The 110962-nt window shown below is 39.9% G+C and overlaps 1 protein-coding gene across 1 annotated transcript; it reads left to right on the top strand.

Moving 5' to 3' along the window:
• Positions 1–11251: 11251 nt before the first annotated feature.
• LOC136858715 (myrosinase 1) lies at positions 11252–107619 on the top strand. The gene is made up of 11 exons (XM_067138456.2): positions 11252–11504; positions 48055–48188; positions 55273–55407; positions 66568–66690; positions 68876–69062; positions 88318–88412; positions 100618–100765; positions 101631–101770; positions 103770–103904; positions 107086–107192; positions 107274–107619. The coding sequence occupies exons 1-11, from the start codon at positions 11414–11416 to the stop codon at positions 107383–107385; spliced, it is 1407 nt and encodes a 468-aa protein (XP_066994557.2). The 5' UTR covers positions 11252–11413; the 3' UTR covers positions 107386–107619.
• The last annotated feature ends 3343 nt before the right edge of the window (positions 107620–110962 follow it).

The following is a 110962-nucleotide window of genomic DNA, read 5'->3' as shown; positions in this document are numbered from 1 at the left end:
AAAAAAAAAGGTACCTACAGTTTATTCTGTACAGAGTAATAAATAAGTCACGAGAATGTGAGCAACTGCAAAATGACCTCGACCGGGCGAGTTGGCCGTGCGGTTAGGTGCGCGCAGCTGTGAGCTTGCATCCGGGAAATAGTGGGTTCGAATCCCATTGTCGGCAGCCCTGAAGATGGTTTACCGTGGTTTCCCATTTTCACACCAGGCAAATGCTGGGGCTGTACATTAATTAAGGCCACGGCCGCTTCTTTCCCATTCCTAGGCCTTTCCTATCCCGTCGTCGCCATAAGACCTATCTGTGTCGGTGCGGCGTAAAGAAAAAATAAAAATCTCGATAATGTAGTGAGATGGACAGCAGGCAATGGATTTAGGGGTTGCAGTAAGGAGGTAAAGGAGAGGGCATATAAGTCTCTGGTAAGACCCCAACTAGAGTATGGTTCCAGTGTATGGGACCGGATTACTTGATTCAAACCCGGAAAAAATCCAAAGTAAAGCAGCTGGATTTGTACGGGATGATTTCTGACAAAGGAGTAGTGTCACGAAAATGTTGGAAAGTTTGGAATCGGAAGAGGTTCCAGGGGCTCTTAATTTGGGAGCGTGGGTTGGTGACCACGGGGACCTTAGCTGAGCCCTGGTATTGCTTCCACTTGTGCCAGGCTCCTTACTTTCATCTACCCTATCCGAATTTCCTTAGTCAATTCTTGTTCTTTTCTGACCCCGACGGTATTAGACCATTCGCGGCCATGGGAGTCTTTCATTTTCACGCCTTCGTGGCCCTTGTCTTTCTTTGACCGGTACTTTCATTTTTCGAAGTGTCGGATCCCTTCAATTATATCCGTCTGATGAATGTTAATAGAGGATGGTTACCTAATTGTACTTCACCACCACTCTCTTTGACCCTTGCCAAACCTAGAGACCGCAACCTCCGACCCCGAAGGTCCTGACTTCGAACCCCGTAAAAAACGGTCCATACTATCCAAATGAAACTAAAAACCTACCCCACATACCTACATATGTCATTTCAACAACAACCTCACCCTTCTCAATACCTAGGAAGTACCAAACGGCCACGCTCCAAGAGCCCCACGTCAGAATAAAATTAGATACCAAGTAGGACGGGAATGTTAATCACCGTAGAGCGCAGCCCTCGCTACGCCTGCCTGCCTGCCCGCCCGCCCGCCCGCCCGCCCGCCCGCCCGCTTAGGCTTCCTTCACACGCACACCGGTTTTGACCGGCCGGTCTGAGTTTCATTTTCACACTTGCCGGTTGAAACTGGACGTTCAGTCATAGGCCAGGTCTTGTACAGTATGGATCATAGTCGTATTATTGCCGTGTGGCTTTTGTTTAGACGTTACCAAAAAACAAAAGGAATAGAATTCTTTTGGTTCATCCAATAAATGAAAGGAGGGACGAATCAGGTCTGTTTTATACGCTATTCGAAGATCTAAGAAAAGATGGAAAAAAGCTGTTCTAACTATTTTCGTATGTCCATTTCTGATTTGGTGCCGTCAAGTGGCAGTAACTGTGCCTGTTTAAAATGCAATAGTGAAAAAGTCTTTCTGTAGTTAGGTCATCACTTACAATAAAAGTTACTTACCAAAAATGTTTTTTTTTTTTTCATTATCAATCAATTCTCCAAAATCTTCCTTCAGACTTTCACATGCGGTACTTCCTTCACCCTTTCCTTGCACCATCCCAATATTTGTAGATATCACTTGACTTATCCCACAGCACTGGCGTAGCCAAAGGAAGGGGGGGGTCAAGCTTTCCCCCCCTCCCCAAATGTTTCTTGAAACTAGAGCGAGGATCAGCCGTTGTTTTACGTACGGTACAAACAACTTAAAAACTTACGCCGAAATGTTAAATCCTACTAGCAAGGCTCAATAGAGCCATCACATAATTCTCCATACTTGTGCTGCTTGAATGAAAGGAAAACACTTAGGATTGTGATGCGCGGGGATATTTTCATGTAGAGGCCTCAGTATTGAGAATGTAACCATGTGTTGACAAATGTCAAGAGATGAGGAAAAGGGCAATTAACAAGGGATTACTTAGTAGGGGGCCAGAACGTGACCACCGAGATAACGTGGGCCACAGCCAGAAACAGTTGCAGCTTACAACATCGTGTCAGATTTTGCACATCGGTTCCAAGAAACAACAATGTTCTAGGGATCCTCGGCTTGTACCGTGCTATGTGTAAGTTGCAGCGTTGGGAAGACTGTGCAGGGTTGTGAGCTGCACGTTATATCCTCATTTTGTGCCATATAAGTAACTTTTTGAAGAGGGATCGTTTTATCACTAAGAAGCCAAATCTATGTGCATCCTGGGTAAGTTATTAAACAGCTTTTTTATTCTAACAGTAGCAAGACAGATCGCGGATGCGTGCCTAAGTTCTATAGGTAATTGTATTTGTAATTGGCGGGCCTGATAACTCAGTTCCAATGGTTCTATCTTCTCATCAGGACGGCTCCGGCTTGAATAGCAAACGATGTATGAAACATTTTTAAAATGGGAAGGATTGTACTTTAACACTAGATCCCGTCCCTTACCTTTCTTTATTACTTTTGAGCCATAACCGCATCATTTATGGTGGTGTATTTCGAGTATCCAACCATTCTTCGGGCTTACTTTGTACCTTAAATGGTGAGTGGATGCAGTGGCATACCCAAAAAATAATTTCAGTGGGTATAAGTCCAGACCAGTAGCGTCGATACAACTTTTCCTTGTAAGGGATTGTAAACATATTTTTTATTTAGAATTTGCTTTATGTCGCACCGTAGGTCTTATGGCGACGATGGGAAAGGAAAGGACTACGAGTGGGAAGGAAGCGGGCGAGGCCTTAATTAAGGTACAGTCCCAGCATTTGCCTGATGTGAAAATGGGAAGCCACGGAAAACCAGCTTTAGAGCTGCCGCAGTGGAGTTTGAACCCACTATCTCCTGGATGCAAGCACACAGCTGTGCGCCCCTAACCGAACGGCCAACTCGCCCGGTGGATATGAAAAGAAAGCCGGTCCTACCGAGTGCGGTGACGGATCTTCAGTAGATATTGATGGTTTTGATTGTGACCATGTACAATCATAGCTTCTGTACTCTAAACATAAACCGGCTGCATTATTGAAACTGTTCGTAAAATTGATAATATCGTTCTTCGTTAGTGAGGAAGTAGAATCTTAATTTAATTTATCTTCTTACAAAAGGAACCACTTTGGTACTACGCCCGGTGAAGGTGACTACCTTCCAAGTCGTTGATATTTCGATTACGGGAGACTCAAGTCCAACTCTACTGCACCCACAAACAAGGCTGTATCTTCCCCATCCCATGCCTTTCATAACCCTGTCCGTGCCAGGAATCGAATGCAGGATGCCTTGACTTAAATTCTAAAATAAGGATACCTAAAAGTAACCAGCCGACTCCTCGATGTAGGGGTAGCATGACTGCCTCTTACCGGAGGCCCCGGGCTCGATTCCCTAGCAGGTCAGGGATTTTTACCCGGATCTGAGGGCAGGTTCGAGGTACACTCAGCCTACGGGCTTATAATTGAGGAACTATCTGACGGTGAGATGGCGGCCCCGGTCTAAAAAGCCAAGAATAACGGCGGAGAGGATTCGTTGTGCTGACCACACGACACCTCGTAATCTGCAGGCTTTCAGGCTGAACAGCGGTCGCTTGTTAGGCGATGGCCCCTCAGAGTTGTTACGCCATGGAGTTTGGTATGGAAAAGTGAACAGAGAAGGAAGCGACACCCCTGCAAGGCGTTATTTTGCTAGTTGTTTTACGTCGCACCGACACAGATAGGTCTTATGGCGACGATGGGATAGGAAAGGGCTAGGAGTGGGAACGAAGCGGCCATGGCCTTAACTAAGGTACAGTCCCAGCATTTGCCTGGCGTGAAAATGGGGAAACTACGGAAAACCATCTTCAGGGCTACCGACAATGGGGTTCAAAACCACTATCTCCCGGATGCAAGTTCATAGCTGCGCGGCCCTAACCGCGAGGGAAACTAATAGGACAAGGTAAACCCTACCTAGCATTAATTGTGACGTGTATTTTTCTTTACCAACTAACAAAATATCTATACCGATACGCTTTACATTCTATATTTACAGTATTTATTTATTTATTTATTTATTTATCTATTTATTTATTTATTTATTTATTTATTTATTTATTTATTTATTTATTAGTACCTTCTTTACAGTGGCGAAGTTAGGGCTCGAGGCCCTACCGTACACTTAGCCACATACTAATCAGAATCTTAAATAAAATACCGAGATACTTAAAAAGTAGTTAAAACTACATAAATTAATAGAATTGAAAATATATTTAAACAAATTACTAACTAAATTAATGTTAAAACTAATTCATATTAAAATCTCTTAAAATGACTCATCCTCAGGCACGTATACATTCATACTTCAACCATTCAGGCAGCTGTCCTCAGCAGGTAGTCTCAGCAGGTGACCTTAAATCGTGATTAAAAAAAGCTTGTTTCTCTGACCTGAGCTGGCAGAGAATTCCATAATCTGGCGCCAGTCACCACAAATGATCTATTAATTTTATTTGTGTGGTGCAGTGGAATAGAAAGAATGAATCTAGAACGTGTATTTAAGTTGTGAAATGATGATGAAAGGGGTGAATTTAGAAGAAATATACAGTGGCTGAATTTTAGCCAACACTCTGAACACCATCGTTAAAGTGTGTAGCTGCCGACGTTTATCAGACATCAGCCATGAGACAGCCTGATAGTTTGGGGTGATATGAACATCGTACCCGATATTATAAATAAGTCGCAGGCAGAAATTCAGTGCTCATTGAGGTTTAAGTGTTTCTTCCCTCGTCATGTCAGCTAAAACAACGTCACAATAATCAAGAATGGGAAGAACGAGTGTCTGTATTAGTTTGGCCTGTAGCTCAAATGCAAATACATCCCTCTGCCGTTTAATTGGGTGAAGCACTTCAAAAATCTTTTTACGTATTTCTTTCGTGCGATCAGACCAATCAAGTGTTTCATTCATCATTACGCCGAGATTTTTGACCGTTTTACTGTAGGGAATAATGTTGTCATTCAGTAGGATAGGCGGGATTGCGATATTGTTTGAGCTGCTCGGTAATTTTCGTTATCCAATTATGATTGCTTGAGATTTTGTGGAGTTTAGTATAAAATAATTTTGTTGTGCATATACATTGAGTCATCGGAGGTCATTGTTAATATCTTGTCTTGCAGTGTCGATATATTTGAAGATCGTCAGCATAGAGGTGTTGTGTGATATTTCCTGTCACAGATGCTATGTCACTGATATAAATACAGAAAATTAGGGGCCCTGGAATACTGCCCTGTGGGACAACGCTAAGTTTCATTTTCCACTTAGAGGCCGTGTCGTTTACTGTTACACGCTGTTGACGGTTACTCAAATAAGAACTAAAAAACTTAAGCGCAGCCAGGTCGAAATTTAGCAGTTCCATTTTCTTTATCATAGTCGAAATTTCTATAATGTCAAAGGCGCTACTGAAGTCAAGAAGGATAAGTAAAGTGGGCAGTCGTTTGTCCATTGCGTTTCTAATGTCTTCAGTAAACTTCAAAAGTGCTGTCGCGGTACTGTGACTCTTCTTAAATCCAGATTGCAAAGGGCCCAAAAGAGCATTTTTATTTAGGTATTCCAGAACTTGCTTGTATACTAAACGTTTAAAAGCTTTAGAAAGTGTTAGGGAGTATGGACATAAGACGATAATCAGAGGGTGAACGTGGGCCTAAACTCTTAGGTACCGGTATAATATTGCCTGTTTTCCAGACAGTAGGGTAAGTTCCGTTTAGTAAACAGAATTTCAGTATATGCGTCACTATAGGCAGGACAGCACCTACAATGCTTTATAAAATAATAGGAATATCATCTACACCTCTAGTCTTTGATTTAATCGAGTACAAAGCATTTTAAACCTGCTTTTCTGCGACATTGTGACATGTGAATGGTTGATTGGTTGGAGGGGAGGGTGGTGGGTGAGTCGGTGCAGTTAACTGGGGTAGGTTGAATATTTATTCTACTGAAGTAAGCGTTCATTTCGTCAAGTGGTGTGTCAGGAGTTGTCTGTCTCTGCTGATGTTTTCCTATTCCAAGAGCTCTGAGTTGGTCCCATGCGCGATTACAATTTAAGTTGTTAGCTAAGTTCCGGAAATATATACATTTTTTATTTCTGATTAATTGCTTTCTACGATTTCTTAAGATGCGGTCAGATTCGAAGTCTGTGTCATTTAGGATTTGTTTATAATGTCGAAATAACGAGTCACGGCGGGCAATCATTCTGTTGGTTTCATCATCTAGTCATGGACAAGAAGGGCAAGAAACCTGTATTCGACGCGCGCGTGTGTGTGTGTGTATTTCTTTGCCGCATTATTTGTATAAAATATCACTTCTTTATGGCTTATCATATTATCTACCATTATTATAATAACATTAACGTATTTATTCTAAACCAGAATGTTGCATCTTTACTCAAACTTTTTATTCTTGCATTCATTTCACTTGTACTCGGGATATATGAAATGCTGCAGTTATGTTGGGATGGGAGTAACAGAGATTGGCGGGGAGGGGGGGGGGGGTGTTGTCGACCAAGCAGTCCAGACAACCCAGGAGTTTTAACGATACTATTAGCTTCTGGAGTCCGACTCATTGGCTGAATGATCAGTTTTGAGGCCTTCGGTTCAGAGGGTCCCGGGTTCGATTCCCGGCCGGGTCGGGGATTTTAATCGCGTCTGATTAATTTTCTGGCTCGGGGACTGGGTATTTGTCCCAACACTTTCGTCTTCATATGCAGCCAACATACTACACTACCAACCACCAATGAAACACACAACAGTGATTACATCCCTCCATATACGGTTGGTGTCGGGAAGGACATCCGGCCGAAAAACATGGCGAAATTCACATGTGCGACACAGTTCGCACCCGTGACCCCACAGATGTGGGAAAAGCGGGGGAAAAAGAAGACGAAGGTTACTATTAGCTTCCAGAATCCGCAAGAAACCACCACTCTTACTTGGATCCAATGACACTCATATCCTTTTTAGATATTCTATACCACCTAAACTCTGGAAGTTTGGACACATATCAAAATAAAATTCTGGATGAAGAACTAACTTAATGCTCCCCCCCCCCAAATAAAACTGAAATCCTGGCTACGCTACTGTCCCACAGTACAGGCCTGGCTTCAACCAACGATATCAATAGTTCTATATCAAATCGACGTCCTCCATACTTACACTCAACTGTACTTTCTGAGATCAGGCGGACGATTGATGGTCGTTGTATGTGAAAACACTCATACAATCACGTGCACCGCTGTAGGCCTGCTATCGACCGGCAATCGCATCCTCCAGTGAATGTGTCCGGCTGTTACCCGGCGTGTTACTGGGCACCGGCACATAATCCACTACTTCGTCCGGCATGAACCGGCCGGTCTAAACCGATGTGTGTGTGGAGGGAGCCTACTGTACTCTGCGTCCGCGGAATGAAATGTCCAGCGTGAGCACCTATGTTCGAGACCTTTGTTTGGCCTGGGGGAAGGTGATCTGGGTGGCCTAAAATAGGAACAGTCCCGGCATTCTCTTTGGTGCAGGAGAATGGAAAACCATTCTCAGGTCAGCCGACCCCCAGGATTTAGAGCTACAAGGCTAGACAAATCTAGCCGCCTGAGCAGTGGCCGCTGGTGCAGAAAATCAGTTGTGTGCTGTAACCCATCCCCTCTCCAAAAAATAAACTTATTTAGAAACATGTGCGGTTTTTAAGAGGCACTCCATTGAGTTTTCCATAATGAACAAATACGCAAACAACCCTAACACATATGCACATTCCTTATAAAAAAAAACTAATTAAACACACAGTAACACCTGCAATGACAAAACATTCACGAACTCAGAAATACTTGGTTTACCCAAAATTATTGAAAAAATCCAGCAACGTCGTAATGAATAATTACATGTTATGTTGTTATAGTGAGATTTATAAAGCAGACATTTGGTAATTAAAGGAAATCACAATATCATGTCCTTATTTTGACAACGTAAAAAGTAAAATTTTTGTAGTTCATCGATTTACAAATGTGGCTATGGAACAGGCAAGTTGGGAGTACCGGTATTAAAAGACCTGTCGGGAACAGCTGATGGCTTCCTCTACAGTATTTTGTTTTCCCGTTTGCTTTGAGCGATTCCCTCTTAAAACTACGACTGAGTCCAGAAGTTGCTACCTGCCGCGCTCTAATTTCAGTCGAAACACAAGTGTGACCAGTGCTGCTTCTATGTGGTCGAACGAATCGCTGTGAAGTGATGTCTTCGCTGTTGTTTCCACAGCACATCGGAAAGGTTGGGCACGCATGCGCAAAAGGCAGAGTTCCTGCTTGGATCCTGCTTTCTGGCAAAAAGTTTAGAAATTCTCCCTTAGCTGTGATGTGCACAGCACCCGGCGTGGAGCACATGGCTAGTTACCTGGTTGTCAGGGAAGTTGAATGATTTCCTATTCTTTGGATCACGTCTTTATCAATGCACAGTATTTGATTGAAGATAATAATATTAAAGCAGTTTATTTTTCAAATAGACAATGTGCTGCAGCACTTCAGCACATAAGGTACGGCCGCCCCTGCGCCTGAGCTATCGAGCTTGGCGAGATGAAATCTGAATTAATACATGAGTAAAATGAAATGGAAATGGTGTATGGCTTTCTAGTGCTGGGAGTGTCCGAGGACTAGTTCGGCTCCCCAGATGCAGGTCTTTTGATTTGACTCCCGTAGGCGACCTGTGCGTCGTGATGAGGATGAAATGATGATGAAGACGACACACATACCCAGCCCCCGTGCCAGCGAAATTAACCAATTATGGTTAAAATTCTTGACCCTGTCGGAAATCGATCGCGGGACCCATGTGACCAAAGGCCAGCACGCTAACCATTTAGCCATAGAGCCGGACACTACATGAGTGTCAGAGCGGTACGACTACTTTCCAACATACAGCACTCGGAATGCTGCAGCAAGCGACGATCACACTGAGAGCTCGAGACAAAGGCACAGCTTAAGTAGTACCGCAGGCCTATACTTTGCACGGCTTTACTTCTAAATTGACGTTTCGGCCGATTTTGGCTCTGTCTGGTGGGTATGCGCCGAAACGTTGATATCCAACCAATCCCAAGCTGCCATTCATTTCGACTTATATCGGCATAGTGCGATCTCGAAGCCTAGTTGCCAAATCTAATGTTAACATTCACCACGTGGTTAACGTATCTCGCCCAGCGTGTACGGTTTTTGGTAAGCTTCGCGATCTTTTGAATTTTTCTTCAGTACCGGTAATTAGTGTTCTTCATATTAGTATCTCTCTAGTATAGTACAGTATAGCGTAGTTTACAGTGTAAAAAAATAAAGTGTATAAAAATAAAGCTGTATTTTTATTTACGTCCGTGTATTGATTAGTGCACTTCGCGCGTATTTAGAATGTCTCTGTGTAGTTCGGAAAAGACAAGTGGCAAGAAAGTGACTCTTAGATAAGTGGAGTGTTCCCTTTGTGGGCCATAACCTTCTTCCTGTGTCAGACATTAGCGGTGAGTGATGTGTTCTTTCTTCATTCTCTGTTATTCTTAATAATATATTATCTTTTTACTGTTGGATGCTGTTAGTAAGTGTAGATTTTGTGAATTTGTTTTCAATCCCGATTCATTAGCTTTTCTGAGTATGGTATTGCATTTTACAAGGGCTGTTTACCAGGGGCGAAGCGTCAGGGGAGACAGGGTAGACAGCGTGTACCCTTAACATTTTGTGAACGAAATACTGTCTAGTTAATTCAATTATTTTTAGAACATTAATTATTTCCACATTCATGACATTATTGTATTCCCCGCTTTACTTATTTTCGTCTCACTTCGCTTCGTGTCAGTTACACGAAGCACGTAAGCAAAAGTGACTCTTAGATAAGTGGAGTGTTCCCTTTGTGGGCCATAACCTTCTTCCTGTGTCAGACATTAGCGGTGAGTGATGTGTTCTTTCTTCATTCTCTGTTATTCTTAATAATATATTATCTTTTTACTGTTGGATGCTGTTAGTAAGTGTAGATTTTGTGAATTTGTTTTCAATCCCGCTGTTCATTCTGTCTATGATCTCTTTGATTTTCAAAGCTTTCAGATAGAACAACACTAACGCTATCTGTAGTTGGTGACTGTGGAACTATGACTTTCCTATAGCGACATTTCTCCGCCCAGTAGACAGACTTGCCAGCGTCTCCTCTTGTTCTCATTGGCTAGTATTTGGATCTCAGGTATAAAGGTGCTCTTACTGGCTACCATCTCAGACATGCTTTTAATGTAGTTAATTTGAATTTATTTCATTATAAGACACGTCTAAAAATAAATAATATTCAAATACGAAATATAGCAAACGCCTAATAATTGAATGATAGCATGAAAACCTTTCAAGTACATGCATTTTCTTGTCCGTCAATATTAGTTAAGGTATTATAACCCCCACAACTATTGGCTTACATTTTTAATAATGAACTCCAGAGTGTGCATACGGAAACAACACTGCTTAACTAGATTCCGTATATTCCGTTAACGCCAGTTTCTAGTGAACGCGCTATGAGTGCCTTGAAACGAATTCAAATCTATTTAAGGAATTCAGTGACCAACCAGAGACTGTCTAACTTGGAAAGTTTAGCTATGTATAGAGAAGGAACTGCTGTGGCATCTTAGCAATTCGCCTGACTTCAAGACGAGGGTAATAGATACCGGTATATTTTTTCATTCTAAAAGTATGTTGTTATTTGACAACTCCCGCTGCCCATTTAGTCTATATTTAAAAATGAAACGAGTGCGTTTAGGGTTATAGGTTGTTATAGGATTTGTCTTAGTTTCAGTCATTAATATAATATTGAATATAGATCTGTATGCGTCGAAAACAAAATTCCATATATAATATGATTAAAATAGTTTAATAGTTACTTAGTTCACGCTTCGCCACTGCTGTTTACCGCGGTCGTGCATCAGCTGTTCTCGCGGCAGTAGCGCCTGGCGACAGAGGTGAGGCGACGCTCATTTGTTTTGGAAAACGTCAATTTAGAAGTAAAGCCGTGCGGAGTATAGTGCATCTTCATGACGGGAATAAACCGTGTGGCCTTAAGAATGACTGTTCGTGGAGATAACGAGGTGATTTATAACTCAAAGAGATGTTTGTATCATTCCGTAGATGAAAACATATTATTGACAGAAGATACCCTTGTACTTCGTACACCGTAACTCACGGAATGAACCTCTCATCCTCAACATTACTTCTGCTGTTCATTTCGCGTTGAGAGGGAAGAGTTGTTGACTGTAGAAAAAAAATACCAGTGCTTACAGTGAAGATTTGTGAACTACAAGATAGTCAATTCAGAGCACAATGTCTGCTGTTGGACTACACTTCCCTCGCGATTTCCTCTTCGGGGCAGCTACAGCCTCGTATCAAGTAGAAGGTGCTTGGAACGAAGACGGTAAGTGTTGAACTACTGTTTCATGGTCTTCTTTGGGGCGGCTACGGCTTCATGCCCAGTACAGAGGACCTGGAATTAGGTTGGTGATGTCATAGAATTCTCTTCATAGGTAAGAATGATGATGATGATGATGATGATGATGATGGCGAATTCCATTGTAAGTACCTTGAGACTCTATTCTTCTTCTACCGCTTTTCCCACACCTGTGGGGTCGCGGGTGCGAACTGTGTCGCACGTCTGGATTTGGCCCTATTTTACGGCCAGATGCCCTTCCAGACCCCAACCTCATATGGAGGGCTGTAATCACTATTGCGTGTTTATGTGGTGGTTGGTAGTGTAGTGTGCGGTCCCCGGGTCAGAAGAATTAATCAGACGCGATTAAAATCCCAGACCCAACCGGGAATCGAACGCGGGACCCTCTGAACCGAAGGTCTCAACGCTGACCATTCAGCCAACGAGACAGACGACCTTGTGACTCTGTAACAAAGTTAATTTCGATGAGAGTAGAAGCAGATGAAAGTAGATGAAATGTGCACGTGACGAACCTCCGCTTAGACGGTAGTAATTTGATTGTCCCTTTACTGCCACGGTATCCCCAGCGTGCTCGTGACACCGAGTTCTGGCGAGCGGTTAGTGAGTCCCTAAGAAACCACAACTTGTGAGACTTTTTTTGGAAATGAGAGAGTTTTACTTGCGCCGGACTCGTGTTTTTTATTTGACCTGCTTCGGTTAATTATTAATTTCCTCCCACGATGATTTGGGAATATTTCATTATCGCATCTTCTCCGGCCCGTCCCTTTCCTTAAGTAATTCTCCGGAAGTTTGGACTATATTGTACAAAAATGGACGTAGCCAGAAATTTTGAATTGGGCGGGGGGGGGGGGTGTTAGGACGCAGTATTTTCGAATATTAACACTAGCATGGATGAAATAACTGTAAACACTTTACAGTGTGCAAAGAATAAATGTGGTAATAATAATGGTGATAATAATTATTAATAACAAGAACAACAACAGCCGTTTCAAAATCATTCTTGAATGCAGGAAACAAAGTAAAGGCAAATGACTCTTTCGGAATCCCTGTTCTCATCTATTCATTTGGTGTCGTCCAGGTCTATGGTTAAATGGTTAGCGTGCTCTCCTTTGGTCACAGAGATCCCGTGTTCGATTCTCGCCAGGGTCAGGAATTTTAACTATCATTGGTCAATTACGCTGGCACGGTGGCTGGATGTATCTGCCGTCTTCAACATTTCATCACGATGCGCAGGTCGCCTACGAGTTTCAAATCAAAAGACCTGTACCTGGCAAGTCGAATATGTCCTTGACACTCCCGGCACTAAAAGCCATACGCCATTTCATTTGGTGTCATTAAATGGTCTGAAACATATTTAGCGCACTTACAGAGATAACTGAGGATATGTCTGACGACAAACAGGATGCTTCATCCTTGCACTAGAGTGAATGAGCTTGTCACGTCTAAATGGAGGGAGAGAAATACCCAACCTCAGGAAGATGTACCACGATCATACAGAAAACTTATGAAGATACTTCCATTCAAGGCGAGATCAAAAACTGTTCTTAGCTCTTCTTCCCCTGAAACCATGTGACCTTGCCGCGGTGGGGAGGCTTGCGTGTCCCAATGAAGCAGATTGCCAAGCCGCAGGTGCAACCATACCGGATGGGTATCTGTTCAGAGACCAGACTATCGAAAGGGGTAGCAGCCTTTCGGAAGTTGCAAGGGCGGCAGTCTAGATAATTGACTGATATGGCCTTGTAATAATACTCAGCATGGTTTAGCTATGTTGATACTGCTACACGGCTGAAAGCAACGGGAAACTACAGCCGTAACTAACTCCCGAGAACATGCAGCTCTCTCTGTATGAATGATGTACTGATGATGTCTTCCTTCCGGGTAAAATATTCCGGAGGTAAACTAGTCCCCCATTCGGATCTCCGCATGGGGACTGCACGAGAGGGGGTGACCACCAGGAAGATGGATTCTGACATTCTGCGAGTCGGAGCGTGGAATGTTAGAATTTTGAATCGTTGTGGTAGGTTAGAGAATCTGAAAAGGGAGATGGATAGCCTAAAGTTGGATGTAATTGGCATAAGTGAAATACATTGGCAGGAAGAACAGGATTTTTGTTCAGGCGACTACAGAATTATCAACACAAAATCAAACAGGGGAAATGCATGAGTTGGTTTAATAATGAATAAGAAAATAGGACAGCGGGTAAGCTTCTACGACCAGCATAGTGAAAGAATTATTGTCAACAAGATAGACATCAAACCAATGCCCACCACAATAGTGCAGGTCTATATGCCTACCAGTTCAGCGGATGATGAGGAAATCGAAGGAATATATGAAGAGATAGAAGGTGTAATACAATACGGTATGTAAACGGTGACGAGAATCTAATTGTGATAGAAGACTGGAATGCAGTGGTAGGCCAAGGAAGATAAGATAATACAGTAGGAGAATTCAGATTGGGATAAAGGAACGAAAGAGGAAGTCGGCTGGTTGAATTCTGAACTAATCATAATTTAGTCCTTGCCAATACTTGGTTCAAACACCACAAACGACGGTTGTATACGTGGACGAGATCTGGAGACACTGGAGGGTATCAAATAGACTTCATTAAGATTAGGCCGAGATTCAGAAACGAGGAGTTGGATTGCAAAACTTTCCTAGGAGCAGACGTAGACTCTGACCACAACTTGTTGGTCATGAAATGCCATCTGTGCAACATCTTGCGTACACTTTACGTACTAGTACTGTTGTTGTTTACACAGCAAAGCGAAACTAGAGAATTCATGCTACGAACAAGATTCGCAACGAGAAATGTTATATAATGTTAAATAATGTATTATTATTATTCTCGTATCAGAAACATATATATTGTACACAGTTATAATTACTATATTACATTTGCCATAAACTTGGCCACTTCCAATACATTTTTTGATGCTTGATATAGTTCATCTTCTGTGCAGGAGGCTGGATATAGTCGAAACTGGAGCATATGTTGCACGGTCTGGTCTTCTCCGCAGTCACATTGGATTTTTTCTTGCAAAATTAACCTTGGATCAGCCAACTCCAGATCTCAGTCTATTCAGGGACTTCCAGATTATCCATTCTTCGTCGTGACCAGGAGGTAGAGTTTCAGAAAATCGTATCCAGCCAGGAGGAAGGTAGGATGTAGCCCTCCATAACTGCAACTGGCTTTTACAGTAGTGGTTCTAAGTTCCTTCGAAGTTCTGAGAAAACTCTTCCTTGACTTTATTCGTTGCAGATACGGCTCATGCCCATATAGAGGATGGGTCCATTCCTGTTCCACTGTCTTTCTTTCCTTGTTTGCAGCTATTTCTCTTCGAACAGAAAATGGTGATATTCCTGCAAGGTGGTAGAGCCATTCAACTGGAGTGGATTTCAAGCAACCTGTTATAATTCTGCAAGTTTCGTTGAGAGCTATATCCATCTGTTTGGCATATGTTGAATTATACCAAATAGAACACGCATACTCTGCCGCAGAATAGCATAGTGCCATTGCAGAAGTTCGTATGGTTTCAGGTTGGCTACCCCACTGTGATTCGGCCAGTTTCCTTAAAAGATTGTTCCTGGTGGAGACTTTCGATTTGCAGTTCATGCAGTGATTCTTGAAAGTAAGAGATCTATCAAGTGTCACTCCTAGATATTTTGGAGACTCGCAGTGTTCCAGTTCGACCCCTGACCATACTATCTTTAACTTGCGAGTAGCTTCCCTGTTTCTCAGATGAAAAGCACACACTTGTGTCTTTGAGGGGTTTGGTTTAAGCTGGGTTGTGCTGTAATATTTAGAAAGATCGTTAAGGGCATCCGTGAGGGTGTTCTCCACTGATTCAAAATCTGTGCTCTGAGTGGCTAGAGCGAGGTCATCAGCATACAAGAAGCTACTGCAATTGGGGGCTATGGGTTGGTCGTTCGTGTATATATTGAACAGGATTGGAGCCAGCACACTTCCTTGCGGAAGGTCGTTTTTCTGTAGTCTCCATCGACTACGCTGTTCTTGGAAATCAACAAAGAACCTGCGATTCTGCAAAAGAGTGGCGATGAGCCTTGTTAGGTTAAAGTCCTTGGTTAGATTGTAGACCTTGACTAATAGTAGCTGGTGGTTAACAGTGTCGTACGCTGATGATAAGTCGACAAATACCACTCCTGTCACCTTACGATCCTCAAAATCATCTTCTATAAACTGTGTGAGGTTTAATAACTGCCCGGTACAGCTTTTACCAGGACGAAATCCAGATTGCTGAGGTATAAGTAATGGGTCAATTACAGGTAATAGGCGATTTAAGATCAATATTTCCAGCAGTTTTTAAAGGTGACATAGTAGCGCAATTGGTCTAAAATTATTTGGATCCTTCCCTTCTTTGCCAGGTTTCAGCAAGGCAATCACTCGGCTCTTCCGCCATATCTTTGGAATTTGGTTTCTGCTCATACAGTTATTGAAGAGTTGGAGAATCCCTTTCTTTGTCATTAAGCCAAAGTGTTTAATTTGCTCAGTTCGTATATCATCCAAGGCAGCTGATTTTCCATTTTTGATAGCCTTCTCTAATTCTTCCATGCTGAATGATGATGTTAGGTCGTCGCTCTCCTCATGCTCTTCTTTTTGCATTTTCGGTTTGTGTGATTTGTGGGTTTCCTTCCCGTTCAGCAGTAACTGATGTGCTATTTGGTTAGCAGTGATATTATGATGTGCGGTGGTCTTGGTTGGATCATTGCTTAGACGTCTCAGAAGTCTCCAAGCTTTATGACTGTCTCTTTTCAGATACAAGTTTTCAATAGTTTGTATCCACTGATCCCTTTTGGTCTCTCTAATAGAAGAAATAATCTTATTCCCTGCTTCCACGGTTGCTTCACTGAAAGGATTTTCTTCAAATAAGTTGCTGTAATATGCTAGTAGGGTGGCTTGATCTGAATTAAGCCCGGGGATATAAGATGTTCGACAGCCACGGGGGATAGACATCCTTGAGCATCTCTTTACAGCTGTGCTGAAGGTGTCATAGCAACTGGCTACTGGTTCTATAGCAGATATTTTGGCGTCCAGTAATTCCGCAAATCTTGACCAGTCTGCCTTCTTAAAATTAAACATACTCCGAAAGGATACTTTCTCGGGTCTTTTAGCAGCAAATACTTTGGCACATTATTGGTCTATGCTGTGTATTGGGTATTGGGAGCAGATAGATTTTACACATTGTTGGCTGATATTGCTGCTGCCAAATATGAGGTAAGGATTGTAAGCTCTCCTCCAACTGCCACTGTTAAAGGTTCCAGGTAGTTTGCATCATGGATTAAAGTCAGCTGGTTTATTTCTGCCCATTCTTGTACTGCTGTTCCATTCTCATCTTCATGGTCATAGCCCCAAAGCGTACTATGGTTGTTGAAATCACCAATCACAATTTGCACATGTTTGTTTCCGAAATTGGATAGTTTGTTTACAGGGAATTCAGCACCAGGTGGTTAATAAAGAGATGAAATGGTACAATAAGCTGTTTCTACAGTAGGGATTTCAATGTTTATTCCTCTGTGAATGCTGTGGATGAAATCTGGATATCTGGATATCTGGATGAACAAAAATAGCACTTCCATATTTTGGCGAGACGCATTCCATCTCCTTTTGGCCTACGCATATCACAACTTCTATGTGTCTCCTGTATACACACTATATGGCATTGGTGCTTACTGCATAGTTCTTGTAGCTGTTCTTGTTTGGCTGGTGTTATCCCTTCTATGTTAACAGAGATAATTGTTAAGTGTGGTCCTGAAAAGTGGTCAGGTGTGGATGTCTCTGGTGTGAAAGGATCAGCCGTCAGGTTATTAATTCTCTGACGTTGCCCAGGGTACACCCGATTGCTTTTATTATCTTGATCAAAAATCATCGCAATCTTCGGGGAGACTCCTTTCGTGTATCCCAAATAATGTATGCGTGACACAGTTGTTGGCGTAAGATAATCAATGTTTAGAAAATTCATATTGATCGATCATAGTATCGATTCAATTCAGATTTCATTTCCATTCATTTGGCAGTATAACCGGAACCGGAAGAGCTCCCTACTAACCCCTCACCCCATACGAAGTAATATCGCTAAAAAGAACGCGGACTATACTTCAGACCGTGGAGTCAGTAGTACTAGTATCTGAGCTGACCTTTACGTGTGACATAGGTTTTTAGTGACTGGAACACTCAATTTCTAATTTCAACCTTCAAGCTTATTTTAACTGTAGAGTCTTCCAGTAGCTTACAGTATTTACATATGACTCGGAAGTAGATCATTCGTGTTCAGAACCAAAGACTGTCCACCCTACAAATGGGCTGTGGATTTCTGACTCATGAACTAAATTCTACTCATAGACTGGAGGAGGTAGAGTGCTACACTCTTGAGCTGACCGGGCGAGTTGGCCGTGCGGTTAGGGGCGCGCGGCTGTGAGCTTGCATCCGGGAGATAGTGGGTTCGAATCCCACTGTCGGCAGCGCCGAAGACCGTTTTCCGTGTTTTCCCATTTTCACACCTGGCAAATGCTGGGGCTGTTCCTTTAATTAAGGCCATGGCCGCTTCGTTCCATCACCTAGATCTTTCCTATCCCATCATCGCCATAAGAACCTGTCTGTGTCGGCGCAACCTAAAACCACTAGCAACTTGAGCTTTAGTTAGCGACTCAGTTTGTCGCTTTTGAGGGTGCTGACATGTTCTAAACATAAGGCTTCGACTCGCCGAGTGATGTAAGAAACTACTGTAGACTACTTAAAATTCCTGCTGTTCAAATATATAAACTCTCATGTTGGATCAAATGTACATGTTCAGAACACAACTGAAACCTGTGATTAACGAGTGAGACGATGTGATCTTCAACTGCATAGAGTCGTACAACTTGTAACCTAGAGTTTGTAGCTGAGTTATTTCTAGTCTGACTTCTATTAGTTGAATCTCGTACTCTTCTAACCCCTGATGTTCAAAGGTTCGATTCTTGTTATATTTTGTTACTGGAAGATGGTCTACAGTTACTGTACATAAGGTTGCTAGTTATTGAAACTGAGAATTGGTAAGACATGCACACCCCCGTCCGAATACTACATACAGGCGCACACTGAAAGAACTCAAGTAAAGTAGGAAGTTACTTAGAAGCTGTGAAGGTCGTCGTAGTGACACCGCTATGTCTTGTCTTCATGTGGGTGGCGGTCAGAACGCCGACTTTTCAAACTATGACGCAAGTGTAATAGACTGATATCATTTGAAAACGATATCGTTCAACCCATGGGTAAATAATGCAAGTATCGAGCTCGAATTATTCTTATTCTTATTTTTATGATTATGATGATTATTATTATTATGACTCATGGGGCATGGCTATGAAGTGTTTACATCTACTTATAAGTGTTAGTATTATTACTTTTTACGTAGCTACGTCATATGTACGCCAATACAATAGTATAATTTGTGAGGTTATGTCATGAAATATGTGTTGTGCACACATATTTATATGAGTTTAGTTAATGTAGTATAGTTAATAGTATATAATTTATTATTACCTGTATATTTGATGTATAATACACTGCAGCATAAGTAACACATTGTAATATCCAGAATATCACTAGGTAAGACGAGAACTATGTAGAATATTCTTTATATTACCTCTAGGCTTTAGGCACTCTAGAAACTACTAGAAGATATGTTATGACGTATCCTTCTAGAAGCCTAGTCGGGCAACCTATATAAAGAGACGGTCTCGATGGTGGAGGAGTTACTGTATAGTTGGAGTTGTTTTGTGAGCACGTGTTGCGTTTAGGCCGACATGCTAATGTAAGCAGTCAACAGTCAACTGTTTCAAGGTTGCAATCTCCATGTGCTTCGTGTTAGGCAGCTGTTAAGGATGGTGGTTTGTTGATGTGAATGTTTTGTTTGTGACGGCGTTGGTTAGGTTATGTGTGATTAGTGTGCAAATAATTAATTGTAAATAAAAACCAGTGTACGCAAGTTGGCAGCATTTTGTGTGCGTCTTTGTGGATAAATCATTGGTGACCGTGGACTGGACGTAAGAATTTACGTGGGAATACGAGTGTAGTGCGAAATAGAACAAAATGCAAGTGCTACTACGAGAGATGTCCGTTCAACAACTCAAAGATGAACTCGCCAAGAGAAATCTTCCGACGAACGGCAAGAAGAAATCGCTACAGACGCGGTTACGGAAAGATCTCGTCAAAAAAGGTGAAGATCCCAACAAGTTTTTAATCGAGGCCGACGAAGATCCAGTCGAAACATCGGAAGATGAGGTAAATATATACCCAAAATATGTTCTAACGTAATGACCACGATGCAGGCACTCAATGACAAAATGTCAGACATTGAAACACGGGTTAATTCCAACTTAATGGATCAAATTTCAAAAGGAAATTACAAACTTTCAGACGTCAGTTACGCCCTAAAGATCAGATTGCAGATGAAATTTTGAAAGTAAATGACAAACTTTCATACAAAATTTCAGATGTCAATTCCACCCTAACAGAACAGATTGCATACCAAATTTCGAAAGTAATCGACGAAATTTCTCAACTTAACTCAGTTTTAACCGACAAATATCACAACTGTACACGCAGGTTTATAAAGTTGAACAGGGCCTAGAATAAAAAATTTCAACCGTAGATGACAACATTTCATCGCAAATCAGCGACGTCACCAATCGACTAACGCAGCAGATATTGGACATCAGATCAAAACTGGGATTGGTTGAACAGATCGATAGTAGGGTAAGCCAGCTGGAAGGGGATATCTCGATCCTCATGAAGGAGGTGAAAATCCAGGTTTCCGGCATAAAGCAACAGGCTGAGGGGAGAATTTCTAGCGTCGAGGGAAATTTTGAATCGCATCTCTGCCGCCGAGGGACATTTTGGGAGCCGTATATTTGCTGTTGAAGGAAGGTTAGAAAACCCGTTTTCGACCATAAAGGAAGATGTGCTGAATATAAGCGAAAGCATCCTTCACGCAGTAAAATATAGACTAACTGAAACAGGACGTATCACCACATATCTAACCCCACAAACCTAACCAACAATACAGGACACCTAGACCCGAAGCTGATTATAGAGAGCCTTCCGGAATTCTACGGGAGACCGGAAGAGAACCTGACTAGATTCATAGAGGGATCGGTCAATCTATTAGGAAGTACTAATCTACCATAGGACATATTCCTGCAGCTCATCACACCGCGATTGAAGGGGCAAGCTGCTACTTGGTGGAATAACTTGAAGGGCTTAAATTTAAACTGGATGGGATTCAAGAGGGAATTCCTTGCTTAGGATTAATTCCAAAAAGGCGACGAGCTCAGTGAAAAGGACTGAGGCACAACCCACTGGAATGAGCGCTAACGCTTTCGTCCTACAGAAGTACCAGCTGTCCTCTTAATTCGTACCCTGGCACTCGTGACGATCTGTTCACTCTCACACCCGGTTTAACTGAATGGCCGAGAAGGATGGAGTTTAAAGTTTGATTTTGCCTTGTACATATATATATTGTATAAAATCACCATAAGATTAAATAAATACCAGCTCTTTAAGCTTCTGCACCCAGAAGGAAGCGATAACGAGTTTTTATCAGTCATCACACAGCTGCTCCACGATGAGATTCGACCACTAGTGAAAGTATCAAACCGAGATCCCTTGATGATCTGCGTAGAATCATCGCCCAGTTGGAGGAGGAACACAAAAATAGACCAGCGCAGTTAGGAAGGGCTACCAGTGTCGAAGAACGGGACACCTGAAGAACAAGTGCCCAGACTTAATGTCGGAAAACTAGGCCCGGCACATTCTGGATTGAGGGGGAATGGGACTGGAAACAGGAATACGCCTCAAGACACGACAGACAAGCAACCCTGGTCAATCAGGAGAGGGATTGGTCAGATTGTGAGTAGAACAGGCCAACCACGCCCAGCTATCATCTTAAAGATAGGCAACGAGTATTTTTCAGCCATACTCGCCAGCCAAGCAAGCCATTCATTTGTTAAGGGGATACGTAATGGGTATTTTGCCAAAAATTTTTCATTTTTATATTATTGTTATTTCTTAATATGCCAAATGTCCTCTTTAAAATGGTGTATGAATTATGATGATATGATAACTACAAGTGTGCTTTTTTTAAATAATTTACATGATGATGCACGCTAGATTTTTGCTGTGAGTAGACATGACGGTCTCTTACAAGTCACTGGACTAATTTTTCAAGTAGACCGCCTTTTCACTTGTTTTGGAGGACAAGCCTGTCTGTTGGCCAACTTGTAGAGTTTTCTTCATGTGCATATTGATCTTCGTTTGTTTCTTGTTTACAGTTTGGATGGTTTCCATGTAAACAAGTGCACCTAACTTTGTACAAGTGATTCGTCTGTGATCGTGTGTTTATTGGTCCCTATAAAATGGGTAGGTGTGCTGGAAATGTATTTAAAAAGCGTACTAATTGGCAGAAGAAACGTGAAGTTAAGTTGAACTTGTCGGAAAAAAAACAGTCATCACCAACATCAACACAACCGCATGTTCCTGTTATTAACCTCAACATGCAATCAACAGGTGCACATACTACTAACTGGAAGCTGGAAAGTTTCTCACAGAAGAAACTCAGTGGTATTAAGGAAAAATATGAAGAGCTACCAAAAGGGAACGAGAGTTTTGAAATTGTAGATGTGTCTTCATTATCAGAAGTAATTAAAAATAATTCCATTTGTAAAAAGTGTGCAAAAGAAGGCACGTGTCTGAGAGTGAATACCCATGTGGGTCTTGCTGCAGAGTTTGAATTGTTTTGTGAATATTGTATACACAGCGTCAAGTTCTTCAATTCATCATCAGTCACTGTAAGTACTAAAGCAAAAGACAGTGAATTGTATAGTGTAAATATTAGGTTAGTGTATGGTCTTCGTGCAATCGGCAAGGGAAAAGCAGCAGGTGACATGTTATGTGGAATAATGAACCTTCCTAAACCACCATCAAAGTTTGATGATTATAATTTTGTACTGGACTCAGCTGCCGAAGATGTGGCACACAAATGCATGCAAGAAGCTGTTGAAGAGGCTATTTCATTAAATAATAACATTCGTGACCTAACAGTAGCCCTTGATGGAACTTGGCATAAAAGAGGTCATACTTCTCAAAATGGTGTTGTCACAGCCACATGTGTTGAGACTGGGAAGGTGATAGATGTGTCTGTAATGTCTAAGTATTGCAGATGTGTTGGCAAAATGAAGAACTGTCATGAGGAAGGCTGCATTGCCAATTATCAGGGTTCTAGTGGAGGGATGGAGGTTGCAGGTGTGAAGAAAATTTTTGAACTTTCTACTCAGTGGTACAATGCTAGGTATTTATATTACTTAGGGTATGGTGACTTTAAGGCTTTCAAAGTGGTTCAGAATTCTAAACCCTATGGAAATGATGTAAATATAACTAAACTGGAATGTGTTGGTCACGTTCAGAAACGTATGGGGACAAGATTGAGACGACTAAAATCAAGCATGAAGGGAAAGAAACTTATTGATGGTAGAACATTAGAGGGTAAGAACAGATTGACTGATTCAGTTATTGATACTCTCCAGAATTTTTATGGCTGGCCATCAGGCAAAATACTGATAATGTGGAAGCAGTGAGGAAAGCTGTCTGGGCATCATATTTACACATTTATTCCAGTAATGAAAATCCTGTACATTGCTTGTGTCCTTCAGGGACAAACAGCTGGTGCAAATATAACAGGAGCAAAGTAACAGGGGAGAAATATAACCATCCTCATAGTTTGCCACCAGCCATTATGGATGAAATCAAACCAATTTTCAGGGATCTTTCTGACAAAAATCTCCTGAAAACATGCCTGCACGGTAGGGCACAAAACCCAAACGAATGTGTTAATAGTGTCATCTGGAACCGCCTACCCAAAACAGTGTTTGTGGGTATCAGCACACTTCATTTTGGTGTGTATGATGCTGTTTCAAGTTTTAACCAGGGAAACATCACAAAGTGCAAAGTTCTGCAAGTGTTAGGGTTGAATGTTGGGTGTCGTACTGTTGATGCAATGTTGCGTAGTGACCTGGTAAGACTAAGGTCTGCTGAAAATGCCATTAAAAATAGCCCTTCAAGCCAGAAAGGACAGGAGAGGTGCAAAGAAGAGAATACAAGAGGAATTTGAAGAAGATCCAGATAATCCAAGCTATGGACCTGGCATGCATTGATGTGTTTTGAAGCCCGTTTCCCGTAAGTTTACTTTTTTAATACTTAAGGTGCATTTTCTCAGCCAGTTTTCAATATATGGACTTCAAATTTGTAGGACATACTTGTAAATACCTCGTTCAACTGCTGAAACAACAGTTTTAAATGTGTCTGTATATGAAAAATTTTATTAGCAAAAATATATTCTAAAAATACCAAAAATATTTCGTTTCAAAATAAAAAATAATATCTTCCATAAGTAGCTCCTGATAAAATGTATGCTTATTTCAGTAGAAGACCAAGATATTCAATTTTAAGCTGTAAAAATTTGAAGTGTCTACCTTCAGTGGTTTCAGAGAAAAGGTACAATATAAACACCCGATTTTATCATTGGAAGCATAGGGCATTCCGTACCCCCTTAATGGGACTGTTGCCAGATTACTACCGCCTATGAAACCTCACCATATCGGAAGGGTAGTGGACGCAGCGAACGGGGTAACCTATTCCATCCAAGGGCAGACGAACCTAACCGCTAAATGCATGAACCTGCGTGTAATAGACGTCGCAGTGATTCAGAACCTAATACATGACATTATATTAGGTCATGACTTTCTGGTGTGATACAAGGTGATCCTAGACTAAGCTGCCGATGAAGTCTTTTTGAGAAAAGACAGACGACGGAAATCCTCGGACTCGGAAGGATGCGGAAGTCGACGTAGACCTGGAAGATATCCAGTTAACACATCTTCGAACGAGTTAAGAAGAGGAGCAGAGCCGCGCCTTAAAGGACTTTCTGGAAGTCGTCACCAATAAAACAGAACGGACTGCACTGCAACGCACACCACTGAATGCAACACTTCCTCACCCATCAAGTAACGTCCTTATTCAATCAACACGGGTAAGCGCAACTACGTCATTCATAAGATTCAAGAGATAGACGGGCAAGGTCTTATCGAAACCTCTACACCCCGTTGCGCTTCACCTATCGTCCTACCGAAGAAGAATAGAGAGTGTCGACTGTGTGTGGACTACGGGAAGTTGAACGAGACGGCCGTTAGTGACGCCTACTCCATGCCTGACTTGAAAGACTCGCTGAAACAAGTGAGTGGGTCTAGGATTTTCAGCACGCTGGATCTCAACTCCGGATACTGGCAAGTGGAGGTCGAGGAAAGTTCAAGACCACTGACCACCTTCATGACACCGAGAGGTTTGTGGCAATTTACGGTAATGCTTTTGAATTGAAAATGCTCTTGCCACCTTTATGCGACTGATGGATAACGTATTATCATGATATGTTGGAGATTTTTGCCAAGTGTATCTCGACGACATTTTAACTCACAGCATGAATTTTCAAGAAAACCTTGTACATCTGAGGAAAGTACTGAAACGGCTGGAGATTCATGGACTGACTTGCCAACTGGAGAAGTCCCACTTCGCCCAGTCCCGCGTAGAATATCTTGGTTATGTTCTAACATCTGAAGGCTTAGAAAGGCAATCGGAGAAGAATCGAGCTATCGAAGAAACTCAACGCCATCGAAGAAGCTGAACGCCCGCGGAAAAACCGACAAGTATGTCAGTTCCTTGGCTTGTGTGGACGGTAGAGCAGCTTTGTACCACACTTTGAAGAGAAGGAAATACCATTTACCCTTCTACTCCATAACAAACGCCCGTCCCGATGGACCACCAAGGACGAGGCAACATTGCAAGACATTAAGGCTGCGATATGCGACGCTCCCGACCTAGCCCATCCCGACCCTCAACCGAAGATGTGCCTGCAGACAGACGCCAGCGACTCCGGCCTAGGAGCTGTGTTATTCCAGGAGAGGAGTGACGGCGGATGGGACATCATCAAGTATACCAGCAGAAAGCTATCTCCCACCGAACAACGCTACTGCACTGCCGAGAAGGAAGCCTTAGCCGTGGGTTGGGCCATGGGCAAATTCAAAGGCTACTTGGGGGGAAGTAAGTTTCAGCTCTACACTGATAACGCCGCTCTCTAATGGTTGAACTCGGTCTCTGGCTCAAAATCTAAATTGATGCGATGGGCTTTCTTAATCGCAGAATTTCATTTCGATGTGCATCACGTCCCAGGACTGACGAACCTAGGAGCAGACAGTTTATCTAGGCACCCGGCAATGGAACCTGAAGCTAGGCGCACCATTGTCAAGAGGGAGATCCCACGAAAACCCCAAAGTGAGCTTAAGAAGCCTGTCTTTATGACCATCAAGAAGGAACTTGGTTTGGGAGTAATCAAACAGTGGCAAGAGAAAGACAAGCCTTGTAGGACCATGACGCAGTGGATTAGCAGACAGAACACCGATATTTGACTCGTCTCGAAGGAATTCAAGATGTGCTACAAGAACTTCAGGGTTGATGGAGGACTCTTGATGAGCAGATCGCACCTCTCCGACGCACCTGCAGTAGTGGTCATCCCCAGACAGCACACGACGGATATCCTTGAGAACTTCCACGACGGCACTGAAGCCGGACATCCAGGAGGTGAAGAGACGTACCAGCCTACCTGACGAAGATTCTTCTGGGTCAACAAGCGGAATGACATCCTGGACTATGTGAAGTGGTGCTACGTCTGTGCCTGCACCAAGGCGAGCAACAGGAAGGCAGATTTCAGTCAGCGAGGAAGACGGCCGCGACGCCCCTGGGAGGTCATAGCTTTGGACTTTATAGGTCCTTACCCTAGAACACCACGGGGTGAAACAGGACTCCTAGTAATCACCAACCTCTTCACAAGCTGGGCTGAGGCCTTTACGATTCCAGAAGTCACAACGGGACGCATCACCAGGCTTCTTCAAAATGAGGTATTCAACCTCTACGGTTATCCACGGTGCATTCTGTCAGGCAACGGGAGTCAGTTCACATCAAGGAAGTGGCAGCAAATGATGATGACAGAATGGGGGTGTGGAGAACTGGACCACCCCTGTCTACAACCCAAGGGCCAATTCAATAGAACGACGAAGCCAGGATCGGAAAAGGATGTCACGGGTCTACCTAATAGACAAAGAACATCGACTACGGGACCGTCAGGTACAGCAGTCACTCTTTGGCCTGAGACGACGCATCAGCCGTGTCACTGGCTATTCCCCAGCGGAGCTGTTTCTTGGTCGACAGCTATACGGCACTGGAGATTAGGAGGTTCGTCCACCACCCACTTCTGGTAAAAATGATGCAGCTGTTTCCCTAGCAGAGTGGGGGCAGCAGCAGCAGCAGAGGGATATCAAGGAGAAACAAGCTTTGGCCGAGAAGAGATCCCTTACCCAGGCCAAGGCTCAAGATGTTGAAGAGACCCAGACCTTCCTACTAGGCCAACAAGTACTGCGACGTAACCACCCAGTCAGTAATAAGATTGGAGGTTTTCACGCAAGTCTCGCTCCTAATTGGGTTAGTCCCGTCGAGGTGGATAAGCAGCTGGGCCATGGGGTCTACTTACTAAAGACCAGCCCTCGTGTCAAGGTCTATGCGTCGAAGTTGTGGCGAGACACACAACCGCTGCGCATACAGAGTAAGCCTGGTACTGCCACGATCCACCGGGAGGAGAGGCTACTAATGACACAGCACAATATGGTCATGAGGAGAATCCATCGACTACCATCGAGGAAGACGCTGACAGAAAGGCAACCCCGACTACCGACACGCCACTACCCGGAGAACAGGCGGAGAACACATCCAGTGACGTCGAGGAAGAAAGAAGATACAATCTATGCCAAGGCAAAATCGACGAGTGTGGTAGACTGTGGGTATTGTATCAAGTTATAGGGGGGCTATTGATACAAGTGTAATAGAGGGATATAACTTGAAAATGATATCCTTTAACCCATGGGTAAATAATGCAAGTACCGAGCTCGAATCATTATTATTATTATTGTTATTATTATTATTATTATTATTATTATTATTTTGACTAATGAGCTATGGCTATGAAGTGTTGACATCTACTTATAAGTGTTAGCATTATTATTATTTACGTAGCTAGTTCATATGTACGCCGATACAATCGTATTATTTGTGAGGTTATGTCATGAAACACGTGCCGTATACATATATTTATATGAGTTTAGTTAATGTAAGAAGCTGTGATGAATAATGTATAATTGATTATTACCTGTATATACGATATGTAATCAACTACAGTATTATGCACCGAGCTCGATAGCTGCAGTCGTTTAAGTGCAGCCAGTATCCAGTATTCGGGAGATAGTAGGTTCGAACCCCAATGTCGGCAGCTCTGAAGATGGTTTTCCGTGGCTTCCCATTTTCACACCAGGCAAATGCTGGGGCTGTAACTTAATTAAGGCCACGGCCGCTTCCTTCCCACTCCTAGCCCTTCCCTGCCCCATCGTCGCCATAAGACCTATCTGTGTCGGTGCGACGTAAAGCAATTAGCAAAAAAACGGTATTATGCAACACATTGTAATATCCAGAATACCACATAGTAAGACGAGAACTATGTAGAATATTCTTTACATTATCTCTAGGCTTTAGGCACTCTAGAAATTACTAGAAGATATGTTATGACGTATACATCTAAAGCATGGCCATGCGAACTATATAAAGAGACGGTCTCGATGGTGGAGGAGTTATTGTTTTGTTGGAGTTGTTTTCGTGAGTACGTGTTGCGTTTAGGCTGAAATGCAAATGTAAGCAGTCAGAGTTAACTGTTTCAAGGTTGCAATCTCCATGTGCTTTGTGATAGGCAGTTGTTAAAGATGGTGGTTTGTTGATGTGAATGTTTTGTTTGTGACGGCGTTGGTTAGGTTATGTGTGATTAATGTGTAAATAATTAATTGTAAATAAAAACCAGTGTACACAAATTGTGTACATCATTGAGGATACATCAACTATACGGTATGGTAGGAAACAACGCGAACCAGGTACATCAGTGTTAGAGGGTTGGTCGTAAAATAAATTTAAAAGAAATAAATCGATATCTCGCACAGTTGTCATTTTATCACCTGCAGAAATTAGTTTGTCAGATCACTTCGCGCATGAATTTAAACGAGCTTTGCGCGAGAGTGTTGCTAAATCGTCACGTGACTCCAGAGCGGCTTGAGAATCGTGCCGGGAAATCAATAAAGCAATCACTCAATCAATCAGTACTGATCTGCATTTAGGGCAGTCGCCCAGGTGGCAGATTCCCTTTCTGTTGTTTTTCCTAGCCTTTTCTTAAATGATTGCAAAGGATTTCGAAATTTATTGAGCATCTCCCTTGGTAAGTTATTCCAGTTTCTAGTTCCCCTTCCTATAAATGAATATTTGCCTTAATTTGTCTACTTGAATTCCAACTTTATCTTCATATTGTGATCTTTCTAACTTTTAAAGACACCACGCAAACTCTTTTGTCCACTATGTCATTCCACGGCATCTCTCCACTGACAGCTTGGAACTTACCACTTACACGTTATAATTCTCATGTTAGGTCCATATTGAAATGTACATAAATACGAAGTATGTTACAAGTGCTATTTTTAATGTCTACCTATTCAATACAAAGAGATATAGTATATTAAGAATTAAATCTTATAATAAAAAGTTACAAGGGACATGTTTCGCCCATTTTAAGGGCATCATCAGCCTCAAACTCAAACCTGAAAGGTGAATAGTCAGGATCCTGATTGTTCTTACAAATCGTAAAAAGAGGATATCAATGTAGGTGTTGTCTAACATAAAGTTATTAGAATATCCTTGGTTAAAATCGTAGAATCAAGCTGCATGTCTCAAGTTAACAAGATTACACTCTCCGGAAGCGCTGAGTCAATACGTCCAAAACCTGTTGAGGGTAGAGTAATAAACAGCTCAATGTTTGTAATGAAGCAGAAATGTGTTTCTAACAGGAGTACTTATTCAAGGAAACACATTTCTACTTCATTATAGATTGAGCTGTTTATTGCTCTACGTCAACAGGTTTTGGGCGCATTGACTCACCGCTCTGGAGAGTGTAATCAAGGAAACGCATTTCTCCTTCATTATTGTTACGGAAATTTCCGTGGTAGGTAGAGGTGAAAGAAGGTGCGGGTGTGAATAGGTCGCAAACTACGAAATTAAAGTTAATGTAAAATTTAACAAGGTTATATTTTCTTTCCAAAATTCAGAAATAACACGAATGGCAGGTACAGAGTAGCAAGGCAACAAAAGTACAATTACAGTATTTACAGGATTTGGGCTTCGAGCCCCGACCTCGCAATTCTTGGGCAACTACCCCAACTTTACCTCAAAACAAGATTTAACAGAGGGGCAGAAGACCACAATCAAGCCCCGGAGCACTTGCTCCAAATACACAGTAAAGCCTCCTCGAGGCGTACAACAACAACAATTTACACTAAAGAGCGACCCGCTCTCAAATTTAGGCCTCTCCCAGGACACACCAAACTCCACCTTCAAGCTGTCCTCAACGGACATAAACACAGGGGTAAAATACCCAATCTACTGAGGCCTATTAAGTGAGAAAAGGTTAATTATATGGCCTCTAAAATACCAACTTGAAAGGAAGCTCTCCGCACTCCTAATACACTTTATTTAAAACCTACTTGGCACTAGGCCGTTAATGCAAGGGCTAATCCCATACTACAGAGGTGACTTCAGAAAAGAACAATTTACATTATATTAAGGAAGAATCGGTAGTAAAAAAAATAAGTTCACCTCAAAATAAATAATATGAGTGGGAGCTCGAGAGGGTTAAGCACTCTCTATTCCAATATGTGACTTGAAAGAGAATAGAGTTAAGAGACGTTACATTTTAGGAAAAGGTTACATGGTAGGAACGCTTCGGACCCGCCCCGAGAGTTAAACTGCTGAGCTAGCAAGAAAAGAAGATATTAAAAGGCCATTACCTTGGTGTAGAACTGCTCCCCAAAGAAAAAGGGGCTCCCCGCCCCCTGCTATGTACTTTACACACTGAAAGATGGTACTGAAGTGGCACAGAGACCCTAAAATCAGCAGTTTATATACTCTCGCGGAAAGTTCGAGGCGTTTCAGGAAGGAAAACACCCGCCCACAATCATTTTATTGGTTCACCGAGAAAACCCCTACACAATACGAAGAAGAAACATATTATTGGTGGAAAATTAATTAAAGAAATTCGGGATTGGCTGGATTTAAAACAAGGGGAAGGAAAGGGTTAATATTGCCAACTTAAACAATGACAGAAGGAAATTTAACAAAGAACAAACTTTTGAAATTAAATTTTCTCCAAAAGAACAGTTCTTTTTCTTCGCACTAGGGTGCACTATTGTAGTTCTTCAGTAGTGTCCTCTAGAAGAGAAAGTTCACACTTCTTACTACCGGTAAAACAAAAATACATCAAAAGTGGCACAGTTCAAAAACTCCAAACTTTCCAAGTAGTGACATCTTCTGAGAAACTTGAAAATTAATACCGTCGATAAAGTTCAGACTTCCTCCAGCAGAGGAGTTTCAACTGGCGCACATTTTAAATTAGCGGCGTGGAGGTGTACCGCCCGGTACAGACCTCCCCCCCCCAAAGTTCCTCCAAGGGGTAACACAGAAGAACATAAACTTTTGTTTGAAAATAAGGTTCAAGTTTTGATGTATATATGGAGAAGAAGTATTTATAAGATAGCAGAAGATTTATAAGATATTATAAGTATTTATAAGATTTTCTTAATTTGGTTTGATTCAGTTTCAAAATTTTTGTTGTATCTGGTGAAGTAAAGTCTTTATGTTTGTAGAAGTTGAATTCAGAAGGAAAACTTTAGTTTTTAAAGTTGAGGAAAATTTTCAAAGTCCACCAAATATTGCTGTTGAATTCCCAAGAAAAGGTAGTAAAATTGAACTGGAATGTCCATATAGCTGGATATGTACTTCAAACATTGATGATTTTAACGGCAAGACCAGCCGCCACTGCTTGCGTTCAGAGGAGGCCGCCCGGGCCCTTCAAGTACCCTGAGATACCGCTCGCCCGCACTGTGAGGGGAGCAGTGGTGTTGAAGCACGCCGCGCCCGCGGTGAACATATACAGGCTGCGGGCAAGTAGCAGGCCGTGCGCCGCACATCAGCCTTGGCCGGGAGGAGGGCTCCGGCTCGCCGTACACTGGTCGACCTCGCTGGAAGAGAGGGGGCCCTTCCTCTGTTCCAGTAGCGGTACAGCGCCGGGCGGCTGCGGGGGCACTGAAACATTAAAGCTAGGCGGCAGAATTTGTTGGTCCATCATCTTTTTTGAGGGCACAGACTTGGTGGAGAGGTTGAGGGGCAGCGGCGTGCAGATATCCATGGCATTTTATATAAGCAAGCCACTGTGTGTAGTGGAGCAGGGGACGGGAGCGTGGTAATGGCCGTATCAAGGACAGGATGGCAGTTCAGCTGCTCGGGGGAGGTTTACAAACTGCTTACTTATAAAACACAATATTATAGAAGAGGCAGAATGCCTTAAAGGTGAAAACTAAAAAAAAAATATAACCTTCCGATTTCTTTCAAAATAATATGAAACATATTAACACAGAAGTTACACCGGTTTCACCTGTGACAGGTGAACCCTAAATATCCTCTCGGTGGCTGGATTACTTAATAACAACGTAACCGGCGTAAGGAAATCTAGAATAGTACACGGCCCATGAAATCTGGGGGCAAGCTTGCCCGCGGGAACAAAATTCCTTACCATCACTTGGTCGCCTACCTTCAAATGGGTGGGTCTCCGTCCACGATCATACCTGTCCCTAACCTTTTCATGAGACACTTTAAGATTGGCCTTAGCCTTCTTCCAAAGATCTTTAATGTTGTCCGGATCTATTGTCTCAGGTAGAATGTCACTCAGAGACCAGAGGTTAGAGAGCGGCGTGTTGGGAACAAACTTGAACATTAAAGAAGCTGGAGTAAATTTATGTGATTCATGAACCGCCGAATTCAAAGCAAAAGCTAACCAATGCAGGGACGTGTCCCACCTGGAATGATCTTCATGATGATAGGCAATAAGCGCGGATCGGAGATTACGGTTAACCCGTTCAGCCAGAGATGGTTGAGGGTAATAAGCAGAAGTAGTCACATGAGAGATGGACAGGTCAAAGCAGAATTTACGAAATAGATTAGATGTAAAAGCCTTAGCATTATCAGATAATATATATTGACACGGACCAAAAGAAGCAAAGATAGAATTTAAGCAAGTAATGGTGGACTGAGCGGTAGCCAGCTTAGTCGGAAATAACCAGGAAAATCTTGTGAAACCATCTACGCATACAAAGATGAACTTGTTGGCATTTCCCTTTGACTGGGGGAAGGGTCCTACATAATCAATATACAGGCGTTTCATGGGGCGCGACGCTTGATGCGAAGACAAAAGGCCTACCTTGGTGGACATGGTTGGTTTACTGAGCAAACAAGATTTACAAGCTTTTACTAGTTCACGGATTTCACCGTCCATACCTTTCCAGATGAACCTTTCACGAATCTTTTTACGAGTTTTAAAGATACCAAGATGCCCTCCTAATGGGGTCTCATGATAATACTTGAAGATCATAGGTACAAGAACAGCTGGAACGACAACTTTCATCATCTTATCATGCCTCGATGGGCAACATAAAACACCATTCCTCAGAACATAAGGGACAGCATGTTCCCCAGAAGAAAGGGTTTCCATTATCGGAGCCAGCGTCGGATCTTCACGTTGGTATTTCTCGATATCCCTAAAGAGCATGGGAGCATCTGTTAAGATGACATTAACCTCAGATAGCATGGACTCGGGAGGTGAAGAACTATCGACCGGATTATGGGTCTCGACCTCGTTGGAAAACATACGGCTGAGTCCATCAGCAACAACATTTTCGGTACCTCGGATATGCCTGACATCGAATTGGAAGGCAGAAATACGGATGGCCCAACGGGCTATACGACCAGTACGACGCGGCCTACCTAAGACCCAGCTTAAGGCTTGATTATCTGTCTCCAGGTCGAATTTGACATGTTCCAGATAGAGACGGAACTTTTCTAAGGCAAATAAGACTGCCAAACCTTCGAGCTCATATATGGAGTACTTTGCTTCTTGAGCCGATAGAGTTCTAGATGCATAGGCGATGGGTCGCCTCCCTAGTTCAGTCTATTGAAGAAGGACTGCAGCAACTGCTGACGACGATGCGTCAGTTTGTACGATGAATTTCTTTGAGAAATCCGGCATAGCAAGGACAGGGGTATTACAGAGAGCTAATTTAAGATCTTCAAAAGCGGCTTGTTGAGAAGGGCCCCACTCGAATTTGATGCCTTTCCTACGAAGGAAGGTTCAAGGGCGCCGCTCTATTAGCGAAGTTAGGAATGAACTTCCTGAAGAAATTCACCATACCAATGAACCTGGCGATACCTTTGATGTCCTTGGGAGGTTTGAAATCACGGATGGCCTGTGTTCTAGAATGATCGACTGCGACACCATCAGGTGACACAATATGCCCTAGGAATGACATAGAGGGCTTAGCAAAGGCAACCTTGGACAACTTGACAGTTAACCCAGCCTTACGAAGGCGATTGAGAACTTCTCGCAGATGATCTAGATGTTCTTCAAAGGTCTCCGAAAATACGACGACATCATCCAAGTAGTGATGCAAATACTGAAATTTGATGTCGGAGAAGACCCTATCTAGCAGCCTAGTGAGTACAGCTGCTCCCGTGGGGAGCCCGAAAGGCACGCGGTTGTATTCGTATAAATTCCAGTCCGTGGCAAACGCTGTAAGATGTTTAGACTCTTCCGCCAGGGGAATTTGATTGTAGGCTTGATTCAAGTCCAAGATGGTGAAGAACTTGGCCTTACGGAACCATGAAAAACAAGAATGAAGGTCGGGAAGGGGCACAGATTGTAACACCGCCTTCCGATTGAGAGCCCTATAATCAATGACAGGCCTGAAGCCCCCCTGGGGTTTCGGGACTAGAAATATAGGCGACGAATACGCCGACTTAGAGGGCCTAATAATACCATCCTTCAACATCTGATCGATGATTTCGTTCAGAGCCTTCATTTTAGGTGGAGATAGCCTATAAGGTGGAAAACGGACAGGAATTGAATCCGTGACCTCAATTTTGTATTCAATAAGGTCAGTAACACCAAGAGTATCAGAGAACACCTCTGGAAATGACTGACATAATTTACGAATACTATCAGCCTGCTCCTCAGGTAGATGCCTAAGGTCTAACAACATCTCATCCTGGGTAGGCGAAATAGATGAACATGATACAGAATTACACTTTAACAAGGGAATATTACAATTGGACGCAAATTTGAATGTGCACGACCTACTCTGGAGATCGAGCACAAGACCAGTGTAAGAAATGAAGTCAGCTCCCAATATAATGGGGCAAGACAAGTGCTTAGCCACAAACAATTTGATTTTCCATGTAAATTTAAAAATACGAATTTTGACATTTACAGCACCTAGGATTTCCAATGGAGATGAATTAGCCGAAACATATTGAACAGGAGAAGAGACATAGTCAGGTAAATTACAAACAGATTGCAATTTTGAATACCATTGGTCCGAAATAATTGAACAAACACTGCCTGAATCTAATAGAGCTGTTATAGGCTCGTTATTTAACTCAATCTTAAGGAAAGGAACAGGTGCGGGGGTATCCGCCGCAATCCGAAGACATTCTTTGGGGCATTCAAAAGATAGATTAGCAGATTGAACATTCCCTGAATTTACGACCTGTTTACCAGGGGCTGAGCCTCGGGAAGAGGGATTAGTCGACTCAGCCGAAGCCACTAGTCATTTTTTATTATTGGCATTGGTGGAGTTTGCACCAGAAGTTGAGCAGGAGGGGGTGCTATTTGAATTTGGGCAATTTTTGGCGATATGTGAGAAAGCCCCGCATTTAAAACAGCCTTGTGATGAACCGGCCCCATTCCTTGTCCCACTCGTCTTGATCAGTGGACACTTATTGCGCAGATGGTCGGGCGACCCGCAAGCATAACATTTACGGGGTGTGACTGGTCGGCGAGGCGGAGGCCGAAGATTACTAAAAGAGGGAGGAGGTTCTTTCGCGACACGCAAGGAGTCGGCGTATCTAACTCCTTCCGCTGAGACGGCCAATGCTTCAAGTTCAGAGAAGGTTTGCGGGCACGCCGCGAAACACAAATATGACCTATAGGATGGTGAAATTCCTTCCACAATAGCTGGTACAATCTGATCCTCCGGGAAGTGAAGAGCAAACACCCTAGTATAGAACTTAATATCTTGGATGAAATCTGCCAAGTTTTCATCCAAGCGCTGTACCCGATAATAGTACTTCTGAATAAGGGAGGACCTTGCCCTGGCCGGGATGAAGTTAGCTAGCAAGTGGGCGTGGAAGTCGACAATCGATGATTGCTCGGCAATGGCTCTAACTATTTTGTCTGAGAGAATACCAATTGCATAGGGATAGATAATTTGCAAAATTTGACATGGAGAAAGAGAAAACACAAGAGCATGATCCTGAAATTCAACTAAAAATCTTAAAAATGAAATTACGTCACTGGTGGTATTAACGGAAAACTTACAGATACCTCTGAGCAACATTGCCAATGGATGAGGCAAGCTTCTAAACCCGGGTGACATAGTAGGTAAAGGTTTCAATGGCAAGGAAGTTAATGCAGAACGTATATTACTCAACGATGCACGGCGTTCAGACTCGTTGTCCAATGGGGCAGAGATAGTTTGAGCGGCAACGGTTATCCTATTGGCTTCTCCCTTAGGAGGCTCTTCCTCGCTACCTACATTCATCGTGGTGGGTTGATCAATTTTGGGAGGAACTTCCCCAGTTAACAATTGAGTGACCTTGCTGGATAATTCAGAAATACTTTCAAGCAACGTACTAGCTTCCTTCCTCTGAACGTCATTCAACTTCAGAGACAACAGATCGTTAACTCTATTTGAAAAATGATATAGCCTGGCTTGCACACGTTTAATTTGATTAGGAGAAGGATCATTTTCATCAAAAAAACTAACTACCGATGCTAGCCCAGTAGTATTCTCGGTGATCGTGGAAAGAGAGTCGTCAATTTCTTTCTCTCCCAAATTGGGGATGGAAATGGGCAAATCAAGGGACTCTCTAAGCTTGTTGGTGTCTATCGCAACCGTGCCTCCAGATTGCACATTTCTGATAGTTAACTCATAGATCAACTCCTCTTTGCGCAAATAGTTAAGATGGAGAACATCGCGAGGACCGGGCATGATGACAGAACAATTTTGAAAAACTCAAAAAATTCCAGCAACTGAGAAAATGGTTAGAGTTCAGAACAAAACAATGTTTAGCCGTCAAAAGGGGCTAAATAGAGACCCATTCAACCACGCTCTGCTACCACTTGTTACGGAAATTTCCGTGGTAGGTAGAGGTGAAAGAAAGTGCGGGTGTGAATAGGTCGCAAACTACGAAATTAAAGTTAATGTAAAATTTAACAAGGTTATATTTTCTTTCCAAAATTCAGAAATAACACGAATGGCAGGTGCAGAGTAGCAAGGCAACAAAAGTACAATTACAGTATTTACAGGATTTGGGCTTCGAGCCCCGACCTCGCAATTCTTGGGCAACTAGCCCAACTTTACCTCAAAACAAGATTTAACAGAGGGGCAGAAGACCACAATCAAGCCCCGGAGCACTTGCTCCAAATACGCAGTAAAGCCTCCTCGAGGCGTACAACAACAACAATTTACACTAAAGAGCGACCCGCTCTCAAATTTAGGCCTCTCCCAGGACACACCAAACTCCACCTTCAAGCTGTCCTCAACGGACATAAACACAGGGGTAAAATACCCAATCTACTGAGGCCTATTAAGTGAGAAAAGGTTAATTATATGGCCTCTAAAATACCAACTTGAAAGGAAGCTCTCCGCACTCCTAATACACTTTATTTAAAACCTACTTGGCACTAGGCCGTTAATGCAAGGGCTAATCCCATACTACAGAGGTGACTTCAGAAAAGAACAATTTACATTATATTAAGGAAGAATCGGTAGTAAAAAAAATAAGTTCACCTCAAAATAAATAATATGAGTGGGAGCTCGAGAGGGTTAAGCACTCTCTATTCCAATATGTGACTTGAAAGAGAATAGAGTTAAGAGACGTTACATTTTAGGAAAAGGTTACATGGTAGGAACGCTTCGGACCCGCCCCGAGAGTTAAACTGCTGAGCTAGCAAGAAAAGAAGATATTAAAAGGCCATTACCTTGGTGTAGAACTGCTCCCCAAAGAAAGAGGCGCTCCCCGCCCCCTGCTATGTACTTTACACACTGAAAGATGGTACTGAAGTGGCACAGAGACCCTAAAATCAGCAGTTTATATACTCTCGCGGAAATTTCGAGGCGTTTCAGGAAGGAAAACACCCGCCCACAATCATTTTATTGGTTCACCGAGAAAACCCCTACACAATACGAAGAAGAAACATATTATTGGTGGAAAATTAATTAAAGAAATTCGGGATTGGCTGGATTTAAAACAAGGGGAAGGAAAGGGTTAATATTGCCAACTTAAACAATGACAGAAGGAAAGTTAACAAAGAACAAACTTTTGAAATTAAATTTTCTCCAAAAGAACAGTTCTTTTTCTTCGCACTAGGGTGCACTATTGTAGTTCTTCAGTAGTGTCCTCTAGAAGAGAAAGTTCACACTTCTTACTACCGGTAAAACAAAAATACATCAAAAGTGGCACAGTTCAAAAACTCCAAACTTTCCAAGTAGTGACATCTTCTGAGAAACTTGAAAATTAATACCGTCGATAAAGTTCAGACTTCCTCCAGCAGAGGAGTTTCAACTGGCGCACATTTTAAATTAGCGGCGTGGAGGTGTACCGCCCGGTACAATTATGAACCAATATTTTGTAAACTAAGAGGTCCACAACAACAACCAAGTGATTGGGATAACTTACAAAGGGAGATGTTCAATAAATTTCCAATTTCTTTGAAATCATTTAGGAAAAGGCTAGGAAAACAACAGATAGGGAATCCTCCACTTGGGCGACTGCCCTAAATGCAGATCAGTATTGTTCTATTTGATTTGACTATGTGCACTTATTGTTCATTTCCATCTGTATTATTTGTTTGAATTTCTTTTCTTCTTAGATTAACACAATTTTTAGTTTCAATTATGTTTTGTATTAACCCCTGTTTTACTGAATTTTCTCGCAGTGAGTTGTTTTGTGCTCCACATGATGATGTAAATATCGTATATTGTGCTAATTTTGTTTCCGTCTAGGCTATATTTTGTTTTTCCATTTGATCCTTCATTATGTTTTTTTGGTATTTTTAGCTTGTATTATGTAAATTATTTCAACCCTCTCCTTTTTCACTGAAGATGGCTCAAACGAGCCGAAACATGTTTGAATTTGATTACTCCGTCTAATGATGGAATATATGATGTACGGTATTGAATTAGGAGGATACACTCATTTTTTCACCTTTGTAAAGTGAAAACCGTCAATACGGAATGATTTTAATATCTTGTAATGGAAATGCCATCCAGGCAGACAAGAAAGCTAACCTTTATTGCAATATCAAAATAAATATTGCCAAATTAGGGGAAGACGTAAGTTTTGAAAAATGCTTGATCAATAACGTAACCCCCAATTTTCTAAAATTTACCAAGAAAACTCCTAGGAACACAGCAAAAACTCGCGCGACTCAGCTTAAAACCGATAAATTCTGGATTAAGGACGAAATCAAATTTCTCCATAAAAAGAAATCTCTACCGAACAACAAATTGCATGAAACTCATTTAGAAGTTCCCACTCTCCTTTGCCCCTCAATGGACGTCCTTTCAATTACACGTCTCTAACAAACTTAACCTCACTTTGTTAAAGAAACAAAACACACTTGACAAAATGGAATCAACCTGTAGTAAACTTAAGTAAAATCAATCTTGATGCCGATGATCTCGATGTGCTGAGCAAGGGACCTAAACATAATTGGGGTAATCCTTCTAATCGGGATAATTTAATTTCCACCATAGCTGAATCTGAATTGGCCATTAATAAACTACCAATAAACATACAAGAAGAGGTCCGATATGAAGTCAAACGCACGCTATCTTCCATCCTTAATCAACAACAAACCATTAAACCCAACACAGAGCACATGGGTAAAGTAAACAAACTAAAGAAGAAAGTCGAACACAGCGACTTAATAATAACAAAAGCCGACAAAGGGAACGCTACCGTAATCATGGACAAAAGTGACTATATTAACACATACGTTTCTTGCAGTCAACAACTTCATAGCCTCTAAAAAGATCCAACTATTAAAATTCAAAGAGACCTAAAATCTATAATTAAGAACGTTTCGTTTCTGTTTAATGACCTTGAAAAATCCAAAACTGATTATCATGAGTCCGAAGCTTCCCACAGCCAAAGCGCTACCCAAGATCCATAAAGCAGACCTCCCCATAAGACCCATTATCAATTTCAGAAACAGTTCGACCTATGAGGTATCTCGGTTCATTCACGAATTCCTCAAGTCGCACTATCGTTTTCAAGGCAATACATCAGTAAAGAACTCCGTAGAATTTTGCAACAAGATTAAACACTTTAATTTATTCAAACACCACACTCTTCATTCTTTTGATATTACTAACATGTACGCTAATGTTCCCGTTAACAGCACTGTACAATTGATCAATCTTTCCAAATTCAGCAATTTAAGTATAGGCGAAATAGATGAATTTATTCGGATTCTGGAGTTAATTTGAACAACAATTTCTTCACTTTCAATAATGTCATTTACCAACAGATAGGTCTTCCCATGGGGTCACCAGCTTCGGGAATCCTTGTGAATATCTACATCGATCATTTAGAGCATTCTCACATCATTGGCAAGATTAACGGCATTCATCACTGGACACACTTTGTAGATGACTCGCTTGTTATTTTAGACTCCTGCATTACTAACAGCAACACAGTAATTGAATTTCTCAACTCGATTGACCCACATATAAAATTCACAACAGAGTCAGAAAACAATAATGCCCTTAATTACCTGGACTTAACCATTATGCGCAACAGCAACAACACTTTATCCTTTAGTATATACAGGAAACTCACCCACACCGTCAATACATCCATCAGACCTCTGTGCACCCAGACATACATAAAAAAGCAGCTTACAATAGCATGGTCCTCAGAGCATTAACTGTTGCTTTATCTCACAAGAATTACAAAAAAGAATTTATACTAGTTACAATATTGCAGAACACAATGGTTTCAGTAGAAAATTCGTCAGCAGAATCATCAACAGATATAAGAGCAGGCCCAAGACTACCCTAGAAAAAGATTCCGCTCCTAAAGAAAAGTTTTCCACATTCACTTTCAATAATAATAATAGCATTTGCCAAATTTCTAATGTTTTTAAACAACACAACACCAAAATAGCATATAGAACTTCCCACGCCAACTCCAAACTCATTTTCAATCCACACACTGTTAACAATAACAAAAACAACATTATGACAAATATTTGAACTCCGGAGTTTGCAAATTAGAATGCCAATCTTGTAATTCCAGCTATATTTGTAAAACAGGCCGCAACTTTGTCATAAGATACGCCGAACATCGCAACGCTCTCAAATATAATCGTTTTTCAGCTATGAGTGAACATCATAAAGCATCCAGCCACGAATACACTTCAATAGATAAAGATCTTAAGATCTTGCATTATGAGCAAAAGGCACCTTGCTCAACGTTCTCGAGAGCATCCACATCGATTTAGATCAGTTTATGTATCCCTCTCACAATTTAAATGAAGTCAACGAGAATAAGAACATTCTACTTGAAACATTCATTCAATATATTTGTCAGAACTTCCATAACATAAACAAACTCCGCCTTCATCTCTCCAACTCACCACCACCACAACTCAACCCCCCCCCCCCCCACATCAGCCCTTCACCGCCCCTTCCCCGTCCGCTCTTTCCATCCTCACAAACACAGCTGAACCAACAATACACTCGATCGCGCGAACGAGACCGTTACTTTGAGAAGGCCAGTGGACAGAAGTCGTACAACATCAGATGTGGGTACAAGCTGATACACAGTGTCATCCAGGGAACTACCAGTGGTGATGAACGGTTGCAGTACATCGCAGATGGAAGAAAAGTACACTTATTCAGTTCATACACTGCACAGATATATTTGCCTGGATCAACAAAAGATGACTTCTGGGAGATGCTGACGAGGTGTGATAAACAGATATAACTTGGAAAGAATATTCTCTCACCCATGGGTAAATAATGCAAGTGTCGAGCTCGAATTATTATTATTATTATTTTATTATTTTTATTATTATTATTACTTGTAATGTATGGCTATGAAGTGTTACATCCAGTTAGTATTTGTATTATTATTACATCATATGTAAAAACGATACGCTCGCGTTGTTTGTGAGGTAATGTCATGAAACATGCACTGTATATAGACATTTATATTAGTGGAATTAATGTAAGAACGTGTATATTATTTATTCTTACCTGTATATATAATTTGTAATCCACTACAAAATTGTGAAACACACTGTAACTTCCAGAACGGTACTGGGTAGACGAGAACGATGGAGAATAATCTGTACACTATATCTATGTATTAAGCACTCTAGAATTTTCGAGAAGGTATTTTTTGTAACGTTACTTTCTAAAGCCTGGCCAGGCGATCTTGATGGTAGAGACGAGTTATTGTTCAGTAGAGTTATGAGTTAACAGGATATACTTGTGACCACATGTTGTGACATGCTTTTAAGCAGTCATCTGTTTCAACTGTGTTTTTAGGTTGCAATCTCCATATGCAGTGATAGGCAATTGTCAAAATGACGTTTTTTTGATGTGAGTGTTTTGTTTGTGACAGCAGTGATTAAGGTTATGTGTGTGTTTAATTTGTAAATAGATATGAATAAGTAACTGTACCAACTGACAGCATTTGATGTGCATCTTTGGGATACGTTAATGCTTCAAGAGAAGATGGCTGAAGTACTCCTAGAAGACTACCTCATTATCGCTGGCGATCTAAATGGACATGTCGGTCACAGAAAGGAAGATCATGCAGCCCATGGTGGACATGGTTTCGGGGAAAAGAACAATGATGGCCAACGAATCCTGGTTATCATGAACACCTGGTTCAAAAAGCGTGATTCACATTTAATTACATATTATGATATTACAGCAGCACAAGGGCAATGCAGGTCGATTACATCCTCGTCAGGCGCCGAGACTTAAAGACACATTAGACACAAAGGTTGTACCATATAAAACTGTCGCAGCGGAACATCAATCAGTCATCTGCAATTGCGCATCAAATTGCTGAATCCCGAACATGCCTTTCATACAGGACCAGTGAGAATCAAATGGTGACGCTTCAAAGAGGCTGATGTCGTCACACGAATAACATTACCACCGATTACTACAGTCGAAGAGTATTAGATCAAACTGAAGCAGGTTGCTCATGACACTGCATGTACTGTTCTTGGATCAACAAAATCAGGACGGCAAAAATTTGACAAAGATACATGGCTCAGGAGTGATGAGGTCAGAAATGCAGTACAAGAAAAACAAAAGCTTTACCATGGGTTTCTTGCCAATAAAATACCGTCTCATTGGAATGCCTACAAGATAGCCCATAGTGATTCAAAGAACATCGTAGCTACAAAAATACCCAGCATATTTTGGAAACTGTTTAGCAAAAATAGACATGAGTGCGGGTGAGCAGGAATTATACTGACTCACTAAAGCAAGGCATCGCACAATACAAGACATCCAGCATTTCTATGGCATCAATAATGAAACAGGAAACTCATTGGTTGATTGGAAGAAGGCAAGAGAGTGCTGGTGGAACTATTTCGAGAAGATCTGAACTGAGGAATTTCCTCATCCACCAATCCCAGTCACTGCTGCTGTGGAAGGACTTGTCGAGATATTGATATCGAAGAGTTCAAGGCTGCTTTAAAAGAAATGAAGCCGAGAAAAGCTACTGGTCCAGACGATTTTCCAGCAGAACTCTGGTACCCTCAACAGTGGGATGCAGCAGAATGGCTCGCACATCTCTTCGAGCAGATCATTAAAGAGGGTCAAACACCGAGCGATTGGCAACGGAGCATCACCATACCCATCTTTGAAATGAAGGGGAGCCCAGCTGAATGTGCTGATTACCGACCGATCCGACTTTTGTGTCATATGATGAAGGTATTCAAACAGGTTCTTGATAAAAGTATACGTGAGATCATTGAGCTTTCCAGAAACCAAGCTAGATTTTTGAAGAATTGTGGCACAACCAATGCAATCCATGCTGCACTGCTCTTGGTTGAAAAGCATCGTAAGAAGAACAAGCCGATCCATCTAGCTTCCCTGAACTTTGAGGAGGCCTTTGATCGTGTACCGCATGACCTCATATGGCTAGCACTGCGAGAGCATGGCATACTAGAATACCTTATCAACTGGGTTCAACTGCTTTATGTATATCCCCGGAGCTATGTTCAGGCCACCGCAGGCGCATTCAGTGACTTTTCCATCACCGTCGGTGTTTACCAAGGTTCAGCGCTGTCACTGCTCTTGTTCATTCTAGTGATGGACACTGTAACAGCAGACCTGCACTGTTCTTCGCCATGGGCACTTTTCTACGTAAGACGATGTCATGTTGGCCTCTGAGACCCAGGTTGATCTGCAATGCCAAACTCAAGAATGGAGCGATCGGATGGTGCAATGTAGCCTGTGCCTAAATAAAAAGTAGACTGAATATATGACGTCAAGTCCACAAGCAACCGGAACTATTCAGGTAGACAGTGAGGACCTGCTGCGAGTGACAAGATTCAAATATCGTGGCTCCACGGTCATTGATGATGCCCGACTTGTCGAAGAGGCCAATGCAAGGATATACACAGCCTGGATGAAGTGGAGAACAACAATCGGCATCACTTACGACCAGAGAATGCAAGATAATCTCAAATCAAAAATCTATCGTACTGTCATCCAACCTGTTGCACTGTACAGTTGTGAATGTTGGCCGACTATGACAGAGACAGTGTTGACTGGGTGTCATGGAGACTAAGATGCTGAGATGGACAGCTGGCGTCACTAAACTGGATCGCATCTCCAATTAATCAATCAGGGAGAGATTTGGTGTTGCACTAATTTAAGAAAAAATGCGCGAGAGTGATCTAAGATGGTTTGGACATGTACTTAGGGCAGACGCCGGCACTATCGCGAAGATGGGTTACATGTTAGAAGTCGCTGTTAGGAGACCAAAAGGACGACCGAAACAGCGATGGGCCGATACATAACATATGAATAGTAACACAGTAAGGTTTCCACCTATTCAGTACTAATATGTATTTACAATGTTATAAATTACATGGAACTAGTTTCGACCCGCCTAGGGGTCATCATCAGCCATATTAAAGCATACATAAGTATTTTGTCGAATCCTAAAAACATGTTATTTTTAACTGTAATAATCGTATGGATTTTATAATTTATAAAGTGAAGTTTGGTAATGAGATGAGAAATGTTAGTATGGTACAGGTGAGTAGTAAATAATAATATATATACAAACAAGTTTGGAACAAAGTACTAGTGGGGTGCTTAGAGTTGTAAAATATAACCTCGTGGATGTCAGTAGTCCTCGTACTAAAGAAACGATGTAAAATGACACATATAAACATATATACAAGTATGTACAAAGTCTGGAGAGTAAAGAGTGATACTCTTTTAATGTTGAGTTGGCTTGACACTGATCACTTAAGCGGAGAAAGATCTGAAGAGTATGAATCTCCACCCTGACATGACCCAGGACAGAACTAAATGGAGATAACGAATCTATGTAGCAGACCCTGTCAGCAGGGGGGATAAACGCTGAAAAAAAAGAAGAAGATATGTTAGTTTGTAATCAAATACTATATGATTTTTAATTATACTGTATAACCATGCTGTACTTCTAATTAATTGTAATACATGTATAATATTGTTCCTTTGGTGAAAGTTTTATTGTATAGTATTGAATAAAAATCTCAAAAAAACTATTGTTAATGCATTTAAGTTGCTAGACTGTCAACCTTTACCTCTCTGTCAAAATTTGTTAGGAGTGTATTAAAGAACTTACCATTTTGCAGCTATATTTTCATTTTTGATGTATACTCCCCCACTTGTTGCAATATCCAACAATCCTGGGTACTTTTTGTTGTCTATAAATTTCTGTGCTCCCTCCACTTCTAATTCCCAATTCTAATTCTACTGTCCCCAAGGGTCGGTGTTAGGACCCCTTTTAGTTTTCTATTTACATTAACCACTTCTCCCAAAACCTAACACACTGTAAATACCACATTTATGTTGATGATGTACAAATTACCTCCACACATCTGCAGATCAAATATTTTTGGTCATACAAAAATATCTTGTAATACAAAAAAATGAGTCAGTATCTATTTCTTCCTTGTCTTTCAAATGTATTCTTATGTTAAAACGAAAACAATGCAAGCTATCATCCTGGACTTCTGAAGTTACTCGTGAAGTGCTATCGACCTGAGATTCCATCTATACGGAATCTGCCACCAGAGCAACTGCCCTACATGCAGATCAGTAGTGACCGATTGAATGACTGATTGATTATGTTATATACTGTAATACTAACATACCATTTACTCGTAGTTCATCAGTAAAAGTCATAGGCGTTATGTTGAACGACAATAAGTCATGGACAATGCATGTTGTGAACATGACTCATTCTCCACATTGCACATGCTGCATGGGTAAAAATAATTATTTCCTGAAAAACTTTTAAAAAATGCTGGTTTTCTAGTTTACCCTCATTTCGACTATTGTGATATGATTTATAAAGACGCCGAGAACAAATTACTGAGCAGATTGCAACATGGTCAAAATGAACGTGTGAGATACATCTGTAACCTACGGTACTATGAGCATGTAACTTCTTCATACAACCCCCTATCTTAGCCCAGACCCCATGCCATCTCCATAAAGTCCTTCATTCTTCACATAATTCATATTTGAAATATCTCTCATCCTATCATAGTATTAACACTAGATCTACCAATAATTCCATCCTTGCTTTACCTACCCATAGAAATGCCTTTTTTGATAATTCATTCACAGTATTTGCCTGTCGTGAATGGAACCTCCTTCTTGAAAGTATCAGAGGGACAAGTGCTACCGCACTTTCAAAGAAACTTCTTGGAGGCGTTTTATGCACCAATAAGGATCCTGTTTAAACTTTATGCTGCTATTCACAACCATTCTATTGTTACACATGCCCTGCAAGATGTGATGGTGGTGCTGATTATTGTTCTAAGAGGAAGTAGAACTAGGCAACCATCCTCTATTAACACTAATCAGAGAGAAAACATTGAAGGGGTCCGACACTTTGAGAAATAAAGGTGTTAACCGAAGAAAGACTAGTGACGTGAAGAGTGTGAAAATTAATGATCCCTAGGCCTTGTAACTTAATACTATCGGGGTCAGAAAACAACAATTGACCAAGGGAGGTCGGACAGGATACAGGAAAGTGAGAAGCCTTGCACAAGTGGAAAAAATGCCAGAACTCAGCTAAGGACCCGTTATCAAAAGCCCACGCTCCCAAGTTAAGAGCCCCTGGGACTCCATTTAGTCGCCTCTTATGGTAGACAGGGAAGACCGAGAATGTTATTATCTAGAGTATGATGAGTTGAGATATCTTTGGCAAAAGAGCCTTCTATATGTCTCTCAGTCATAGATATCCACCAATACTTTACATCACAGCCTGAAATATCATATCGGCCATGTGTACTCCATTCCTCCTTGATAATATATCTCTCATCGACTATTTGTCCTCTAACGCCCCTCTTTGATAATGTCTTTCTCAGTCATGGCCATTCAACAATACCTCACATCACAGCCTGCAAAATCTCATCTCCCATCTGTAGTCTGATGCCTCACTTTGATAATATACCACTCAGTCATGGTCATCTATCAATACTTCACATCACAGCCTGCAATATCACATTAAGTATATGTACTCTAATGCCCCACTTTGATAATATGTCCCTCACTCGTGGCTCAATACAGTACTTCACATCACTGTCTGCAATATCACATTGGCCATCTGTAATCTGATGCCTTTCTTTGTATGTTTCTCACTCATGGCCATCGATAAATACTTTACATCACAGCCTGCACAGTTGCTAGGTAACATAACATCACACCACACATTTTGTATCGCTAATTTTGTGATGCAAATTTTCAGATGACCCCTAGCCATAAGACATACTTATTTTGAATTGGTACTTGGAAGTGTATCCAGCTACTGCCTTTGAGTGTTGATAAGTTGTACCTTGAAAATATTAAAATGAAGTATAGGTGTCTCACAACAGTATTCCTTGCATAAAACCCTGCATTCTGTTGACAGGTAAGGGAGAAAACATCTGGGATCGCTTTGTTCACGAGGACTCAGGACGCATCAAGGATCATCAGAATGGTGATGTGGCTGCAGACTCATACCACCAGTACAAGAAGGATGTACAAGCCCTTGTTGAGATGGGAGTAAGTAACAAACAGTCAATGGACCATATCACTACATGTTGCATTTCTCTCCAATTGACTGCTCTCTGTAGCCACCCTCTTCTTCTTTTGTCCTTGACCTCCCCTTCCGCAAGAGGGGTGGGGGCGGCACCGAGAGGCAGTTGTCCCTCCCACAAGTGCAAGATTTTTAACTTTAAAATTTTTAAATTTAAATACGACTATAAAATGACTGACTCCATTTGTTCTTCCCTATAAAACACTACTGTTTTACAGTCTGCTTTACGTCCCACCAACACAGATAGGTCTTATTATGATCTTGGGATAGGAGAGGGCTGGGAATGGGAAGGACATGACCGTGGCCTTAACTAAGGTACAGCCCTGGTATTTGCCTAGTGCGCAAATGGGAAACCATAGAAAACCATCATTAAGATTGCCAGCAGGTGGGTTCAAACCCACCATCTCCCGAATGAAAGCTGATAGCTACCTGACCAAAACTGCACAGCCATCCACTTGGAAAACACTTTATATCAAATTGAGATTTTGACAACACAAACAGAACAGTAACTCGATACAGCTTGTACAGTAACAAAATATTGGGGTTTTAATTATACTTCTGTGTGCCTCCATGGCTCAGGCAGCAGCGCGTTGGCCTCTCTCTGCTGGGTTCAGTGGTGCTAATCCCGGTCACTCCATGTGAGATTTGTGCTGGACAAAGCGGAGTCGGACAGGTTTTTCTCTGGGTACTCCGGTTTTCCCTGTCATCTTTCATTCCAACAATACTCTCCACTATCATTTCATCTGTCAGTCATTAATCATTGCCCCAGAAGAGTGCAACAGGCCTTGGCAGCCGGCACATTTCCTATTCTCGTCGCAGGATGGGTTCTTCATTCATTCCATCCCTGATCCGGACAATGACTCGAAAACAGGTTGTAGGTTTTTTTTCAATTACACTTTTGTATCCTTGATAACAAAGACTAAAATATTATGTATCCATATAAAATCTTCATCATCTATGTTAAATGTGCATTCTGTTAATGTCATTTTTTATTGGAATATATGAGGATACTGCCAGATTCACTTATTTTATCATGAAAAGTTCAGTCTATGTAACAATGGCAGGCATGCAGCAATTTTCTGATGCCTTAACTGATGATCTTGTCAGGTTTTGTTCCATTTAAAAATATATAACAAATTATATTATTTTAGTGTGTAAATATTATTTTATGGCAGAATGATTATTCGGTCTAGTCCAACCCAAAGAGGACCCCACTAAGTGACATGACAAAGTCTTGGGTGTCAGAGAAGAGGACCTAATGCTCAATATAAATGAATAGAAGAGACAAACCTGCACATCAGCGGGACTAATAAACCTGGAAAAGAACCATTCAGAGGCATTTGCTGTTCTTGCAGATGAAATGCGTATATCAGTAGCATAGAATAGTGTGAGGTATGTTCCTGTTGATGAAAGTGACGGAAAGTAAAAATTAAATAAAAATTTTCTAGATTTCATTCTCCTTTATGAGTTAGATGCTACGAGTGTTGTAAAATCTGTACTAAAAGCTTTGCAGGGCAGGGAGATGATGGCTGTACAATAATAGTTGGTATACATGGTGGCATATGAGTAAAAATAAAAGGACCTTTTCCTAAGGCATTGAATACACATTGTTCAACTCATAGACTAATTTTAGTGATAAAATATGATCTCAATGAATTGTAATCAGTTCAGAAATGCACTGCTGCTATAGAAACTGATTTAGCCCTCTTGGAGCCAGGTGTCCATCGAGTCGGCCGCTCACCATCAGCTGGAAGAGGTCAGAGCTCTGCCTCCACTCTACTATTGTAAAGTTCCCAGGCTGTTTTTAGTGGAAATACATGTATTTTAAAATTTTCACATATCTACTGGTGTATGGCAAATACCAGCAAGAAAGTTTCTACATGTCGACTACATAGAACAAACAGCTGATTTAGAGTGATATAAAGAATCAAAAATGTTTTATTGCTGATGTTATAGTTGTCGATAACATTTATTTTTAAGAGAAAAACATTTTCGCACTTTCTCTCTCAATATCAACTTTGAAAAAATAATTTACGATACAAAAGAATATACATAATGATGTATAATGTGTTTCTAAATACAATTCTATAGAATAATTACTTTGAACGAAGAAAATTAAAACATAAAAAAATAAAAATAAACATATGCCACTAGTAAAACAAGACAATTTTACTCGCCAATAAAATTCGCGTATATGTATTGATGTATGGCAAATACTGACAAGAAACTTTCTATGTATGGACTACATAGTATAAAAAATAATTCTGAATTATTAAAAAATAAATAACAGTTGATATTATAGTTTTTGTTTTCCAGAAATACCTTTTCTTGTTTTTGGTTCTAGTATCTATTTGAAAATAATTTACAATACAACAGAATATACGCAATTAAAAAATCTATGGTGCTAAATTCCTGATTTGTTTTCGCCTACCAAGCGACCGCTGCTCAGTTCGAAGACCTGCAGTTTATGAGGTGACACATGGTCAGTGAGACGAACCCTCTTGGTCATTATTCTTAGTTTTCTAGATCGGGGTTCCCCTCTCACTATCAGATATCTTCTCAATTGCGATCACGTAGGGTCACTTAGTTTGAGCGGACCTCGAACCAACCCTCAGACCCAGGTAAAAATTCTTGACCTAGCCGGGAATCGAACCCATGACCTCTGGCAGGCATGCTACACTTGGTCTGTGGGTCCAGCGTTTACGTAATGGTAGAAGGCTTTATGTGACTATAAGGTTTCGGAGAGAGAAAGTGAAAAGTAAATTAAAGTATGATATGGGCAGAGAATCAGACGGAGGGGCATGTTTAGGTCCAAGAAGTTCCATGAAGGAGACGGGAGGTGAGGAATGTTGTCGGGTTCATTGGGAGAAATTTCCAGAAAATGTTCTCCAGAGACATTATCATCATAATCATCTTCTTTATCACTAGTTTCGTATACCACCATATTCACAGTAGCTTTAGTGCCATTAGAAACAAATAAACGTCTCTTCTTTAGCTGCAGAGATTCTGAGGGCGTGTCCGGTATAATTTTGTCGCTACTCTCTGAACTAAATTCACTATAGCTATCTGTACAGTACATTAAAAAGGATAAAAACTTGGACAACGAACACTACTTCAGAAGTCTTACATTGTTGAGTGTTCAAAAAAGTAAACGTAGGAAAGAATTTCTGGAAAACATGGTCCATGAGTTCAGTGCATGACCACAAAGGCTACTGCTTTTGTTCACAATCAATATTCTAATGGTGTTTTATTTTAGTACAGTGCTATGAATATAATTTTTTTCCTTTTGTCTTCAGAGTTGTTCATCATTAGACGTGCCTAGTATACTTTAGTAATTTACAATTTGTATCCAACTGTGAGTACTCTTAAAATATAACTTTCCAAATTTTTCCCTTTCCACAAAATAATGCTGTGATCAACTGTAGAAGGCAATATTTGAATTTCCACAAGATATGTCCCAGATAACAGTCTCTGGTAGTTCTTGTCCTCTATTTATATGTTTCAGGACTTCTTCATTAATAGTCGATGGTATTTTAAGCATTCTGCAGTTAGCCCACATTAAAGTTGGGCAGACTGGAACAGTCAGCTGTTCTGAAACGTTAGAAGCTTGTGATGGAGTGTTTTGGTACACTGTGTTGGCATACGACACACAGAACTGGAACTGCGCAAAAGAGATAACTTCGTGAGGCAACATGGCATGCTCTGTGTCAGCGGGAAAGTGCCTGTACCATATGTGCTGTGTGTAGTTATGGCCAGCGTAAAGCTGCACAGAACATGAAGGAACAATCAGAACACTGAAATTCATGCCCAATAATCATGTTTAAAGGCCGCTTTTAGGTTAAGATTTTGCAGTCAATATGAAATACAAGTATCATGGTTACAGCAATAGTACAGGTGTTTAAAAGTAAATATTCCAAGGATATTTTCACCAGTTAAAATGTATTGGCCTGTATTGTGAGCAATTAGGGCCAGAATAAAACTTCGTGGCATGTAAAAAGGCAGTCAGTAATATACACCCGAACAAAAGAGTTTAAATGTTGCTTTTCGGATAAGAATGTTTTTATTCATTCTGAAATACACTTCTCTCAATAACACCAACAGTATATATATTTACAAATATCACAAACAGAACTGCAGTGTGACATTTTGCAATGTTTACTGTCATTTGTACAGTGTACAATATGTTACTAGGCTTCAATGAAAATAAAACAGACCACATTAAATGATTCGCATGTACTGAAGGTCAGTGGCTGGTGCAATGGGAGTCACAGAACACAGAACACTCCAGCACGTGATGGCACACAGTCAGCTAGTAGGCAAAGGGTGAAGGGCAGTGCATAAAGGTGCTTTTGATGGGACAGAGAGTCACAGTCTCGATCTTGCTTGGGAAAGTTTCGAAACAACTGACACTTGGTGTTCCAGAACAATGGAACCTAACTGTGTACTGGCACAGTGTGCCGGAAGAGGGACATAGCGCCCAGCTCTAGTCCACATTTTGTTGTACCCAGTTTTAGCATCCATCCCTCAACAGGATATAGAAGTATGTAACATTTGGCAAATCTTCTTCTAAGAGTAATGTCCAAACTTGTGGATGTAAGAACTTCTTTGAACTTCATGAAAGCACTACATCTCCATGTCTGATGTCCAGTCATGAAGAAACCACGTTCTCTCTTTCTATTGGTGAGCCTGGCTCTTGTGTGACAATCATAAATTTTGTTTCTGATGTGTTCTTTCCTTTATTTATGTTTTTATAGCAACAGCACTCTACTATCACTGACTACACTTGCATGTATTTATTCGCTTCTTGTCAACACTTCCGAGGATATAAATTCTTTCTTGGCTCAGTGTCTTCATGCCGGCCCCACAGTGTAAGCGTTGTGTGCCTGCCTCTTACCTGGAGGCTCCGGGTTCGATTCCTGGCCAGGTCAAGGATTTTTTACCTGGATCTGAGGGCTGGTTCAAGGTCCACTCAGCCTACATTATTACAATTGAGGCGCTATCTGACGGTGAGATAGCGGCCCCGGTCTAGAAAGCCAAGAATAACGGTCGAGAGGATTCGTCATGCTGACCACACAACAGCTCATAATTGAACAGCGGTCGCTTGGTAGGCCATGGCCCTTCGGGGCTGTTGCACCATGGTATTTTTTTCAGTGTCTTCATCCATCATGCCTCCTGGGTCCAGATCTTCCTGATTCAATGAGCTTGGTTCCCTCCTCACCTTAACTGGATTGCCCCATGTCTAGTGTCGTTGGTGCCACTTTATCATCTGCCTCCCATCCAGCTGGAACAGATTCCCTTGCAACATCCAGCTTTCAATGGACTTGACTCAGCTGTTTGTCTACTTCAATGGGCCCAATCCACTCCGGTAGGGAGATCTGGTCCTCTTCTCCCATCACATGCCTTGGCCTGCATAAGCATTTTCTTCTCGGTTAAGACATGTGTTAACTGGCTGTCCTGTTGCTGGTCGTGCTGCCATTCGGTGAGGGAGACTGCCCTGTCATCTTCACCAGAAATGGGAGATGACTGTGTGTGGCCCCCCCCAACTGGTGCAGTGTTATTAGTGTCCATGGAACGGCTCTTCAGGGAGACTTTTCTTCATGAGTCTACTTGTCTGATATTCTCTGGCAGGCTTGAAGATGAAGCTGTCTCACTATTGTAAATTATTCTGACCTGTCCTCCACAGTGTATAAGATGGTCTCTTTTGTATTATCAAAGATAACTTCTACATTCTGCTCTTACATAGAAATACTGTATTTGTTTCAATTCGTCGAACCTGTCCTAACTTCACTCTAATAATAATGGCGTATGGCTTTTAGTGCCGGGAGTGTCCGAAGACATGTTCAGCTCACCAGGTGCTGGTCTTTTGATTTGAAGCCCGTAGGTAACCTGCGTGTCGTGATGAGGATGAAATGATGATGAAGACAACACATACACCCAGCCCCAGTGCTAGAGAAATTAACCAATGGTGGTTAAAATTTCTGACCCTGCTGGGAATTGAACCCAGGACCCCTGTGACCAAAGGCCAGCATGTTAACCATTTTGCTGTGGAGCCAGACTTCATTCTAATGTCAGATAACTATTCTGTCACTTTAATATTCACTTGTGAGATCTGGTGCGTGAGTTGTGAATTTAAACCCTGGAATGTAGTTATCAACTTTGTGAACATTGTTTTGTTGCTCCTCCCTCCCCTGGTATTGAAGGTCATCCTTCCCTGAAGTGCTAGATGTAAAACTTGTCTGGATTTAATCCGTCAGTAATTAGCTGTTCTCAGAGTTGTATAAATAGGTCTGATTTTTTACCTGAAGTAGAAAGTCTTACAAGTCTTACAACTGTCCCTTCAGTTGACAGACTGTGAAGTCCTTGGAGAATACCTTCATGATTCCACTATCTTCCAAGATGTTACACACAGAACTTAAAACACTCTTCAACTTGTCAGTGTTAATGCAAGTATCACACTCACTTACTTTCATACAGAATAGTGCTGATTACCTCTTATCATTTGCTGTTCGCCTAGGCTTTTCTTTAAAAAAATAATGTGCTGTGATGAACTAATTATCTGCAGGATGAGAACTGAGTGACTCATCTTCATGTTAGTTGGAGTGGAAGCAGATGAAGCTGTCTCACTACTGTCTCACCAATGACCCCAGACATGGAGCAATCCATGATGAGGATGAAACTGAGCTCACCGAACTGAACGAAGAACTGGATCCAAGAGCCATGAAGGATGAAGACACGAAACCAAGATATAACTTGCGCCTTAGAAAGTGTTGACGAAAAGTAAAAAAAACTGACAACTTGATGGATGAATCTGTATGCATAAACTGGCTTTGGTAGTGGGGTGAATTGTGAATGTCATTATCTCCAAAATGTGAGCATGGAGGGTAAGAGAAACAGAGGGAGACCAAGGATGGATGAAGTTCTTAGTGATTTGAAGACAAGAGGTGTGGCCACTGATTTTGAAGTCTTTTAGTTTACTGATGGAGGCTTGCAGACTGAATTCTGAAAGGTATAATGTAAATATGTCATTATTGTTAAGAATTCTCATTGCAGGTGGACTTTTATCGCTTCTCTGTATCATGGTCCCGTGTTCTACCCACTGGGGTGATCAGTTCAATCAACCAGAAAGGGCTGGAGTACTACAGTTCCCTTGTTGATGAGCTCCTGGCTAACAACATAAAGCCCATGGTAAGTATTTTCAAATGACACTGATGGAAATAGGTCAAACAGCATGTAGTTCAGAACGATCCAGTAGATGGAGGCACAAATGGATGATGACTATTACTACTACTAAAACTCGTTTTCATTCTATCCCTGAAGGGGATGGTGGGCCTCCGAAATGGTAATGCTATCTCTCAGGCCAGGGAGATGTAATTTGGTGAAGGAGATGTTCGGAGATGGTGACAGGGTTGGTGGATGTGGCCTATACTAGTGCGCAAGAATGGAAAACACAGAAAACAATTCTCAGGACAGCCAATGATGGGGCCCAGCCCCTCTCTTGGATGGTGAGCACAGTGGTGGGTGGTGGTTCTTAGATAAATACTGATAGCAAATTAGTAGGTTGGTCTTCCAAACGGATCTCCTCTTCATCTGTGAGTCTTTAGGTGACTGTACAGTCCAATATGGGAGGCACACAATTTGCTGCAGTCATGACAGACAGTCCCAGGTTAAGCAGACACTGTTCTTCCATTTAACTCTTTTTTTTTTTTGCTATTTGCTTTACGTCGCACCGACACAGATAGGTCTTATGGCGACGATGGGACAGGAAAGGCCTAGGAATGGGAAGGAAGCGGCTGTGGCCTTAATTAAGGTACAGCCCCAGCATTTGCCTGGTGTGAAAATGGGAAACCACGGAAAACCATCTTCAGGGCTGCCGACAGTGGGGTTCGAACCCACTATCTCCCGGATGCGAGCTCACAGCTGCGCACCCCTAACCGCATGGCCAACTCACCCGGTCATTTCACTCTTTATCCTTTCTACGTTGCCTCTTATAATTTTTGATTCACGTACAGTTTTCTTAAAAAAAATAATGTGCCATGATGAACTAATTATTTGCTAGAAGAAGGATGAGGTCTCTCAGTTGTTAACATGTAACACATCTTCACGTTAGTCTTAATCACATCTGTAAATCACTTCCTCTGACCTTCTGAACAATGTCTACCCTCTATTAACTCAGAATAAAACACTTACTTGGGAATGTGATTATTGGGGATGTGTATTAAATGCCCTCTCCATTGTATGTAGCTGGCATCTTAAATTCATGGTTTCTATACTGGTGGTCTGAGCCCCTTCAAGGATACTGACATTTGTGCACCTGTCTTGCCAGGTTATATTATTTCAGCTTTTTAATATGTTATCTGTAGCATGTCCAGAATTTAGGTACACACAGTAAGCTGAGAACTACAACTGAATTGTATAGCACGGTCTTTGTTGCTACATTGACATCATGACTGTCAAATGTTCAAGATATTAGTTACCGAGCTCGATAGCTGCAGTCGCTTAAGTGCGGCCAGTATCCAGTAATTGGGAGATAGTAGGTTCGAACCCCACTGTCGGCAGCCCTGAAAATGGTTTTCCGTGGTTTCCCATTTTCACACCAGGCAAATGCTGGGGCTGTACCTTAATTAATTAAGGCCACGGCCGCTTCCTTCCCACTCCTAGCCCTTCCCTGTCCCATCGTCACCATTAGACCTATCTGTGTCAGTGCGAAGTAAAGCAAGAAAAAAAAGATATTAGTTTGGTAAAGGATGCTCCAGCATGGTTGATTCTAAATTGGATTTCCAAATTCACAATTGCACTTGATGAGAGAATGCTGCCAAGGTAAGGAATGGCATTTACTTGTGTATTTCCTCTCCAGGGGATGATTGGTAGAGTGTCTTACTGGTATTCAGTTTGAGAGCAATCTTTCTGTATGCAGTTGAAAGGGCATTCAAGATTAATACTAGTTCTTCTTCAGACTGAGCTGCAGTTTCCCATCCATTCTGTAAGTTATCTGTATTCCTGGATGATGAATGTCCTTGACTAGCTGCATGACAGTGGCAAGGTATAATGAGAACAAAGTAGGGGCAATCAGACAGTCTTGCTTAGTACACTGATATTGATATGAAATGGCTCTCCAACAGAGTAAACTCAGGCACTTGTCTCTGACAATGAGTTGCAATGAAACAATAATTTTGATTTACAAGAAAACTCTTTTCTTCCATCATTTTGGCAGCAAACTGGCGAATGAGAGACTTAAAGTCGATGCTTTGCAGGACACCATCACTCGCTGTGATGGGTACCGAATTAGAAAGTACACTATCCGTTATTTAATTTCTGAGAGCTGATTTTATTCTTTTTTTAAAACTGAATGACTGCTCTCCACTGCAGTTGATGTGAGAATGCTCATAAAAATGTTCAGACATATGTCAAGATTTGGGGAAAAAAGAAAAAAAGAAAGTTCACATCAAGTTTTAAGTAGTCACCAGCAAAATTCACTTCATCATCATTGTTGTCATCGTCGTCATCATCATCATAATCATCATTGTCGTCGTCATTGTCATGTGCTTCAGTCAAGAGCACATACCTCAAAAATTCGTGGAAGAACAAATTCTTCTACTAGATCAAATGTTAAATTGTCTGGATGTTTTTTTGCAACATTTTCAGCACATTTTCTAAGGTCTCCGAAATGTAGAGATTTTTTGCAATTTTTGTTTTGTTTTGTTTTGCAATTTTGCTTTATGTTGCACCGACACAGATAGGTCTTATGGCAATGATGGGATAGGAAAGGCCTAGGAGTGGGAAGAAATCAGCTGTGGCCTTAATTAAGGTACAGCCCCAGCATTTACCTGGTGTGAAAATGGGAAACCATGGAAAATTATTTTCAGGGCTGCCAACATGGGGTTCAAACCCACTGTCATCCGGGTGCAAGATCACAGCTGTGCGACCTTAACCGCATGGCCAGCTCGCCTGGTGTACAGATTTTAAGCAATCGAGAAAACCAAAGTAGGTTTCAGGTCCACGGTATACAACTGCACTCCCTTTCAATTTTATAACTGATTTTCCATCTCTTTAAGTTACTCTTGTTCTTCCTTTCTTTTGGATTTGCTTATCTAGTTGGTAACACTCTGTCCAAAATACAGTAGTTTCATCCACTTTTCTTTATAAAATTAAAATAATTCCTTAAGGACTTCAATATAATTATTAATGAATTATACAAAGGAAATCCCAAAAATAAGGTCTCCTACTTTTTTTATAAACACAGAACTATGTTCGTGTGGCTGTTGGTCACAATATTGTGCAGAGTGTTTCCCGCGCTCACATATAAACATACAGACACCGCACTGAGGCACTAAGTCTTGGCTTGGCAGCTGTTGAGAATGGAGCTTCCGTTGGATATTACTGCCAAGTGCATGGATGTCAAAAATGTTCATAAGTAGTGTAGAGAGTTTGCAGCCTGTTGGATTGAAATTCATGATGAACAAACCAGCAGGAGACTGTCAATTGCCATTGAGACAGTCATGAAGGTTGAGCAAATCATGCGCGAAGATCGGCGGATCACCCTGGATGATCTCTGCACTTTGGTTCCTGAGATTTCTCGAAGCGCCGCTCACAGAATTTTAATGGAAAAGTTGAAATACCGGAAGGTGTGCCCAAGATGGGTGACAGCACCGACGACGAGGTTCACAACTTCCTGAGCAGCATGAAGGTGAGCTGGTATGACATGGGCATACAAAAACTGTCACAGCGTCTACAAAAATCTATTGACCAAAATGGGGATTATGTAGAAAAATAGCTAAACGTTCAAGCTGTAAAATGATGTAAACCATTGAAGAAATAAACAGGTCTATGTATTTATAAAATTAGGAGAAATTATTTTTGGGATTACCTTCATACAAATGTACACAAGAACGTCGTTTATCTGGATTAAGTGGGACCAGAACTGTTCCGGATTATCAAAAAACCAGATAATCTGGAAAATGAAAAAAACAAATACAGTGCATGTTATATAATCTATGAACATAAGTTCTGCAGTAATACCTTTTTTTCAACTGTACACAAAAATATAAGAACACTTACCTTACATTTATGACTGTTTCGTGCACTAAAATAATGTGTGAGTTTTTTTCCGTTTTACATTTGTATAGCATTTGCATGCAGCACGATCACAAAGATGTTTTACTAACATTAGTTCTGCTGGTGTGGTTTCAGTCTAGGATTCTAAATAAGCCATCAGTTTGTCCAGCTGTATTGTTGCCTCTCCATGAGTCGTTGTTTCTTCTGATGGAGCGCCGGTTCATTTTCGAATTCAGCATCACTCTCGTCATTACCTGCCGAGGAACAAGAGACAATAATTTATTCATCTGTCATTATGCCATAGCCTGAATTACAGTCATTTTTCAAGCAGTCATTTACGTCGTTCACATCTACGTCCGAGCATCCGGAAATGCGTGCAAATGTGTCAAGGAATTGAGAAGAGTCCACTGTTTCCCATTCTCAATTCCAGGTGAATGCCAGGATGGTATCTTTGATAGACCGTGGCTGAATTATTTTTAATTCTTTCCTGAACTATCCTTTGTGGAAAAGACATTCACGAAGAGTCGACCCCATAAAGGGAATACTGTACAAATTAAAAAAATATTATTTTCAATCCAGATAAACCAGAGATCCAGATTAAAGACGGCTGGATAAACGAGGTTCACGTGTACAATGTTTTTCAAGGTCATTCAAATGTTGAACTTGCTCCATATGTAGCTATTTCAAATCTCAGAAAATACTTACATGACTCATTAGCTTGGATTCTGATCTCTGGTTTCTCGGTGGAATCTTGAGAAACTTTTTCTATAGTTTTGTGATATATCAACAAGCACTCTACCTTGCCAACCACCATGTGGGCAAGGGCAAAGCCAAGGGCGGGTTACTGGGGATTAGAACCCTCCCCCCACCATGGAAATTTTACCAAAAATAAGCAGAAACTGATAATAAACAATAAACATTCAGAGACATAATTATAGAATCTATTTTCTAGGAAGCCTCAAAAGTTGGATTTTAGATTGTAAACGATACATACCATTGATCATATTGTTCTTGTTCTGTATTTTTTTTTCAATTTGCTTTACGTTGCACCAACATAGATAGGTCTTAAGGCGACGATGAGGTAGGAAAGTCCTAGGTGTAGTGAGGAGTGGTCATGACCTTAATTAAAGTACAGTCCCAGCATTTGCCTTGTGCAAAAATGAGAAACCTTGGAAAACCATCTTCAGGGCTGCTGACGGTAGCATTCGAACCCAACTATCTCCCGGATGCAAACTCACAGCTTCGCGCCCCTAACCGCACAGCTAACTTGCCCAGTGTTCTGTATTTTAATGTAAGATTTTGTAGTGAACTGCATTCTGAACATCAACACAATTCAGTTGTATCAGTGTCATTAAATGACAAGTCCTGCATGTGCGCATCACAGACGCACAAGAACAAGCAATAGCACGTTCATTGTGTTCTAATATAATTGTGTAACTATAACCCTCCCATCAGCCAGTCCTGGTTATGCTACTGCACTTGGGTTACTCTGTTTTACGTTACTGCTGAGTTCCAGCCATTGTGATAGGGACCCACTAGGAAATATGCACACTTCTTGAAGAAACATGAAAACTGTTGTTGCCTGTAGACAACAGTGGGCTGCTGATGTACCTATAAGTATGTTGAACATGTACAAACAAGGATTATCAATTGTGAGACTGAATTCTAGTTTCTAACCTTGAATAATGTGCATTATCGTAACACTTTTCTCTCACGTTTTCTATGGGGATGTTGAGGGATGATAGGGTGTTCAAAGCATACTTCTCCAGTTCATCTGCTGTGTGACCAGACAGTCGTATGAATGTTTCAGTATAAGAGTAAGCTGATTAGAATTTGCTGAAACATAATATAAATTCATATCTTTACCCGAGGTGGTACAGCTCTCTTTAGGCATACCCTTGATGGATGTGACCTTAACCATATAACAGCCCTCCTTCAAATCTTAAATCTCTGACAGTACCAGGAATAGAACTTAGGCCTCTAAGGATACTAGCTAATACCACTAACTGTTACTCTATGGAGGTGGTCTAATGTAAATTTGTGTCCTCATTCTGAGGTGGTGGAGCTCTTTACAGGTGCACCCCCAGTGCATAAACTAGTGCAAATAAATCTTAAATTTCTTGCATTACCAGCAATTGAACCTAGGCCTCCAAGGATGGCAACTAACAGTACAGCTTTTTCATTCTCTACTTTGCTTCTCAAAATAAACATGCTTTGAATTTGACAAGTATGAGTTATTTATATCATGGTCTTTTCGAAAGTTTCAAATGATGAAGTTAATAATTTTTACTCATTGGTTCTACTTCAGTAGGACAAACTGTTGTGTTGGGAATGTCACAGTCACTTTTTTCCTCGAATTTGTAATATCGATTGTGTTGAGGAAAGCGATCTCAGCCTCTCCTTCTAATCTAATGGGACTTCAAATGGAGGACCTGTTGAACTTAAGTATACCCATCAGATTTGCTGTGGAAATACTTTTTCCACAGAAAAATGTACTTTTGGAACCTTTTTTTTATTTTATTATTTTTTTTTTTTTTAGAATTTTTGAAATATTTTCTTCTTTTCCCACATTTTATTTATACTGTATGTGCCACTTGCAGTGTGCATTTCACCACATTAAAAGGAGAGAAACTGATAAACTGCTACGTAACAACTTGTGTGTGAATGTTTTCAATGCTACCAAAATTTAAATCAATCAGTCAATCAAATAGTTATTTCATTCCCATGCTCAACGAGGAGTGGGTGGGCCATAAGCTATACTATGTAGCTCTTAGGCCATGGCAAATGAACGAGTAATGGAAAGGAGATGTGAAGGTGTTGTATACCTAGTACATTCATGGAAAGGAAGGGATATTAATAATTGGCCCAGAGGCATCGTGACAACAGAGCCTACCCCAAGGAGAAGCCTGCAAAAATCCCCACCCAGGAACACCTCATTTTTTGATTTCAATAAAAGTACAGAGTTTACAAACAGAGACAGTGGGAAAATGCATGATTTGTTTACTTTGATCTTGTGGTGAGTGTCCGTGAACTTGTGACGGCCATGTAAACACAGTTGCTTGCCAGGTGTAAGGCCTGTTGCATATATAATGTTCAATGACCAGAACACCTATGTAAGCATACAAACCGAAGTATTACGAGGAACTTAAACTAGTATAACACAAGTGGAGAACTTGGGCGTAATATTGTGAATAGATTTATAGAAAGTAAATGTGACACATAAAACTGAAGGCACTTGTACCATGTGAAAAAATAAAACAAGTGTTATGTCCTAAGATATTTCACTGACCAGTTAGCACAGTCAAAACCACAACTATGCTAACGGCAGTCAAATTTTGAACCAGCTGTTACAGCAAATGAGCTAGTTCATAAAAAACAAATCAGGAAGAAAAACCAGACACCATAAAGCTTCACCAAATAACAAACAAAATAAAGAACTTACCTTAACTGGTGGAGAGGTGTCATGACAAAACCATGGAAATTCAAGAGAACAACTGTACCTGGTATCAAAGTGCTTAACCTAACTGAAAGAAAGAACATGTATTACATTGAGAAAATGAAATCTTTTAATTCAAAAAAATAAAATTTAAATGGGAAACCACAACAGAGAAAATCATCCTCTTAAAAGTAAATAATAATTAGACTATTTAACTAAACCCAAATGACAAATTAGAAGGATTAAATAAACCTTAAATGTGAGTGGCTCACTTAGAAAGATACAATCAAATAATTTAAAAAATCCAACGATTCTGATAAACACAACAACCTCCGAGGTACAAGAGTGATTAGGATTTTTTAAATTCGCTTTGGAAGGAACAAAGTTCAGCTTTATTCTGTTAAAATCATCACATTATAATCCAGCGAGTTTCCCCAAGAGAGTCTGATGCGAAATGCATGCATCATCAGTATTAAATGAAAAACATAACAGTCACTATGACAGAATGACCAACACAAGTAAGGGGAAAATATAATAAGGTAACTTTAAAAGGTGTAGTAATATGACCAAAATTCCACGTGAACCAGGAGCATAGCCACAAAGACACAATTCAACTCCAATCCAACACGGTCAACAACAGAAGAAAAAAGCAATAATCATCACCAGCACAATGAACATCATCATGACAACAAACACAAGCAAAGAACGGCATGAATGACCAGTCCCAGTAAGATAAAACAATGGTCATTACCAGATGGCACAAACCCCAATACAAGAAAAAGAAAGGGAATAAAAGAAAAGCTAAAACAAAGTTTCATACCTCTTGGTGAAAACACACATGGGCCTTAAAACCTTCCACCAGGGTTAATTCACTGAAACCATAAGTAGGACTACAGTTTACCGTCTTAGAAAAATTAATTATAATAATAAAAAGTATTTTGATTTTACAAAGGTGTAAATAAATTTAAAAGTTTTAGTACACATGATCACTTAGTATGAATACAATTTTCATTTATAAATGAAGCTCGAGAATGGTAATAGGTACAACATATTAAAGAAAATGTCGAGATACGAGGATGTAGGAACATGGGAGAAATAGAATGCACCAAAATCCAGAGTAGTTGTCATTTCCAAAGTTAACAGTCCCTATACTGCAGGTCACTTTTAATAAAAATGATGAAGAACTCACATATTCCAGGAAACCAGTGGGGACGCATTAGTGCCCTTACACAATACTCATGCCGATTTGGTTATCAGAAAGATACATACTTCTTCGTAGTTTGAGGACAATTTCAGGAGTAATAAAAGGCAAATATAAATACAAACAAATACAAACTTTGCAACATTTTTGTAACAAAAGAGTAGCATTGCAAAGTTTGGGCTGGGAAGAATTGGGAGAAAGAAGACGAGCTGCTCGACTAAGTGGTATGTAAAGTAAAAACAATAAATTTATTATTCCACCTATTCAATACTCAACTAGCTTACAAAATTAGGATTTCATCCTTATTTTATTGCTAAATTATTAAAACATGGTACATGTTTCGCTCATGAGCTGCAGATAGCAAGACAACAAACACAATAATTCTTTAGCCTGTTCTCATAAAATGTTTTTGAGAGTGTAGTATAGTTAATTTTTCAAGTTTATAAGAAGTGACAATGATTCTTCAAGATTTTAATAAAACATTTTAAGTAAACAACAAACCTTTATGACTATAATAGTTTCAATTTGAATGTAAATAACTGTTGTACTTAGACCAGCTATTTTGATGTTATATACAAGAAAATTGTGATAGATTCAACTGGATGTGAATACCTGTTATTCTTAGATCATAACCATTTGACACAATATGCAAGAAAATTGTATTTAACCATGTTTTCTTAAAAATTGTATTAATTTTAAGCTTGCTAATGACAAATTAATCAAATACAGTAAGTTTTAGGTCAATATTCCCAATTCACCTTAAGATTCTAAAGTGGCTGAAGATGCTCAGAAAATGAGCAAAACATGTACCATGTTTTAATAATTCAGCAATAAAATAAGGATGAAATCGTAATTTTGTAAGCTAGTTGAGTATTGAACAGGTGGAATAATAAATTTATTGTTTTTACATTCATTTGATCTTCAATATGGATTTTAATATGAGAATAGTCACTTGTAATGTAAGTGGTATGTTCCAGGCTGTCAGCGGAGAGATGGTGTGGAATGACAATAGTAGACGAATAAGTTTGAGTGGCATCTTTAAAAGTAGGAAAGATCACAATATGAAGATAAAGTTGGAATTCAAGAGGACAAATTGGGGCAAATATTCATTTATAGGAAGGGGAGTTAGGGACTGGAATAGCTTCCACAAGATATCAGAAGGGTGGTACTCCTCGTATTGAACAACAATGTGCCATCTAAAGGCAGCAACATTGTAGACTTCATTCACCATAACCATGCAAGCGATTCTGCGTAAAAATATAGGTTAGACAAAAATCCGAACACAGGGTGATCCGAAGCGATATGAATGGAAGATACAATAAAAATTCCTTTGGGTCACCAGTGGGCCGATCGAAACTAGCAGTATGCCTCGATCCTTTACTTCAATAGGAACATTGTGTTGTCATTAGTTAGCATAAATTTGTAACTAGGACATAGTTACTTACTCCGCAATTTTGGGAAATTCGCACCGATGGATAAGAGTAACATGCTTTGGGACACGTGGTGACTTTTCACTATTTTTTGATACCAAAATTTTTTACATAATTCACCAGGAAAGAGGTAATTCAGGGAATAAATATAAACAACAGACAACACCTCCAACTAGAAAATATAGAATCAAAGACTGCTCATTTCCAACACTATTATGCAAGGGCTTTGATTGGCATTAAACTTATTTGTGGAATGATTCTTATGCCTTTTTTGCACTAACGTGCTGTTGCAAAAAAATTCAGTAATATCCTAAGAACCTCTGCGATGGAGTACATCCAATATTCACGGTAAGTAATTAAAATTACATACATATACATGTTTATAGCTAGTGTTCGATAATTCTGGATGAGTTTTAATTTGCCACGTTTTCTGTCCGGTATAGAAATAAAATGCTTCCGAGTTAAAACTATGGATGGTAGGGAAGCCACCACCTCACTGACTACTTTGCTAGCCATGTGTCCTTCAAACTTAACTGCGGTTTAGAAACTCTCCTCCCTATGCAGTCTGCCATACAGAAGTATACTCCTGTTCAATTATAGGCTTGTACATTTACAAGGATGTTTTGATACAAGGAGTTGTTGAGCAGTTGATTCTTTAGTGCCTCATTTTTATGTGGCCTTCTCTTGACTTGTGGCCCCTAGTTATGAATTCCCTCAAGTAGTAGTAGTAGTAGTAGTAGTAGTAGTAGTAGTAGGTTTTTTTTTGTTATGGCAGGGGAAAGTCTTTTAAAGACACCACTCTGTGTGGGAGTTGGATTTCCACCAACTAAAAACCCCTGCCCTCTTCACTCAGACCATTCTGGAACTGCTTGTCGGCATGACATCAGAATGGAGTGATGTATGTTATTAAGTTCTTCCTTTCTCTTCTTTCTCCTTCATCCCCATAATGCTTGTCGCCATTGCCTTTACTGTGTTCCAGGCAAACGGGCTCTCTAAATAATCTGAACCAGATTCCCTGGCGTGAGTTGTCGGCCAAGTTGTTGGCAGGCTTTTCTTCGTTCTTCTTCCCAGTAGTAGTAGTAGTAGTAGTAGTAGTAGTAGTAGTAGTAGTAGTAGTAGTAGTAGTAGTAGTAGTCACTTGAAGGTCTGTTCTGCTGCTTTAGGCAGTTTCCATAACGGACATTCTGTGAGGTACTTGTGATGGTCAGCGTGTATTGTTTGCTCAGGTGACAATTTTCCACTGGGATCTCCCACAACCTCTGCAAGAGCTTGGTGGCTGGACCAATCCCATTTTAGCAGACTACTTCATGGACTACGCAAAGGTTCTGTTTGACAGCCTGGGAGACCGGGTAAGCTGCATTGTGGACATTTCATTCCTTCAGTAAGTCATTTGTAACTCATTTAGTGTTACTGAGAGTAACTATTGTTCATTTTATTAGATGGAATTTAGAAATTTGTGCCTGAAACTATTATTTTATTATTATATTTTATGTAAAGAGATATATGCACAGGAATCAAACTGCCCACAGGTCAAAGATACCCTAGAGTGAGATAAACTTGTAGTTTCCTTTAAGGAAGGGTCCAATTGAATTTTCTATATTCATTCTAGCTGCATTTACATCAGATTTGATGACATTGTTAATATTAATTAACTAATTTATTTATTTATTTATTTATCTGTGTCTTTATTAAGTGGCGAATTTAGGAAGTTAGGGCTCTTGGCCCTCTCTTACACTAATGAATATAATTTAGTTTAAACTGAGCAAATTATGGCTTATTTTGAAAGAGTGAACTGCTGGACAAACCTTCTGCAGTGTGAAACTTACATGTAAACACAAGTTACAGACAAATGAGGATCAGGCAGTGGAAATAAGTTCTGTCCCTACAGCTTTGCTGGTGTACTGGTGAGAAGCAATCAAGATCATGAACAATGGCCATCTGTGCCTCACACCGTTGTGCTTGGTATTATATTAGACAATGCACGCTGAATCATTCCACTTACCATGGTATCATCTAATGCATATACAGCCATTACTTACTGGGCCCATTGTAGCCTAAGACATTTATGGTTCAGAGTCAAGGAAATCTCAGGAGTGCATTAAATAGTCTTCTCTGAAGCAGTCAGGAAGGAAGCAGGAGGAAGAGTCAGTGCCACACTCGTTACAATGTGTTCCGTTGTGTTACACTGTGACTAAGTTGTCATACCATAGTATCATCACTGTCTACCACTTCCACACTAATTTCATTGTTGTGGAAATATGTCTCAAACGAGCAGCGATATTGTTGTATGATATCAACTTCATATCCATATTGACAGTATCAATTGTACAGCATAAATGTTTAATTGAGTCTTCCTATTCAATACATTATTTATTTCATCTATGAAGATAACATTTTTACATTAACAACCATGCATGTTTTAACCCCTATTTTGGGTCATCTTCATTGGATTGAATCTTAAAGGTACATAATCTACAGTTCAGTAGATTCTTCTGTACGAGGCTCAAGTATAATCATTCCCCCAAAACCGTTTGACGCACGAATTGAGGACGTAATTTACAGGTTCAGCTGACAGTGGACTCTCCAAAATGTAAAACATTGAATAATTGAATAATAAACATTTTAAAGTCGTAGCGAAGCACAGGTATCTTGCTAGTTGAAATGAAAATTCACAGCCTTTTTCCAGTCATCTGACTGAGTCAGGAATGGAATGAATGAAGCCATCTAGTGGCAAGGATAGGAAATGTGCTGGCTGCGAAAGCCTGTAGCAATCCTCTGGTTTGTCCAGCACAAATCTCACATGGAGTGACTGGGATATGAACCACAGTATCCAGCGGTGAGTGGCCGGCACGCTGCCACATGAGTCACGGAGGTTCCTATCTTGCTAGTTAAAATATAAAAATGTTTTAATACTGAGGAATCTGGACTGACATTAGTATTGGTTAAGCTTGGGTTCAACTTCAAGAAGTCATGTACTATTGGCACAAACTCACCATCAGATCATGTAAAATGCACATTGAGTTCATGATGACTTTTCTCCTTACCTCATGACACTTTGTCAGTGCTGTAACTTTCCAAAATTTCCTCAACATCCCTTGCATAACCTTCATCACTATCAAAATCAAAATCTGAATAAATCTCTCCTAAAACCAAAAGAAATTCCTTTGGGTAAATATTACAATTGCAAATCGAAGCCATATTTATAGTGTCGATACGGACCATTATAATGAAATTTATAAACTGCAATCAAAACCATGTCACAAAGCAGAGCAGTGTGTTTACATACAGGTAATAGCAAACAAACCTGTTTATTCCACATAAAAGAAGAAATCGGGTAGTTGAAAACATAGGAAAATGTCACAGCAGTGAATGTGCTCTTTCACACTTCCACAAATAAAAAGTAAATAGTTTTATTTTTTAAACCCTTTACAACATATAAGAAGATCAGTACTTTTCATTGTTCTTGCACCATTCTGTGATTCATGCAGCCTACTACAGAAATGAGTGATGGAACAAGAGCTATCTATGTTACAGGTCAAACTGTGGCTTACATTCAATGAACCACTCCATGTGGTCCGTTCAATTGCTGATTGGACCCACCTGGCTCCTGGTATTAACCTGCACACTCAGGGTGGCGACTACCTGGCGGTACACACCATCCTCAAGGCACACGCTCAGGTGTACCACCTCTACGATAAGAATTATCGCCCATCCCAGCGAGGTGAGTTTACATTTAGAGCAATTAATTAGGATCTTTAAACCAAATTTGGGCCAATGGCATGGCCTTGCTGAAGCAACACATCCAGCAAAATTTCCGAATTTAAGCATCCCTGGGTTTGGTCGCCATATGGATGGCTAGCTCATGTGCTGTAGATTATAGCAGAGAGGAACTGACCACTCTGCTCCTAGTAAACTGAAGCTGTATATCTGATCCCTGGTCTATAACTCAAACTAGGTTGCCAAGGTCCGTGTTTGTATAAGGCATTTGACTTTCTTTAAACAACCAACTCGCCAAAGTTAAACGAGTTATTTTCAACTGATACCAACCAACAAACTGACCGACTGATCGACTGGCCAGCTAACCAACCAACTGATCAGATCTGCATTTAGGGGCAGTCACCCAGGTGACAGATTCCCTGTCTGTTGTTTTCCTAGCCTTTTCTTAAATGATTGCAAAGAAATTGCAAATTTATTCAACATCTTACTCCCCTTCCTATAAACGAATAATGTGCCCAAATTGTCCTATTGAATTCCAACTTTATCTTCATACTTTGATCTTTCCTACTTTTAAACACCACTCAAACTCAATGTCATTCCATGCCATCTCTCCACTGACAGCTCAGACATAGCACTTAGTTGAGCAGCTCATCTTCTTTCTCCCAAGTCTTCCCAGCCCAAACTTTGCAACATTTTTGTAACGCTACTCTTTTGTCCGATATCACCCAGAACAAATCGAGCTGCTTTTCTATGGATTTTTTCCAGTTCTTGGATCAAGTAATACTGGTGAGGGTCCCATAAAACTGGAAGCATACTCTAGTTGAGGTCTTACCAGAGACTTATATGCCTTCTCCTTTACATCATTACTACAACTTCTCAGCACCCTCATAACCTAGTGCAGAAATCTGTACCCATTATTTTCAATCCCATTTATGTAATAAGTGCTGGCTCCGTGGTGTAGGGGTAGGATGCCTGCCTCTCACCCGGAGGCCCCGGGTTCGATTCCTGGCCAGGTCAAGGATTTCTCTCTTGATCTGAGGGCTGGTTCGAGGTCCACTCAGCCTACATGATTAGAATTGAGGAGCTATCTGACGGTGAGATGGTGGCCCCGGTCTCGAAAGCCCAGAATAACGGCCGAGAGGATGTGTCGTGCTGGCTACATGACCCCTTGCAATCTGCAGGCCTTCGGGCTGAGCAGCGGTTGCTGAGCAGGCCAAGGCCCTTTCAAGGGCGTTAAGTGCCGTGGGGTTTGGATTTATGTAATTACCCCAATGAAGATCTTTCCTTATATTAACACCTAGGTACTTACAATGATCTCCAAAAGGAACTTTCATCCCATCAACATAGTAATTAAAACTGAGAGGACTTTTCCTATTTGTGAAACTCACAACCTGACTTTTAACCCCATTTGTCATCATACCATTGTCTACTGTCCATCTCACAACATTATCAAGATCATGTTGCAGTTGCTCACAATCTTGTAACTTATTTATTACTCTATACAGAATAACATTATCTGCAAAAAGCCTTATCTCTGATTCCAGATCTTTACTCATATCATTTATATATATAAGAAAACCTTAAGTTCGATAATACTGCCTTGAGGAATTCCCCTTCACCTACTCTAATTCTCTGAGTTCTGTTTTCTAGAAATATGTCCATCCGTTCAGTCACTCGTTTGTCTAGTCCAGTTGCACTCATTCTTGCCAGTAGTCTCCCATGACCTACCCCATCAAATGCCTTAGATAGGTCAATTGCGATACAGTCCATTTGACCTCCTGAATCCAAGATATCTGGTATATCTTGCTGGAATTCCACAAGTTGAACTTCAGTGGATTAACCTTTCCTAAACCCAAAGATCACTTGAAGATATAGGAGGTTTGCAGGCAGAGAAAATATTTAGGGCCTTTGCCTAAATAATCGAATAATAACATGATATGTAAAGAGATAAATTAACCCCTCCCGGCAACCAACTCAGTTTCCCTGAACCCGACCCAGTTCTTTCACACAATGTAAAATAATCTTCAGCGGTTTGTGGTAAACTACGTCTTGTATTAGGTTATTAGGGGTTTTAATACCCAGGAAGTGAATTAATGCAAAATGCTAGGGCAGACTTGGAGATTAGCAGGAGGGTACAGCAGGGTAATGCATTCTACCAAAGTGTAAGAAAAATTGTCTGAAACAAAGAAATACCAAGAAAAAGTAAAGAGATAATGTACAAAATGTACTATATACCCATACTGACTTATGTAGCCGAGACTTGGACTTTGACTACCAGGCAAGAGAGTAGAATTCAAGTCGGTGAGATGACATTCCCAAGAAGTATGATAAAGACAAGGGAAGACAGAGTGAGAAATGAAGATGTTAGGAAGGAAGCTGGGATAGGAAAGCTAAATGAGAGTGTTGAAAAGAAAAAACTAAGGTGGTTTGGACATGTAAAGAGGATGGAGGAGAATTGAATTCCAAGACAGATGCTGGAGGCAAAGTATGAGGGCAAGAGGAAGACCTAGAATAAGATGGATAGAATCAGTGAAGAGCGGCATAAGAAGACGAAATTTAGACTGGGACAAAATCGTGGAAGGAAATAGGAAGATGGAGAACTACCATAAATACCACGACCCCAGATGAGCTGGATAAGGGGAAATGATGATGATGATGATGTGATTTAGGTTATTAGGGTCATTAAAATTGTAATTAAATTTGGACATATGTGAGATTAAAAGTGACAGGTGTCTTGCTATTCAAATACCCACTCTAAAGTCACCTCATAACAAACTAGTAGAAGAAATGTTGAAAATGCAGAGTACATCATCATAATCTCTCCTTGTCATCTTCACTACTTCTCGTTCACTAGACCATGTTTTCTTTACTAAATCCATCCATCCTGTTCATGTTCTCTCCATGCAACTGCAGTTCCAAACTCTGTTCTGCCATCTTTCACTTTGTACAAAACACCTCAACCTCTTCTGCTCTATCTTCTCATGTAGCTTTTCCAGTTTAACTGATATCCTTATGTGCTCATTTTTAACTTTGTCCCTTCTTGTGTTCTAAATCATGCTCCTTGGAATAAATAGTCATATAAAGAGTAGGACTATTTATGGCTGATAGGCGAAGGGAGTGGAAAAGGTGATCAATTCAATTTCACTCATGCCTGATCTGCATTTAGGGCAGTCACCCTGGTGGCATATTCCCTATCTGTTCTTTTCCTAGCCTTTTGTTAAATGATTGCAAAGAAATTGGAAATTTATTCAACATCTCTCTTGGTAAGTTATTCCAATCCCTAACTCCCCTTCCTGCCCCAATTTTTCCTCTTGAATTCCAACTTTATCTTCATATTTTGATCTTTCCTACTTTTAAAAACACCACTCAAACTTATTTGTCTACTGATGTCATTCCACGCAATCTTTCCACTGACAGCTCAAAACATACCACTTACAAGTAACTAATCTCATTTTGTTCCGTATTGAAGATAGAATAAGTAAACTCTTTCAAGATTAAAATTATTGTGTCCACCTTTTCAATACAAATATATATTTTTAGTGATTAAACTTTACATGAATTAAAAATTTTAATCTTGAAAGAGTTTACATACCACTTAGTCGAGCAGCTCATTTTTTTTTCTTCTCAAGTCTCCCAGTCCAAATTTTGCAATATTTTTGTAACACTGCACTTTTGTTGGACTAAGGAAATGCGCGTAAACCATCATAACAATTGTAGCTTGACTCTAGATGGAATGGATGTAGAAAGGGTAGAGGAATTTTGCTACTTAGGAAGCATGGTAAGCCAGGATGGAGGTGCTTTTAGAGATGTGGTGGGTCGTATAAATAAAGTCAAAAGAGCTTTTGCACATTTACGACCAATATGGAGATCCCCTCACATTAGTATAAAAACGAAGCTAAGGATATTCAAATCAGATGTTAAATCTGCGTTACTGTATGGAAGTGAGACCTGGAAAGTGACCAAAGACATTACCACAAGGTCACAGACTTTTAAAAATCGGTGTTGGAGGTACATTATGAGAATATGGTGGCCAAAGACTATCTCAAACAAAGACCTTTGGAAGACCACAAGTCAAAGTCCCATACAGGAACAGATAATAAGAAGAAAATGGAGATGGATTGGGCACAACCTGAGAAGACCACAAGGAAGTATCACAAGGTAGGCATTGAGTTGGAATCCACAAGGCAATCGCAGGCAAGGCAGACGGAGGATTACCTGGAAGAGAACCATAGACAAGGAGATTGCTGCAGTGAACAAGACATGGGGGGAGGTGAAAGCATTGGCGGCAGATAGAGCAAGCTGGAGAAATTTCGTCGAGGCCCTATGTTCCACTTGGAATTAAAGGAAATAAGATAAGAAGAAGACTCTTTGTTGGAAATCACCCAGAACAAATTGAGCTGCTTTTCTGTGGATTTTTTCCAGTTTTTGAATCAAGTAATCCTGGTGAGGGTCCCATACACTGCAGTTTACGTGAAGGCCATCTGAGTGCAGATCCCTATCTGACAGAAGGCAGTTTGGGTTTAGGAAAGGTTATTCCACTGAAGCTCAGCTTGTAGGATTTCAGCAAGATATAGCAGATATCCTGGATTCAGGAGGTCAAATGGACAGTATTGCGATTGACCTATCTAAGGCATTTGATAGGGTAGATCATGGAAGGCTACTGGCAAAAATGAGTGCTATTGGACTTGACAAAAGAGTGACTGAATGGGTGGCTGTATTTCTAGAAAATAGAACTCAGAGAATTAGAGTAGGCGAAGCTTTATCTGACCCTGTAATAATTAAGAGGGGAATTCCTCAAGGCAGTATTATTGGACCTTCATGTTTCCTTATATATATAAATGATACGTGTAAAGAAGTGGAATCAGAGATAAGGCTGTTTGCAGATGATGTTATTTTGTACAGAGTAATAAATAAGTTAAAAGATTGTGAGTGGCTGCAGGGTGACCTCGATAGTGTTGTGAGATGGACGGTGGGCAATGGTATGATGTTAAATGGGGTTAAAAGTCAGGTTGTGAGTTTCACAAATAGGAAAAGTCCTCTCAGTTTTAATTACTGTGTTGATGGGGTGAAAGTTCCTTTTGGGGGATCATTGCAAGTACCAAGGTGTTAATATAAGAAAAGACCTTCATTGGGGTAATCACATAAATATGATTGTTAATAAAGGGTACAGATCTCTGCACGTGGTTATGAGAGTATTTAGGGGTTGTAATAAGGATGTAAAGGGGAGGGCATATAAGTCTCTGGTAAGACCCTAACTAGAGTATGGTTCCAGTGTATGGGACCCTCACCAGGATTACTTGATTCAAGAACTGGAAAAAATCCAAAGAAAAGCAACTCGATTTGTTCTGTGTGATTTCCGACAAAAGAGTAGCGTTACAAAAATGTTGCAAAGTTTGGGCTGGGAAGACTTGGGAGAAAGGAGACGAGCTGCTCGATTAAGTGGTATGTTCTGAGCTGTCAGTGGGGAGACGGTGTGGGAGGACATTGGTAGATGAATAAGTTTGAGTGGTGTCTTTAAAAGTAGGAAAGATCACAATATGGAGATAAAGTTGGAATTCAAGAGGACAAATTGGGGCAAATATTTTTTTATAGGAAGGGGAGTTAGGGATTGGAATAACTTACCAAGGGAAATGTTTAATAATTTTCCAATTTCTTTGCGATCATTTAAGAAAAAGCTAGGAAAACAACACATAGGGAATCTGCCACCTGGGCGACTGCCCTAAATGCAGCAGATCAGCAGTGATTGATCCCACTGATAACAATCTTCTTCACCCATACTGCAATTACCAAATCCCACACATCCCCAACTATGTTGTTACTTATACCTGCTTGTCTTACATTGTTAGTACCAATGTGAAACACTATCACATTCTCCTTTCCCTCCTTCTCTTCTACTTTCCTCAACATCTGCCTCAACCTAATTCCTGGATAGCACTCTACCCTGGTTCCCTTTCCTCCACACACTTTCCCCACATAACTAACAATTGAATCCCCCATGACCAGAGCCTCAACCCTACCCACCTCATTTGATCCCCTCCCCTCCTGGTCAGCCCTATCTTTCCTGACAGCTGTAGAAGCTACTTCCTCCTCCCCTTTCTCCCTCCCCTGACCCTGTTCACCTGTCTTTTCCTATCCAGTACTTCACATTTCCCTTTCCTACCTTTTTCCTTCCTCCTACTTCCAAACTTCTTAGCAACAGTTCCCTTTTTCTCATCTTCCCTCGGGTTTTCTACCTGCAGTGACTTGTACCAATTTCTCACAGACACCTGTGCAAATTTTGACCCTTACCCTTGTAGGATGAAAACTAACAATTGCTTAACAAAATTTAACAACAACCAAATTTTAAATCTATAATAATGTTGAATTTAAAGTCTAATTTGAATTGAACAATCTTAGGTAAATTACGGATGAAAAGAAACTTGTTGGGGAGGACCATTTAATTAAAAAAAGAAACCTTTGAACAATAACAAAGTATTTGAAAACCAATTTCCTAATTAAAGAGAAGGCTAATCTTGAAGAAAAATTACGAATTAGGTGAAGCTGTAGAAAAGTAAAAATTGCTATGCCCAAAATTTATTTGAAGTAGGTCTGGAATTTCCATATTACAGATCACACAAGTTTATGGAAAACAAATTTGAGGCTGAAAGTCCAGCTTTTGTGGTTAGAATAATTAGCTTGGAGAAAATTGTTATTGCAAGTTACAGCACTTAAGTTCACTGAAGGACCGAGCTCGATAGCTGCAGTCACCTTAAGTGCAGCCAGTATCCAGTATTCGGTGGATAGTGGGTTCAAATCCCACTGTCAGCAGTCCTGAAGATGGTTTTCCATGGTTTACCATTTTCATACCAGGTAATTGCTGGGGCTGTACCTTAATTAAAGCCATGGCTGCTTCCTTCCCACACCAAGCTCTTTCCTGTCCTATCGTCACCATAAGACGTAAAGCAACTTGTAAAGAAAAGTTCACTGAAGTTGTAAAATCCTTGATAAAAGATGGTTCATTGAAGTTGTAAAAAACTTGATAAAAGATGGTTCATTGAAGTTGTAAAATTCTTGATAAAAGCTGGTAAAAAAGTGTTGAAAGATCCAAGAAAAATGTCCTTAACCTCAAAGAGTCGTGTGGGGTGTTGCCATTTTTAAGGCAAACTCAAGTACATTTAGCTTGCTGTAATTTCTTATACCTCTCTAAGTGTTGAGCGAGTGCTTATATTTACAATTGCTGTGACAGGCGTTAGTGCTCTTTCTTCACACGTGGGTGTCGTCATAGCCCTGCGCGACCACTTTCGTAACATTTCCTGCTCAGTACTCAGTTCTTGCTTGGGTGGTGAAGGTATAATTTTCAGTGAAAATGTGTTGCTATGAACGACTGGAGGCTAGAATACGTGAACTTTTAGAAGAAGATGAAGGTTATGAAGAAGATTTTGATTAGTCCGATCCAGAAGACGATAATTGTGAGGAACATATCCAAGACAGTGATACAGAGGCTGATAGTGAGGAAGATAATGATGGACAGAGTGATTCAGTTCACCATGAAGGAGGAAATCATTACTTGGTTAAAGATAAACAGACTAAGTGGAAGAAAAATCCCTTCCAAGGAACGTTAGGAGGCGGCAACAAAACATAGTATTACATCTCCTTGGTGTCAATGCTCGTGCTAAAAGTGCTAAGTCAATGCTCGAGTGTTTTTCACTATTCGTGGATGATGTAATGATCAGAACTATTACCAATTGTACAAACATTTACATAGACACTATTGCCGGAAATTATTCGAGAGATCATGATGCTAAGCTTACTGATGAATTCAAAATAAATGTGTGATTGGTATTTTGATACTAGCAGCTGTTTACCACTCTGGACATCAAGTAAGATGACAAACATCTGAGAACGAGCTCCAAAACAATCACGGTGCACAGTATGCCCTAGAAACAAAGATGTAAAGACTAACTCATACTGTGGTCGCTGTTGTAGAGTGATGTGTCTGAAACGTATGAGGAATATGGGTGAAAAATGTTACCAAAATTCAGGTGAACCACAAAGTGATACAGACTAAGTTAACAACTTGGCGAACGAAATGGAATTCGATGGGGAGCTATCAATATTAATGGGGCTTATGGAAGAAACAAGGTAGAACTTGCTGAGTCAGCAAAGAGGATGCATCTGGATGTGCTAGGGGTAAGTGATATTCGGGTAAGGGGAGATAAGGCGGAAGAGATAGGAGATTATAAAGTGTACTTGACGGGTGTTAGAAAGGGAAGGGCAGAGTCTGGGGTAGGGCTCTTTATCAGGAATACCACTGCACGCAACATAGTTTCTGTTAGGCACGTAAGTGAGCGAATGATGTGGGTAGATTTGTCAGTGGGAGGAATTAGGACAAGGATTGTGTCTGTATATTCACCATGTGAGGGTGCAGATGAGGATGAAGTTGACAAGTTTTATGAAGCATTGAGTGACATCGTGGTCAGGGTCAACAGCAAGGATAGAATAGTGGTAATGGGCGATTTCAATGCGAGAGTTGGGAATAGAACTGAAGGATACGAAAGGGTGATTGGTCAATGTGGGGAAGATATGGAAGCTAATGGGAATGGGAAGCGTTTGCTGGACATCTGTCCTAGTATGGGTTTAGCTGTTACAAATACATTCTTCAAGCATAAGGCTATTCACCGCTACACATGGGAGGCTAGGGGTACCAGATCCATAATAGACTATATCTTAACAGACTTTGAATTCAGGAAATCTGTTAGGAATGTACGAGTTTTTCGGGGATTTTTCGATGATACAGACCATTATCTGATCTGTAGTGAACTAAGTATCTCTAGGCCTAGGGTAGAGAAAGTGAAATCTGTCTGCAAACAAATAAGGGTAGAAAATCTCCAGGATGAGGAAATTAGACAGAAGTACATGGATATGATTAGTGAGAAGTTTCGAACAGTAGACAGTAAGTAGGTTCAGGATATAGAAAGTGAATGGGTGGCATACAGGGATGCTGTAGTAGAAACAGCAAGGGAATGCCTAGGAACAACTGTGTGTAAAGATGGGAAAAGGCGAACATCTTGGTGGAATGATGAAGTGAGAGCAGCCTGTAAACGTAAAAAGAAGGCTTATCAGAAATGGCTCCAAACAAGGGCCGAGGCAGACAGGGATTTGTACGTAGATGAAAGAAACAGAGCGAAACAAATAGTTGTTGAATCCAAAAAGAAGTCATGGGAAGATTTTGGTAATAACCTGGAAAGGCTAGGTCAAGCAGCAGGGAAACCTTTCTGGACAGTAATAAAGAATCTATAGGAAGGGAGGGAAAAAGGAAATGAACAGTGTTTTGAGTAATTCTGGTGAACTCATAACAGATCCCAGGGAATCACTGGAGAGGTGGAGGGAATATTTTGAACATCTTCTCAATGTAAAAGGAAATCATCATGGTGGTGTTGCAAACAGTCAAGCTCATGGGGAGGAGGAAAATGATGTTGGTGAAATTACGCTTGAGGAAGTGGAAAGGATAGTAAATAAACTCCATTGTCATAAGGCAGCAGGAATAGATGAAATTAGACCTCAAATGGTGAAGTATAGTGGGAAGGCAGGGATGAAATGGCTTCATAGAGTAGTAAAATTAGCATGGAGTGTTGGTAAGGTACCTTCAGATTGGACAAAAGCAGTAATTGCACCTATCTATAAGCAAGGGAACAGGAAGGATTGCAACAACTATCGAGGTATCTCATTGATTAGTATACCAGGCAAAGTATTCACAGGCATCTTGGAAGGGAGGGTGCGATCAGTCGTTGAGAGGAAGTTGGATGAAAACCAGTGTGGTTTCAGACCACAGAGAGGCTGTCAGGATCAGATTTTCAGTATGCGCCAGGTAATTGAAAAATGCTACGAGAGGAATAGGCAGTTGTGTTTATGTTTCGTAGATCTAGAGAAAGCATATGACAGGGTACCGAGGGAAAAGATGTTCGCTATACTGGGGGACTATGGAATTAAAGGTAGATTATTAAAATCAATCAAAGGCATTTATGTTGACAATTGGGCTTCAGTGAGAATTGATGGTAGAATGAGTTCTTGGTTCAGGGTACTTACAGGAGTTAGATAAGGCTGTAATCTTTCACCTTTGCTGTTTGTAGTTTACATGGATCATCTGCTGAAAGGTATAAAATGGCAGGGAGGGATTCAGTTAGGTGGAAATGTAGTAAGCAGTTTGGCCTATGCTGACGACTTGGTCTTAATAGCAGACTGTGCCGAAAGCCTGCAGTCTAACATCTTGGAACTTGAAAATAGGTGCAATGAGTATGGTATGAAAATTAGCCTCTTGAAGACTAAATTGATGTCAGTGGGTAAGAAATCCAACCGAATTGAATGTCAGATTGGTGATACAAAGCTAGAACAGGTCGATAATTTCAAGTATTTAGGTTGTGTGTTTTCCCAGGATGGTAATACAGTAAGTGAGATTGAATCAAGGTGTAGTAAAGCTAATGCAGTGAGCTCGCAGTTGCGATCAGCAGTATTCTGTAAGTAGGAAGTCAGCTCCCAGATTAAACTATCTTTACATCGGTCTGTTTTCAGACCAACTTTGCTTTATGGGAGCGAAAGCTGGGTGGACTCAGGATATCTTATTCATAAGTTAGAAGTAACAGACATGAAAGTAGCAAGAATGATTGCTGGTACAAACGGGTGGGAACAATGGCAGGAGGGAACTCGGAATGAGGAGATAAAGGCTAATTTAGGAATGAACTCGATGGATGAAGCTGTACGCATAAACCGGCTTCGGTAGTGGGGTCATGTGAGGCGAATGGAGGAGGATAGGTTACCTAGGAGAATAATGGACTCTGTTATGGAGGGTAAGAGAAGTAGAGGGAGACCAAGACGACGATGATTAGACTCTGTTTCTAACGATTTAAAGATAAGAGGTATAGAAGTAAATGAGGCCACAACACTAGTTGCAAATCGAGGATTGTGGCGACGTTTAGTAAATTCTCAGAGGCTTGCAGACTGAACGCTGAAAGGCATAACAGTCTATAATGATAATGTATGTAATGTATGTATGTATGTATGTATGTAACAACTGCGTCTGTTCGAACGTTACATTCTTTACCCGATACCTCCATTTCAACTCGTCGTTGGGCAGCCTAGACAGACGAAATGGGGTCGCTCAGCGGATACCTCAGGGTTTTCTAATGGCAAGTAAGACATGTAATCTTACTACAGGATACGCTTAACGTGAGTACGAAGAGATTAGCAACTCACGGGTGACGCCTATAGAAACTCACGACGTAATATTAGTAACCGTCGACAAATTTTATCTGAATATTTGACTACGTGAGAACTGGTCATGATTAAATGGAATACTTAAATACTCTTAGCTAGCAACTAACTTATGAACTAGGCTGTAATGGAAGAATTCATGACACATACAATTGTAGAAAATAAATAAGATATTTATTGATAAAATATTGGATTATTAAATTGGCATTTTATGCGGGGCATTATTTGGAATTGCGTAAAAACAAGTATGGATTATAAGTCAGCGCTGGCTCGTAGAAAGGAAAATAATATCCAGTATTAAACTATGAAGATCAGTTCCTTCGTGAAGTAAAAATTGAGTATGTACATATTTACAATATATCACTGGACATCTAAGGTCCATACTGCAGTTGAGACATAGGTGTAATACCAACACAATCAACTTGTTACGATAGCTCATTTGCTTTAAGACTAATTAAACAAGTCTCACTTAGACACAATGTTAAGCCGAAGTGTATCTCAAGTCCACTAATAAGTTCAACCTTAAATTGAACCAAAACATCATTTTTAAATCGGAGGACTGAACTGCATTTCACGGATATATTTACTCGCCGATCCAATTAGAATTGAGCGTTGAAAAACATCACATGGTAAATTGTGGCTAATACTCAGTCAATGACGAGTCACTAATAAGTAAATTCATATAAGTGAACTCAAATAAGTAACTCTAGATGCGTAAATTTAACCGGATGAATCCATATGAGTGAACTTAAATGCATAATTCCATATGAACAAGTCTGTATGAATAAATCTGAATAAATCTGAATAGATCTGAGTAAATCTAAGTAAATCTGAGTAAATCTTAGTAAATCTGAGTAAATCTGAATAAATCTGAATAAATCTGAGTAAATCTGAATAAATCTGAGTAAATCCGAACTCATGTTTTATTGCTACGTTCTCGTTGTGCATGGATAACTTCTTACGAACTAAGGCATTCGTTCCTAGTGCCTGTTAAATACGGCTCCTATTCTAGCTTTTCCCTAGCTATAGTTCGTTGAGAAAATGTAAGTTCAAACAGAGAATGTTAATCTATTTAGCTATCTAATTTCAACATAATCTTTGGCTGTCATACATATGTCCTTTTAGGTTCAATGTCTCTTTCCTTCGTTATATTCCATAACATTCTACTTCAATGCAAGCTACTTTATTCATACGCAGTTACTATGCAAGCGCTATGCCGCGGTGTTCAGAAACATACTCTCATATATATCGGTGTCGTGAATACATTTGGTCAAATACAGCTATCAAACGTATCGTTGTATTCCGATATTCATTACAACACATCTAAAGTTGACATACGATTCCGTCACAAGCATACTTCTACAATAGTAAATTCTGTTCATACCTTGGCTTAGGTCGCTCCAGTGGTGTGGGCAATCTTACGTATACGAATCTAAAAAAAAATGTAGTGTGGCATATCTTAAACTGCAGGCACTCAATGGCCCCTGCGTAGTGCGAATAAAACTTCTCATATCACTATACTAGCAAGATACCCGTGCTTCGCTACGGTATTATACTGAAATTTATAATTGAATGCTTATTGTTTTATATATATAATCCGCCGAAATTCGCGATCTGACTCGTTTTCTGCGAGAATCCACCAAAATTCCCGATCTGACTCGTTGTCTCTTATTTTACGGCACGTTTCCTCCCATTTTTCAATCTTCCTTTCCAGCAATCGAGTTCGTACTTCCCGGGCTAGGCTCACGTATTCTTCCCGGTCAGTTGTGTACGTAAATCTTTGCCATCTTTTCCTATAATCATTTTTAATATGGATAAAATCCTTCTGGAGATCCGGCGTGGTGTTATATTGGGTGCCTTGGCGGCACTGAACCGGCGGCCGGACTGCATTCTTAGTCATTACCCGTCCAGTAGCCGTTTCCAGTGCGGTCCGCACATTTGATGACGGTCCGGAACATTATTATTATTATTATTATTATTATTATTATTATTATGTGTTGCTGGAATGGCTGATGACAGGGAAAACCTGAGTATCCGGAGAAAAACCTGTCCCGCCTCCGTTTTGTCCAGCACGAATGTCACATGGAGTGACCGGGATTTGAACCACGGAACCGAGTTGTGAGAGGCCGGCGCGCTGCTGCCTGAGCAACGGAGGATCCTTATAAGTACATTAATAACAGTAAAATCAATTGGTCTCACCTCCTTCTACACCCTACCGCCGTTAAGTTTATTTACCACCCTCCCCCCAAAAAAATTAAAAGAAGGCTTGTTTCTATATGTTTAAGGGAGATTCCAAACACCAATGTTCACGTCTATTACCTTCAGTTTTGAGATATAAGTATCCCCATAAAAATAATTTACTTTCTTCACTTCATTTCACACTACTCCCCTCCCCCCCCCCCCCTAAGTGAATTTTCCCGCAAAAAATACTTGTTTCTTTAATAGTAAAGAATCCTCTAAATACCAATTATCACGACTCTAACTTCTTCAGTTTTTGATTTGTGTGTCCTCATGAAAGGAATTCAACTCCTTTACACTCCCGCCCTCCAAGATGGTTTCCTCCCAAAACGCGTTTTTCTTTGTTTTTAAAGGAGATCCAAATACGAATTTTCACATCTGTAACAACTTTAGTTTTTATTAGATGTATGTATTCTCATACAATTAAGTCAATTAATTTTTCAATTCTTTCACCCCCCCCCCCACAACCCTTCATTGGATTTTCTGAGAATACGTGTTTCTTTATTTTTAAAGCAGATTGCAAATATCAAATTTCACGTCTGTAACATCTTCATTTTTGAGATATCAGTAGCCTAATTAAAAGAATTCAACACCATTTTCAGCCACTTTAACCCCGCTTCCACCCAAGTGGTATTTCCGAAAACTAAAAATACACGTTTCTTTATGTTTAATAGAGATAAAAAATACCATTTTTTACTTCTGTAACATGTTACGTTTTTTTAGATATACTGTAAAAATTCTCATTTTAAAATTTCACCCCTTTTGAGTTCCCCTTAAGTGGAGTTTCCAAAAACAAATCACCTCTGTTTCTTTACATTTACAGGAGATTCCAAACACCCACTTTTTACGTCTGTAACATTTTACGTTTCCAAGATAATCTGTAGATATAGTCTTTCAAACAATTCACCCCAATTTGTCACTCCTGTCTAACCGCCATTAGTTGGATTTTCCAAACACTAAAAAATGCGTTTCTTTATTTTTAAAGGAGATCCCATATACAAATTTTCAGTTCTGTAATATCCTTCGTTTCTGAGATACATGTATCCTCATTAAAGGCATTCAACCCATTTTTCACCCTTTTACACCCCTCCTATTAGGATTTACAGGAAACAAAAAAATACGTGTTCCTTTATTTTTAGAGGAGATTCTAACTACCAATTTTTACATCTGTAAATTTTAAAGTTTTAATTTGTAGACACACTCATTTTAAAAATTAACCCCCCTTTTCATCCCCCCCCCTTTATTTGGATTTTCAAAAAACGAAAAAATACGTGTTTCTTTACTTTTAAAGTAGATCCAAAATACAAATGTTCAGGTCTGTAATATCTGCAGGTTCTGAAATATAAGTAGCCTCAATAAAGGCATTCAACCCATTATTCACACTTTTCCTCCCTTCCTATTGGGATTTTCCGAAAACAAAATAATATGTGTTTCTTTATTATTAAAGGAGATTCTAAATACCAATTTTTACATGTATAAACTTTAAAAGTTTTGAGATATAGATACACTCATTTTAAAAAATCACCCCCTTTCACCCCCCCCCATTAATTGGATTTTCCACAAACAAAAAAAATACGTGTTTCTTTATTTTTAAAGAAGATCCCAAACACCAATTTTCAGGTCTGTAATATCTTCAGGTTCTGAAATATAAGTACTGACTCATGAAATGCATTCGACCCATTTTTCAACCTTTTCCACCCTTCCTATTAGGATTTTCCGAAAACAAAATATACGTGTTTCTTTATTTTTAAAGGAGATTCTAAATACCAATTTTCACATCCATAACCTTTAAAAGTTTTGAGATATAGATACACTCATGTTAAAATATTACCCCCCTTTTCACCCCTCTTAATTGGATTTTCCACAAACAAAAAAATTCGTGTTTCTTTATTTTTAAAGGAGATCCCAAACACCAATTTTCAGGTCTGTAATATCTTCAGTTTCTGAGATATAAGTAGCCTCATTAAAGGCATTCAGCCCCTTTTTCACCCTTTTCACTCCTCCTATTGCGATTTTCCGAAAACAACAAAGTACGTGTTTCTTTATTTTTAATGAAGATTCTAAATACCAATTTTTACATCTGCAAACTTTAAAAGTTTGGAGATATAGATTCACTCATTTTAAAAATTCACCCCCTTTTCACCATCGCATTAATTGTATTTTCCAAAAACAAAAAAATACGTGTTTCTTTATTTTTAAAGGAGATCAAAAGTACCAATTTTCAGGTCTGTAATCTCTTCAGTTTCTGAGATATAAGTACCGGTATCCTGATTAAAGGCATTCAACCCATTTTTCCCCATTTTCACCCTTTTTCACCCCTCCTATTGGAATTTTCTGAAAACCAAAAAATACGTGTTTCCTTATTTTTAAAGAAGATTCTAAATACCAATTTTTACATCTGTAAACTTTTAAAGTTTTGAGATATAGATACACTAATTTTAAAATTTCACCCCCCTTTTCACCCCCTTAGCGACGGAATATCCAAAAATCCTCTCTTAGCGAGCACCTACATCTTAATATGAATATATCCCCAAAATTTCATTTCTTTATGTCCAGTAGTTTTGGCTCGGCGATGATGAATCAGTCAGTCAGTCAGTCAGTCAGTCAGTCAGTCAGTCAGTCAGTCAGTCAGTCAGTCAGTCAGTCAGGACAAGTTATTTTATATATATAGATAACTCATACCTTTCCTCCAGTTAGCACAATCGTAACCTTATTTCAACATCCATATAATATCTTAACATCGTAGCCTCAATAATAACTCGTCGCGTTCCCAAACACACGGCCATGTCAAAGTACCACACTGTTTCTTAAAACAACATTTAAAAGTTGCTATATCTCATAACCTATGATTGAGTTCAATGCCCTTATTGTGAAGCAAAACAATGCGTGATTCCATCTGTTTATTTTTACACTGCGCGCGACCAATCGTGACGTCAACTTGTAGCTTTACCACTATGAAATCTCTGTAATCTGCCAGTATGTCATTATGATCAGCTGTTTCCAAACTTCTTTTTCAAACCTCACGCTACATACGTGTATTTTGACCGATATACGATGACGTATATATCCATTACATCAGAAACTACTGCTATATTGCTAGATCATGTAACTACGGACTTAAATATCTCACACTTCGTTGGTAACATTCACTTGCATTTCTTATATATCGGTCTCTAATTGGCCCATCGGCACATACCTAAGGTACATGTGTCGGCAAACCAAAATTATGCAATTAAATATTGTAAATGACTTAGCTCGCTCATGGTTGTCCCTGGTCCAGCTGTTCTGCTCCCAAATGGATGTAGTTGGGTCTTCGGTTAGGTCATGGGTTGGACATCTGGTACATCATCCGCTTCTTCATCACGGAAGTGCTGTCTGGATTCCCGTCGCCTTCCTCATCATGGCTCGGTCGGATGGTTTCCCGTCGCCTTCCTCATCATGGCTCGGTCGTATAGCAAGATGTACTGGTCCCCAGCTTGGTCCATCATGTGTACTTAGCACATCATCCTCATGGTCCTCTTGTCAGCATCTAAATTAATGATTATAGTGCAGTGTACAGCCATTGTACAATTCTTTTTTGACGTCTGTAATCCTTAATTTTAATATTTCTTTCGTGGCTCTCCGATGTATCCTCGATTTCGTTGGTAATGATTTCAGTGCATCTATTCTCTGTCTGCCCTTCTTGTAAATCTTGAGGTAAACTTATTTTTATTCTGATTCAATCATTGGAGATGTTTCTCTTCTTGTGTGTGATCCTTTTTATGATGGCTTGGTCTCCCTTTGCAGACTATAGATCACTGCGCTGAGTATCCACCCACGCGTATCTCGTAGCTCTTGTAGGTGATTCCTTCTTAATATCTCGAGTCAACCATGCTATTTTTCGGTGATTTGACTTGTTTCTTCTCGTTTCTGATGCTTTTTCCTTTAATATATCTTTAGATCCTTTGTTATTCCTAAAAGAATTATACCGCGGTCGGTAATTCCGTCCTCACTCTCCGTTGAGAAAATTTAAGATGGAGTTTTCTTAACAATCAAGTTTTCTACTTTTTTTTGTAAAACAATACAGTAGACAGTCCACTGTCCGTTTCACCCTGAATACTTGACCGTTCCATGACGTGTATGGCCTTCTGTGTCATCGCAACTGGTGTCTATTCTTTGCTTCTTATAGATTACATGGCCCATACCTTCAGTCGGCGCCATTTTGAAAGCTGTCGCGGACGTGTGAACGGGCACAATGTCTTTACTTCAATCTGATAACAGAAACATTGAGTGTAATTCAAAAATATTCTTGTATTAATTTGTTTTGTACTGAAATGCAGAAATTGAGTAGTAATTTCAATATTTTGTATATTTGGATTTTTGTAAATTAATATTTCAGATTTTATGATTTGCGTATGCTAGTCTCATTTGTAAATCTATATTACATGTAATAAAGTACATTCTTGGAAAAAAGTGTCTTTATGTAGGTTGTACTGTGATATGATAGTTGGGGTGTTGTCAACACCCCACACGACTACTAACGTTTCAAATGAGTGAGTGATTCCATGAGGGTTAAATAGTAATCTTGAATACAGTGGCTGACTAGGCAATTAAGAAGCCTTAGCCACTCTAAGAGATGGAATGCAGTTTATATCACTGCAGGAGTGATGATCTTGTATGTGAACTATATCCATGAGACATGTGACGTTGTGTTAACAGGCTGGAGAGAAGCTACATGAGCTTAAGTAGTATGGAGCAGTGGGCATAGCTATGATAAACAAACTAAAGTTTCAAAAATGAAGAATAATAATTAAAAATATATGTTACGAGAATCTGAATAAAGGCACAGTCATTACAAGTACGCTCTTATTATCAAAGAAAGAGTTAATAAAGGTGATCATACCACCAATGATGCCATGGAAAATGTCTCAGAACTGTGTAAGGAGTCACCAATAGGATTCAGATAAGCTAACATTCTAGAAAGTGAAGGCGAAACAGTTGTTAGTATAGTATCAAGGAGACAAGAGCACAGTCAAAGTATAGAACACAGAAGATGTTAATGTTAAAAGTTTACCTTTAAAAAGCAACAAGCTAAGTGAGTGATTAAAGTAATACTATATCAAATGAAGAAATATTAAGGTATGATGATGTTTAAATAACCATTTATAAAATAAAGTAATGAATGTGAGCAACTAATTTAACCTTATACTTTAACACTAAGTAACATGAGAATGCGAACACTCCTAGATCTCAAGTCTCTGCCACATACGTTGTTGTAGGGATATTGGTATATCTTCATTTTAGCAGATTTCAAACACCACTTCCCAATTGTATTCTACTGATTTCCATATCCATCAAGCATACGGAACAACTTGGCTGTATGGTTAGGGTCACATAGCTGTGCATTTGGGAGTTGATGAATGCAAATCCAACCGTTGGCTGCCCTGGTTTTCTGTGGTTTCCGATTTTGACACAAGGCAAATCCTGGAGCTCTACCTTCATTATGGCCATGGCTGTTACCTTCCCAGTCCTAGCACTTTATGATCCTTGCTTCGCTGAAAACCTTTGATGTGTTGGTATGACGTTAAAACACAAGCAGAAAAAAACGATTCTCATGTACTTTTCACTATCACAACAATGTGAAATATGATACATTGATAAGGTTTTCAAATGAAAATTTAGGTTTTAAGAAATCATTCACTAGTACTCTTATTTCTGTGGTGTGACGAGATGAGTATTGACAGAAATAAAATGGTATAATTTAGTTTCGAAATAAGCAATTAATATTTCTACAGGTCGCCTGGGGATTGCTCTTCACAGCCACTGGTATGAACCAAAGACTGAATGCGAGGCAGACTTCAGAGCTGTACATCAAGCACTGCAATTTGACGCAAGTATCATTTCAGTTATTGAACTCTCAATCTGAAACATAAACATTGTTACAGGCACCAAATTTTGTGTCAAGTAGCACATATTTAAGAATATACCTAAATATTGCATTTAAGTAGTCTGCCTCTTCAATCTATATACAGTATATATATAAAATAACATGTTCTGACTGACTGGCTGACTGACTTCATCATCATCACTGAGCCAAAACTACTGGACATAAAGAAATGAAATTTTGAGGATACTTTCATATTAGGGTGTAGGTGCTCACTAAGGGAGGATTTTTGGGTATTCTGCCACTAAGGAGGTGAAAAAGGGCTGGGGTGAATTGTTTAAATGAGCATATCTATATCTCAAAAACTTAAAAATTTACAGACGTGAAAATTGTTATTTAGAATCTCCTTTAAAAATAAAAATAAAGAAACACAATTTTTTTTTGTTTTTGGAAAATCCAATGAATAGGGGGTGAATGGGAGTGACAAATGGGTTGAATTTAAAAAAGAATATATCTAGGCCTACAATATTTCTCAGACACGGAACATGTTGAAAACTGGTACTTGGAATCTCCTGTAAAAGTAAAGAAACATAGATAATTTGTTTCTGGAAAATCTACTAAGGGAAACTGAAAAAGGGGTGAATTTTTGAAATGGGCATATCTACAGAACATCTCAAAAACTTAACATGTTACAGATGTGAAAATTGTTTTTTCATCTCTTTTAAATAAATGACTGAAAAGGGGGTTGAATTATTTTTGTCAGGATAGTGATACCTCAAAAACTAAAGATGTTACAGACATTAAAATTTGTATTTAGAGTCTCCTAACGTATTTCCTGAATGAGTAAATTAGCTGGAAAATTTATAATGTCCAATAACGGACCATTTATTTTGGCATTATAAATTTACTCATTCGGGACAAATATTTCAGGTTCCCTATGGGAATCAACATCTATATCATAATTATGATGGCCAAGCAGGCATCAATTTTTGGTAATGAGACAAAGTCTCAGATAGTGCACTGGCACTACCGGTGGCTCCATGTAGCCTATGCAGTGGCCTCCATGGTATGCATTAGCCATGCGTGCATGCAACTGGCTTATGAGCCCGTATTCCTGCAGAAGGTGTTCCATTGACCCCACAACAGCGACGTGTAAGGCTGGCCTGGTGTCGAGAAAGATCGACGTGGGTCGACGAATGACATAGGGTCGTCTTTAGTGATGAATCGCGCTTCTATCTTGCCCGCAGTGATCGCTGGAATCGTGTGCGTCGACATACCGGGGAGAGGGGCCGCCCAGATCTTATAGTCGAGAGGCACACAGGGCCATCACCAAGCATTATGGTCTGGGGAGCTATTGGCTTTAATGTGAAATCACAATTAGTGCTTGTTGAGCTCACTATGACTGCTCGACAGTACGTTGATAGGGTACTCAATCCAGTGGTTGTCTCTATGATGGCAAACATTGCTAATGGGATGTTTCAGCAGGATAATGCCCAGGCTCACACTGCATGCATCTCCAGAGAAGCTCTCCACGACATCACAACCTTAGAATGGCCCGCCAGATCCCCTGACCTCAGTCCTATTGAGCATGTTTGGGACATGATGGGTCGACAACTGGCCAACCGTCTTCAGCCACCCACAACTCTGGAACAACTGACCCATGCAGTGCAGCAAGCATGGGCCACAATTCCTCAGTAAGTGATCCAGGGCCTTATTGACTCCATGCATCAATGAATTCATCAATGTATTGCAGCTCGTGGTGGGCACATCCTGTATTGATTGTTGTCCAAACTTGCGGTCAGAGGGACCTGAAAGTGTAATCATAGAATCACAACCAAACACTCGTCCTGCGTGTTCAATTGCAGTAATGTAACACTACTCCTTCTGGGTGTTGCAATTTCCATTTTCTTCAGTGTATCTGAACGTGTGACCTCCAATTGGGCTGCGCTGTGGAGTCTGTAGTTTGATTGAATATCTGAGTGCACGACCTCCGATTGGTTCGTGCCAGGTTCTCTGTCATTTGATTGCATATCTGAGTGCATGACCTCTGATTGGGTCGCACCGAGCATTCGGTCCTCTGATTGGGTCGCACCGAGCATTCGGGTCTCTGATTGGTCGACTATGATGTCACTGATCTTAATTGGCTTTGGCTGTGAGTTATATAAGGGGGCATACCAGGCCTTGCTGAGCTTCAGTCCTTTATCCTTTCTGTTAAAGTTATCCGGATGGTTATGTATTTCAATAGCCTCCCAATTGGAGGTTGTGTGCTCAGATATTCAATCAGATGACAGACTGCACGGTATGACCCAATTGGAGGTCGCACGCTCAGATATAAATACAGCTGCCTCCCCAATGACCATCACAGTCACCAGTGGGACACAGGAGAGAGTACTTAGATGATGCCACAGAAGATGACTACCACAGCAGTAGTGAAAACATCTGGCAGGTGTGATAGGAGTAGACCACTGCGGATTAGCCTGGAAGATTTTGATCGTATTTACTCTGGCCATTAAAGCCTTCATATTTTGATCATTCTGTATTGTTTCTTATTTTAATGTCATCCCCACTTTTGCTTCTATTTGTTCTATTCTGTTTATTTCTCCTTCGTTTGGACAGGCGTACTTGGGAACATCTCCCTGTGTAACTCCTTTCTTTCTTTTTCAGAGGTTGTTCCTGAAAACCACAGACTTTTTGTAGGATCTGTCTCACAGCCTGTCTGTCATACCAGGTTATTTTATGTCCTCAGTCTCCATCAGTTGGGTGGTACAGACTATGAAGGTTGTCAGTCTGGCACAGTTAGAGAGCATCTGTATCTGGGAGTAGATGTCGAATGTGTTAAAGTCTTTCTTTCCTGGCCTTACTCCCAATTACTTTGTGTCAGCACATTTATTCACTATTGCATTTTGTTGTGGGTATTGTTTGTTGTTTGTAATTAATAATTATTATTTTGTGTGGAATTTACATCTGGATGCAACTCTTGTAGGCAAGTGTTTTCCGTGGTGGAGGATAGCCGTGTGCAAGTTGCAGGAATGTTGAGGACAGAAGTACCCTGAAGGCCAAGGGACTGACCACCCAGTCATGAAGCCAGAGGGTGTGTACATGAAATGTTCTGTATTAAATCAAACAAACTAAAGCCAGATACAGCTAAAATGTCTGGGCTGGTCAGAAATCAATCTAGAAACCCTGTAATGCCATCCATTCAGCAAGGAGGTGACTTGCAGACTATGCATGATGAAAGCCCTTCAGCTACTGTTGAAGTTTCTCATAGTTTTTCTTTCTCAATTCATCATATATTGCCTTAAAAAATATTGTTTCTTATAAAATGACCATATGGCTGGCATTTTTAACTAACTGTCCTCCATCCAGCATTAACTTATGCCAAATGGTAATTTATCCTCCATTATCAGGTCAAACCATAAATTACTCTAAAAATCACATTAAATGCATGAAAAACTCAAAAAACTGAACTGATGTATATAATTATGAAAATTATAATTATGAAAATGTATGATATTCCATTAGTTACACATTGGATACACATGGGAAATGACTGTGTTTCTTTGGCAGTTGCAGGTTAATGACAAGTTAGTTGCATCTCTACACAGCCGCATGATGTGTGAACTTCTGCTCCAGTCAACAATAAAGTGATAGTCTTTTGTACCTGCTTCATTTAAAGAGAATAAGGTCTAGTTACAGTCATGAATAGACTGAAGAATTTGGATTTTGTTCTTTTTTTTACAAGTTGCTTTACGTAGCACCGACGCAGGTATGTCTTATGGTGACGATAGAAAAGAGCTAGAACTGGGAAAGAAGCGGCCATGGCCGTAATTAAGGTACAGTCCCAGCATATGCCTGGTGTGAAAATGGGAAACCATCTTCAGGGCTGGTGACAGTGGTGTTCGAACCCACTATCTCCTGAATGCAAGCTTGCCCCTAACCGCATGGCCACTCTCTCGGTCAGTTATTCATTATTCTTGCTGGGCTGAGTGTCTCAGTTGGTTAAGGTGCTGGCTTTCTGAGCCCAGCTTGGCAGGTTAGAACCTGGTCCAGTCCAGTGGTATTTGAAGGTTCTCAAATAGATCAGTCTTGTGTTGGTAGATTTACTAGCATGTAAAAGAACTCCTGCAGAAAGTATTCTGGCATTTCGGCATACCTGAAAATCTTCAAAGTAGTTAGTGGGACGTAAAACCAATTCACAGATAATCTTCTCCAACACGCAATTAAAGAAGATGATAGTTTTACTCCTGTTTTAAATTCAAACTCCTTGGAAAATTCACTCATGAATTTTACTTTAGAGTGGGTGAGAATTAGGGTCTGCTTGATAATTTCTGTCGTTTTGTCATCCACTCCACATTCACTCAAGATGTCGATTAATACTTTGACAAAGATGACTACGAGATCTTCAATGACTCTTATCAAACCCCATATCTGCTCAAGATGTGAATCAGTGCCATTTACCTTTAATTGGGGATCTTTTCAGTCTCCCAAATCTTTACCAATTCATGGACTAATGCCTGGTTGGTTATTTCTCCACCACTTTTCAGTGTCTCTGCTGTGACTGCATCATCTCCTGCAGCTTTCTTGTTCTTTAGTTCCATGACCATCTTCTGAATTTCATCTTTGTTTGGTGGGACTGAATCTTTGTTACTTTGTACTGGAAGAATTTTTGGCTGTTTATCCCTCATTATTATTATTATTATTATTATTATTATTATTATTATTATTATTATTATTATTATTATTATTATTATTATATTTTTGTAAGCATTGTGTGAGAGTAAGCTCTAATTTGAGCAACCTTAAAATAAAATAAATTAAAATAAAATATAAAATTCATATGTTGCTTTAAAGTTCTGATTTTGTGAATGTATTATGCAATAGCAAATGTGGGGCTGGAGCCTATGTGTTACATGTCTTCCATTTTCAAAGTTTGAAAGTTTATGCATGATGATGTCCTCATAAATGAAGGTCAAGAGGATTAAGAGAAGAGGCTGGATAAGTGGAGATCTGCTCTAAAAGCAGATGGTCTCAAAAACAGCAATCAGAAGACTTTACTAACACTCACACCTGAAGTAGCATATACCTGCAGGAAACCCCGCACAGAGAAGTTCAATATTTTCAACATCTAGAATCAATCGTCTCAAAAGACACACAGACATCAACATCTCATAATGATATGAGGGTATCAGCCTGGAGAACTATGCGACTGGAGAATTCCTAATACCAATATAATGGTCCGTTATTGGACATTATAAATTTTCCAGCTAACTCATTCTTGGTTGCCTGCGTTTCACCCTCGTGTGCTAAGTTAGGCTCGTCAGTTGGGACTTAGCACACCACCCAAGATGCAAGGCTAGTGCATACCGTGGAGGCCACTGCACTGGCTACTTGAAGCCACCAGCAGTGCCAATGCACTATGAGAGCTATGTCTCATTTTCAAAAATTGATGCCTGCCTGGCCATCAAATGATGTAGATGTTGATTCCCATAGGGAACTTAAAATATTTGTTCCGAATGAGTAAATTTATAATACCAATATAATGGTCCGTTATTGGACATTATAAATTTTCCAGCTAACTCATTCTTGGTTGCCTGCGTTTCGCCCTCGTGTGCTAAGTTAGGCTCGTCAGTTGGGACTTAGCACACCACCCAAGACGCAAGGCTAGTGCATACCGTGCAGGCCACTGCACTGGCTACTTGAAGCCACCAGCAGTGCCAATGCACTATGAGAGCTATGTCTCATTTTCAAAAATTGATGCCTGCCTGGCCATCAAATGATGTAGATGTTGATTCCCATAGGGAACCTAAAATATTTGTTCCGAATGAGTAAATTTATAATACCAATATAATGGTCCGTTATTGGACATTATAAATTTTCCAGCTAACTCATTCTTGGTTGCCTGCGTTTCGCCCTCGTGTGCTAAGTTCCTGTCAGAACAAAGGATAAAGGCCCTAAAATAGCAATAAAACCAGCCACATTATGCAGTGCAGAATATTGACCTGCAAAGAAGCAACATGTGGGTAAGCTATGTGCTGCCGAGATGAGCCGGTGGACAAAGTGAGAAGTGACAACATTTGTGGGAGTTTCAAAGTCAGATCCATTTCTGACAAACTTTTCAAGAGTAGGCTAAGATTGTACAACATGTATGAGAATTCCAGATGATCATATTAATTGGACAGTAATGGAAATCAGAACTTAACCAAAAGCCTGTTGAAAATCTCATCAAACTTGGAAATGTTTTATGGGAGAAATTGGTGAATTCAGACTAGAATGACAATCTCATTTGAAGTGGGATCAAGCACACAGAATGACAATTTAGCAAGAATATTTGAGTGCTAGAATGTGAGAGGGAGCTAACTCACACAGACATGGAACTGAGATACTTCAAGTTTTGAGTTTATCTTTTTTGCATGAAATTGAGCACATAACAGTCACTTTTTTGGTTCATAAACAATGATTTATAATCCAAAAAATATAGGAAAATTAAAATTGTCTTCTTATATCCATTATTTATCTGAAACTATCAGATCCATATTGCCAAATTTGAAAAAATGAAATTTAAAAACTGGGCTACTTTTACAACAGTCCAATTTTCATCAATTACTTGTTTCAAAACACAGTTTGATTCAGATTTACTTTAACATGATTTTCTTGTTGCATTTTAGACACACTGACACTAAGCCTTCTGTATCAAAACCATTACTTACTTTCAGCCATCTGGATCCTCCTCCTCCTCCTCCTCCTCCTTATTGTTTGCACCTTGAGTGTCTGGTTGAATAGCATGGTACACGAAATGATGGTTTTCAGGGATGTAAGAGAGCAGGGATATAAAATCCTTGTGTTTTGCAGCAGCCTGCCAACAGGATACAAGCACTCCACATTTTGTAAGCATGAATGAGCTGTAATGAGTTTGAAATCTATTGATGTACTGTGTTTCCGAGGTTGTCCAGTACTTTTGTTCAAAATCTCAACTTTCTCCCAAACAGCCATTTTCTAGATGTCTTACTTCTACTAGACATGGAATCATGGGCCAATGACTTAGATGTTAGGCCCTTTTAAACACCAAGCAGCAGCAACATGGAATCATCTTCACCATCAGCCGCGATGTCAACACTAAAACATGAGACTGAAAGCGTATGTGCTATTGGCTACCACTAACTGACATAATGTTACCGCTTGGCTTAGCTCCCTCTCACATGGCAATATTATGAATCAGAAATATTCCAAAATCTTTCTTTTGTACCGTGGGAGAGTAAAGTGGATAATAATTATTCATATATTGTGGGATAATAAGTATATTATAATAATATCCAAATATGTCAATATCTCATTTTTTAATAATTTGTGTGTTAGCTCCCTCTCGCATTCTAGTACACATTAAGACCATTAAGAACTCCAACTCCATTTAATTATGCTGTAAGCAGCCAGCAACCAAGCTGACCATCTCCTGGTCTCCATTGAGCTGTTGAACTGATGATTAGAAGAAATACTGTATATTTAACCCAGCACTTGAGCTTTATTTACACTAGTAGTCTTGAACTTATATTGAAACTATTTCATTTCACACAGCAACTATGGAAATCTGGTCACAGGTTATCAGATACAATTTATTTATTTATTTATTTATTTATTTATTTATTTATTTATTTATTTATTTATTTATTTATTTATTTCATGAGCCATGATACTTAGAAGCCCTTCAATTATTATCTGAATCAATCAATCAGTCACTCCTGATCTGCATTTAGGGCAGATTCCCTAAGTGTTCTTTTCCTAGCCTTTTCTTAAATGATTGCAAAGAAATTGGAAATTTATTGAACATGTCCATTTATAAATTATTCCAATCCCTAACTCCCCTTCCTGTAAACAAATATTTGCCCCAATTTGTTCTCTTGAATTCCAACTTTATCTTCTTATTGTGATCTTTTTTCACTTTTAAAAACACCACTCAAACTTATCATAGGTTATAATTTTTATTTCTGTGTTGACATATAACTAATATAATAGTTTGAGGGATGTTCCACCATTCAACACAATGTAAAATATTTTAAATTTATCAAGCAAAGACCGGTTTTGACTCCCTTGGAGTCATCATTTCTTATAGATAATTAAATCAATGGGAATCTGATAACAGTCATCATGGGGATTGCCTACATACATCTCAATAGGTTGCCAAAAAAATCATGACAAAATTATACACACAATGGTGATTGTCTAAATACATATCAATAGGTTGTCCTAAAACATAATGACAAATTATGTACACAATCACATGAAACACTTGCCTCTTTAAGAAAGATTTTGGGTCTGGGTTAAAAATATTATCGTGTGTTTGTAGAACATGGAACAGACTTGTCAGTCTTGTTACAATCAACTTGAAAACATGTGAACCAGTTCAAATAAAACATAATGAAAAATTATATACATATTGACATGAAATGCTTGGCACTTTAAGAAAGTTCTTGGTTCTGGTTTAAAAATACTGCCGTGTGTTTGTGGAACATGGAACAGACCTGTTGGTCTTGTTTCAATCTACTAGAAAACATATGAACTAGTTGAAATGTACATATTGACATGAAACGTACATATTGACATGAAATACTTGGCACTTTAAGAAAGTTCTTGGTTCTGGTTTAAAAATACTGCCGTGTGTTTGTGGAACATGGAACAGACCTGTTGGTCTTGTTTCAATCTACTAGAAAACATATGAACTAGTTGAAATGTACATATTGACATGAAACGTACATATTGACATGAAATACTTGGCACTTTAAGAAAGTTCTTGGTTCTGGTTTAAAAACATTGCTGTGTGTTTGTGGAACACGGAACAGACCTGTTGGTCTTGTTTCAGTCTACTCGAAAATATATGAACTAGTTGAAATATACACATTGACATGAAATGCACACAATGACATAAAAACACTTGCCACTTTAAGAAAGTTCTTGGATATGAGTTAAAAATACTGTCTTGTGTTTGTAGAACAATGAACAGACTTGTCGGTCTTGCCACAATCAGCTTGAAAACATGTAAACCAGTTGAGACAAAACCTAATGACAAATTTTACACACAATCAGATGAAATGCTTGGTACTTTAAGAAGTTCTTGAATCTGGGTTAAAAATACTGCCATGTGTTTGTAGAACACAGAACAGACTTGTTGGTCTTGTTTCAGTCAACTTGAAAATATATGAACTAGTTGAAATATACTCATTGATATGAAACGCTTGGTACTTTAAGAAAGTTCTTGGATCTGGGTTAAAATTATTGCTGTGTGTTTGTAGAATACAGAACAGACTTGTTGGTATTGTTTCAGTCAACTTGAAAATATATGAAATATTTGAAATAAACACATTTGACAATGAAACATGACAAATATAGAAACTGCTTTGCTCTAGTTCTCGTAATCTTGCAGTGCTTTTGTATAGTATGGAACAAACTTCTTGGTCTTGTGGAGAGCTGATGTTATGAATAATTGGTAGATTTAAATTGGCTGAGGGGTTGGGGAAACATCCTTCATTATGGAACATCTGCTTTTGAAGTTGAAACTGTCGTCTACCAATTCTACATCAACAACAATAGTAGACGATCTACCAATTCTACATCAACAACAATAGTAAACGATAGTTTCAACTTCAAAAGCAGATGTTCCATAATGAAGGATGTTCCCCCAACCCCTCAGCCAATTTAAATCTACCAATTATTTGTAACATCAGCTCTCCATAAGACCAACAAGTTTGTTCCATACTATACAAAAGCACTGCAAGACTATGTGAACTAGAGCAAAGCAATTTCTATATTTGTCATATGTTTCATTGTCAAACGTATTTATTTTTAATACAGTATTTCATATATTTTCAAGTTGATTGAAACAAGACTGTCAAGTCTGTTCCGTGTTCTACAAACACATGGCAATAATTTTAACTCAGATCCAAGAACTTTCTTAACATACCAAGTGATTCATGTCAGTGAGTATATTTCAACTAGTTCATATACTTTCAAGTAGATTGAAACAAGACCAACAAGTCTGTTCTGTGTTCTACATACACTTGACTTATGACTTATTTCCTGTATCTCCTAAGTGGAGCATAGGGCATTAATGAACTTCCGCCACCGGACTTTGTTCTGCGCCATCATTCTGATCTCTGTCCAGGTCTTCCCTCCTTTCTCCATCCCTTCTGCTATTACACTCCTCCTCCATGTGTTTCTTGGTCTGCCTCTTCTCCTGCTACCTTGTGGGTTCCATTCCAGGGCTTGTCTTGCTATGTTGTCTTTATCTCGCCGTAATGTATGCCTGATCCACTTCCATTTCCTACGACGCATCTCAATATCAATGGGTGTTTGATGTTTTTTTTTTCCACAGTTCTTCATTAGAGATTACTTGTGGCCACCATATCCTCAGGATATTCCTCAAACTTCTGTTCACAAATGTTTGAAGTCTGCTAATCAGTTGTTTGTTAGTCTTCCATGTTTCACACCCATAGAGCAGTACTGACTTGACATTTGTATTGAAGATGCGTAGTTTGGTATAGGTGTTAAGTTCCTTAGATTTCCAGATTGGTCTCAGCATTGCAAATGCTCCTTTAGCCTTATTTATTCTGTTTCCTACCTCCTCTATAGTTCCTCCCTCAGGGGTGACTATACTTCCCAGGTAGCAAAACTGGTTGACTTGTTCGATCTCTTGGTTTCCTAAAACTAATAGTGCCTTGTTTTGGTTATTGTAACGCATCTCCTTGGTTTTTTTTCCATTTATCTACAATCCCACCTCTGATGCTTCGGTTTTTAAATCATTCAGCTTTGCTTCCATATCCTTAAAACTGTTGGCTAGCAAACACAAGTCATCCGCAAAGTCCAAGTCCTCCAACCTGCCTGTCAGTCCCCATTGAATTCCTCTTCGGCGATTCATTGCCTTCTTCATCATAAGATCCAGCACCATCAGAAATAGTATTGGTGACAGCAAACATCCTTGCTTAACCCCTGTGTTTACTGGGATGGGCTCAGACAACATCCCCTGATGTAAAACTTGGCATGTGTAGTTCTCATACATTTGTTCTACAAACACACGGCAGTATTTTAAAACCAGAACCAAGAACTTTCTTAAAGTGGCAAGCATTTCATGTCAATGTGTATATCATTTTTAATTAGGTTTTATTTCAACTGGTTCACATGTTTTCAAGTTGATTGTAATAAGACTGACAAGTCTGTTCCATGTTCTACAAACACACGACAGTATTTTTAATCCAGATCCAAGATCTTTCTTAAAGAGCCAAGTGTTTCATGTCATTGTGTACATAATTTGTCATTATGTTTTAGGACAACCTATTGATATGTATTCAGGCAATTGCGATTGTGTGTATAATTTTGTCATGATTTTTTGTCAACCTATGAAATGTATGTAGGCAATCCCCATGATGACTGTTACGGTATCAGATTTCCATTGATTTAATTATCTATAAAAACTGATGATGACTCAAAGGGAGTCAAAACTGGTCTTCACTTAATAAATTTCAAATATTTTACATTGTGTTGAATGGTGGAACATCCCTCAAACTCTATTATTATACCACTCAAACTTATTCATCTACTAATGTCATTTCACGCTCTCTCTCCACTGATAGCTCGGAACATACCACTTAGTACAATTTACAAACTTTTTTACATATCACCTAGTCGAGCAGCTTGTCTCCTTTCTCCCAAGTCTTTCCCATCCCAAACTTTGCAAACATTGTAACGCTACTGTTTTGTCAGAAATCACCCAGAACAAATCAAACTGCTTTTCTTTTTTTGGACTTTTTCCAGATCTTGAATCAAGTATTCCTGGTGAGGGTCCCATATGCTGGAACCATACTCTAGTTGGGGCCTTATTTGAGACTTATATGCCCTCTCCTTTGCATCCTTACCAGAACTCCTAAATATTCTCATAACCATGTGTAGAGATCTGTACCCTTTATTTACAATCCCATTTATGTGATTATTACAATGAAGATCTTCCCTTATATTAACACCTAGGTACTTAACAATGATCCCCATAAGGAACTTCCACCCCACCAATGCAGTAATTAAAACTGAAAGGACTTTTCCCATTTGTGAAAGTCACAACCTGAAGACTGAGCCAAACTCCTGCACTTTAGGGTTTTTGAATTATGCTTCAATGGTCTAGATGAGTCTTGTTGAGGACAGATACTTGTTACTGACTGAAGTGATATCTTTGCAGCTTGGTACTTTTGCACACCCAATCTTGAGTGATAAAGGAGACCTCCCACCACTTGTGCAAGGGATCGTGGAACGGAACTCAAAAGCAGAAGGGCGTGCTCGTTCTCGGTGCCCAACTTTGGACCCTTCGTGGGTGAAACGTATCAAAGGTTAGTTGCACTTTTACATTAAGTATATTCAGGTTTGAGAAGTTCTTACAGCTTGCCCTGAAACTTGAGACAGTGAGTATTAAATGGATAAATCAACAACAATTGTTCCACCTAATTGATACAATATATTTTGCTTTAAGCAAATTTGTAAATGTTTTGTTTGGTTTAATCTTTAAACATCATCAGCTATAAATATGTTTAGGTGAAAATCTTAATAAGGGGTATAAAGATATGTCCTTCATATATGTCTTAAAACATTCTCTAGTACTTAAAGAACATTGAGTATATAATGAACAGTAGAGAAGGAGGGGATGGAGGAGTGTAAGGAAGGGTGAATATATCTATCCACTGATTAAAGAAGTAATGTTCCTTAAAACCTAACTATAACAATGTCTGAATGTCCATTAAAGGAGTCTTAGAATGATATTGTAACCTCAGGTTGTATAAGACATATAAAGCGTCCTCTTGTGTCACCATATCCTTTGAAAAGTTGTTGATCGTCTCACATGTGATGAGACTTGTCGTATATCACATGGATTTAAAACTCCATTGAGCAGTTCTAGTGAGGTGTTATGTAATTGATTGTACTGGTGTGGTTGTTGGTTTGCAACTTGATCTGCAACCAAGAAATGAAAATGGGAACGTGAGTGTTTGACCAGCTACTGCAAAAATAACATATGTAAGAAGTGATGTGAACTCACCCTTAATAATTGAAGTGTCCCTTTAATCTTTGCTACCTTGGAAATAGTTTCATATGCACAGCTCTGACTTCATGCCTGGTGTTGTTGATTTGTCCATTTATGTTCACATCGATGAGGACAATGAGGTTGATTGTTTGCAACAGTGAATACTTTTGTGCACACAGGTACCACGGATTTCCTGGGACTGAACCATTACAGCACAAGGCTAGTAAGTCTCAAGGAGGACATTGACCCCAAGTCAGACTGGGGAGTCTCTGTCGACATTGACCCCAACTGGCCGGCTGCCATTACTTCACATGTCAAGGTGAGACCAGGAGCATTTTTCATCTCCTTAAATACTATGAAACAAAATAGTCAAAGAACAAGACAGAGAACATGCAACAGGTGAGTGTAGAAAGAAAGCAAGGACAGTCTCCCCTGCTTCATCAGAACACTTATTCCTGGGTTTGTCCTACACATCCCACATGAAGAATGAAGATCATAAACTTGTGACATTGAAGCTGGGAAGCTTGTTGGGAGCTGAAGAAGAACTGTGATTGGTGATGACAGCAGAATATGAATAATCCTGTGAGATTCTCAATCAAAAACTCCACCATTACAATACTGATATTTTGTTTTTATTCTTCAAGTCAACATTAATAATTATCAGGACATGTTTTGTCCATTATTGTGAACATTTTCAGCCAATTTTACACAAGAAAAATTAAAAATATAACCAGGACATTATAAACACATTAAAAATTAAAATATGATTTGGATTCTGAAAGCGTCTGTAGACAGTTCGTTAAAAAAACAATATCCTTGCCTATTTTTGAGATCTTAATATTGTGATTTTAATTGATGTTTTCTTTATTTGCCTGGTTGTCATAATCATTGCATGAAATAAATTAAATCTTAAAGCCGTATTGTTGATAGTATAATCTTGTGAGATCCTCAATCAATAACTCCATCCTTCAATACTGATATTTTGTTTTTTATTCTTTAAATTACAAGATTAAGATCTTGAATATAGGCAAGGACACTGTTTTTTAAAAAGAACTGTCTATTAGTGTTGGCTAGTGTATGTGTGCTTCAAAACACTGAGCCAGCGCAATCAGCTGTCTCAATAGCTCGACACATCAACGCTTCACTGTTTTCTTTGTGTGTTGTATCATGTGAACATAAAACTCTAGTCGTTCCATGCATGGCAGCTACATTGGTGCTTCGAGACAGTGATGGTGCTTTATCTTCTTGCCTCAATAGAAATGCCTGCCTCTCACCTGGAGGACCCAGGTTCGATTCCCGGCCAGGTCAGGCATTTTTACCTGGATATGAGGGCTGGTTCCAGGTTCACTCATTCTACGATTACCTTTAATTGAGGCGCTATTTAATGGTGAGATGCCGACCCCGGTCTAGACAGCCAGGAATAATGGCCGAGAGGATTCGTCACACTGACCATGCATCACCTCGTAATCTGCAGGCGTTCGGACCAAGCAGCGGTCGCTTGGTAGGCGGAAGGCCCATCGGGGCTGTAGTTTGGTTTGGTTTGGTTTAGGGGTGTTTGTAAGATTTTAAGTATACATATTTCTTTTTTGTGATGTTTAGCCAAATTGTTCATGGTTCATTCATTCCCGGATTTTCCGTTTTCCCGTGTTGTATGTTTTTTTACGGTGGTCCCTCCAAAAATGGAGAATCGAGGTTCCACTGTAATACCATATTATTATTGCTGTGGCAGGACTTGCAACAATGCTCCACTATTGGAGTTCAGAAGGTGCAACCCTGCACTTGCAGCTCATATTGCTAATTACAGGAAAGTGAGGAGTCTCCGTAATACCGTCCCTGAGACCACCCACATTGTTCAAAATTGCTATCAGAGTGGTGGCCAATTAATGTATATATTTTTACTATGCCCTATTTTTGCATTTAAGAACTATTTATTCCAGTCTACATTTTACTCTGCTTTAGGAAAACTGGTCTATGAAAGAGAGCAAGAATGACTGCAATTGCTTTTTAGTTTATGTTACTTTATTGATGTTACTGTAGTCTCTTTTCTAACCATGAGCATCTGCTGCTTTCACAGTGTTCACAATTTAATTAATGAAGGAGAAATTGATACCATTTGATCACATTTATGCACAAATAATTAATGAAAAGTTTAGAATATGCTGACATGACAACAAACAGAAAGCGTCAAATGAATTCTTGCACATGGTAACTGAAACCTATATTTGTGTCTAAGTATGGAAACTAAATTAATTTTAAGTGAAAGCAACATCTATCCCACCTTTCTCTATGTTTAAAAGGAACCATCTCCTGTGCTCTAGGTAGTGCCATGGGGTTTACGTCGAATGCTCCAGTACGTCAAGAAGGAGTTTGGCAACCCTGAGGTGATCATCACTGAGAATGGTTACGCAGACAATGGCCAGCTCAATGATGCTGGGCGATGTAACTTCTATAAGGTTAGTAGCTCTCGGGACAAGGTAGTCCATTGAGCACTCCACGTTGTTGATGATGATCTCTGTTGACACATATGGTGTGTTTTTTTTTTCTTAACGTCAAAAACTTCACAATGGTCCGTATTGAAAAAAGATTTACATTCGAAAACAGAGGTAAGGTTATCCACCTGTTCAATACTATTTACAATGTTTTATCATTAAAATATCACACATTTTCACATGGAATAATAAAATGTGATATTTTAATGATAACACATTGTAAGTAGTATTGAACAGGTGGAGAACCTTACCTCTGGTTTTGAATACATATGGTGTGGCTCATCCAATAAACTGAAGGTTACTCTGCCATCTGTGCTTGCACACAGCAGCTGAGATAATAGATGATGATAATGATGATAATGATGATGATGATGATGATGATGATGATGATGATGATGATGATGATATGGCCTCAGTTCCATTCTGAGGTGATGTCTCCTACAAGGGGAGGCCACAACATTCGGATCACGGATTATCTTCAAACTTTGTACACTTCTACTAGTCCATAAGAACAACATAACGTGCAAGTAGTAAGGCATACTACTTACACCACCGGGGGAGTTGGCCGTGCGGTTAGGAGCACGCAGCTCTGAGCTTGCATCCGGGAGATAGTGGATTCGAATCCCACGTCGGCAGCCCTGAAGATGGTTTTCCGTGGTTTCCCATTTTCATACCAGGCAAATGCTGGGGCTGTACTTTAATTAAGGCCATGGCTGTTTCCTTCCCTCTCCTAGCCCTTTCCTATCCCGTCGTCACCATAAGACCTATCTGTGTCGGTGCGACGTAAAGCCACTAGCAAGAAAAGAAAACAACTTCATATGCGTTCTCGAGGACAATTGCAACAGGAGTTTTATGTCAAATATGTACTGGTGTGTTGTGATCATGAGCACGAGATGACGGCGGTGGAATGGTTAGCGTTCAAGCTCCATCCCTGGTTCGCTGGGTTGAGTCCCGTTCATACTTTCTTTTCCAACACTGGTCATATTCTTCCACATATATTACGATTCAAAGGTAATAACATGAACAAATATGTGCATTTGCATGAACTTTTATTGAATTTCCAATGTTATTTGGCTGTTTACTAATTTTTATCATTACAACAAAATATAAAATTTATAATTATCAACAAGTAAACAACCAAAGCAATAGGTTTTCCTGAAAATGTATGCCCATCGTGACTTTCAAAATCCCTCATACCTGACAGTGAAATTGGTTAAGATACCCAGAACTGCTTTGCACTTGGATGCTTTGACCTGCAATACATATGTAATACTAGCTGATGTACCCGTGCTTCGCTGTGGGATTCTCAGAAAGACTTTGTGGTTTTCCTAACTGAAGTCAACATAGGTCATTGCAAAAACATCAGTAGGAATGTAGTGATTAAAAGCAATGTTATCAAATATAATACTCGATCAAATGAAATCTGCACATTTTCTCACTTTTAACGAACAGTGCCGATCCAACAGTTCAAAGTCCAAGAGCTGGAATGACCAGGCTGCAGACTGCCATGAACACTCCTTTTCCATTATTCCTGTAAGTGTGCACATTGCTCATTCCAATCAGTGCCCCAGAGTAGGGATTGAATAGCTCGAATGCTATGATGAACCAGTATACCAGTAGTAACAGAAAATTTTTGAACTAGAGGAATGGCATGCTAAAGAAGGAAGTTATCTAACTCCTCATCTATTTCCTGCCAATATTCAGGCAGGCTGTTACACTCGGTACGACCGGGCGAGTTGGCCATGTGGTTAGGGGTGCGCAGCTGTGAGCTTGCATTTGGGAGATAGTGGATTCGAACCCCACTGTCGGTAGCACTGAAGATGGTATTCCGTGGTTTCCCATTTTCACACCAGGAAAATAATGGGGCTGTACCTTAATTAAGGCCAAGGCCGCTTCCTTCACACTCCTAGTCTTTTCCTATCCCATCGTCGCCATAAGACCTATCTGTGTTGGTGCGAAGTAAAAATTTTTAAAAAAATACTCAGTATGCAGCAGTAATCCTATGTATCGCAGATGAGTGGCAACAGAAGAAATGAAGCACATCACAACAAATAATGGTCAATGTAATGTTATTGTTGATCAATTTTATGAGCTTTCTATATTGTAGGCCTTCACATTTAGTTTCCTTTCGACTCTGTGATGTTAGTGCTCTTATAAAATTATTTATAGTAGACTGTAGTTCCTTATTCTCTGACTTTACATACCAGATTCATTAAATTCTGTTTACCCATTTTCTCGTGACTCGGCGCTGATATGGACTTAGTAACAAAAATCCAAAATCATGAATATCTCTGTGATCATAGCCGGTATGGTAAAATGTATAAAACATAAATGATGGAAAATTTAATACTATATAACTTATGTAGTATTTATCAATATGACCACTAATAACATACCTATTTGAGAATTTTTAGGCCTTCACCTAAACTAACATTTCACTCAGCGTGAATAAAACTACTTATGGCCTAGATTGTAGCAACTTATTCCCCCACTTTGTATACCGATTTTTATTAAACTTTCTTCAGGAGTTTTCTTGTGATGCTTGCACATACAGACAGATAGGCAGATGGACAGAAATTATGGAAAATTAAAAAGTGCATTTCCTTGTTACTGTGGATACGACCAATACAGAAATATAATCCTTTTTAAATTATGAGCAATGTACAGACCAAACACTTATTTTACATTTATATATGAAAGAATATGACCAGTGGTGGAAAAAAAAATATATGGTGAGTGGGAATCGACTCAGCGATCCAGGGATTATGGAGCTTGAATGCTAACCACTCAACTGCCGCCATCTTGTGTTCATGATCGTAATGCACTGGTAAATATTCAATGTGAAAATTTCCCTTGCGTTTTTTCCGAGAATGCCTAAGTATTACAACTTACCACTTGCACATTATGTTCTCCTAATGGACTACTAAATGTGTACGAAGTTTAAAGATAATCTGTTATCCGAAAGTCGTGGCCTGCCCTTGTTAGGCAATCTGCCTATCACTTTTGACATTCTGATTGTGCTGTTATCATGTAACAAAAACAAAATTATACTGAACGGTGTGGCACCAGAGATCTTGAGTGACATGGAGTACCCTTTAAAAGTTGACCAGCTCACTGGCTTTGAATTGACACACTGTTGTTACAGAGTTACCTAGCTGAGTTGCTCAAGGCCATCCATTGGGATGGTTGCAATGTGACCGGTTACTGTGCCTGGAGTCTCCTTGACAATTTTGAATGGTCTAAAGGCTACACGTAAGTGTTCACGGCCAGTATTTGTGGTAAATCTAAGACAGTCTCACTCATCACTCATGAAATTCTTTGTTGTCCTTCCAGGGAGAGGTACGGCTTGTATCATGTGGATTACAACCACGAGGACAGACCGCGCACAGCCAAAGACTCTGCTCGTATGTTCAGGAAGATTATATCCACGAGAACATTGGACTGACCTAATTGCAGTGATGAGATATGTTCTGAAATTTTGGACTTTTAGGTTTTAAAATGTTTACTTTACATACCTAAAATAGGCTCTATTTCAGTTAAAAAATGGTTTTAAAAATGGCATTTAGGCTATCAAAATTTTGATTGTATTTTTAAACTATTATGAGTGAAAATCTAATGATTCAAAATGTAACACAGAAGTAATATGTTTATAAGTATTTGTAATAAAATATTCTTCAAAAGTTAAATTTACAGATTTCTTAGTAAAAAAAAAAACACCCAGTTTTATTAATATTATTGTTTTTCATTGTTTGATTTGTGTCACAGTGACACAGACAGAGCTTGTGGTGACAATAGGATAGGACTTGAAAGGAAGCAACTGTGTCCATCTTTGTCTCCACTGCCTGTCATTAGAGGTGACTAAAAGTGGTCCCAGGGGATCCTAACTAGGGAGTGTAGGTTGGCAACTATTGGGGCCTTAGCTGAGCCCTGGCATTGCTTCCACTTGCTTGTGTCAGGCTCCTCACTCTCATCTACACTATATGACGTCTCATGGTCAAGTCTTGTTCTTTTCTGACCTGACGGTATTAGCTTTGCGAGGCCTAGAGAGTTTTTAATTTTCATGCCCTTTCTGACCCTCGTCTTTCTTTGGCCATTACATTGAATTTTTGAAGTGTTAGTAGAGGATGACCGAGCTCAATAGCTGCAGTCGCTTAAGTGCGGCTAGTATCCAGTATTTGGGAGATAGTAGGTTCGAACCCCACTGTCGGCAGCCCTGAAAATGGTTTTCTGTGGTTTCCCATTTTCACACCAGGCAAATGCTGGGGCTGTACCTTAATTAAGGCCACAGCCGCTTCCTTTCCGCTCCTAGCCCTTCCTTGTCCCATCGTCGCCATAAGACCTATCTGTGTCGGTGCAACATAAAGCAACTAGCAAAAAAAAAGTAGAGGATGGTTGCCCACTTGCACTTCCTGTTAATAGAAATAATCACCACTACTACCAACTGTGGGTTTCATTAAGGTACAGCCTGGTGTGGAAATGGGAGATCATGGAAAACCACCTCACGGCTGTCGAAAGCAGGGTTTGAAACCACTATCTGTATTGGAAGTTTTGTCTGAGTGGTTGGATACATACTCTACCTAACACTCTCACTATTAAAGGCACTGCTCAATTTCACTCACCTCTTTCTTGTACATGCTGCAATATTTAATTTTTCCATTCATGAACCACTGTATCTGGCAGTGAATAGAAGATGCCTTGGAGCATGATATTCTTGGCACCCTTGGACTTTTTACAAAGGCACTGTCACTAAAATCTTTTAACAGATGTATTTTTTTTTTGAACGAGATTCACATTTAAGTTTCCAACTTCTTCTCTTGACTGCAGGAGGTTGGCATAGAAACACTTCTTGCTAAGAGTACTTCTGGATTTTGGTACATCTTAAATATCTTGACCTTGTAGTTCTGCATGGCTTCCAGTATCCTCTCAATAGAGTTCTTGTTTTGCTTCCCTTCATGTTGCTCTTCTAGAAAGACTTTTGGGGTATGTTGATTTCTTGTCATACTGGCTTATTTCAGTCTCAGAGGCCAATATGTCCATTTTAATAACTGAAAATATCTTTAAATAATGAAATGTTGAAGAAATATTGCATGATCCTTCCTTAAGCAAGTTCTTTTTGTTATTCAGAAGCTTAAAATGTAAAATAGATAAAAGTAGGTTGTAATATATATATATATATATAGGCAGTTCTGGATCAAACAGAAGTAGCACTTTAAATTAAAGAAATAAATACCCAAACTGGATTAAAGCCACTTACATACCGGTATATTAATTTAACAAAACCAAGCTTTCTGCCAAACTGGTTTGGGCTTCATCAGGGAATGTGAAGGTTTTCCTCTGACAGTGAGCAATGAAATTCTTCGAAGGAACGTGGAAGCCACGATAGCAGTGGATCTTTTAGTTTTGTAGAGACCCCCCCCTGTGGTGTAACGGTTAGCATGATTAGCTGCCACCCCCGGAGGCATGGGTTTGATTCCTGGCTCTGTGACAAAATTTGAAAAGTGGTACGAGGGCTGAAACAGAGTCCACTCAGCCTCGGGAGGTCAACTGGGGTTCAATTCGCATCTCAGCCATCCTCAAAGTGGTTTCCCATGGTTTCCCACTTTTCTTTCAGAAGGAGAAGAATATCAATGAAGGACAAAAGGCATTTTTTCTTGAAATCCAAGGTCCTGTAATCATCATGGTGTATGTTCACATCCTACCAGCTATAGTTGTCTCCTGTCATTACCTGGATTTCATCCAGCTCCATGGCTAAATGGTTAGCGTGCTGGCGTTTTGTCACAAGGGTCCCGGGTTCAATTCCCGGTAGGGTCGGGAATTTTAACCATCATTGGTTAACTTCTCTGACAATAGAGCTGGATGTATGTGTCATTTTCATAATTATTTCATCCTCATCACGACGCGCAGGTTGTCTACGGGTGTCAAATCAAAAGACCTGCACCTGGCGAGCCGAACAAGTCCTCAGACACACCTGGCACTAAAAGCCATATGCCATTTCATTTACCTGGATCTCAATTTGTGTTCTTAAAATATGTCAAGCGTTGGGTTGGAAGTGCTTTGTTCCATGTTAGATGTTGCATGGGACGGTCACTTCTTGCTAAGAGTACTTCTGGATTTTGGTACATCTTGAATATCTTGACCTTGTAGTTCTGAATGGTTTCCAGTGTCCTCTCTATATAGTTCTTGTTTTGCTTCCTTTCATGTTGCTCTTCTAGAAGGCATGAAATAGGAAACAGAAGAATGAGAATGTGAGATACAGTATATTACATGCTCTCAGCAGTCTCAATGTACATCTCCAATTTATGAATGTCCTTGTTTAAAAATTGGTAACAAATTGTATACTGGTAAATTTTGTAAAGTGGCATCCTGTATAGGTTGAGGGCATTAGAGAAAACTTTTGGATCCTAAATACAGTAGATTGAATGTCACAATAATAATAAAAATGTAGTTGATAATTCCAAATGGGGTATTAATACATATTAAAGTTAGTAAAGAGACGTTTCCATTCCTCACTTCAAGTGAGGTTTGTAATAAATTGTTACGGTGAAACAAGTAAAGCGGAGCCTTTTGATGGTTGAGGGCATTAGAGAAAATTTATCGGGTGTTAAACAGTTCAAACATCAGGATAAAAAATTGTTAGACTGTTGAAACTCTCATGTGAAGAGATGAAACTGCAGTCTTCTAGAAGCACGAGTGATGAAGAGTGCTTGATGGTAAGGAGCTGTGTTAAATATGAAGTCTGTAACAATAGGAGATTTACGTGTTAAAGAATGAATTTGAATGAAAGGAGAGTTTAAAGAGAAATCAAAGTGTGTAAAATCACTTACCTCTTCATTAATGTTGAAATTGGTTGATGTAAAGAAGAGTTGGAGAGAAAACGTTGTGTGTAATTTCATTTATTTTACATTACATGTTATAATTCTCATATTTTGGTCCATATTAAAATGTACAATGAAGTCAAATAAATATTAATGTTTAATTATTCCACCTATTCAATACACAAAAAGAGATTTTAATAAAGAATT

Source organism: Anabrus simplex, chromosome 1 (genome assembly GCF_040414725.1).
Source record: "Anabrus simplex isolate iqAnaSimp1 chromosome 1, ASM4041472v1, whole genome shotgun sequence".
NCBI lineage: Eukaryota > Metazoa > Arthropoda > Insecta > Orthoptera > Tettigoniidae > Anabrus > Anabrus simplex.
This window is presented reverse-complemented; position numbering and strand designations above follow the sequence as displayed.

Coding starts and splice junctions, on each gene's coding strand:
- LOC136858715 (XM_067138456.2), top strand. CDS start 11,414: ATGTCTGCTGTTGGACTACACTTCCCTCGCGATTTCCTCTTCGGGGCA. Junction 48,189..55,272: donor AAGCCCTTGTTGAGATGGGA/GTAAGTAACAAA, acceptor TTCTCATTGCAG/GTGGACTTTTATCGCTTCTC. Junction 101,771..103,769: donor CCATTACTTCACATGTCAAG/GTGAGACCAGGA, acceptor CCTGTGCTCTAG/GTAGTGCCATGGGGTTTACG.